Here is a 141,904-nt window from a genome sequence, read left to right as displayed (position 1 = left end):
AGTCGATCCCGTCTAGCACCTGCACAAAGGTCAGGCCGAGGCGCTCGACCCGACCCCTCCGACGGCCAAGTTAGCGATGTGGAGGGGGTTTCGGATGAAGAAGTGTTTAGAGTCTGTCCCCGTAGGGGTTGTGTGTGTCCGTCCTCCTTCTCCTTTATCATGCAAGGGTATTTATAGGGAAGCTTACTGTGCCTGATATGCCCTCTTGCAGGAGCAGGTAGCGTCTAACACTGGCGTTGGCGTGGCGTCCAAGACCGAGCCGGGGCAGGATGTTTAATGTGCCTCGGTCGACGTTCCGATCCGTTTGGGATAGGTGACGTCAGCCCCAGTCTCGTCATCATTATTTCCCTCATCAAAACCATTATTATTAAATTAAATATTTAATATCATTAAAATTCTTCATTATGGTCCAAACATTGTAAATTTGAATTAATTCTTGAACGTTATGAATTGGTGATGATAAATATTTTTGATGGGAGAACATCTATATATATATATATATGAGGATTTTGGTCTCGGGCTCAATCATCTTTTTGAAGCAAAAAGGCTTTCCTCCGTCATCTAAAGTAAGAGTTCTGAGTCGAGATGTGCCAAAGTTTAAGAAGAAATCTGTAGAAATTTTTGACAATAATGGCTGGAGATATGCTATTTCGTTTTCGCATCGATTTTTATTGTATTTCTACTCTAATTTAGAAACACAAATTGATTTCTTTGGTTTTCTTACCGTGGACCCACTCGCTTGGGTCATTTCTCTTTCACTTGCAGCAGATTCACCCTTACTTTTGAAAGTGTGAAGAAAATGATATTCTTTTTCACTTGGTTTACGGAAAAAAGATTATATATCATTAAGGATGATTTAATGAAGATTATATATCATTTAAAGTGAAAAAGAATATATATCACTAAAGATTATATATCACTTAGATTTTTTATCGGTTTAGTGAAGAAAGTGTGAAGATCAACAATTGGTTTAGGGAAAAAATATTTTTTAACTCCACTAAGGATAAGGATGATTGTTGAATCCATCATTGAATAGATATAATATAAGAAATATATTATTTTTAAAGATCATAAATAATATAATGTTTGATTCGTACACCAGAAATATGCTCATTTAGATCTAAGAGTGATATCTCTTAATACAAATTTTTTATCTTCAAAAAGTATTAAGAAATTACAACCAATAATGTGTTCAAATGGATAATGAGAAATAGATCTCTTTAACACAAAATTACGCCTAATATTTATTGTCTTTCATCTCCATTTACAACATCTAATGTTGTTGTTGCATTCACACCAACCACAACTCATAGATCTATTTAGATAGAACTCTAAACAAGTCTTTCGTATCTTCAACTCGACTATCATAATCTATAGTAAAAAAAAAAATTATCATCTTCACTAAAAATATTTTGAAATACAAATTACCATAATTATGGCTTTGATACCATATAAAGAAATAAAAAGAAAAAGAAGAAATTATAGTGAGAAAAAAAAATTCATAGTGAAAAAAAAAATTACATTGAACTTCTTATAACGAAAAACACTTTAGTATAGAATAATAGTTTAAACAGGATTCTTTTATCTCTAAAATTTTATATAATTAATTTATTTTTAAAATAAAAAAAAATCTAATTTTTTTTTTTAAAATAATACTTTAAATCTTAAAAAAAACATAATAACTCACCGAAGTTATTCATGGACAGTACAAGACGTCTGTCTCACATAGCTTCAGCTTAATTTGGTTGGTTTATCTTATCAGACGCTCCTCCGATCACCGTCCAACGTGACTGACACCTCCGGCGCATGGATCAACTTCACCACCTTTCAGTCGCATGGATTTATGCGTCGAGTATCTCCACCGACCCCAAGAAATCCGACACCTCCGGCGCAGGGATTGCAGTCGCGTGGATTTATGCGTCGAGAGCTCCACCGACCCCGAGAAATCCAACACCTCTGGCGCAGGGATCGCGACGGCGAGCTCCAACGGCTAGTGACTCGGAAGGAACACTCAAAAGAGAGCATGACATGTCGTCGTCATCTCAGAAGCAGAGAATTCTGACGACGAGACGGTGCACAGAATCGTACTGGAAAATTGTCATAAAGTAGGATTGAGACACGCAGCAGCATCTGTTGCTGCGACAACAAAGCACTCTGCTTTGAGAAAAGAAATCCCACCGAGGGAAGCAGACTGCTTTCCTTCCTTTCCATGATTACTGCTCTTCTCGCACCGCCGTACCCGCGCGATTCCTACACCCAGCGAACGTAATTTAATTTAGGACACAATCATTATCTTCTGCATGGCTTTCTGCTTCCCACCACCACATGAACTCTTCGTCTCCGTTCTACGTTTCCGTCGTCGGCTGGCTGTACTTTCTTGTCCCTGTACAGGGAGGGGTTGGGTTGAGTTGATGTGACGAGGGAAAGGACGATAAAAGAAAGGCCTTACTATTTTATTTCTCCAAAAATACAAACTATCGAAATAATAGTAAATTTTAATTTTAATTTTGACTATTTTCTCCACTAAAATAGTCAAAATGAAGATACATAATAAATATACAGGGAGGGTGCTAAGTAAGTCACGCCGGCCCCGCTCCACACTCTACCGCTGTTTTCTGTCCTTGTCTTCCGACCTTTTGCTTTGCCTTCCGTTGGCGAAATCGAAGTGCATTATCAGAAACATACTTCGTCGACAAGTAGTTGAAGAGCGTGAGGGAGAGGAAGGACGGGAGGAGCAGAAGAAGACGAAGAACAACAAGTAGAAGAAGAAGAAGAGGAACAAAGGGGCAGCGGCGGCGGAGGAGGAGGCGATGAAAGGCTTCGTGGCCGTCTCCACCATTCCGTCGGTGAAGCGACGGTGGCGCGCGCCCGCCTCGGCGGTGCTCGTCCTCGTCTTATTCTCTCTCCTCGTTCCACTCGCCTTCCTCCTCGGCCTCCACAACCGCTTCCCCTCTGGTGAGTCGCCCACTTCACTCCTTTCTTCTCTCTCTCTCTCTCTCTCTCCTGCCATCTTCAGACCCTAAGACTCTTCGCGGGATGCCGCTCCGTTGTGTTGTCGCGGTGGAGTGGCGGGAGAGGGTCGATTGATCTGCATTGGGGCTGTGGCGCTTGGATCTTTGTCTTTGTTGGTGGATTTGGTTCGCGATGGGAAAATATTTTACGGTTTTGGTTTATCGAATTGGGGAATTAAGTTGGATGGCGATTGAACTGCACGTCGACCGTTTTTGGTACTATTACTATTGTAATGCCATTGCAGCTTTTTCATCTCTGTCGCTTTTTGTTACTTTTGTGCAGGTTATGATCGCCTGCCATCGGTAAGCTTCTCTCCGGAATATAAAAGACTCGATTATTATCAGGTTGATGGTTATCGTTCGGCAAATGGTGAATGTTTGTAATTGTCATTGGCCACACAGGAAACTAGCTTTCCGAAATTTGGTCATCTGGATGGTGTTGGTACTTCTTCTTCCAAGGTTAATTGATCTCTCACCAATTTACTACTTCACTTGGTAGAGACATACCACTATAGTTTCTTCAACTTGTTTCTGTTCAACTTGTATCAGGGTGATGGGTCAAGGATCGAGAATCGCGTCAAAAGATTTGGACCCATGTTCTCAAAGGTTGCTTTTGGCTTTCTAGAAATGTTTATAAACCACTGGCGTGGTGGTTTTCCTTTTTCAGTGGGAAGTTCTATATCTGATGAATTTGATGATGCAACATTCAACTGCTAACTGTTAGGCCTTAATGTACTTTTTCTTTTTTCAAGCTTGAGCTTAGAACTAAGCATTAATGGTGACATTCGTAACTTAATCATCTATCTTCCGAAACAAATGTTGAGCAGTTGTTGTAATGCATGCGCTTCATTTGTTAACTACCTGTGTGGCAGGCCAACATATTTTTTTGTTCTGTGAAATTGGCCCAGAGTTACAGGTCCAGAAAGATCTCAGACACCATTGAACCATACTCTGTTCATGATGTTGCAGATTCCTGGACAGTCTTTCGATTGGAAAGTTGATTGGGTCATATTTTATTGCTTTGAACCTAATCTTGATCATATTTTATTGCTTTCAATTCATGAACCTAATTATTAAGGACTCCCGATGTCTTATCTTGATTTTGTGAGCCAGAGTCGATAAAACACAGTTGTATACTGTTAATGTGCTTCTATATTTACCACTGAGATAATCCTTTTTCGTGACTAGGACACACTACATGCTGATTGTTTTGTTACTTCTGATAGTGATCATTTTGTATTCTCTTGAAAATTCATCATTTCTCATGCTGATGGGATAGTGTAGGTTAAACTCCTGTTTTGGCTTCTCATTATGCTTGCTTCCCATTATTCTACTTGAACAAAAGCCCTTTAAAGTTTTATCTAGGTGTTCTCGGTTATCTAATCTGCAATTTATTGAGTCATCTTAGCCATCTGCGTAATCTGTAAGATGAATTGCAGCTGCGTGCTACTAGAAACTTTCGAGTCCTTGATACGAATTGATATTTTTGATATCATTAATATTTGGGCTCATTGGATATTTCTTAAAAGCAGCTATGTCTCTGTTTTTGTCAGGATGTTACTGGGAACCACATCTCCAAAACTGGTGACCTCTTGAACAAGAAACCTGTCATAAGCACCACTGAGAAACTGATTGTGGCAGGGAAGGATTTTAGTTCCAACTCACAAGCAATGGACATGACTTCTCCCTCTGAACTACAGAACACTATTACCTACTATAAACAAGAAGTCATCATTTCGCACCCAAAAGGTATGCAGCATTAAATACCGCAGGGTTTTCTTTGTGAAGTTGCCTTAGTCATTTTCAGGAGGTACCGAGGTAGTATAAATAAAAATTTAGAATTTGGTGCATAAAAACTGCAAAACTTATTTGAACCCTTGAGGTATTGTTTTGAGAATTTGAGTGTAGAAGTGCACCTTGGGCAGGTGGTTGGCAATCTTTTTTCTTAAGAATTGTAGGCTTTTCTTGTGAAGTTGCTTTAGACATATTCAGAAGGCAATGTAAGTAGAAATTTAGGAATTTTGAATTTGATGAATAAGAACTGCAAAACTTATCTGAACCCTTGAGGTATTTTTTTGAGGATTTGAGTGGGCAAGTGCACCTTGGGCAGGTGGTTACCGATCTTTTTTCTTAAGATATATGATTGAAACTTAAGGATGGTTGCTGCAAGAGAACAGATCCAGTAACAAGAGACTCTTTAACTATGCTAAATATTCATGATATTTTCTATGGATCAGGCAATAATTGTAGACAAATGTGCCAGCTGAAACAAGAGTTTTCTGTTTCTTGGTCATGCAAATTTATAAGACAGTGATTTATTGGCCTAAACTCTAACGTATTGGTTGTTCCATGTACACTAGTTGTGTAATAGTTCATCAGGAAATTTTATGTTTTTTTACTTTATGCTTTGCTTTTCTTGCGCCTATTTATTATTCTAAGGCTATTGACTAATCCAAAATATTTATTTTCTGCAGTTCTGCCTGTACCACGAGCAGTTCCATCAGAATCACTTTTAAATTTGCGTACAAAGGTTAGTTGAGAAAACAAATCATTATGTTCACATGAGTTAATTGCATTATTCTGAGAAATTGAAATGAGGTTTACGATACTTATGATGGCACATACGTTTCATCTATCTACTGAAGTCTCTCTTTCGCAATACCAGTAAATTAAATTCTTCGCATATATTATAAATTAACTGGCACTACGAGAGTTTAATGACATGCTATTTCACTAAAATCAATCTAAACAAGCAACCATTTATCTTGTCTATTATTTTGCATTCTGGTGCTTTCTGTATGACTCAGATTCTCCCCTCAGCATGGTACCTGGGATGACAAGAAGAGTGATGCTGAAGGTGGACGTCGTGAGGAAACCAGGAAATATTGTCAGCTTGAATTCGGGAGCTATTGTCTATGGTCCATAGAGCATAAAGCAGTGTTGAAGGATTCTGCTGTGAAGAAACTCAAAGATCAGCTTTTTGTTGCTAGAGCTTACTATCCAAGCATTGCAAAACTTCATGGACAACAAAAGTTATCACGTGATCTAAAGCAGAATATACAAGATCATGAACGCATGCTTAGTGTAGTCACTGTGGATGCTGACCTTCCAAAATTGTAAGTGTTTTTGGAAATGTGTTGATGTTTTAACCTTTTTATTTGTTAAATTTTGCATATGCTCTTTAGATTTTCCATATAACTTTCAAATTTCTGTGTTTGTATTTACCATATGTTGATATTAAAAAAGATATAATGAATCCAAGTTCTCAATTTTGTCTGACTCAAGGACTCGTCTGCTTGCCATTGACCCTGTTTTCATGTGTCTGGCAAGGCATGCTCAAACTGATTGTGGCAAGCATGGTCTTCTCTTAATATCTCTTCAGTATCGATCTCAGCTTTCCATCACCCTAAATATTAGTTTTTATATTTAGCCATAATATGAATCGCTGCATGTGCGTTGTGTGAGTTAGCTTTAAATATATTAAGGGACCAGCTTTAATATGTTACCACCTCAATAAATTGAATGGAATTTTGGGGAAACATATTTCCTAGTTGTTGAACTTTGACCAGGTTTATTCAAATTTCCTCTTCTTTGCTCGTTGGAAAAAGCCTAATTTGTCTCAGAAAGATGAAATATAATAGCTTTGAAAGCATGAGTTGAATCCTCTTGTTAGGATTATCTTTTTACCCTTAACTAGTCTCTAAATAGTGAGTTCACATCTACCCTTATTATCGCTAGTGTCCCTTTGCACATGAAATCACTTTTAAGTAGTATCTGCTATTGGGCTGGTCTTAGTGGAATTATAGAAAAGACCCCCCAGATAGGTGGATGTTATGGTTTCATGCTGTAGAAAAAAAAAATCGTAGCAAAGATGAAAGAACAATGTCAGAATTTGAATTCATTAAAATTGTTGTTGTTGCTTTTAGGTTTTATTGATCTAGACAGTAAAAATGTAGTATTAGAATTTGCTTCTATTAACTGAATATGGGATCTGTGGACAAAAGATCTGCAGGTAATCTGTTATTCTCAATGAATTGGCATTGCAGCTCTAGCCCTGCAAGCATAATAGTTTCAAGGATACTATAAATAGCATCTATGATCTTCTTTAACTTGCTACTGATTCCATAGAAAATTAATAGCAGCTTGTCCTCTCTTTCAGTGTGGAAAACAAGATACAGAAGATGGAGCAGACAATTGCAAGAGCTAAAGGGTGCACTGTAAATTGCAACAATATTGACAAGAAACTAAGGCAAATATTGGATCTTACCGAGGATGAAGCTACTTTTCATATGAAACAAAGTGCATTCCTCTATCACCTTAGTGTTCAGACCATGCCCAAAAGTCTTCATTGCTTGTCCATGAGATTGACAGTAGAGTTCTTTAAATCGCTCTCGATGGATACCAAGCAGTCCCATTATAATAGACTTGACAGCCCAAAATTGATGCATTTTGTTATTTTCTCTAAAAATATTATTGCAGCTGCAGTTACTATCAACTCAACAATAATGAACTCTGAGGTGCGTACAACTTATCTTCATAGCAGGGGAAAATACTATAGAAGCTACTTGATGTTCTAGCTCTTATGACTTTTCTGTTGATGTTGCAATAGGTCAATCAAAATATGGTCTTTAATGTTGTAACGGATGCACAAAATTATTATGCGATGAAGATCTGGTTTGACAGAAATTCTTACAAAGCAGCAACCATTCTTGTCATCAATTTTGAAGAACTTAATCTGAAATACCTTCATATAACTGGCCTGGAAAAGCTATCAATGTCTGAGGAATTCCGTGTTTCTGTTCATAAAACTGATCGATTAGCTGCACATATGAGTACAGAATACATGGCAGTTTTTGGTCACTCTCACTTTCTTCTTCCAGATATGTTCAAGAATCTGAAGAAGGTGGTGGTTTTGGATGATGATGTGGTTGTTCAGCGTGATTTATCACCACTATGGGACCTTAACTTGGAAGGAAAAGTTAATGGTGCTGTTGAGTTCTGTGGATTGAGGCTGGGTCAACTCAAAAAATTTCTGGGCAGAAACAGCTATGACACAAAATCTTGTGTTTGGATGTCAGGACTGAATATTATTGACTTGAAGAAGTGGAGGGAGCATAATGTTACAGGGACATACTTTCAACTCCTCCAAAGCGTAAGTGATACAGCCTTTAATCTGCCTTTTCATCTGTATTGAGTTTTTCTTTTACCATTCCAACCCGTTTAAGGACGTAAATCCAGAAGTTCTTTTTTTTGTATCTAAAGTTTAGTATTTGGTTGATGTTTGATATGCTTTATGCATTTGAAATGACAAAAGCAGGATAGAATGTTCTTCACACAATCTGAGGCGGTCATGATCGTATTGGTTTACAAGTACTTGCATCGATTGTGTTATTTTTCACATTTATCACCTGATTTGCTGATTGTATCATTTCACCTAAATACATTTTGGATTCCTCTCAGAAACCTATGTAATTCTGTTTACAAATAACTTGTTTTCTTATCATTTAGTGGATGATTTATACATTCAGTGAACCAATTTGCCAGACTAACAGCTAACAAAATGCACTGTCCATTACAGTTCCAGCAGACAAAGAATGAGGTGTCTCTTAGAGCTGCAGCCCTGCCAGCAAGCTTACTCGCATTTAGGAATCTCATATATCCCCTCGGCGAAAGGTGGTCTTTACCAGGGCTTGGTCACAACTATGGTGTCAATGCAGATTCTATGAAGAGTGCTGTATCGTTGCACTACAATGGCAACATGAAACCTTGGCTTGATCTTGGTGTTCCGAAATACAAAATATACTGGAGGAAATTTCTTACGCAGGATGAGAAGTTCATGGATGAATGCAATGTAAATCCATAGCTGTCGAGAGCATCGTCTATATGAAGTTTTGGTACGTCCGGGACAGGACAGTTCGCTGGATACATTTTCTGTCATTTGATACCTGTGGAATTTTTCTCAACACACTGAATGGATGGGATATAACACAATGTTAGGTTTCAGAAGAGAGCTCGTCGTTGAGCTGTCGCCGGATGAGCTGAAGATCCCGAAACTTGCTCGTCCGATGCTCGCCATTCAATTTGCAGTTGCTGAACTGGAGAAAAGATCTTGATAGAACATAAGATTACAGAAGATGATTCGAGTATGGAGGTTAGCTTTGTCGCTCATCTTTCTGCTACATTTGGTTTGACAACTTGAATTAGACTGGTGTCCTCTTGGATTGTAGAGCAGTGCAGATTCTTTTCCTTCTCTACTATCAGTCCTTGTTTTTGTTGCCTTCTCAAACAAGTGTATACGGAAAATTTTTGTTCCACTTTATTGTTCTTGTCATTAGCAGATGTGCAGATTCCACTTCACCATATTCTTGTCATTCGTATGAGCTGGTCATGAACCTTCTCTACTGTTTCTTCTTCCATATAATGTCTATTCATCAATGGATGGGAGCGTCTTGTTTCTTCTTTCTTATCCTTTCTTTATATGTAGAAGATGAGGGGGAACACGTAACATAGAGGGAAGTCGTGATACAGCAATAGAAGAAGATTCGGGGAATCGAGTGCAGAGAGAGCATCACAAAACGCCAGTCAATTCGGTAAGATCGAGCAAGCGTTGTTATAGTATTAGAAGAACCAAGCCAATCGAGAGAAGAAAATGTCACAAAAGAACAGGCAAATTAGTCTCTCAGATCTTTCCCCCTTCCCTCCCTCTCGATTAGTACAAACACCATTACGATCATATGTGTTGTCCCTGTCCACAGACGAAGAGGAAGGAAGGCTTATCCCCGGCCTCGCGTTCGCTTTAGACGTAGGACGGTGGCTTCGGGAGGCCGACGACGTCGCCGCAGAGCAGCGTGTTGTCGGGCATGTTGTATTCATCCCTCAGGGACCTCGCCGGCGACACCACGCTGATGTAGAGCTGCTGCCCCAGGTAATGCCGCTCCCACAGCTCCGACCGCAGGCTCCACATCCCCGCGTTGTCGAACGTCAGCATGATCGCTGACCACGACCTCGGGTACACCTGTATCGTGTGCCGGCTCACCGCGTCCAGAAGATTGTAGGTCCTCCGGCTCGCCGGCGTCCACTTCCCGTGTCCCATCCTGCAACCAACACGTCAAAACACCACGTTCATCCGCCATGGACACTCATGCTTGCACCTCGAAAAGTCGAAAAGCCCGCAGTGCGGTTTAGATTACCCGGCGGCGAAGAAGGAGTAGCCGTCCAAATGGTAGCACTGAATGCTCCTCTCGGGATTCTCCAGGATGATCTCGATGTAGTCCCTGTAGGTGGCGTTCAGGACGTTGGGAGCGACCGTGATGCTGGCGCCGGACGCCGGTGGCTCGTCACCGATGCTGTCGTACTTGAACACCTTGTCGGAGATGCCGTAGTACTCGGCGAGCTTGAGCGGGGTGGGGGAGTCCACATGCGACACGCCATTGAGCCCGAAGCGGCGCTTGCCGTTGACGAGACCGACGGAACTGGCGAGCTTGATGGTCCGGGTGATGTTGATGCTGCCGTAGTGGTAGGAGCCCTGGGGGTTGGGTCGGGCGGCGCTGGCGGTGAGGTTCCACCGGAGCGACCTCCACTGGTTGAACGACCAGGCCCAGCCGACGGGCCCCGCCGGCTGCTCGGGCGATGGTGGAACTTTGGAGCCGGCGTAACGGACGACGCCGGTCGCGGTCCGCATGTACTTGGTGAATCGTGTGGAGGCGACCATGTAGTAGTCCTTGGGCTCCTGGTTGGCCGTGACGAGCACGGAGAGACATTGCCCGACGTGGACGTCGAGGGACTCGTAGTCGTTCTGCACGGTGTGCGACCCGTCCATCTCCACCAGCTTCATCAGGTGGCCCTGAATCCGGAAGTTGAGCGACAACTTCAAGCCGACGTTGCAGATCCGGTAGCGGTACGTCTTCCCGGCTTCCATGGTGAAGAGCGGCGGGTCGTCCTTGCCGGTGGCATCCTTACCGGAGAGCCCGTTCATGAGGACGCCGGCGGGGTTGCCGATGCTGCGGCCGGCGTCGAGAATCCCGGCGAGGACCTTGTGGCTCTTGGTGTACCAGTCACCGATGAGGACGGTGTAATCGTCAGCAGGGTCGTCAAATGGCACGGGGATGAGGAGGCGGCTGTTGATACGGAGGCCGCCGAAGCCCCCGGCGGCCCTGTGCATGCCGAGGGAGGGGAAGTAGAAGAAGCTCCCGATCTGGTCCTTAACCTGGAAATGATAGGTGTAGTTCGTGCCGGGAGGGATGGGGCAGTTGGTTCCCGGCATGCCATCCTGCCATGAGTTCTTCCTCTGCTGGATTCCGTTCCTGCCGGTAACAACACAGAAAAAGCCTTAGCGGATCCCTCATTAATGTCTGTGTCAAGCTCAAGCAGGAGAGAGAAGGAACCATGTAAACAGGAAGGGCTCATCGAGATTGTTGAAGACGTTGAGGACGATGTTGTTGTTGGTGGTGGAGTTGATGTTGGGTCCGGGGAACTGCCCATTTATGAGGATGGCCTGCTGAGCGACGCCGAGAGGGGCGATGGTGCCGTAGGTGACGTTCCACGTAAAGAAGAGGTAGGGGTCCTCGGCGCGCACCGCCGACAGGGCGAGAAGGGTCGAGAGCAACGCCAACAGCGCCATGCGCGACATCTTCTTCTCCCTACTCTGCAGCTTATCGGGCGATCTCCAGACCCCTCTCTCTCTCTCTCTCCCCGACAATAAACCAACTTTTTTGCTCGATCTCCCTACCTCTCTCTGAAACCTCTATAAATTCATATGGAGAGAGGATGGAAGAGGAGGAGAAGGCCGGAGGGGGAGGGTGGGAGGAAGATGGGGAGGGGTTGGTGGAGCTTGGTGCTTGGGTTTTGGATCCGCCGGGAGGCCATATTTATAAGGGAAATGGATAGATGGATGGATGGAGGAGGCGTCCTCTTCTTCGCTCATTTCTCCGGGCTTCGCGTGCTGCCGCTTGAACTGTTCTTGTTCGACGGAAGGAGAAGCGAGAAGGGAGGCTTTTGCGTGCGTTCTGTCGGATGTTTGGAGCACAACCAGTTTTACGATTCCGGTGTTCTCTCCGTGTGCAGATGTCATATCATGAACCAGTAAACGCCATCTGAGTTGGAATACGAAAAGCCAGGAGGTGTGTCGAGTCACCCCTCCAAGTTTACAGAGGTGATGTGGCCTGTACACATGAAGCATAGACTTGTAATAATTAACTAATCAACTTAAATGTCTCCGTACAGATACATCTTATGAACCTATTGGTCATCCCATATATATTTTTCAATCAAATATTAAAAAATCTTATCTACATATTTTTATTCATAAAATATTGATATATCATATTCATATAGCAAAAGTTGAATGTTGAAAATCTCAGTTGACATATTACTTAAAAAGTGTTGACTAGTTTAGCTAGTAAAGGATTTAACATCTCAATCCTGTCTCCATCATTTATTTTTTGAAAAATAATAATAAATTATATATATATAATTGATATTCATTATCAATGTTTGTCAAGTTAATCTCATGTCAATTAATTAGATTACCCTTAAAACCACCATATAAAAAAAACAATAATAAATATAGAAATTTTTATTATATATGTATATATATATCTAATGTGAATAATCTGAATATAGAAATATATATATTAAATATATATATATAAAAATAAGAAAAATCATCGATTATGTTACCTTTTATTCAAGAAAAAGATCCAAATTATCATAAAAGATTGTAATGATTATTATAATGGATGTTGGTGAACCTTATTATGCCATAACTCTAAGGAGTCTACCTGGCTTAGTTCAATTGGCGATGTCCAAGATCATAATGGGGATGAGATCTTCGCCTGGTCAAGTTGAGCTGTAGGTCAGTCGAGATGCGCTTCTTTAGTGAGCTCGTTCGCCTTTCTCATTGTCGGATTCCTGCATACTAACAAAGGTCGGAATGGAGAGGGGAATCCCGACTTAGACTTCTCCAAAGATTAAGTTAGTGGAATTCTTTGTCAAAGATCATCTACCCCTATCAAATGTTGGCAGGGACTTTTATTTTGATGCTCGAGGGTCGATCGTACGCAATCTTCGCACGGCGACTGACTCCCTAGGTGACGAGTTCGTACCTTCGGACGATCGATGCCCGGTATGTGCAAACTGGCGCCATGCAGTACATTCCTTGTCGGGACAATGTCGATTCATGCGGCTTCATACGATGTGAGAGGGGAGCGACGATCGTCCCGAATTCCTGGTGGCACATCTTACGTGGTGCTAGTCATCCTCCCAAGGTTTGACGCTTGCGCTAACGTGGTTAAGGGTCGTGTCCATGTGGCTAAATCCACGATATGCTCCATCAATGATACACCACCTTAATGATTATTATGGATTATGGAAGGTTATTATGGCTTGTTTCGCATCATTCCTTACTAAATTATTGACAGCCACTCATCATTATCATCACAATCATCATTTGTTATTATCCAAAAATTGCAATATTCTAAACCCAAACACGAAGGCTAAAGACACAATCATCATGAGTTGGTTCCGACAGCACCAGGAATGCTATCAGTAATCTTGAACCGGACCGCCAGTGCATCCGCTTCGCACGGTTCGATTTCGTACGGTTCAATTGTCAAGGCCACTCCATTCCTGCCTTCTCGCGTAAATAAGACTTGGAGTCCGCCGCAATGGACCGGCGGTGAACCGGAAATCTGGGTCGGACGGATCCCGTGACGGTTTTTTTTCCGCCTTTACCTCTCTTTTCTTTACCTTTATTAATAAAAGGTACACCCCCCCCCCCCCCCCATTTCTGTGCCGCGGATTGGAGGCCTCACTCCCACCTCTTCTTCTTCTCTGGCGTCGGAAAGCTCATTCCCCTCCTTGAATTCGTGGGGTACTGATTTTTTCATCTCCATGTGCGTCTCGATCTTTGTCCCGTTGTTGCGAATAGATGTTCTTCTGATGGATTGATCTCGCTTTAGGGTTTCGATCCCAAGGGGGTGTTAAATCATTCCTGCGTTGTTCCGCAAAGTAGAAGATTGCCCTTAGATCGACCATGGCTTGTGTGCTTTTGCCCATTTGCGAAATATAGAAGCTACCAAGGTCGGGTTTTTTCTCTTTTAGTCGTTTGGCTTGGTGAGTCCTGAAGGCTTAGTTTGTCGAAGCAGACTTTTCAATCTCTTGGTGTTCGTGAAATACGAGTATATTCTAAGCAAGCAAAGTTAAACAGGAGAAGTGTATTTTGAGTAGGTGATTGGAACCTATTCTTCCTTGCGCTGAAAGATGAAATCTTCGAATCTTTACATTGCTTGTTGATTTCATGGACCCTGGAGCAACATTTGAATTTTATTATTTTTTCATTGTTTGTATGGGATCGGTGATGAATCTTAGCCTCTTATTATTACTTGGTGTATGTCCATCTTTCTGGGTTGTAGCCAAGTCTTGCTCTGGTTGTTCAAAACATATATTTTTGTAGAGGCACCTGGCAAAAGCAGCTTAAACTTTCCGAGGGAAGTATAAACGTGGAGGTGGTATTTAAGGAATGTGAAAATGCAGATACTTTGAGAGAAGTCTTCAAACTATTCGTGGCAGACCTTAAGTTTGTAGTCTTTTTAGTGTGTCAGATGGTTACTGTAGTTGAATAAATTTGTTGGTCTTAATGGTGAAACTTTGTTTAAAACAACTAGTCTTTCTTGCATTCTTCATTTATACTTCTCAGGATAAAAATTAGGAGGGTGAATCATTTTTTATTAGGTGTTGACTGAGTTATAACCTGCTGATAAAAGTTATCTTTTGAGGTTGCAAATCCCCATTACATTTCAATTGTAATTACTTGAGATGCCTAATTTTCCCATTAATACTTAGTTGTTGCAAGTTCAAATTGCTTCATATGGTTCCTGACTAATTTCCTAACTAAAATTTGCTTTATCTTTTCAGCTCAGGACAAAGATAGCAGCCAACAATTAGAAATCTGGATACTTTTTAGTCACTGCTCAGCATAATGAATGAGCACTACGTCTGGAATTGAATCCTCCTTGAACACTTATCACAAAACTATAATGTCTGGGCTGTTAAATGTAATTCCTGCCTGCCTTTTTGGCTTTCACAAAATATGTTACTTGGATTATAATTTTATTTGCATGGACGCAGAAGGAAAAACACGAGGCCTTTAGACTTGGTATATGAATTTGTTGGGTGTCTCTTCTTTCTGTTATAGTAATTATACCCCTGATGAATAATTAATTGTAGGTTGTATTAATATTTTCATTTAGCTTTGTCGATCTTATCAATCACATTCTGATCATTCAAAGTTAATGAAGTACTAGTTTTTATATAACTACTTTAGCTTGTTGTTTTCAGTTTGTCATGATTGTGATGATGCCTTTAGCTATGTTAACAGATACTTGTCCAGTTGGATTTACCGTTTAAAGAGATCTATGATGTCAACCTTTCCTGTTGGCATTGTCACTCATGTAATGGTGCCATCTAATTTTTGGAACTCACAATGGATTCGATGTCTGCTGCCCCATAACCAATATATACTGCCGTACTATGATCTGAATAAAGTTGATTTTTCATCTTTCCAGTTCATCCATTGTGTGCCACGTGGTGTTTGACATTTCCATGCTTTCCTTAAACATAGCTACTGCTATGTTCCACTGCTTGGATTCAGTTTTGTCTTGTTCTGATGGTTTTGTCAAGTCCTCTTTTTTTTTTCAGTCAAATGAATTGCAGACTTTTTTTCCTGATGACCTGCTTTTGAGGCATGATATATGTAGACTAATACCTTTGTACATATCCTTGTTCTTGTGATGTACGTACATAACCTTGGGGAACCTCAACTTCTTGGTAATTGCATATGGTTCCTTAGACATGGTCATTTCAAGCAGAAAGGCCCAAAATCTGTTATCACATATGCATGAAACTGCATGAAATATTTCACTGCTTTATATTCTTTGTAAGTCACTAAACTTTTTTTTAGTTCCCATTATTTGATCCTTATAATGCTTGAAGCTTGTATGTGACATAGTGGCTTGTCAAAATTTTGAAGTGCATGGCATTTTTTTGTTGTGATCAAATTCCATTCCTGGATTAGCATAGGTTAGGTGTTGACCTTTTCTCTAGACAAGATATATGTAGTTTATATTGTGCTTTCTAAGTACCTATAACAGACTCTACATTATTTAGAAATGGATTTTGATGGGCAATATATGTAAATTATTTAGAACGTGCTAGTCTTTGTTATGGGTTTTGGACTATTGTATATTGTATTCGACTCTGCCATTTTAGTTTTACCTTTGATTACTTATTCTGCATCTTTCTTAGTGATACTAGCTGAGTGCATGTTTTATTTAATCATGTTTAGAGATTGTGGAAGAGAAAGAAACATCATGCTAGTGCATGAGATTACTTTTTGAAGCCTAGAAATTCTCAAAAATTTGCTGATTTATTTTTAATTCATTTACAAGATTCGTTATTTTCTATTAACTCAAGGATCATCTTCCCTTGGCTCATTGATTTATTTGGCCCTTCAATACCAGAATCAATTTTCATGATACAGATTGTGGTTACCCTCTTCTTCTAGATTTGCCCATGATCTAGGGAAACCTCAGAGTTTACATTGGGGTTGTGTTAACCTAACTTGTGATCAGTAACATAGAAGTTAATATCTGAAACAAGCCTTTCATGTTTTAATATTTGAATTTATTGTATACTAAATTTACTTGGCTAGGAAACTTGGATCAACCTCAAAAGGTTCTCATCAATTTAACTGCTGTAATAAAAATTTCTCCAGCTTTCATGCCCTTGATTTGAGTTGTGTTACACTGCATACTCCCCATTTATGGGAAATATCATTGCATTTTTTTGGAAAAAAAACTTGTGATGCCATTGGTAATGCATTGGGAAATTATTGAAAATGAGTGTCTGTATATATATTGTGATGTTAATTGGCAGTTTGTATATGTAGCTAATTGGCTAATCTATACTACTGTTCTTTTTGCTCCTGTATAATTTTACAATTGTGGACGCATGCTGGCCTTGCTTTTCTTGATTAAAATACTTGAGATTTTTGTTTCAGTCGACACTTAATGGTTCAGCATCAAATCTCACTGACTCAACTGGCCGACCCTACACCACATCATTTTCCGGCCAGTCTGCTACAATGCCTGGATTTCATAACTCCAGTAAGCAGATTCTGACTGTTAACTTTCTTGAACAGATAGAATCTTTTTAACTGCTAACTTGTACAATAATAGGTGGTCTTCAAGGGCTGCATAACATTCACGGAAGCTTCAACCTGCCAAACATGCCGGGTTCACTTGTATCAAGAAATGCAGCAATCGGTGGTGTTCCATCAGGTGGTGTTCCACAACCAGGGGGAAGCATTCCTAGCGGACGGTTTGCATCCAACAATCTTTTGGTTGCATTGTCTCAGGTCTAGAACAATTTGAAGTATAAGCATATTACTCATCTGCATCGAAAAGTCTTTTGAATGCACTGCATCTTGTTAAAATCTGCTTAACCATGTGCATATTGCTTCCTGCAGTGAGTGAAATATTAAAGATTACTTTTTGACCTATATATTCTTTTATCGTCTATATTTTGTTAAACTGAAGCTTGTCTGCGTATTCTCATTTTTCATGCAGATGTCTCATGGCTCTGGTGTGACAAATAGAGGGGGTATCAATGTTGTTGGAAATCATGCTTTTAGCAGTAACATGAGTGGAGTTGGTGGGTCAATAACTGGTGTCTCCTCAAGTTCTGCCACTGGCAATCGTAGTGCGGTTCCTGGTTTGGGAGTTTCTCCAGTTTTGGGTAATGTAGGCCCTAGACTTGCAAGCACCATGGGAAACATTGTTGGTGGTGGTAATATGGGAAGAAGCATTAGCTCTGGAGGATTATCAGTTCCTGGACTATCTTCACGTGTAAACTTGGGTGCTAATAGTGGATCAGGGAGCCTTAGTGTACAAGGATCTAATAGACTGATCAGTGGCATGCTTCAACAAGGTAACACTCCATATTTCCTTGCAGATTTCTGGCTTTGCAAGATTTATAAGTCTCATCTTAGGGCACCTCTTGTATTGTCTACTTCTATAGCAAAAACATTTGAAAATTTAATATATGCTATAGTGGCAGCTATACATGAAGTTGGGCTTATTAATTCATATTTAGAAGTTTTCAATATGAAATTCAGCCTTCTGCAGCAAAGTCTTACCTGAAACTAAAATTTATTGAAATTACTGCAAACCACAGAATTTGATGTTCAGTTATTGATCCCTAAGATACCTTTGGTTTATTAGTTCATATTGTTGTAATGGTTGGTAATGATTCTATTTATGCAACATTTTGTCTTGAATATCGAATAGTGTGTTTATCTGTAGAACCAGAGTGTATATTCACATGTATTTGTGCTTTAGACTAGATGTTGGATTTTATGAAATACTCATTAAAATTGATGCATCAACTTATTTCACTGAAATAACTCTGTAAATATACAACAGATTGACTGACAGATTGTTCTATTTATACTATTAGCAGCACCACAAATGATTGGTATGCTTGGGAATTCTTATCCTATATCTGGAGGACCTCTATCTCAAATCCAAGGTGCGAATAACCCCTTAAGCTCTATGGGAATGTTGAATGATGTCAATGCTGCCGACAGTTCTCCTTTTGATATGAATGATTTTCCTCAATTAAATGCACGACCAAGTTCAGCTGGAGGCCCACAAGGACAATTGGGTATGTAAGTGAGACGTGTTTCCTTTATTGTTTTAACAGAATTTTTGTGAAATGGAGCATCAACTGATTCGTGAATTCTTAGGTGCAACACGTAAACAAGGGGTTGGTGTTAGCTCCATTGTCCAACAAAATCAGGAATTTAGCATACAAAATGAAGATTTTCCAGCTTTACCAGGATTAAAAGGTTTTTTTTCCTTTTCATCTAGACTTTTTTGTTGTTCCTGAGAAACAAGTTGTATATTCATATATCTTCCTTAGCTGTTGCATTTTTTATATGCTTTGTCCTGCATTTTGCTTTTTTAGAAGCAAATTTATTTCTTTAGTCTGATTCTTTGTTGAGCCTTTACAACATTTGGTTTTTCATACATTTTGAGACTTTTGATATTTATTTACTTAATAGCAAGACTATTCATTTATAAGTTCCAGTACTTGTGAAACTGCTTTTGAATGAGCACTTTCATTTTAGGTATCATGGTGCAAAAATTTTTGAGAACAAATAATTTAAGACCATGGTACCAAGAGAAGGGGGGAGGAAGAGAAGGAGAAGAGCAGGAGAAAAAAAAAAGGAGAGGTGAGGAGGGGAGTACGAGTTGGACCGGCGTGGTGGTAGGTGGCCATTGGCGTAGGCAACAAGCAAGAGTCATGGCTGGCACGAGAGAAGTGAGCGTGAGAGAAGAGAGAGGTGGGTGGGGTAATGTAACCTAATAAAAAAAATATAAGAAAAGAACTAGACAAAGAACATCGTTTTAGGTTCAGACCCATATTGGTTTCTGGTCAAACATATACATACCTGTGGGTACAAGCATATCAACGCACACACGGATCACCAGTATCGATTACTCAAAGAAGAAGAAGAAGTAGAAGGAGAAGAGGAAGGACCAGATGGCCATGGAGGAAGGAAGAGGAAGGTATAGGAAGGAAGAAGAGGGGGCGGTGGAGGAAAAAGAAGAAGGAAGAACAGGAAGCAATGGAGGAAGAGGAGGAAAAGAGGATAAAGCTTACTGCAATCTGCAGCACATGGTGGCAGTCGCCAATGGCAATACCAAGGAGGTAGACAATGTCGAATGGCAGCGGCGGCTTGTGATTCCGTGCGCCCCGCGCATAGAGAAGAGGGCTCGTGAATGGATGGTAGCGGCAGCTCACGGTTCTGCTCTCCCCATGTACGGTGAAGGACACTCACATTCATGAGCCCTAATTGAAGCAGGAAACTGTAAGTTTTTTCTTTTACTTTTTAAAATGGGTCGAGTTGGACCACTCGAAATAAGGGCGGTTTGCATACCAGTTCACCCAACCGAAATAACATTCCATGGAACGAGATAGGAACCTCTATTTAATAGGCTTACTAGGCAGTAAGTCATGTACTGGACCGGAACCACCCGGAAGGGCAGTCCATGTTCTAGTTCATGCCTAGACCCAGATCACCCAGAAATGGGCAGTCCAGTAAATATCAGTTAGTACATGTCGATCAGGATGAAATGGAGTTCCTTGGTTATAAACACTATTAAACAACTTCTTACCTACTTTATAAGTCTAATCACTATTGGTCAGCCATATTTCTGTTTTTAATAGAGCATGAATTTCCTTTAATCTCTATTGTCAGATTGTAAATGCATTCACTTACATACACCCTTGCCCAACGAAATTGTACAAACATAGAGATAAGAAATAAATATAGAAAAATGAGACATAATCCAACTTGGTCAATCTTCACTAAGACAATATCATCGGTTCCTATCTTCTTGGTTTTGCACTGGAAAGAAACCAGAGGATTTTGTTACTTCTCTGGTGTTACTATGAATAATACATTTTCTGGTACGATAAACTGCTTTCAACATTGACATCTTAGCTATAGTTTGTACTGTCCTACTATTGGTTGTATCGACCACTACAGTATCCTTCCAAGATTCTTGTTTCATAATTATTTATTTTTCATTCCTTTTTAGGCAGTAGCTCAGACTTTTCTGTGGATTTGCATCAGAAAGAACAACTCCATGAAAATATTTCCACAATGCAGCCACAACATCTACCTGTAAGTTGGACCTTGGTGAATTTATTTGATCTACTTGTCCTTGGTTGTAAAATTGCTTTATTCAGTAATAGTTGTTATATCATCAACTAGCTGGCAAGATCTGCTGGATTTAGCTTAGGAGGAACTTACCCACCTACCCGACAGCAACAGCAGCAGCATGCCACTGCAGCTAGTAGTGGTGGGCTTCCTTTTACACCTGGGAACAATGTAGATCTCCGGTTACATGGTTCTGATTTTTTTCCATCCTCTCATGGAAACTACCATTCACAGGTATATTAATTCTCTCTGATGCTTTTGTCTGCTAGGCAACTTAATCATTAGGTTCTTGAGTGATTGTATTTCTGTTATCAATTGAGTTGTTTCTCAACTTTTTGCAGATTCAAAACAGTGGAGCCCCTAGCATTGGCTTGAGACCCTTAAACTCTCCAAATCCAGTTTCTGGTCTGGGAGTGTATGAGCAGCTCATTCAGCAATATCAACATCCACAAAGTCAATCGCAATTTCGACTGCAACAGATATCTGATGTTAGTCAGTCGTATAGGGATCAGAGCATAAAGTCTGTTCAGGGATCACTGCTAGCTCCTGATCGGTTTGGCTTGCAGGGTTTGTTGAGTGTTATTAGGATGAATGATCCAGATCTAACATCTCTTGCTTTGGGAATTGATTTAACTACGTTGGGTTTGAACTTAAACTCTTCGGATAATCTTCATAAAACATTTGGTTCTCCATGGTCTGATGAGCCTGCCAAGGGGGAGCCTGAATTTTGCATTCCGACTTGCTATCATGCCAAATCATCACCAATTCTACATGTAAGTTTTTTTTTTTAATCTAATATGAATATATCGTCTGAGTATATGATCTTACTAAATCTGTTATTGTGGATGTAGCAAGGTTATTTGTCAAAATTACAGCTATCAACCCTGTTTTACATCTTTTATAGGTATGTATTCCATTCTTTTTTTTTTTCTTTGGGTGTTCTTCCTTCACGAGTGTCGTTCCTTAAAAGTATTTTCCACCATCTTGCAGTATGCCAAAGGATGAAGATCAACTCTATGCGGCCTCTGAACTGTAACTCTTTCACTTTCTCTCCTCCATTTCATCTCTCTGTGGGTGTATGTTTTTTGTCATTCTTTGGGAAGCCCAATAAATATTTGTCTAAACTAGTTTTAGAGTTTGTGTCAAGAAGCATTGTCAAAATCAAACTTGCAAGTCTGTTCCTCAAACATCAGTCTTTATGGTTTGATGACTAATTTGACACCAGTTCATGAAGGAAAGAAAATATGGCACTGTAGTCTATTGTGCTTATCTTCAGGAGGAAAAAAGAGAAAAGAAAAAGTAATTTACTTTTAGCTACCAAACAAGTCATGTAGGGTCCCGAGTGATGGAATTTCATGCAGTTTCCTGCTTTTCTTTCCTCCGAAACAAAGATGACCTCCAGTTCTTTTTCACGTAATTTTCTATGCGACTTATCTATTGGTCTATATCAGAAGTTTGTCTGGATGTGCTTTCAGTTGTCTTTAAATTGTCTTAATAAAAAACTTTTGCAGATATGCGCGTGGATGGTTCTACCACAAAGAGCATCAGTTATGGTTCGTGAGAGTTCCAAATTTGGAGCCTCTTGTTAAGACACATGCATATGAAAGAGGATCGTACCACTGTTTCGATCCAAACACATGGGGAACAATTCTAAAGGTTTGAGACAATCCAATTATTTCTGTGTTCTATTAGCACTTCCTATGATTGTTAATTACTATCGCTAATTGTTGGACTGCAGGAGAACTTTGTTTTGCATTACGAGGCAGTGGAGAAGAAACCAATACTTCCTTCTGATCCTTCTGATCGCCCTTAGGATTAACCTAAGAGTTTGGTCATGTAAAACATGCTTGTCACTGTTAGAATAAAGCAATCCAGTCTATTCTTGATTTTTCTCCATTGCAGCATTTATCAGAGTGCCAAGTTGAGTAGTTTATCCTTGCAGTCCCTCATTTTTTTTATCAAGCGTCCTTCAAAGCTCATTCAGACTTTCTCCCCCCTGTAGAGTAGCAGGAGAATTCATGGGATTTAACTCATAGATAGAGGACACGGTGGATTCATGAATATATCATGAATTTTACCGACCTGTATTACTATGAATAATTGTTCACAGAAAGTTGAAGTAATATATTCTCAGTATCGTTGCAGCTTTTAGAGGACAATAAAAAAAGAAGTGTGAGTTGCAAGATATATGTATGCTGTTTTTGCATGGATGGGGTTTGATAGGATCATTCAGTTCAAAAAATTTACATACTTTTTCTCTTCTTTAATTGGTTGTTAAATTAGCTATAACAGCTTATAAAGATATCATGGTCATTTTCCCTGAAAAGCAAGTTACTTGTTAAATCTGTTCTTCTATCTTTAGGTAAGGCTCTCAACTTTTACTCACTGTTATGAAGGTTTATTTTTTTTTTCTGTCCATTCTATTTTGCATATCCTTCTTCAGTCAGCCTGAAATTTAAAGAGTTTTCTTACATTTGAAGTGCCTGTGTTATATGCATCATATACATGTATGAGAAAGATATGGAGGGTATCGATTCGAGTCGATGAACAGGGAAATTTTTTATTGGGACAAGTCTTGAGTAATTATTTCCCCAACTTTGCTCGGGAAACACATCTCCATTTTAATTAGCTAATGGGTTGTGCCATATGTCTTGTCTTTTTTTCATGCTTAGGATGTTAAAAAGTGTTATGTTGCATCATTTCATTAACATTGCCAAATCTGCCTTTGTGACATTATTCTTCACACAACCATGAAATTAGGGGTGTTTAAGGTAAGGTAGGTCTGATTTGGACCTACCAAGCTGAATCGATTCAAGTTTGTAGTTTTGAATCATATGAAATATATATATATATATATATATATATATATATATATATATATATATATGTTTTTCAAATGAATCGGTTTGGTTCAGTATAATTAATGGTTGAATCAAATTGGAATTTTGGTTCAAATGGGTTGGCACAACAAAAATAGATTTGTGCAATTGGGCTTTTGTGTTATTCGTAAAATTATGATATGGAAATATGGTTCAGTATATTTTTAAAATCGAACTAATTCTGAGTGGTTTGATTTCAAAAAATAGTTTCGTTCGGTCCGATCGAAGAGATCGAAGAATACTCCGAATCGAAATCATTTATAATATTCATTTTAGTAAAAATGAATTATTCCTAAAAGCTAATAACTTCATATTGCCAGAAGTTAAACAGAAGACAAGAAGGCCTTTTTGTATCTCATGCTGGTGGTTTTCCACTATCGTAACTAACCCCCATGCATGAATCCCTCCTTTAGGCAAACATGTATGACTGCATCCATTTCATTGCCCCCCAACTGCAGCCTTTTTAGAATTGTACATTGAAATCTTTCATCCGCTGAATCCGAATCCTTTCTTCTCATTGGCAAGTTTGGCACTAAATCATACAGCCACTGAAACCTCATTCGATTTGGTTGGATGGCACAATACAAGTAAAGATGGACAGCAGATAAATGAATACTTTAGTTGACAATGTGCAAGTACAGTGTTCTGACTACGTCTCTCGAGTGCACATGAGAGACCACATGCACGCAGACAACACGGCAAGGAGGATAAAAGGAGAAGAAGAGAGAGAGACAGAGAGAGCGAGGCATCTCCACCTCCTCCTCCTCTTCTTCCTTCTTATTCTTATTTGTTGGGGGGAAGAGTAGGAAGTAGTCATTGGTGGCAACACCTCCCCTCCTGCTTTGGCAGTTCCTCTGCTTTTGCCTGTTTCATCTCGGAGGAAGAGATGTTTCGAACGATGCGGTAGGAACTTCGATTCGATGTGTTTTAATTGAAGATTTGCCTGTCACTCGACGTCCAATTCACCAGTTTCAAGACGTCTGTTGCTTGAAGGTGAATCTTACTGCAGTGGTTGGTAATAGAAGAAGCATTGGTTGGTTGAACACGCAACAGTCGACAAGATTCTGTGCCGTGCCGGTCTCATCTACTTGCCTCCATTTTTTCTTTCGTCACATCCACTTGCATTGCACGTGATTAATTATCGGAAATCGCCATCCTTGTGTTGTGATCTGTGGTGTGTCAAATAGGGTTGGGTTTATGGTAGAAGAAAAAGTTGAGCACCAGCAGTCTCTGATCAACACAAGCAGCAAAGTGCATGGCTTGCGGATAAACCTGAAGGTAGATGCTGAAGCTTCGGAAACCTCTCTCGAAACATCCCAATCCCAATAATTTGAGCACTTACCAAAAACATTTTACTCTCTATAATCTATCGATTTTATGAATCTCATTGTGTTCAGTATGAGGTGAAACTTCAGATTCAAATGGAGAACAGCTCAAAGTTTTTGTAGGTAGTGGAGACAAATCCCTGTCTCACACGGAGGACCACAGCCGGCCACAGCTGGTTTGAATGGCTGCTCCGCCTCGGAAGTCATCTCTACATTGGCTTTGTGCTTATCCACTCTTTTTATCTTATCCTGTTGGGAGTAGCCACATCACATCGGTGGATTATTCAACCATGTAACCATCATCACTCGTTTCTTTCGATTCTTTTTTGTCGAGTTAGTATGTTGTCACCAACAGTGATTATAGGGGTCAACCAACAGCGCATGTAAGAGCAGAAACAAAGACCGGAAAGAGAAAAAGGAAGTGAAATTATTTGTAGTTTCTTATGAATCCTTTTCTCTGTCTACAGTGATGTCAGCTACATTGGATCACCACGGAAAATAAGAAAAAGTAAAAGTGAAAGCCATCGAAGGGAGAAGAGAGAGAGAGAGAGAGAGAGAGGGCATGGCAGAGGAGAACATGGACAACTCCAGCTCTTTCTGTGGCTCTTCATGTCCTTGGCACTAAACTTCCAAGTGGTCCTTCTGCGACCTTTGGCTGACCTAATTCCCTCCAGAAACCAGTGCGGCCTTGTGTCACGGTTTGGGTTTCTGTACTTGGTATGAGAGATTGCTGTCTTCTCTTGGTGGGTGGTGATGGGTAACTAGAGCTACTATGGCGATGGCGATGATTAGTGGTAGCAAGGGATGTGTTGTGGAGGTGTATTAGCTGAATGATTGCTCACAGACTGCTGAAGCTGAGCCTTCCCATGCCCAAGCTTCCGCTAAGATTGAGTGGCTATAGGGAGGCCAATGGAAGGTTTACTATAAAGCTTACACTTAAAAGATGATCACAAGAAGAAGAAGAAGAAGAAGAAGAAGAAGAAAAAGAAGAAGAAGAAGAAGAAAAAGGAAAAGGGAAAGGGAAGAGGAGAAAAAGAGAGGAAGATAGCATGACACTTTAACCATTCTGCAACTTTTCTTTTCCTATGTTCCACTATGCTTTTTGCTTTACTAGGTGTTGCCTGCTATTGGTGGAGTCTTCAGTAGATGAAGAGGGAAGAGGCTGTGGCTTACATTCCAATTGCTCCATGGCCCGAGGAGAACCTGGCGACAGCCACAAGTGGGCCTGCGGTCAGATCTTTTACGTGCATGAACTGTGGGAGACCAAGCTTCATGAATCCGTCAGTGCTTTTACCTTGGCATTTGGAGGAAGCATGGACTCAAGGAGGAGGACTTGTCCAAGGAAGAGGTGGTGGGAAGCAATGTGGCGGAAATTAGATTGTTCTTGTTGTTGTTGCTGCTGCTGTTATTAGTTGGAATGTAAGAAGCAGACATGTCTTCTACGGTGGAGAATGAGTCGAGCGAGAACGAAGACTTGGTCGGTGAAGCAAATGGGCTGTCAGGCAAGTTATGCTCGGCACTGCATCCATTCTTGGCGTTAAGAGGAAAAGAGAGAGAGCGAGAGAGAGAGAGAGAGAGAGAGAGAGAGAGAGAGCGAGCAAACCTTTCTTGGAAATCACCGTCTTCGTTGAGGTTGGCCTCACCAGCAGACTCCTCGTTCTCTGCCTTCCTGTGCAGTAACCCGAGGAAGCTGTTCACCTTCTCTTCCGGTGCAGCGACTCCGAGGCACTTGTCTGCATTAAGAGCAAAGATTAACTGTAACAAATGAGCTATGAACACTATCACCGAAACAAGGAGCATTGCTCGATAAGCTAAATCACCTTTGGTTGGTGAGTCCTCCTGACTACTGCTGCTATTGCTGCCATTGCAGCTGCTGTCCACATTGCTACTTGATTGAGTGACGGTGGTGATGGAAGGGGAGTTGATGCAGGCCGGGGCTGAGGAGGAGAGGCTTCTGCTGTTTAGGTCGAGGAATTGGAGGCCCATAAATCGCCTTCCTTGCAGCTCGATGGCTCGCTGCAGCGCCTCCGCTGCTTGTTGCCGCTCCTCTAGCTTTCTTCTCAGCATCTGCTGGCTGACGCTGCTGCTGTTGTACAGCATCCTTGCTCCTGTTACACCACCATTACGTACCCTCAGAACAAAATAGAATGAGAGAACGAGGAGAAGAAGAGAGGAAAGCAGCAAAGACTAACCAAGCTGTTGAAGATCATAGGCTTCTCTGGCGTCCATGCCGGTAGGAGTCGTACACCCGGAGGGATCACTTCTCTCAGCCTGCTGCTGCAGATTCCTGAGGTGAGAGAGGGCGAGAGACCGCCACTGAGCGTTAATGACAGAGATCATTGGCACGGATCAAGAACAGGAGGACATGGTTCTGATGAAGGTTGAGGAGGGAGGAGTGCCTGTACTTGTCGGGAACCTTTCCCTTCTCCTTGTAGGGCTTGACGAGAACCCGGGAATCGCGGACGAAGTGCGGGTTCCCCTTGGCCAAGATCAGCTTCACGGTATCGGGGTAGACGAAGGTCACGAAGCCGAACATCCTCTTCTGCTGGTACGGGATCCTCACGTCTTGCACCGGCCCGTAGATGCTGCAAGCCATTGACCAAAGATTACAACTTTGCGCAGAAGAGATGAGACTGTGCCCATGGAGAGAAAGGATTAGCAACCTGAAGTAGCTGGAGACATCCTCTTCCCTGAACGTGCTGTCAGCTGGGAAGGTCAAGTAGATCTGCCTCGAACCAGGGTTGCCCATCAGATCGCTTCTCTCCATTCTTGATCTGGCCATGAACCTATGGGCCTCTTCTCCTCCCAGCATCAGCGCCGCCGCCGCTGCTGCCGCCCTGTAGGAGTAGTCCTCCTCAGTCTGGAGTCAATCATGTAAAGTAGACATACACCAAGTTCATGCAAGAAAGATGCTACCTTTGGCTGTCATTTTGCTGCTGCTGAAGCAAGAAGCTGAGGCATTTGCTCGAGGACGACGACGACGGAGATGGTGGCATCGAATCCGTGGGAGAGTACGGGAACGCGGAAGTCACGAGCTGCGAGGCGCCGCCGATCCTCTGGCTTTTGGACCTCAGCAGAAGCTCCTGACACTGCTGCTCCACCACCGCGTCCATCTTGGTTCCAGCAGCCTCCTCCGGAAGCCCGTGGAAGAACCGGCACGCAGTGCCGTTCTTGCAGTAGCCTCTCGCGAAATAGAGGCACGGCTTCCAACCGAACCCGGCAGCGGCGTCGCCGAGGCTGAGGTCCGCGGCTGAGCAGCTCCGGCGGTGGTGGTAGCCGTTGACCCCCCAGCCCAGCCCGTTAGGGAAGAGCGCACCGTCTCCGTTGCTGCTGGGGCTTCGGCACTCGATGTCTGCGCGGAACACGTCGCCGCCGCCAGGCGTCGAGGCGAGGGAAAGGGAGTGGTTGGGAGTAGCCGCAGCGGTGGGGTCGCCGAGGAAGGAGAGATGGTCTGGGAGGCGAAACTCATCGATGAGGTCACCGCCACATCCATAGAAGGGCGAGACACCGAGACTACCAGGGCTAATGAGCTCGTCGGAGTTCAGTAGTTCGTCTAACGGCACATTCAAACCGTTGCCGCCACCGCTGCTGTTAGAGCCGGAGAATACGGAGGGCGGAGCCCAGGAGGAGGGGGAGGATACGGTGAGCGGGGGAGGAGGAAGCCCACCGGAGAGCAGGCGCGAGGCGGACTTCTGGCGCAGGAGGAAGGGAGAAGCCGCGCCGCCTGCTACGGGAGGCGTGCCGGGGGCGGAGGATGGCGGCGCGAGGCCAAGCTCCTTCTTGGCTTTCAAGACCACGGAGTGAAGGAGGGTCTCCGGGCCGAAGGCCAAGCGGATCATCTCGTTCTCGCCGTGCTCCTGCAGCAGGAGCAGCCCCATGATCTTGGGGGCGTTCTCCGGTTCCAGGCTTTGGATCCTGGATAGCACTATCCTCGTCGCCTCGTAGGCGTCCATGATTGAGCCACTTGAGTCGAGCAATCCCCACTTCCCACCCTCCTCTTATATCAACTACAAAGGAACAAGAACCAGTGAGAGCATTAAAAGCTGATGCAAACTCCGTGGAGCTGCCATTAAAAGAACTCGGAACGAAGGAAAGTGCAAACAGAAAAGGAGAGCCGCTGTTCAAAATGACTGGTAGTACCGAGAAAACCACTCACCCAATAGAAAGCTTCTCTCTCTCTCGCTCTCTCGCTCTCTCTCTCCTCTCACTTGCAGTTCTTAAATGGCTTCAGCTCCTAGGCACTGTCCAACTCCGTTCCCAAAGACGCGAACAGCTTTTTCTCTTCTTCTCGAGCCCTCTTCGGCTGCAACGCCATCATCTGCGGTTACTTCGCCCTGCATATGTTCGCCTTGACTCGCATATGGCCCCGTTTTCCTCTCTATACTTCCCCTCCCTCCGTGTCTTCCTTTTGGTCACAGGAGAGACGCTGGTGAGCGGACGGATAGATCTTAGATCTGCTGTAACAGGTCAGCGAACCTTTTCTCTCTCTTTCTCTTTCTCTCTCTCTCTCTCTCTGCCACATCCACCCCACTGCCAAATGACCCTACTTCTTGCACTGGTCAGGCCCCTCCACCCCCTCCCTTCCTCTCTTTCTCTTGTCGCTGTTGTGGCTGTTCTTTTGTTGTCGCTGTTGCCTACTTTCACTGAGATGAAGGGTATTATATTTCACGCACTACGATACCGTGAGATTAGCTTAATGGTCGTGTTCGCCAGCTACACTACCTTGTTATGGTGATTCAGGAACTAGGGAGGAATGATGGGGAGGTGGGAATGGGGCTGAGCTCAATCACCGGCTCCCCCTTCAGGCCTTCGTCGTGGATCCATGCAGCCTTTCCGTGGTCAGGCTTCTACCTTGAGTAACCATCAACAGTAGCAGCTTTTTCTTTTACTACTGGCCTCGGTGTGTTATCATGCACAGTGGCACGCATGGGGGTTACGTCCTTTTGCGGCAGTGTCTGCAGTCTTGGACTTTTCCCTCTCCTTTTCCTGGATTGGCTCGTGGGTTGGGGCCAACGAGACAGAAGCGAGGAAAAGATCCCTGTGTGCGCTTCAGAGACACTCACATGGCGGGTGTGGTCACTACCACCCCTGCGTTCCCTTCGACCAGAGAGAGAGAGAGAGAGAGAGGTGTGGTCAGTGAGGAGGACAGAGCGAGCCATCTCAAGGAGACAGAAGCAACGTCACCGACCTGTTGCTGTTTGGGAATCTGAAGGCCGCAATGACTGTGCTGCTACGGATGCTTGACGTCGGTTTCTTCGATCAACCCCCCACCGGTGTATATTCCATGCGTCAAAAGATCACCGCCCCCCCCCCCCCCCCCCCTGCTTGGCACGCAACCTACACTCGGATTGACCTTAGCTCAGAGAAAAGAAGACGAGCTTTGCTCGCAACTCTGCAGTGAGCTCGCTCGTAGAAGGCAGCAGCCACGGAGGCAAAGCTTCCGCCGCAGGTTACTCGAGCTAGCGTAAAGAGCACTCATTTACATTAGCCCAAAAGCACAATGGAATCAAGAAGAGAGAGACAAGCTGACTGTTCTCCTGCCACTGTTCGACCGTGACACCTCGTTTCATTTAGTGGAACCAACAAGCGTGAGCTTCTCTGCTGCTAACTCGAGCTAGCGTGGGATGTTTTATTTATAGATCAGATGGGAACACGGAGGCATGGATTTGTAGTCTTCTCGTTCTGTATCTGTTTCAGACATCTTTGATGAGATTAATCCTCACAAGAACATCTCGAACGTAGTTCAATGTAAAGATGGTTTTTGTCCTTCCGAAGGATACTATCAAACATTTATTGATCGGAAACTAGAATTATTGGCAGGAGTCATGTCAATGGATAAGAATAAGCATATGGTGGACATGATCATTAAGTATTCTACAAGTTCTCTTCTTCGAGAGCACTTGAAACATTTTGTCGAGCTCCATCAATCGACGCTTAAATGTACTCGATGGCCAATAGCTGCTTCCAAGCCACCCAAAGTCTTTCACACTTGTAGATCATGTTCTATATTTCAATGACGGAAAGATCACATGCAAATGGGTCCATTCTACCGGATCAGAAAAGAAAGATGAATAAACAAGTGAAGAAGAAGAAGAAGATTAATCTGTCCGCTGGTCGTCGATTGGTCTCCAAAAGAAGAAGAAGAATTCCCGAGAGTTTCGCTGCTTGCTGGTGCCTGAAACATGGGCAGATGCACAAGGCTAAGGAAGAAAGACCACTGGTTGATGAGGAGCTCAGGAACTGTGCCCGAACTGCCTACCTAACACTCGAAAAGATGCCAGGATTGGGTTCGAGGTTGTCCCTTCTTTGTCAACCTGAAAGATGAAGACCATCTGTGTCTTGCTCAGAGCATCGGAGGGCACCGAACAATGCCTGCCGAACCCCAAGCTAAGCTAGTGGGGTATCTTTTCTCTTGCTGGACTCCAAAAGTGGTGGTCTCAGAGTCGCCATCAGTGACTCTTGCTATCAGCAATTATCTATGGGATCATCATATACACTCTCATAGATCACATGACTTACTTATCGTCATCCATCTACCTATCCAACTCGTAGATCCAGACACAGCTATCTCGACAAGAGAACAAGGCTCGCCACAAGTTCAGAATCAAATTGCCTGCATTATTGGCGTCTCTCTCTCTCTCTCTCTCTCTCTCGTTCTGCTTCTGCTCTCGCATCACTTTTTTGTTATCTGTATCACTGACCTCCTTTCATACCTTTTCTTACCTCTCTTCCCCCTTTAACGAGAGAAAAAGGATGGAAAGTTTCAGATTTCTCCGAAAAGCTTCTGCATGGAGAGGTGGCTCCATCCATGGAATCCTTTTGCTAGTGGGAGTTTCATGCCATAATGAATCAACAAGGTAGTGGAGATATACCTCACAGGCAGAGATACTGCTCCTCCAAGGTGCCATGATTGAGCTGGATCCCCCAACCCCACCAAAGCCTCTCCACTGATTCAGCACCATGTGACGATGTCAGTCTGTGTCCTTGGCACCACCACTCCCAGCTGCAGAAACTAGAGCTATCAGAAGGGATAAAAGCTAACAAGAGCAACAATCATAAGAGTAAAATGCCAAGAGAAGCAGCACTGTGCCAGATCTAGGCAAGGATTTACAGAGCGTAAGATTACTTACTAGTCATTGTCCAGATCCTGTAGAAAGGCCTACTTCCAGTACATATATATAATTCAGGAACATGAATGGTCAGACCAGAAATAAAAACAATTATGGAGTTAAAAACCCCCCTCTCCACTCTGTTTTGGTTCTATGAAACCAATCGAATTCTTTAAGGTGATTCCCATCTCTCACCTTTCCGGTCCCTTCTCATGGTCAGCATTACACCTGGCAGCCACATACTCTTCGACGACGGATTGGAGAAGAGGAGTTCCTGTGGATGCTTTCTCTGTTATTGATTGACCAGAAGAGTTGGTACCCAATGGAACAACTTTTTTGGGTAACCAGAGCACAACATTAACTAGAAAAAGGTGAGAAAGTTTTCTGGAGGAGCCAAACCAACCTCCCTCCCATGTGGGCATCAGCTGGATTGCAAGTCACACCCGAACTTTACGCCCAAAAATAGCTGTAGCTTTTCTTTCTTCCTTCTCTCTTCTTTTATTCCTGTCCTCCAGGGAGGGGAGGGGAGAGGGAGGTGGGTGGGTGGGTGGGTGGGTGGAAGAAAGCTGCAGTCTTTTTGGCCGGGGTGAGAGAACACAGCCAGCCCGAGTACTGCAGACAACTCATTTCCCATCCTGTGGAGGCTTTCTTTCAGTAAGATTTGACAATGGAAGCTCACTTCTCTCTCTCTCTCTCTCTCTCTCTCCTCTTCTTCTTTTTCTTTTCTTTAGATAAGATAGTTAATAATGTAATGTTTTGTGCTTTTTAGGTGGACATAATTCCACTTTATCTGCTTTTCCTAGCTAGCTCATGATTCCATCTGCATGAATGATTTCTTTGTGCATATCTTTCAGGTAATCAATCCCTTTTTTTTATCAAAAGTGGAGAGCCTTTAGCTGATGCCCTTAATCTCTATCTATCATCCGTCGACAATAAACTATGTGAGAACTCTCTCACGCAGGCCATTCTTCTCGAGGCCTGCGTCAAGATCTCAAAGTCCATCCCCGGGGAGGAATTAGACAGACTTACTTTGATCCTACTTACATGAATAAATACGAAAGACTAAGCGTAGTATAATCATAATACATGGGCGCCGAGAGAAAATCCAGGACGAGGGTGTTGGTGAGGAGTCGTTTTCTGTAATGCATTTGGTAGCACATTTTGACAAAGCGATGAGAGGAATGGGAATAAAGTTGTAGGCCTTTTAGGCACTCCAATAAATTTGCACAATCCTTGTCAGTACAGATTGCTGGCTGGCTGGCCGGGGCAGGGCATGCTTTTCCTTTGTTTTCTTACTAAGGATGATCAACCACCAACTACAGTCATCATCAAAATCAAAGTTTATTAAAATTCCAGGGAAACACTTTAGGCACATATAATAACATGATATTTCGGCCCTTTTCGTTGTATACACCCAAAATCACAGGCCCACAAACCAAACAAGATATATGCACCACATAGAGACAAAGCCCATCTAGTAGTTTTGTGTCAAGCCCACCTGATCAAATCCAGAAATGCACAGCACAAAGGTGTCAGGCAGCAGCTACGCGTTGTTCTTCTCTATGCAGTAGATTCGGTGGACATAATAAAGAGGCCTTTTGTCACACGGTAACAACAGGTTGTTGAGGTACTTTTTCTGCAAGTTGGTTGCTCAGGAATTCCAGCACCGATTGACGCTGCAATGAGTGGGGGAGGGGCCAAGAACATCAGAACCAACATGAGTTGAATGGAAGGTGAAAAGCGGATAAAAACTAACTACCCTTTGTTCTAATCCAGCTTCACTGGGTTCCAGCTTCAAGGATTCTAGCCAACTTATTGCTTCCTTAAATCCGTCTATTGCCACATCCTCATTTCCCAGATTCCTATCCACGTCCGCAACTTTGGCAAGAGAAATTGCCAGATCAACAACCTACAAAGAATTTAGCCACTTCATAGATAAGCTGGAGAATTAAGCAAAGTTAAACAGTGATGCTACAGAAAACTAATTAACCTGCTCCAAGGAAATGAGGTCCATATTATATTATGTTATAATAGAAAAGGTACCGATTTAGTTATAATATGTCATTCACATTATTTTACAACAACAAAAAAAACCCTGATTATAAAAGAGGTCCACACAAATAATTTTAGCAGAAATGAGTAATTTAATTCTGTTCCTTTTATGTGACAGAAATTTGTGCACCTCAAACTGGGCTTATATCAACAAGGGTGATAACTAATGCGGCATGCATGATCAACCAGCCATGTCAGATCCTGACCCCCTGGTTTTTAAAAGGATTAGCAGGATGTATCAGAATTGACTGACGTAACTGATCTCAGACAAGTTCCCGTCAATCACGGCAGTCCAAACTCCAAACGATACTCACGGATGGTCCAATTCAAGTCGATCACGATGATTGTGAGCCAATTTCTTCTGGCCAATTTCCAACTAATCTATGATTTATCATGGCCGATATCCAGATGCATAAAATAAAAAAGTAAAAAAGATCCCACAGTCTGATTCAGAAGATTCCATCAAACTGGAATCCCATACTATCAATGACAACCGCATTTCCCAATCCTGCTAACTAATGTTAAACAGAAAAATAATCAAGTTCAGTATAAAAACGTACTACTCTTGTCTACTTTCATAATGTTTGACATTAAGTCACAATTTAGATGGCTTTAATCTGAAAGAACAGAAATAATTATTTAAATTACCTATGAATGCATGCATGCATGCATGTGTTAGTTCCTCAAAGCAAGACAAAAGAGGAGAGCCTAAGCCAACAAAATAATTGCTAACCTGGGAAGACAAATTTGTGTGCTCTTTGACTGCATTTCGACGAACATCCAAAGACTTTGCATAGTAACTTCTTGCCGATTGCAGGTCTCCATCATAGTATCTAAGATCTCCTATTTTATTTAATGAAACAGACAGTGTGTGCACCAACTACAAAAAAGAAGCTTGTTTCAAATGCTCAAATAAACATCAAGCCAGGATTCATATATGATATTTTCAGTTACTCAACATTTAATCAAAACTAGAAATAATAACCTCAAGATCTTTGGCAGGCAGCTTTGAGAGGAATTCCACACTCTCTTCATAGTAACCAACAGCTGAACTAGCATCCCCCATTGCTCGACTGCAGGCCCAAGAATATGTTACAGATGTTGATCAGCAATGCATGACTTGTATAACAAAAGAAGGGAATATGGAGCTGTGGTTACATGCCAAGTGGATTTAGTATGAGGAGAAGATGGAAGTCGCAAACACAATTCCGAGGTCAAAGATTGTCAAACAAATAATAATAATAATTTGTTTTGGAAAAAAAGCAAAGCAAACATAATTGAGTTCACCACATCATTCCTTGTTTACACTAAGTTTGAGTGGTCTCTGTGACAACAATTTCCTTCTTGGTAGTCCCATATGCTTGTACTCGAATTACAGTTCTCTTAATCATATATATCTAAATGATCTAGATAGGATTGCATATGCATTTGATGACACCACCACCCACACACCATTTCTGCTCACTAAAGCCTTGCTAAACATAATTATGAATAACATGTATACATGTAATGTAACTTGGGAAGAAAAAAGTTCCAAAACTAGATCGTCAATTATTATACTTGAAAATGCATCATAAAATACCATAAATAAGACTTCATCATGAACAAACAAAAAGTTTCTGATATGTCAAAAACCGTTCCTACAGTGCACACTTGCAAAATACAGTATAGACAAGCTAAGGGCGTAGAAAAACACACCAGCAATCCCCTAGCAGTCCTAGGACAGCTCCAAGCTGTGAACATAACTCGGGTGTATCACCTGATGTCTGCAACTGATCCCTGATATCCTCTGCACAGATACTTAGTCTTGACTTAGCACTCTCTATATTTTTTCCACGGAAGGCCTGCAGATGATGTGTCCCATAAAGTTACACACTTCACCAGATAAAATATAATTCCTTGTGACATCTAAAAACATTAAGCATTAATAAAGAAATCATCAGTTTATCATTCAGAAATTTTCCTGTAAATCGTTTTACACAAGGTCCTGAAAGGATTTTACAACCACCAACTGGATGTGAAACCCCTACAATGGCTATCAAATTCCTAGCAAGGGCAAAAGTAGGGCAACATAGTTTTAAGACCAAGCAATTAGGTGCATTTCGGTATGCTAGGAAAAAGGGTAGAAAAATTGAAATGACCAACTTTAATTAAGCATGATGCAATGTAAAGGAACCTATAGCCCTGGAACACACAGTTATATAGCCAACGATATTTTCCACTCACCCTCATAGCTTGTTGCACTAGAAAAGCACCTCGCTCCATAGAAACATCACCATAGATTACAGTCTTAGGTACATCTTTTACTTCCGTTGCATCTGCATTGCCATGCGACCTCTTGATTCTTGCATGCCCATCAATGAAACGATCAACAACAACCTGAAGATCTGTGTCAGGCTCAATCTTCTCTATGTCAGCACCACACAGCGGGCAATCCTTAAAGCGGGATATGCATACTCTGTAAGTTGGTCAGAAAGTAAGAAACCATAAAATCCTTCAATGAGTAAAGCACATGAAATTTCTCACCTGTATCCACCACTCACCTGCAAAATTTGTGGGAGCAGGGGATACACTTGCTACTTTGATAAAGCAAGCTTTGGCAAATCATGCAGCTCAGAGGTCCCAGTTTAAAAGTATGGGAATCGAAGCCATAGGGACACTTAGGAGATACTGTATCAGAAGGATTGCTTTCTTCGTCACCCTTGTTTTCATTTTCCGCCTGCTGTTTTTCATTATTCACAGATTTCATTGGACAGGCACCACCAACTGAAGCGCCTTTAGCAAATGGACAAAGAGAACTCATATTGCTCAACTGGACCAAGAAAAACATATGGTGTTAGCGCAAAAACAAACTGCTCCTAGACGTGAGAGATGGAACATGACAAGAATCTTTATCCATGCATTTGATAAAAAAGGACTATAAAATCCTTGCATATAAAAAGTAAATGCTGTGTACTGCAGAATTTGTGGGAGGTTGTATACGTGCATATGTATGTGTGTATGTATGAAGTACATGTATGCGTATATGCATATATATTATGTATGAGTAAGTGTACAAGTGAAATATCGCTTCATTTCCTGCATAATAATGGAAATTTCATACTTAACCCTTGAGATGTTGGAGTGACCTATATAACCGTTAAAAAAGCAAAAACAAATTACAAACACCTATTCTTTTGGGGTTATACATAAAAGAAACTAGACAAGAAACCTCCATATGTACTCCAAAGGAGGGAAATTATGATGGTTCCAGGGCGTTTAAGGGATATATCACTAACTAATGTATAAAAGAAACCAAATTGTAGATAGTTTAACTAAGCATAATTAAAAACACCAACAAGCTAAATCAAACAATTCTATGCTTTGATCCAAATTACAATCTACAACCATCCAAATTAATCAGATTTTGGTTCCTGTGTTTTCAGAAAATTCTAGATCAAAAAATAAAGAAAATCAAGCTTGTCATGGCAAGTCAGCTGCCTCTATCCTATGCTTATGCACTCAAATCAGAAACATTAAAAAAGAAGGCACATGCCAGATAATAAGTTTTTATCTCTCTCTTCAAATAAGTATGTAATGATAGATATGAAAGCTACAATTATTCATTATATGTAGAGACACTTAATGTTTTCTTTTTCAACTATTATATGCACATTTTCTCTCCTCTTTATGTCCACTTGTTGCTGCCTAAATCCCAACACCTGAACCCCCTTCCCTCCAGACCGCAAAAAATAAGGCAAATAAGTTAAAATTGATGTGAACCAGGATTGGGTAGCAATCCCCAGTCCCCAGGTCCAAACAGATATACATCTCTTGGTTTAGGAAGGATTAACCACCCAGAAACAAAAGAATCATGACATACAGCAGATTTAAGGATTTTTTGATATGAAATCTGCATTACCGATTCCCCAAAAAAAAAAGAAACACTACCTAAATGAAATTCCAACGCAACGTATGAACACCTAAAAAATGCAAGAGAACTCGCCTTTTGATGACGGTTCATATTCCTGAAATGGTCTTTTAAGGACTCGATTACTAAAAGCAACTAAACATAACGATACCATTTTACTCTGTCCTCAAACTTCACCCTCCAACAATAACACCACTGCTAGCCTATATTGTCTGCTCTGTGCTTACTCCATCCACCATATTTCCAAGATTGCCTTGAGCACTAGCATCATTATTGATTTTCTATGTTAAAGATGAAGCTCGCCCTCTGCTTCTGTTGCTGTGAGAGGTGAAGGTAACAGTAAGTCAATGGAAATCTCAATGACTTGGACTTTAATAAACCAAAACATCTTCATGTAATGTCTTACTAGAAGTTTGTTGGCATTCTCAGGAATCAATAGATACATATTTATTCTCCAGAACATCGCATTATTGATATGAAACATGATGATGAAAAATTAGGTGGTTCGGGTCAAGGTATTGTGTGGCTTGAGAAATGGAGTAGGCATCTAACATATCGGTGGGACAAGTTGGATTATTTGGGGCTTTTAATGAATTATCAAGGTGGAGGGATTGAAGATGAAAGCAAGAAGTTATGTTTCTGTGAGATTGTCTAATAGTTTATTATATCAATGTAAGAATTTATGTTTGGGCTTCACTATAAGTAGTTTATCATTAAATAGAAATTCAAAGGGCCACCAGTTTTGTTCATTTATAGAGAATGATGTAGGAATTAAATGATAGAATAAGAGGAGAAAAATCAGGATACTAAAAAACGAAAAGCGGTGACATAATATAAGGATAAGTGGCCCAGCTAAAATTCATAAAAGTTGTCTACAAAATCAAATTCGACAAACACCTAATCGTAGGCATAAAGGAATATACCTCACCTGATATAACCAAGTATCAAAAAAGATTAATAAAACTGCTTCGTAGATTTTCTTTTAGTTCCCTCTTAGACATCTAACATTTCTCTAGGTATTTAAGTTTTTCTAGGGTTTTTTACTCTCATAAATAAAGCAACCAGCACAATTAGGGGGAAAAAAACCTGGTTAGGTTTTTTTCCCTCTTTAGAGCTCCCAAATCAACAACAAATTAGCTAAAACGTTAATTAGGACATAACCAAGAGTAAAAGAACTGCTCCAAAGAGAAGAACTTTGAAGAACAATCGACATCGGAATCGAAATAAGCAGACCGATCTAATAATCCCTATCAATACAAAATTATCAACAGCACATAACAAATAGCCCGAGAGAAGTACTCGAGCAAGAATCAAGACTTGGTCGTTTCTTGATCCGACACAGCCTCATACAAAGTACACGTCAAAACGGGCACCCTCGGCTGCAAACTCTAATCTCAGCGATCCAAATTCCTCGAGTACACAAAAGGACAACAAAAGAAGAAGAGGAGGAGGAAGGATACTATATCCGATGGCGCGATGGCAGCGGGAAGGAAGTCGTCGCCGCGGTCGCGGGTGGCGAGGAGAAACAACGAGGCCGAGCTGTTGTGGAGATGAGGGATCGGGGATGGGGTTTGAAGCGGAGCCACACAAATTTCTTTGGATGTTAGGGTTCGATTGCGGGAGATATTTTGGGTCGTGATGAGATTGGGTTCGGCCGAGCCCAACATTTTGATTCGGTCCATTTCGATCCGGATTTATAGGAATTCTTATTTATTACCTTGCAATTTTTTTATTATATAATTTAATGTATTTACCATTTTGATGTTATTTTATGAATTGTTTTTCTCCATCGTAATAAAAATTTCTTTTTTTTCCTTCCAACAAAATTTTAAAAAAAATAAATATTATATATAGTAGTTTGATGATCAATAAATTCTCAGAGATATTTTTTGGGAGATGTCATTTTTTATATTTTTCAAAGGGTGATTCTCATTTGTTATAATAGTTGAAATGTTCATTGATTAATCATCTTTGAATTTTATAATATTTTGAGAAATGGTAATCTGATTCATCTTTGAATATGCTTTATATTATTTTGAGAAGTTTGTTAGATAAAAAAAATATATATCATTTTACTATTTATAATCAATCTTATCCGTCTACTCCCCTTTTGCCTCACTACAATGCTTCCCTTACCTCCGGCCTTCTCTATGTCCATCTCTGTTTCTGTTTCCATTCTTCCTCTTCCCTCATCTTCTAACACTCACTGAAGATAAATAAGAGCACCGTTTAATATTAGTTCGATGTTATTTGTCACTCATTCTTTCTCTTTCCTCATCTTCTGACACTCGATGAAGATGAATAAAAATATTGCTCAATGTCAGTTCGATATTGTTTATCGCTCTAACATTACTTGTCCCTCATTGCTTGAAAAGAAGAAGAAATGAGAATAGAAGAAAAAATATATTTATATTCATTTATAAATAAATATATTTAAAAAATTAAAGATTTTTAAAATAAAATTATAAATAGCAAGGAGGGTTGTCAATAAAAATGTTTTTTCTAAACCACTAAAGATACCTATTTAATATCATATAATTTTTTTCTAGATGAGTTGATTTTTATTAGGTCTTGAGTCCATTATTCTTTTGATAAACTTATGTTGTCTTCATCTTGATGGAGACATCAAAAACATTATAAGCCTATGGATATTGCTCCAACCAATTAGAAAAATAAAATCCAAATAGAGACTTTTAAAATAAGATGGTATCTCATATTTAAATATTTATTACCTTAAGTTATGCATAAACATATTGACTAAAATAATGTTGATGATGTCAGAAGAAAAAAGAAAGAAAAAACTACAAGCGACAAAGCTTAGTAAGCTCATTGTTTATCGAAGGGAACAACATTTTCTTTCTTTTTTGTTGACTTCTCTCGTAGAAGAAGATTTAATAACGAGAGTCATCTTCGTTATTGGATTTGGAGATTCGTGCTACATGCTGATATATAAAAATATATATTTTAGTGGAATGATAGACAATTAATTACATCATATATTTCAATTAAAATTTTAAAACTAAAAAACATAAAAGAAAGACTACCATAAGGAGTATGAGGCCGTAAATTCTTATCGTGTTCCCTTTTTTGTGCACATATACTACGAACAAGAGGAGTGAGAGAAAAAATAAAAGATAGTGAAAAAATAAGAAGACTACGGTATACTTGTGACAAAATCAAATACGTAAATGATGTTTGCTTATTATAAATGAATTGATATGGCATATTCCGCATTGTTCACGTGGCAACGATTATGATAGTGTCAATAAAAGAGCTTCAAACTGACAAGATACGACACCTCAAATCCGAACATGACCTCTCGTACTGTTTGACATTGTATAAGTCGACGCCATGTATCGTAAAGTCAACAATCATTAACAGATCATGTACGACTGATCTTTGTTAGTAGATATAAAAATCGACCTCCTAACCAACGTCAAAGGGGAAGGACTTCGAGCACTCAACTCTCCCTAACTCCACTCGATACTAACTTAAACTTCGGAGAGATTTAGTCGGGAAATCTCTCTCCCAACTTCGGTTTGTGTGTATGAGCTCGACGATGAAGAAACAGACAACTCGTTAAGAGAAAAGATCATACTTAGGAGATAAGGTTCGAACCCAATCTAACCCGACGCCTACTTCTACTATCCAAGCATTCGCGTGAACGACTTTACGTATCTAAGATTGGATCGAGTCATGCTGATATCTGGCCACGGTATAAAGATTTTTCGAATCATGAATGGCATTTACTTAGGAACACCGTTCCAAACCCACTCATGATCGCAAAATTGGTGATTTGATCCATCAGGATTCTTAGAATAGTGTGTTGTAATTGATAATTAGAAACAAGCACGAGTGGAGATGATCCGTGGCCGATGCTGAAAGCAAAAGATGGTGGTAGGTAATGGAAAAGGCCACAGATTGGAGGAAGCATTAGCTTCGGCATGTACTTTTAGAGGAGGTTCACCTAACTCAGACCTTTCGATTAGAAGTTTTGTCGTATGTAGAGATGCTAATGTATTTTTTTTTTTTTTTTTTTTGTCTTTGGTAAGTATTCGTATTTATCTAAATTATTTAAATTAATTTTAAAAATTAAAAATTAAAAATTAAAAATTATTTGAGTTACTTTTCGATAGTTCATGCATTTTTTTGGATCTTTGGAATTATCTTAAATAGAAGTTTAGTAAGTTTAATCAAGTGCTCAAATAATATGGTTTGAACCCGAATTCAAGTACCTAAATAGTTAACTAGATTTATAATCTTGATTCTCAATCTTATATATATATATAATTTGTAATGAGCCTTATCTTGATAAATATGATCATGTTTAGGGACTATTGAGATGAACAAATGATTCGTTATCCATGAAGATGTTACTTACGGATGTAACTATTCTTGCAATTCAATACGGCTGCATTTGTTGCATGCTAATTCTGAAAGGGGTGTTTGAAAGAACACCAACACTGTCCTCACAATCACTCGAGAATCCATGAAGGAGACACCAATCGGACGGCTAGATTCGTTGGACCTCGTGGATAAGTGTGTGTAGGTGAATCGTTTGACCTCGTAGATTGGGCTCGGTAAACAGAAGGGAATTGACATCATGAGCGGCATCAGCGTGAAAGGGTTGGCTTTGATCATTACGGTGGACGGTGAGACAAAGTCAACTCTCGAAGAACAGTTGAAGTTGGGCGCTTGCTCGTTTTAATAGTATTATTATAAGCTACAAACAAATACATGCAAAATTTTACTCAGAATTTAGGAAGAAATGCAGATCATGAGCAGGAAGAAGAGCCGATTTCTTTCACAGCTTTTGACAGCTCTTTTGGTGGCATATGTTTTCCCCAAGCTTTGAACAATGACTTGCTACCAGATGTTCTTCACCTCCAATGGTCAGATACGGCACCGAGTACTCCTCCTCCTATCTCCTTGATCACAGCAACTATATCTCTCAACCAATTGTGTCCTTGGCTAGCGATCATTAAGATTGCCAGGGATTGATTCATCAGTGTACCGGAGTTACGTACTTTGACCAACCATGCAAAATGGCAACACCATCCCTTTGGGAGCGGGGAGTGCCTTGTGCATCAGGTATTCTGGGCTTGCAGGAACTCCTCTATTTAAGTGCATCTCTCTCCCTTCTTTTCTCTTCTTTCTTAGATCCTCAAGCACGCCTGGTCTTCTTGGTTGTTAGAGGTACAGCGATGGAGGAGTGCATGGACTTGCCCCCCGGCTTCAGATTCCACCCCACGGACGAAGAGATCATAACCCACTACCTTTCACCCAAGGTCGTCGACCATGGCTTCTCTGCAAGAGCCATAGGGGACGTGGATTTGAACAGGTGCGAGCCGTGGGATCTTCCAGGTGAGCTCGCCTTCTCTTTCTCCTTGACCCTTTGCTGGTTGAACCCCAGTTTTGGTGTGTTGAGTTCTCCGGCTTTCTTCTTTTCGCAGGCAGGGCAAAGATGGGAGCGAAAGAATGGTACTTCTTCTGCCAAAGGGACAGGAAGTACCCGACCGGCACGAGGACCAACAGAGCCACCGAGGCCGGCTTTTGGAAAGCCACGGGAAAAGATAAGGAGATCTTTAAGGGGAGAGGAGTTCTCGTGGGCATGAAGAAGACCCTTGTGTTCTACAGAGGAAGGGCTCCCAAAGGAGAGAAGACCAGCTGGGTGATGCATGAGTACAGGCTCGAAGGCACTTCATGTCTCTCCCATCTCCCCAAGTATGCGAAGGTACTGTACTGTTCTTCTTCATTTCTGTGTATGTCCTGCAGCAGAGTCATCTCTTTGTACGAAGAATCTGAACTCTACGATCGCAGGACGACTGGGTTGTGTGCAGGATTCTCCACAAAGATGTGGTGCCTGTCTTGGACAGGATCAAGTCTTTTGGAAACGATCCTTTCATCGATCCCCTCTACGGTTGTGCAACAAGGCCCGGTTCAAGTTTCAGCAGCAAAGAGGAGAGCTTCGACTTCAGGAATATTCCGGCAAGCTTCTCATCTATGATGGGCATGGAGAACCAACAGGTGATGAGCCATCAAGTTCCTACGAATCCACCCGCGAATCCTGCGTTCTTCGCACCGGCCCCTCCTCCGAGCTCCTGCTACTTGAACTATCTGCACCGAGAGGACGAAGCATTGATGCTGAGAGCTTTTGCAGCCACGGGAACTGATGCGCCGTGTGCCATCAGGAGGCTTTACAACATGGAGCAGTGCTCAAACCACTCGGTGGGCTGCCCTTCTCAGGAAACGGGGCTGAGCACCGACCACAACACGGAGATCTCCTCGGTGGCTTCGAGGGTGTACGACGACCTCGATGTCCCTTCCTCGACTCGACCAGTTCTCGATCTGGAGAACATTTGGAAGTACTGATGCAACTGAGATTAATGCATCTCGATTGATCGCTCCACCATCATGCAGAGAGATCAAAACTCATTCTGAGGGAACGAGAATTGCGAGGACTGATGTAAAAGCATCGATTCTTTTGTTGGAGCCATCGAACATATGTTAATTCTGTCATATCAACTATCTGGAATTCTGTCATGGATCAACTGGCCTTTGTTTTACGGATCTACTTGTTGATTTCATCACACACACACCTCTCTCGAATCAATTCAGATACCGATCAGAAAAGAACACAAGATTTGCTTCGGCTGATAACTTACGTTCCATTTCACCCGAAGCAAAGCGTTTCCGTTCCTTCCGAAGACTTGGTGTGAAGCGGAGAACCGCCGTTTCCGCCACAGCCCACCTTTCATGCATCAAAAACCGGGGAAGAAACAGTGAGGAATATTCTCGCCAAACAGTAACCTACTCCTCACGTACCTTTTAACCCCATGCATAACTCGTGCCCATCGTGACTCCACTTCAGCTTTCACTGACTCGATGTACTTAGCTGCTATTTTTCCTTTCTCGATAACAGTAAAAGAATGCAATAACTGTGACGCTGTGCATGCATTTTCATGCATCAAATAAGCAGGTGGTGATGTTGGTAAATCTCCTCATAACAAAAATGAGCTGAAGTGAATGGATTTGCTGCCTTCCTTGAGGGATTTTTTCCATGAAGGGGGCCTTCAATCGACCAATCATTTGTGGCTCTTTCCATCCATAATTAGATCATAACTGATTGGTACTTTTTTGAGTTATCCCTGAAGCAATCTTCCCCCATTTTATGCGACTTCACGAAGAAGACACTCACCTTGGTTTCTGTCCACGGGTGTATGAATCGACCACAGAAGCATTGTTACACACGTTGCCATGCGTACAAGAAACGATCACGCAACGGCACCCTCCGAGATCAACCTCTCTACACTGCTCCATGGAAGTTTACAATCTGAGCTGCAAGAGATCCGCGCTGAGATGGGCTTACGTACATGGATGAGTCTTGCAAGCCACAACCGGAGGTCCGGTGGTCCTCATTCATGGTCCTTTTCTCCAGCATCATTGTTTTTTGCAGGAACGACGGAACCTTAGACTTCAAATGAGGGACTGACACCTAACAAGACCTAGACAAAGCTAAACGAATCTTAGCTTCCGTTATGTGCCGGTGGTTCATCTGAGTTCATCCTCAACATCCTCATCTTTTCTTCCATGTCTCTGTCTCACCATCCGCGTGTACAGTGATCAGGAGCACTCACCAACCTACCAAATTCTGTAGTGCAGGCAAAAGAACCCAAAACATAAAAGAGTGATGGGATTGTGATATGTGTTGGGGTGCTGTGTGGATAGAGCGGGGTCAGTCTGATCAGGTGAACAAGGTTGGCTGACTAGGAGTTCTCTGAAACTGTCTTCTCTCAACCTCTTTGATCCTCTCTCCTTGTTCTTTTAGTGATGTGAGTCAGCATGAAGATTCTTGGAACCCAAATTGTAGAGCGTTGCTTGGTCTATCGAAGAGTTCGATTGGCATTTGTTAACCAGCCAAATTCCAAGATAAAAAAATGATGTGCTACATCTGTGTGATCCCAAAGTCGCCAAGAAACGGATCAGATGCCGACATGAGGAAATTTTCCTCCATCGTTAGACTTGGAGATGAGATCTACACTTGTGGGGACTGTAACATCATGTTTCCTTTAGTCTTGGAGATGAGATCTACGGTGGTGGGGACGGTAACAGCATGTTTCAGTGTGCGGCTTTGCCAAGTGTTGCGACTGCGTTTCCTAGGAAAAATGCGTTGACTGTGTCCTCGGATCTCGGCATCAGCTGTTAGATTTGTTACAACGTGTCAGATTCGTTTAAGATCCCTCCCGTGGGATGTTTCTTTGTCATCTACTAAGAAAACTTAGTGTAAGAGATAAGATCAAGATAACTTCTTTCGGTGGAGTCTTTGTTTCTTTTGAGGAGTGCAGAAAGAAATAATGGAAGGAACTTAAAAGTCTCGTTGACTTCGTCAGAACAATGACTGCACTCGAGTTCCATTAAAAGAGAAAGGAAGAACGTAATAATATTACACGTATCTATCAAAAATTATTTCTTACTTACGGAATAAGAAAAAACTAATATGAAAAACAAAAGAAACATGACAAAAATACACACTATGTATAAATGTTTAGAAGTAATTTACATTATGTTATTGATGATGAAAAATATCATTGACATCTTGGTCAGTCCGGTTTTATCTGAATCCTTATCCAATGTGTTTTCGAGATGTCATATTCAATGTGTTTTCGAGATGTCACATATACGAAGATCGATATTGATAGAGATTTCTCGATCCTATCTATTTAATGTTCTGAGTTAGTAATACGAAATATAAGAATATAAATAATAATAAAAAAATCTTCCTTTTCATAACAGTGAAGGTGAGCCTACGTACCTTCATGCTAACTGGGGCAATGGGGGCCCACATATGGGTCCCAGCAGATCATCAACAGGGACCCACGATAGCTCAACGGCTATAAATTTGAAGACCCGAAGTGGGCCTGATCGAGTATCGGCAAATCGTCGGTGGATCCGAAACAGAGGGAGTCTTAGAGCGCCCATGGGCCGAGCGAAGTGGCGCGGGTCGGGGAGGCTCCTTCGAAGCGGGCGGCGATGGACGCGGGAAGGGTGGCATCCGGCTTTGGGCGGACCACCTTCCGGCCAGGCGCTCTTGTTGGCTGCGGATGCTCTTCGACGATCCAAGGAGACGTCGATGGCCTGGCACATCCAAGATCCTCGGACACGGTAATTATCCCAACCTATCTTTAGCAATCCGTTTGAAGGAGTAGGGTTTTGGCATGTATTGGTGATTGTTAATTCGACCGAAGAACCAAGAATGTGCTTTGTCATGTTCTTCTAAATCTGGAGTTCTTTATCGAATCGAAGCCATATCTGGTTTTACTAGCGGGCAACAGATTTTCTTTCCTGCTTTAGGGGGAAAAGGTTGGTTCTTGACAGAATTTTTGGTGTCAGAACAAGCTCCTGGTTTCTCTCCCTGAAATGAGTGTTATAACTCATGGTGTTGATGGCTAGAAATGCATGAGGAGTTGAGGCATTGGGGCTTTTAGGTTTTGCTGCGTCATTCAGTGCCTCGACGGAATGCACCAGCCTTCGGGGGAAGGTCGATATATTAGAATAAGTAGAGAAACTAACTCCGAAACTAACGGATTGCAAAGAGTGGCCTTATTATTAGTTTGTCAAAATTCATGAGTTCCTTCATAACATTGTCATTGACAACCACAAGGGAGACAATACTGCTGGACTGATTGATATCTTTTTTTTTAATCTTTTTAAGGTACTTTCACCTATTAATTATTTGAACTTAGGTTATATAAGTTCCAAAAGACTAATGTTGATGGAAATTTTATAGGCAAACACAGGGTGTCAAATAGAAATGCCAATTCAGGAAATGTAAACCATAACTTCAAGAAATGTAGGGCGTGAATGAAAAATCTCCCTTTTTTTTTTTTTTTGCAGATGAATAGTAATGGATTGTTCCAGTTAGAGAAGCTGCTGTTTGAAGTGCATGGGCTTATTGTTGCACTAAATTTTACTTCTTTTTTTTTGTTTTATAGACTTAGTCTTGAATGAATGATTCACTCGATTTGGATCGGTTTTTCTTATTGAGTACATTTCTCAAAATATGATTGTTATCCAAATAGAGTAGTATTGGGTTATCTCTTTTAATGTATAAAATTTGTTTTAGCCATATTTCTCCTGGTACCAGAATGCACACACCTCTGGCGTGACTTGGAAAACATGAAGCGAGCACTTCTGTTTGGAGTCCCCCATATTTGATTCTACCATGTTCATTGTCTGATTGGATGTCATGCATCACGTAACTGTTTCATTCAAATTTTTGTTATGATCTTGTCATTCCTGCTCGAAGGCTTTATCATTGCCATTAAAAACACTTTCTGGGTATGTTTGTAATATTCAGATTCATGGCTCTTTATTATTTATAGAAGCCTTGGAGAAGTTGTTTATCATAACATGTGGGAAGGGATGATCACGAGTTTCCAATTTACTCGGTAAATTTTTAGCTTATGTTTGCATTTATTTGCTTTTCCAGAGTGTGATGTTTTCTGAAGCTAGAATAGTATGTTTTTCTGATGAATCAATATACTGATAATGAGATCTAGGTTAGGTAAATGTTGTTCTTTGCAAAGTTCAGTATTTAGTTCATAGTCTGTGACGAGGGTTATAACTGCGATAAGACGCGTATGACGCTAGCCGTCTCAAATGACGCCTCACAACACCAAGTCAACGCAGACCATAGCGCCGACCGAGGAACAATAACACCCTGCTCAAGCTCGGTTTTCCACGCCACGCCAACACCAACGTCAGACGCTACCAGCCTGCCCCCTGCAAACGGGCACATCAGGAAACAGTAAGCTTTCCTATAAATACCCCCACATTCCGAACGAAAAGGGGGGGAGACTTCTTCATCAAAACCCCCCTTCACCTCAATTGACTTGATCGTCGGAGGGGTCGGGACGAGGACCCCGACCCGACCTTTATGCAGGTGAAAGCCAGCGGTCCCCGGGGACACAAAGGCAAGTCCCCGCTCGGAGGAGACAACGACACCGCACCCGACTACCTCGGCGGAATCAAAAACCGACTCGGGAAGATCCCCCCTCATCCGGTCCCGAACCGAGCCGCGTCGGCCCCGAGGCCACGGCTCAAGGTTGTTTACACTAACATTTTGGCACTAGAGGAAGGACTCGGAATGTCAAGGGATCATCAGGTCGGCTTTGACGAGCCCGCGGTTGGGGGATCACAACCGATCGGAGCTTCGGGGGAACAGCCCCCGCTTGGAGGACCTCATGACGAAGGCCCCGCCATGACCTCGGAGCGCTATTGGCGGATATTCAACGATCTGGGTCTGTCGCCCCCCGACGGCGCCCCCGCTGCCCCATCGCCCGTGTCATCCGAGGCCTTCCATGACCTCACCCATCAAGTTCGAATTCTGACCGATATGGTGCAATCCATTATTCCCCTTGTTTCCCGTCCACCACGCCCCTCGGCTGTCCAACCATTGCGGCAACAGGAGCCACCCATTCAGGCTTCCACACTGCCTACGGAGCTCCCTGCTTCGCCTCGGGTCCCACTACCCCCACTTGGGGGCCGGGCGACGGTCGACCCAAGAGGCCACCCGGAACCCGAGGCATTATCTTCGGATTCCACAGATTCCCTGCGAGCCCAGCTGCACTTCGTGAATCAACGGCTTGACGATGTGTAGAAGGAGGTCAGCAGGGCAATGGGGGAGTTTGGGGAGGACATGCGCCGGGGACCCTCGTTCACACTCGAGATACTGGACCATGCAGTCCCCCCGAACTTCCGACTCTCCTCCCTAGACGCGTACGATGGTTCCACTGACCCAACCGACCATGTAGCTGCTTTTCGCGCCCAAATGACGCTATACGAAACCTCGGATGCCCTGATGTGCAGAGCATTCCCTACCACCCTGAGAGGGCCGGCCTACGTGTGGTATGACGGCTTGAAGACCGGAACGATCGCTTCATTCGACCAACTCGTCGAGGACTTCGAGCTCCGTTTCGTGGCCTATGCGTGGCCGAGGCCTTCCATGACGCTCCTCCTCGGACTCAACTAGAGGGAGGACGAACCCCTCTCCCTTTATATGAATCGTTTTGCGACAAGAGTCCGAGAATTGCGCCCCTTTAGGTTTTTCTGGTCCCTCGTGGAGCGCCCTCCCGTTACGATTCCCGAGACCACACCTGCGCGGTTTGCCCGCTTGTGTCGTGCTACTCGGCCGCACGATGCCCAAGACCACACCTACGTGGTTTGCCCGCTTGCGTTGTGCTACTCGACTGCACGATGCCCGAGACCACACATGCGCGGCCAGCCCGCCTGCGTCGTGCTCCTCGGCTTCCTACTCCCGAGACACACCTACTCGGCCAGCCCGCCTGCATCGTGCTCCTCGGCTTCCTGCTCCCGAGACACACCTGCGCGGCCAGCCCGCCTGCGTCGTGCTCCTCGGCTTCCTGCTCCCGAGACACACCTGCGCGGCCAACCCGCCTACGTCGTGCTCCTCGGCTTCCTGCTCCCGAGACATACCTGCGCGGCCAGCCCGCCTGCGTCGTGCTCCTCGGCTTCTTGCTCCCGAGACACACCTGCGCGGCCAACCCGCCTACGTCGTGCTCCTCGGCTTCCTGCTCCCGAGACACACCTGCGTGGTTTGCCCGCCTGCGTCGTGCTACTCGGCCGCACGATGCCTGAGACCACACCTGCGCGACCAGCCCGCCTGCAACGCTCTCCTCGGCTTCCTGCTCTCGAGACACACCTACGCGGCCAGCCTGCCTGCGTCGTGCTCCTCGGCTTCCTGCTCCCGAGACACACCTACGCGGCTAGCTCGCCTGCGTCGTGCTACTCGGCCGCAGGATGCCCGAGACCACACTTGCGCGGCCAGCCCGCCTGCGTCGTGCTCCTCGGCTTCCTGGTCCCGAGACACACCTGCACGGTTTGCCTGCTTGCGTCGTGCTACTCGGCCGCACGATGCCCGAGACAACACCTGCGCGGCCAACCCGCCTGCATCGTGCTCCTCGGCTTCCTGCCCCCGAGACACACCTGCTCGGCCAACCCGCCTGCGTCGTGTTCCTCGGCCATGTTGTAACGAACAAACTTCTAGAACAAGATGTTGGATGTAATGCTTATGTCTGTCCATTGTCTTTTGGCATGTTCATGCCTTGTACAGCAGGTAGAGGGGCGGCCGAAGGCTAAATAGTCCCATGTTAGTTGGGTTGGTGGCCTCTTTAGGCTTGTAAATAAAGGTTGTGTCATGTGGACACATGCGAGAGCTTTTCGATCTGTAATGGACCATTTTACCCTTTGTTGTGCCACTATTCAGAGCTTGTAAAGTCTGTTTGTAATTTGCATTGTCTATGAAGTGTTTTTAGGACATGTTTGCTTGGGGATCTCAATTGAGGCGTTCTCTTTAACCCGTTCTCTCTTTTGTTGGTCCTAAGGGACAATGGGAGGCTTCGGGGAGGCTGACCTTTACGGACGGACGCGCAAGGGTGCCGCACGACTTAGGCAAAACCAGCTAAGGTCGTGACATTATGGTATCAGAGCGGGACAAGCACTCATAGAAACACTTGACATGCAAACGTGGGGGACCCAACGGGGCTGTGTTGAGGGCAGTCAGCAACGCGCGACCGTTTGAGGGAAAACGGGCATTGAGATGTAGGGAAAAGAGTCGCTCAGAGGAGCAGGCATCTAACATTGGCATTCAGTGGAATGACCAACCCTTCGTGCAAGAGGCACCACGAGAACAGGCAAGCTTGGAAGAATTCGGAGCGCACAAAGGTTGGGATGGCTGAGTTTGAGCTACGGCTCAACGTTGACAACTATACTTGATGGTGCTCTAGGCAAGCGAGGCGCTTGGCAAGAATGAGACCATCCAAGGTGGAATGAGTTGCTCAACGACCAAAAGAGTTATGCAAAGCTCACAAAGGTGAGGGGAATTGCTAGCTCGAAGAATTTGGTACTCATACATGGGCTTGTATGCGAACGACGGAATGTTCGTGGCCATCCCAAGGCGGCCGAAACTCGGCGCCATGGAGCATTGAAACTTTCTCTTCGGCATGTGAAGGATACGTCCGTAGGAGGCTGAAGGGTGCAACTAGTTCAGCATGTTGCTAGGCCTTGAGGGGCACAACGGGGGTTGTATTGACGTGGAGTCGCAATCTAGCAAGTGTGTTTGCAGGAGGCAGAACAATGCACAGTTTGTTTAGCAGATCGGAGTAGTCCAAAGGGATGGTGGCCTCTGCCCGACCTGTTCGACTGAGCAGTGTCCATCGGTCGCACCCCACCCGCAATCACCGCCGCACACGCAACCCCCCTTTTTTGACTACGAACCTCCACGATATCCGCACCCCTAATAACAGATCGGTTCACCGCCAACAGGGACAGTTTCTCAGTGCTGGAGCCATGCATCGGACTCCCAGGACGAGAACCTACGCATAGCTTCTTTCCGGGGGGGAATATGGTGAGGGTAATAACTGCGATAAGACGCGTATGACGTCAGCCGTCTCAAATGTCGCCTCACAACACCAGGTCAACGCAGATCGGAGCGCCGACCGAGGAACAATAATGCCCTGCTCAAGCTCGGTTCTCCACGCCATGCCAACACCAATGTCAGACGCTACCAGCCTGCCCCCTGCAAACGGGCACATCAGGAAACAGTAAGCTTCCCTATAAATACCCCCGTATTCCGAACGAAAAGGGGGGGAGACTTCTTCATAAAAAACCCCATTCACCTTAACTGACTTGATCGTCGGAGGGGTCGGGATGAGGACCCCGACCTGACCTTTATACAGGTGAAAGCCGGCGGTCCCCAAGGACGCAAAGGCAAGTCCCCGCTCGGAGGAGACAACGACACCGCACCCGTCCACCTCGACGGAATAAAAAATCGATTCGGGAAGATCCCCCCGTCATCCAGTCCCGAACCGAGCCACGTCGTTCCCGAAGCCACGGCTCAAGGTTGTTTACAATAACAGTTTGCTCGTATCTGCTGAAATGGTAGTTCTTTCTTCATATGTTGGATATTCCTCTCATCATGCTCGTAATCTTTTGTTGCTTCGTCTTCATCATGTTGATTTGTGATTGTACTAATCAGTATCCAACCCCATAAATGACATTGTGTAGGCCTCAAGACTACTACCTAAACCATTGGTTGTTCTGGAGTATGAGCAACATTGTGCTGTAGGTTCTTTCTTTATCATCGAACAGGATGAGCTTTCAACAAGTTCAAGAGACTTAGAAGTACCCACTTGTGTGGTCAGTAGCCACTGTGGATGCATTATTAATGAGAAATAGTCATGAACCACCTAATCATGATCTCATTTCTTTTATTTTGAGAAGAGACTCTTCAGCAGACTGTTCTCCCTTTGGTAGTTCTTTTTGCTATTAGATGTTTTAAGCTAACATGGCATTACCGACGAAAAGTGGCCATATCATTCCGAAAAGTACCATGGAGAGTCATGAATGCGTTTTGGGCTTTCTTGTGTGGTACTGGAAAGGAGAGAATGCAAGCCTTAGTTTGACCGTTGGATTGTGATCAAAGAGATGACATAACTAGCAATGCTTATGCTTTCCCAGATACTGTTTGTTGTATAGTTTAATTAGGGTGAGCTCAAAAGAAGTCTTTAGATGTGGCAATCTTCCCTTTAAGTCAGCAATTGCTGCAGCTTCAGCTTAGTTGGTGCTTTCTAGCTCTGTTATAAAGCAAGGCAAACATATTTTTATAGTTCTTGTACTTTTCATTGATCAGATTGCATCTAACACATGGGGGTTGAGTGGGTTCTTTATTTGGATGTCTGTGTTTTATGCATGGGAAAGTAGCAAAATGCAAAAAAAATAACATGTCAATTTGTCTTTGTTCTATGTCTTATGGTGTCATATCACTTTCTTTTATTAGGCTGATGCTACTAACAGTCCAAGCTATTGCATTGTGGAATTTAGGTTTCTGCAAAGATGGTGGACGTTCTGTTGCCAAAAGCAGGTAAATGTCATTTTCTTAAAGTTGTATATTCATTCTCTGCATTGTCTCTAAGTTGCATTGTTATCAAACTCCAACTAAGTTGCATAGTTAGGGCAACGATTTAACAAAGCCTTAGGTTATCGATATCATCTAAGTAGAAAAAGAAAATGAGGGTGAAAATAGTTGATGAGAGAGAGAGAGAGAGAGAGAGAGAGAGAGAGGCGATAATAGTGACTAATGGAGAATAAAGAATACAAAATAAGACAAAGCTATAACCGAAGTGTCAATGAACATAACAAAAGAGGAGAGATGAGAGAGGAATCCAATATTAGTTATAGAAGAAAACTTGATTTTTTTTTCTTTTGCTAATGATAGGAGAAATATAATCAACAAATTATCATCTAACATGTGGTAATCATATGACATAAGAGAGATAAGATCTATCCCTTTGGTTTGAACTTGATGTTATGAGTTGTCTCCCCCCTTACTTACGTGAACATGAGTCTAAGACGCGGATCTGAACTATGTTAGGTTGATTAAGATGCCATCGATTTTTTTTCAATACTAAAAAAAGATGATTCAATACCTTAAAAAAGATTAAACTTTTATATGTAGGGATGCTTTATTTGTTACGGAGTCAAAGATGATTCAATTAATAAGCTGGACCTATCAAAAGCTTGATTTATTATTATTTTTTAGATCAAAATGATGAATCCAGTTCAGATTTGATAACTATGTTGAGTAGCCACCATACCCCATACATATATCTGCTCTAGGAATAGTTCTCTCTATGCAAATTGAAAGCTCTCATGAAACCTTAGAAATACGTGATTGCATGAATTTAATATTTTGAGCTTTAGAAATTGTAACTTTACACCTGACAAGATTGTCTGCCTGTAACTATTTGCAGGAATGAGAATCCTACTTTAGCTGCTTAAATCGTTCCTTTCCTCTCCAATGCTTTGTTTCTATTGTTTGAACCAGGTCAATAGGAACACCCACTCTCGAAGAGTGTGGTCACAGTGTTGTGTGCCCTGTTTTACTTCTCCTTGGAAGTACCTGTTCACCACCATGATTGTCAGGTAGGGAGACCCGGGACTGTCAGGGATCAGTCAGTGCCTCCAAGCACCTAACAGCTTTCATAGTTGGTGGGGAGGGTAAAACCACAACACAAAAAGCCTCTGCACACCAGATGTCGGCAGTGGGATGATGACCAACCCTCCTCCGATTCAGGTGGGAACGAGAGACTTTAGCTGAGGACATGGTGTAGGGGAATGAATAGGTGTCACCGTCCATCCTTTTAACCTTCGGAAACTAAGCTGCTTCGAGGGGGTAAAAGGCACAGTCATCGTCGGAGAGGTCAGAGACGTACGTCTCTGACTTCAGTGTCGAAAAAAGTTGTTCTTAGGTTGAATCATATGGTTAAAGTTCATAGCAAGGACACTGTGCTTCGATCTACCAAAGACTACTTGAGTTCCTGTGTGACCAGACCTTACTCGGAAGGACGAAGCATCGTGACACTTGATTCGATGTGTGCAACAGAAGCTCACAGGATAAGTTCAGTAACAAAGTCGAGAGGCATAGGTAGATGACAAAGGATCGACGTTCTTCAGCAGCAGCCGAACGTTGTTGCTCTGTAGGCCCAGTCTTCTTATACCGACACCCTTTGCTATGTTGCTCCAACACCTAGGAAATCTATAAAGGGCAGCCGAGTTTTCTCCCTCCCATGTCTTTTCTGACCATGAGCCAAAGCAGTGCTCATGTGGTAGGCCACCGGTCGAGCGCCATGAGAGAAAAAGCTACCACCGGAGTCACCCAGCTTCTCATAAGATGCATTTCTTGCTGCTGCCACCACCTTTTCATCTGACCCTGCATAAAAGTAACGTGGATCATTCATCGGAAGTGGATGGTGATTGATGTAAAGCAAAAGTGACACCTAGCCACCTTTCGACGAGGGACTTGATGAGCATGGCATAGCTTGAAAGTCGAAAAATAATACGAAACACAAGAATATGAATTTAAAGTTTTAGACTATAGTGAGAGTATGGAGAAGAAGAGGTCATACCATCGAGCATGTCAAAAGAATGCGGCTGCTGGGAGGGACTACTTCTTCGTCTGTTGAGGAAGCTGGGAGCAATCCTGCTGGTGAGGGAATTGAGAGAGAGGTCCGTGCATGTGGAATCACACTCATCTCTGGTGCCACTGATGCTCGATTCACCACTGCATGCATTGTTGCTGGTGCTGACCTCCTTCCACCTGGGGAGGGCCTGGCCCTGAGATGGGAAAAAGATGGGGGAGCGACCAGGTGGGTTTCGGCTCCTACGAGCATTGGACTGCTCCCTCTGCTTCCTGGCCATGATCACATGCCAATGGTTCTTGACTGCATTGTCTGTCCTGCCATGCAAGAGCCTGGCGATCTGTGCCCATTTGTTCCCATAAAGCCTGTGGGCAGCTAAAAGCCTCTCCTCTTCTTCCTCGGAGAATGCTTTCCTGTTGATCCTTGGGTCCAACTGGTTGAACCATCTCAGTCGGCAGCTCTTCCCTGCTCAAAATCAAATCCATAAACAAGAAGAAACAAGACCGATAAGAATCAGCAAAACTCACCAATATATGGACTGGATTAAACTAGAAAAGATCAGAATATTTCTTTTCCTTCAAGTACCTGATCTTCCCTCGAGTTTCTCAGCAATCAGGTTCCAGTTTTGGGGGCCATATTGAGAGACAAGCTCCTTGAGCTTGGCATCCTCGGCTGGTCTCCAATGGCCCCTGGCGCATAGCTTGTGCTGTTGTTCCGTCTCATGGATGATACCATGACCACCTTCTTCCTCCTTGCCTTTGTTGTAGCTCTTTCCATTCTCAGGATTCTCATGCCCCTCCATAACTGCAAGAAAGGTAGGTGGTGCTGCAGGGAACAACTCCATTTCACCTGGGTGCTGCAGTTCGTAGGGAGCCATTTCTTTCCTTTATTTATAGATCAAAGGCCCAAGATGCTCAGATGAGGGGTACAAAGATCTGAGCAGGAAGCAGAACCAAGGTTCAGAAGAAAAAGGAAGAACACCAAGACAACGCAAGGAGGAGCTGAATAGATCCTATGACAAGTTTAAAGACAAAGAGGCCTCAGAATGAGAAAAGGAGGGATCAAACCGAGGAGTCGTTCGGTATTCATGAAGATGGCAACTCAAGGACTGCAGAGAGAGTAACACTTCCTTCGGTGGAACAGAGACCCACACGAGTCTCTCTCTTCTCTCAGTGCGTGTTCCCGTGCTTACTTTGAGACTGATATATAGCGCAGACGTGTCGACACCGGTGGTCGCAAGCACGGGTTCAATGGAGAACCACTCGTGTGGGCATAGGAGTTCGAGTCCATCATCCCCCACCCGCTTATATCTGCCTCTGTCCCTCTAACCCTTTACAAAGCCATCAGAACTTTCTGTCTCTTTGCAATCCCCACTGTTCTTGCAGTTCTAAAGTAAGCTAAGAGAAACTGTAGAGTCAGTAACCATTGTGCCCATTTGTGTTGCCATTTTCCATTCGCTACGACATCTGTTCACTGCAAATCTGTACCGTGCTTTTGAACTTTGTTCCTGTATTACACCTCCATGCTCATCCTTTCTTATTTCTCTCCCTTAAACCCAATATTTTTGTACACATGTTGTGAGTGAAAGAATTTATTGCTAGTCAATCACATACATGATTGACTTATTATGTATTTGATAAGACATATATTTGTAATGTTTATAGATATGTGTAATGGAAATCGAATCGTCACTTATTATCGATTTGATAAGACATATATTTATAATGTTTATGATATGTGTAATGGAAATTGGATCGAGATGAGATTATGATAATGATATCGATTCACTTTTAAACATAATCCTTAAATAATCACGATCGTAGGTTATTCAAGAGAGATATCGAGATAATTTGATAGACTAATGTATTGTATATATGTTCATTTAATAGAGGCGACTGGTCTCATAATTACTCATTCTTATAAACATAGAAGTTCCAGATCTAGTACAACTGGTCATCAGGAGTGATAGGCAATCTTACGAGAGCTATTGAGTATCAATAGAGGATCATCTACTCTCGGTGTCATGAGAGGAATATTTTATGTGTTCTTGCTCAAGAAAAATATCTAGCCAGTGTCATTCAGATTGAGAGAGAAAGAGTTCTTCGGGAGAATTCGATTAGAACGAGACTCGAGTAGATTCCGTATGGACTTAGCAGTACCATACTTGGTATACGGTCTCTGAAATATTAGATGAATGAGGGACTATAAAAACACGGTAACTAAGGACAAACATGTCCAATTGATTGGATTCTCGTATCGTTCAGAGACTACGACGTAGTGACATAATACGTTTACAATCTATGAGTCGAGTGAATTATTATGAAGATAATAATTTACTGAGCCAGAATGAGTTTTGATAGGTATGACTCACGGCCTGCTTAATATTGGGTTTGGAGGGTCACACACATATGGTAAGTGTTGCGATGAGTAGAGGTTCAATTATGAGATATTCGTTAGAAATCCTATCTTATTGGATAGCCAATAAACTCATGAATTATTGTATCATATGAATTAGATCTAATAAGAGTCAATGAGATATTATTATGTAGAGACCCACTAATCTAAGAGGCTTGGGTAGTTGGATGGAGATCCAGTACCCAATAGGATATGATCCATTATAGTTAAGTTGACATGTGACCTCTATAAATAGGAGGGAACCAAAGGGCCATAAGTCAAACCTCTTTTGGCTGCCACCTCCTATTCTCTTCTCCTCCTCTCCTCCTTAGCCAGTAGCCCCTGTTTGGGGCGTGTGGACAGCAAGAAGGGTCGATCCCTTCTTGATTGCGTGGTGCGCGTAGCGAGGAGATTTGAACAGCAATTTGAGAAGCATTTTCGTAGCTCATACCGTATGAATCAATACTAGAGAGGAGGACAGTTATCTCATTCATCTTTTCTCATGGATCTATAGGTTTCTAGGGATATATGATCTCTCTATTTAACACATCTTTTTTATACGCATAGTTTTGATTTTGTAGATTTTTGCGCATCAATTTTTCACACGAGGATGAAACCTTCGTTTTTATGAAAAATCCTAAAATTTTTATTTTTTATTTATTTATACTGTGCATGTAATGTTATCTCATATTTTTCAAAATTTATATCTTGAATGAACCCAATCAGACTCTTGCGATTGCGATTTAACCCAATGAATTTACCGAGAAGTCAATACTTTGGTCTCAAATATAATGTTGTCTTTGTGCTTTAGCACAGTTTGATGCCAAAACTTGATTGATACCCAATCGTTGGATATCGTATTAACAAAGGAATAGCTCCTTTTGACTGGCATCATAGTGCAAACCAAAATAAATCTGCCTTATCGAAGAGCAGCTACCACACACCCAAAGCGTATGGTCACCTTATCCCTCTTTTCCGACATACTGCTTTTGATGAACAGTTTCCAGCTTTGCTGTGATAGACTACAAGACATTAAAGCAAAGCAGAATAAGTTCTAAAAGAAATCATGCCTCTTTGCCATTTTGATGACATTTCCATGTAATGTCATGTTAGCTAATCATTATCTGTGCTAGAGAAAGTGGTGCAGGCATGTTAATCATGTTTCTTATATCATCTATATTAAATGTGGTGTACTTTGCTTCTTATCTTCTTCAACTTGCAGCTAGCTGCTACCAAACATATATATGTATATTCTTTTTCTTAAGGTGAGAATAATTATATTTCTTCTTTTTATCTTTCATCTTATCCTCTGTTGAATCTACACTTGATTGTTGTTAGTGTATGGAGATCCTCATTTGGTTAAACTCAACATATAGTAGCATTTCTTTTGTCGAATAATTAGCTGTCCAACTTTAATCATTTGATTGCTGAGTTCCATATCATATACGTGATAGAAGCGGCAAATTAGGCGGTGTGTGGAAGAAGGTCTTGCATTAGAAAGAGAAGGCATTTGGGCACATAATGTTTCTCGCTTTACCCCTTTGTTGGACCCCATGCATCATGATAACATGAACGGACAAGTTACTACTAGCATTCCTCGAATCGCACCGGTAGGTGACCTTAAAGAAGCTCTCGGACCACCGCCACACATGGTGGGATTTTGCTCGACTTTACTTGGGGACAGCAAAATCCAAAATCTGCCGTAGGATTCTCCCATGTCAGTTAGTTGAAGCTGTCCCGTCTCTCTCTCTCTCTCTCTCTGTGTCCGAGAAAAATGATGTGACATGCATGCAAGGGCAGCCATTGATGAACCAGGACAGCCTGCCTTCATCTCCTTCCATCACACATCCAACTCAACCTCAAATTCCCATTACAAAAACAACAACAACAAAAGAACAAAAGACTATTCAAACTACTTTCTGTGACTTGTTAACTTTAACAAAGTATGATGTAGCCAAAGGAAGAGAGAGAGAGAGAGAGAGAATTCCACAGACAACATCAACACCCATCTCTATCATCATTGTTACCACAAGAGCCAAAAGAACCACCATTCTTTTTCCATTACAAAAGGGCACACGTTTTTCTCCCAAAAGTGTCCTTTTTAATCATCTCCAATTTCACATGCTTCTCCTCGTCATTAGTTGCCTAAATCCACCTATATATAATTATATATTTCCTCATCAAGTATTTTTAATCTAAAACAAGCATGTGTTCTTCAAATTAATAAACTAGTGATATTTCAATTACCTAACTTTGAATTACCATATATGCTCTTCAAATATTAAAAATTTCCACGTATGAATTTCCCATTAAGATGCCCGCGCGTGCACACACACACACACACACATATATATATATATATATATATATATATATATATATATATATATATATATATATATATATATATATATATATATATATATATATAACCATAGCATATTATGCAGGAATAAAAAGTGTTGATATTAATAAAATCAACATTTTTGCTCTGAAGAGTCAAATGGAAAGATTAAATTGGCCAAGATTTTATTCTCAACATAGGAAAATGTGTCATGAGAGCTAACATCATGGACCTCTTTCCTACATATTTCTTGATGGGGAAATGATGGTCGATAATGCAATGTGGCAATGGACTTGGACACAACATTTTGGTGCAACAAAGATATGACACCCATCTTGCACTAAGCCTCATCTATAGTCGGAAGACTCTTTGCTTGATTGCAACCGTGATTGATGTGCATGAGGGGAGTCACTTTTTTTTCCCCTCATCGCTTATGTTTGAGTTCTAATGGTCGCAACTTCCGGTCGGTGAGCAGGCAGCTCGATTGAGAACATTGCAATGTGGTCCTTCCCCCACCCACTACCAATTGTTTTGGATAATCCTCTAAAAAAAGGAGAGAAGAAATCCATGGATATTAGGTTTACACGTATTGTCTAAGGTATATCCAAGATATTTGATCAACCCATTGAGTTGTTTTGTGATTTGGGACTACACCTAAACTTTCGGTTCTGATTTATTGGTTGATTAAGGGTTAGTGTTGGGGTAAATCTCATTTAAGATAAGTATATATATTTTTTTGACAAAGAGTAAGTGATGAAGACGAGATTCGAGTCCAAGATGTTACGATAATCTATCAAGAAATGTCATATGAGATTTTTAACCCTTAACCTTTCATAAATAGATCTAGTATTTTATCATAAGACCAATATATAAGGTGTGCTAGATAGATAAATAATTTTATTTTTAATTTCTTATGGAGTTGTAGAAACAATATTCTTTCCGGTAAGGCATTGGCCTTTTATGGATGAAATTTATATTGCTAGCAAGAATATATAAATCTTATTTAAGATAGGTATATATATATTTTAATAAAAGGTAAATAAGAAAACGATAATATATATCTTTTTCAATCAAGTTAACTAACACCTTCAAGATATATCATATGAGATTTTGAATCCTTAACCTTTGATAAGTAGGTAATATATCATCATCATCATCATCATCAGACCAATATATAAAGTGTGCGAGATAGATACTTAATTTTATTTCTAATTTTTTGTGGAGTTGTAAAAATGATATTGGCATTGGCCTTCATATGGATGAAATTTATGTTGCTAGCAAGAATATTTATACTGATTGTTGTGCAAGTTTTCTTTGTTGAATATTGGATTGTGATGTCCCATTTACAACAGCTAATACTTTTGCAGGTACAAAATATGTGTTGACAGTGTTGTGATTGTTATCCAATGCAAATCTTGGAAGGTCTCCAACGCTCTAATGGCGGAAGGCTTAGCACTTTTGGATAGCTTAAAAAGGAGGGTAGACAGAGGCGTCGTTATAGCCCTTTAGTTTTCGAAGGCAACTATGTGAATGATAGATAGCTCTTTGGTGGTGAACGAAATTTCTCTTTCATAAAAAAAAGAGGAAAAAATCTCGAGCTTAACCGAATCCAAAAATAGATCCGTCCAATCTAATCTGACCCCAAGGATGAGGAGTATCCGAATCCAATATAATGTCTTCTTAGTGAGCCTCGTTTTATTTTGGGGTCAAATTTGTATGGAGTTATTAGGCTCAATAGTGTGTGTGTGCGTCTAATGGGCTTTTGAGGTGGCCCAGAATTGGCCTGTTTGACCCATCAAATGATTCTACTCTATTGTTTATTTACATACATACAAACATACATATTTCAATGTTTGATGTGAAGAAGACAATTGTGATTCGTGTATAGGAAGGAATCACTCGATTCTTGTGAATCTTTCAATGGAAAGATGGTGGCGGAGGAAGGGTGAGTCCTTGGTGTCATCTTCCTCCCTCCTCGTTCATCCCCATGCTGTTCGCTGTCGAGGATGTCTGTACGTAAACCATCGATACATGAGATCATATGCAACAATCAGTTTTAGTTGGGTTGATGTCGAATATGGTTATTTGTAGTGCTAGACTAAGTCGATCCAATCGAGGTCAGTTGGATCGAATCTATCGCTCATTGAAAACACAATCTTATTCGGATATCCGACTTGTAGATATTAGCATCGAGGCAAACTTGATGATGAGCTCTTATCGATGTTCAAGTTAGTCGATAATTACGAATAAGCAGGTAGTGTTCAAAGTAAAAGGTTAGAATTTTGATCTCTGGGAAGGTGGAAAAGAAAGAGAATAGTTCTTTCTTCTTCTTCTTCTGTCCTCCAAAGAGGGAAGAAAGGAAGAGAGAACATTTCTTGAGACCATGAGTGTCACTTCAGCCATGCAAGAGGTGAACATGCACCGTCCTCGGAACTGAAATCTAAGTCCTGGCTGCTTGTGTTGGCCTGGTGGAAACACCCTCCTCAGCCTCTACCCTTACCACCTACAAATCTACTGCTACATGTATATTTATTCTGTAGGGGGAGGGAGAGAGTCACTTCTGGTTGGGTGCTCCCCTAGCCTTGCATGAATGGTGGAGTCTTATCCATCACCCTCACGGCAACTGTGTCTTCCTCATACTCTTCTTGGACGCATCCATATTGATTGACTCCATGTTCTCGCTTGACAAGATGTGACCACGAATTCACCCACCCAAAAGTAGAGCTCTGCGAGAAGATTTTGTGGATGTCGAGATGATGGAAGAGCAAGTTGTCTCATTTTACATGCAAAGTTATCTATCTCATTTGATGTAATTTTTACACATTATAGTAATGAGCTCAAAGATGCACCATTGATGATAGTCAAAAAGAGAAATAAATTATGAAAAGAATGATTTTTTTAATATAGGTTTTGAGGGAAATATTTCTCTCAATCAATCACTTAAATCACGTTATCAAATCAGCTATTTATAATTGATCCTTGAATCATATATTGATTGAAGATATAAAAACAGAAATATTATTCTTCTTTATCATGATCTTTTATAACAATGATGTTGAAATAGCTAATGGATAATTTTAGATCCAAGAGCAACTCATTTATATGCTATTTGGATTGATGATTTGATAAACTCCTAAGAGGGTATCATAATACTTTTCAAAAAGATCATCTCCACATATGCCAATTGCTTACTCTATGAGAGAGTGAGAGAGAGAGAGAGAGAGAGTGAGAAAAAGAAAGAGAATTCTACTATCCAAAGATCGATATTGAAGAACATATCGAGAAATATATGCAAACTTATTTGATATGTCAAGTGAGAATATGAGTTATAGAAGTTAATGACTTTTTTAAAGTATATTTATATCGAAGCAATTATCGAAGAATATATCATCGGACTTCATATTTGTGTCGTGTCGAGTATGTCTTTGGGTCAATCAGTCAATCGATTGTCAAAGTATGCTTGGAAAGATGATGTGGATTACGATACCATGCTTGTTTTTATTATGTTTACTAGCAACTTTGTTAGTAGTATTGGGTCCGACCTATGTGGGCTTGGATAATTGGGTCGTTTGAGTTCAAATCAAAGAAATTAAAAAGTAAGAGAGAAAGGGTAAAATAAGCAAGGTGAGATTGCAGCGTGCAGCGTGCGACGACATGAGGGAATAGGAGAGAGAAATAGAGAGAAAAAGATTAGATTTTCGTTTTAATAGGTTTTTCCCAACAAGTGGTATCAGAGCAATAGGTTGTTTGGTGCTAGTTTTTCTCGTATGATTAAAATGGAGCAGTCAAATGGTATGATTAAATTGAACTCATCAAATTATTCCACTTGGAGGCGTCTGATGGAGAGATTTGCTATATTGTAAAAATTTGTATAAGCCTATCAAAGTTAAAGATAAACCTTCTACTATGGACGATGAAGAATGTGAAGTTTAACATAGAAAAGCTATTGCCTATATTAGAAGATTGATGGATATAAACTTGCATGAGCATATTTCGGATGAAACCAGAGCTGATGTTGTTTGGCAAAGGTTAGAAAATCTCTTTGCGAAAAAGATAGTGGGAAATAGAATTTCTCTCCTTAGAAGACTTGTAAATTTGAAGTATAAGGATGGTGGTAATATTGTTGAGCACATAAGCCTATTTTAGAGTCTTGCAAATAAGTTGGTTGCTATGAAAATGAATATAGATGATGAGATGACTATTACTTCTCAGCTCTTTACCAGAAAGTTGGGAAACGTATGTGGTGACTATTTGTAACTCCACGCCAGAGGGGACTCTAACTATAGATATGGTTAAAGACAGTTTGCTAAATGAAGATGCCAGAAGGAAAGAATATGGTGAATCTTCTTCTGGTGCATTTGTTACTGAAAAACAAGAAAGACGTGGAAGAAGTCATAGCAGAAATCCACATGGATATAGAGGAAGATCTAAGTCTAGAAGAGATATCAAATGTTTCATTATAATAGGCCGGTCACATGAAGAAAGAGTATAGGTTTTGGAAGCGAGAACGGAATGAAACGAAGAAAAATGAGAAAGAGACCAATACAGTTGTTGCTGAAGGTAATATCACTATTGTTTGTGATGAAGGTTGTGTTAGTCTTGAAGCTCAGGACAGTAATTGGGTAATTGACTCTGGTGCTTCATTTCATGTTACTTCTTATGGTGATTTCTTTAGATCTTACACTGCTGGTGATTTTGGTAATGTCAGAATGAGAAACAGTGGTACATCTAAGATTGTGGGCATTGGAGATATTTGCTTGGAGATCAGTATTGGGAGCAAATTGATACTCAAAGATGTAAGGCATGTTCCAGATATTCGTCTTAACTTGATATCTACAGGTAGACTTGATGATGAGGGTTTTGCACACTATTTTGGTGAAAACAAATGGAAACTCACTAAAGGTTCTTTGATTGTGGCAAAAGGAAAGAAGATTAACTCTTTTTATGTCATGGAAGCTAAGCTACACAAAAGAGAGATTAATGCAATTCAGAAAGGTGAAAGTATAGATCTTTGGCATAAGAGGCTTGGACATATAAGTGAGAAGTGACTTCAAACTCTTGTTAGAAAGTAGTTCTTACCAAGGTACATCTATTAAATCTTGTGATCATTGCTTAGTTGGAAAAATACATAGAGTTGCATTTCAGACATATCCATCATCTAGAAGATCAAATGTTATTGATTTAGTTCATACTGATGTTTGTACTATGCAAACTAGAACTCTTGGAGGTGCTCTTTATTTTGTTACTTTTATTGATGACCATTCTAGAAAAGTGTGGACTTTTGCTTTGAAATCTAAAGACCAGGTACTCGATGTTTTCAAGAAGTTTCATGTCAGTGTTGAAAGAGAAACTAGCAAAAAACTAAAGTGTATTCGATCAGATAATGGTGGCGAGTACAGGGGTCCTTTTGAGAATTATTGCAGGTTTCATGGAATCAAGCTTGAGAAAATAGATCCTAAAACTCCTTAGCAGAACGGTGTGGCAGAAAGGATGAACAAAACTATTGAAGAAAGGATTAGGTGTATGCTTTCTCACGCCAAGTTACCGAAGTCATTTTTGGGGGAGGCTATGAGAACTACAGTTGACCTGATAAATCTTTCTCCATCAGTTCCTCTGCAATGTGATGTTCCAGAGAGAGTATGGAGAGGAAAAGATATATCTTATAATCATTTGAGAGTCTTTGGGTGTAAAGCATTTGTTCACATTCCCAAAGATGAGATGTCCAAGCTTGATAATAAGGCAAAAGCATATATCTTCTTGGGATATAATTATGAAGAGTTTGAGTACAGATTATGGGATACAGTGAACAAGAAGATTATTAGAAGCAGAGATGTTGTGTTTCTTGAAGACCAATTGTTTGATGATGGTGATAATATTGAGAAGCCAGAAACCTCTGTTTATATTCCTTAGAGTTTGGGTCCAATTCCTTCACCTGTAGTTCATGATGATCATGGGGGAGATGAAGAAGAAGATCATAGTGAGAATGTAAGTGATGATACTCCTACAGTTGATGATGCTAAACCAACTGAACAAGCACTTCCACCATTAATTGAGATTCCATTGAGAAGATCCACTAGAGAGCGACAACCCTCTACCAAATATCCTCTACATGAGTATGTTATGCTTACTGACGGGGGAGAGCTAGAAACTTACCAAGAAGCTATTCTTCATGAGTATAAGAATGAGTGGGTAAAAGCTATGCAAGAAGAGATGAGATCCTTGCTTGAGGACCACACTTATGACTTGATAAAATTGCCTAAAGAGAAGAAAGCTCTCAAGAATAAGTGGGTTTATATATTGAAAACTGAAAATAATAGCTCACAACAAAGATACAAGGCACGACTAGTTGTGAAAGGATCCAGTCAGAAGAAATGTATTGACTTTAAAGAAATATTTTCTCTAGTTGTGAAAATGTCCTCTATCCGAGTTGTTCTTGGTTTGGCTACCCGCTTGAATTTAGAAGTTGAGCAACTTGATGTAAAAACAGCATTTTTTCATGGTGACTTAGAAGAAGAAATTTACATGGAGCAACCAGAAGATTTCAAAGTCAAGGGAAAAGAAAATCTGGTATGTAAGCTTAAGAAAAGTTTATATGGACTCAAACAGGCACTTAGACAGTGGTATAAGAAGTTTGATTCCTTTATGATGAACCAAGGGTATGATAGAACCACATTTGATCATTGTATGTTTATGAAGAAATTTTCAGATGATGATTTTATTATTTTACTGTTATATGTTGATGATATGCTAATTGTTGGCCATGATGTTGGAAAAGTTAGAAAGTTTAAAAGAGAGCTAAGTAAATCTTTTGCCATGAAAGACTTGGGGTCGGTGAAACAAATACTTGGCATGAAGATTCTTCGTGATAGGAAGAAAAGAAAGATTTGGCTATCTTAGGAGACTTACATTGAAAAGGTTCTTGAAAGATTCAATATGAGTAAAGCCAAAGCAGTTTGTTCTCCACTTGCAGATCATTTCAAGCTTAGTTCGAAACAATGTCCTACAAGTGAAAAAGAAAAAGATGAAATATCCAGAGTGCCTTACTCATCTGCAGTAGGCAGTTTGATATATGCTATGGTTTGTACTAGGTCAGATATAGCTCATGCAGTTGGAGTTGTCAACCGATTTCTCTCAAATCCTGGAAAGGAACATTGGGCAGCAGTGAAATGTATATTAAGATATCTAAGAGGGACTTCCAGGTTATGTTTATATTTTGGCAGTGATGAACCTGTGTTAGAAGGTTACACAGATGTAGACATGGTAGGTGATATTGATTCCAAGAAGTTCATTTCGGGATTCTTGATGACATTTGCAGGAGGAGCAGTCTCTTGGTAGTCTAAGTTATAGAAGTGTGTTGCTCTATCAACCATAGAAGCAGAATACATAGCAATTACTGAAGCCTGCAAGGAAACTTTATGGATGAAAAAGTTTTTACAGGAATTGGGCTTGAAACAGGAAGGATATACTGTTTACTATGACAATCAAAGCATCATTCATCTCTCCAAGAATTCAACGTACTATTCTAGATCCAAGCATATTGATGCGAGATATCACTGGATTCGTGATGTGCTTGAGTTGAAAGAATTACAGTTAGAAAAGGTACATACTAATGAGAATGGATCATATATGTTGACAAAGTCTTTGTCTAAGGAGAAGCTTGAAGCATGTAGGCGAAGAGCGGGCTTGGTACAACCCACCATATGAGCTGGAGAAGAAGAATTGTTGGGCCCAGTCCATATATGGGCTTGGACAATTAGGTCGTTTGAGCCCAAATCAAAGAAATTAAAATGTAAGAGAGAAAGGGTAAAATAAGCAAGGTGAGATTACAACGTGTAGCATGCGGTGGCGTGCAAAGGGAAGAGGAGAGAGAAATAGAGAGAGAAAGATTAGGTTTCTGAGTTTTTCTACTTGATGATCGGTGGTCAAACATTGTCAGTTTTGGTCCAAATTTTATGTGGAGAATTCTTGCAGTAAATTCTACAATCATAACGGTGTTGATCTACAGTTTACCCTCTTTAAGGTACTTTTCTGCTATATCCACTTTGTGAGACCTAGAATTCTCTTACGAGGAGATCCACTGTATGTGATGAAGATAGGTTATTCTTGAGCCAAGATCTATGATCTTGATCTTATTGTGATCCTCTAGTTATCTAGAAAAGACCTATTGTAAACCTGTTATCATTACTATTGATAGTGGAAGTTTGAGGTGGACTACGGTCCTGAGGTTTTTTCCACATTCGGTTTTCTACATTAAAAGATTTGGTCTCACTGTGTGATTGATTATTTGTTTTATTGTTTATGCTGGTTGATATTTTTATTTGGATATCAAGTTTGTATTTTGACGAGGAATATGGATATTTAATTGGAGCTAATAAAGAACATAGATTATATACATTCAATATAGCTTGATTGAGAAAAGACAAATAAAATCAGCATATAGGCATGTTTAATCATCTTCTCATCACAATATGAAGCAATAATTACAATATCATTTACCAAAAGAACAAGTGATGTTTTATATCAGACCTTGAGAAGCACCACTACCTAAAAATTAGGTTCTCAAGTAAAAGACAATCTAAACATCTAAGTTACTCAAGTATCCGAGTGATGTGGGCAGCAATACAACCAGGAGAGTAACTGAGACCATATCATCACATCACTGCTATTACTTCAGATGTTCATTACTGGGTCATAATACCTTTCTGCCACTCTCCTTAAGTATGCAGAAGCATCCATTTCCTTGGTAGCAGACAGTTGTTCCATGAGGTGAATGCATGCTAAGGCTGTGGAAGTAATGATCATGATCTATCATCAAAAATCTACTTGCAGAAGCATCCATCGAAACTGATCACTATCTATCTTTATAGTTCCTTTGAACGGACGGACATAAGAGAAGGTTAACTTTCAATCACTCGATCATATATATATATATATATATATATATATATATATATATATATATATATATATATCTGAGCTGAGTCGTCAAAATGTAAAGCTACAAGGAATTAATCGGATCAAGACAAGCACAGAGTTCGAGTTTGATGCTGAAGAGAAGCTACAGATGGCACAGTTGCCATGGAAGGGGACAACGCTAATTAAAGGCCTTCAAACCGAACCGAGCCTCCTTCCGCGGCATCGGTTTCTGCTGTGACTAAAGATAGCCAAACCTTTTCCCTATCTCTCTCTCTCTCTCTCTCTCTCTCTCTCTCTCTCTCTCTCTCCCACCAACATGTTATTATATTGTGTGCTTCCTGTCTCTTCTTCTTTGCATCAGCCTTCCTTTCTCTCGTGTTCGGGGTTCCATCGTTTGCTCTCCACTGAGGACAAGCCCATGCTACGCCAGCCCTAATAAATTGGTGGTGCCACTCTTTGACCATTTCTTCCTTGAGGACTTCCTACTTCGGGATATAAACAGCAGAAAGAAGTAATAACATCATACATCATACACTTTAAACATTAATCCTTATCGAAGCTTCAAGTTTTGATACGTTTGAGATCATACCAATGTCATAATATACCATCCATAAGATCTTGTGTGGGTGAACGCTTGACGCATCTCTTTTCCTTCGCATCACTGCTTCCGGTGACTTCGGTTTCCTTCTTCGTCGCTCCAGCTGCATGCCATTTCGGCCATGGAAGACAGTAACCGAGGCCACGGCAACAGCTCCAGCCTGCAGAGATCTGCTCCTGACGGCACCGTCACCGGGCCCATGCGCACCCGGTGGACGCCGAAGGCCGAGCAGATCCTCATACTGGAATCCATCTTCAACAGTGGCATGGTAAACCCTACCAAGGACGAGACCGCGAGGATCCGCAGGCTTCTCGAGCGGTTCGGCCCGGTGGGAGACGCCAACGTCTTCTACTGGTTCCAGAACCGGAGGTCGAGGTCCCGTCGCCGCCAGCGCCAGCTGCAGGCGAGCCTCGTGGCCGATCCTAGAGCTGCAGGAGTCGCGCAGCAAGTAGGCGGTGGAGTTCAGGCTTCTTCTGCTGCTTCTTCTTCTTCTTCTTCTTCCTCCTCCGCCGCCAACGTCATGTTGATGGATGATAGCGCCCAATATCTCTTCTCGATCTCTCGCCAGATGGGACTCATGGAGAGCGCTCAGTCTCCCGTCGTGCGCTCTTCTGATGTCTCGCAGTTGCACAGTCAACCTGGTTAGTGCATGGCTGCCTCTTTCTGGATTTCTCGTAGTGGTGTGGGACATGACAACCAGTGATGGACTCGACAAGTGAAACAAACAACAGACATGCTACCTTAAATCTAAGCAAACCCTTTTCTTTTCTTTGTTTCAAGGACTCACTACTCTTCTTGTGCTGAGGCATCGACTCTTCTGTCGATGACAAAAATTGATTGACTGACTGCTCGATCGAACTCGTTTGGTCTCTTCTGTTCATTTCACCGATAGATTTCCAGATCTGAGCATTCAACATCACAGATCCATCTAAATTTTGGATTCTTGAGCTTGAGAAGCTCAAGGTAGTCAACAACTTTGGGTTTCGGATAGATCTTTTGTATGTTGAACTTTTGTCTAGCATGTTCATGTGCTAACCCTAAATCAACAATCTTTGGTTCTTCCTATTGTTTGATTATTTAAAAGCTACTCTAAGTTTTTCCATGAATCATCACAGTTTATGCTTAAGATGAACTCATTTCCTCCTACATCCACATGAACCTTCTTCTTCCTTTTGAGTTGCTATGTAGATGAGATGCATCATTGCAGGAACCGTAATTGTGTTCATCGATGGGGTGCTTAACGAGGTTCCAAGCGGACCTATAGACCTGAGAGCTATGTTTGGTCAAGATGTGCTGCTTGTCCATTCCTCTGGGGAGCTGCTGCCTGTCAATGAGCATGGAATCCTTATGCAGAGCTTGCAGATGGGTGAGAGTTACTTCTTGGTGAGTAATTAATTCTAGTCAGTTCAACTTCTTGCTGATTCTGCAAAATGAATGGAACCCAATACACTCTTTATTTATGCATAGATAATACATTGATATATACCAAGAAAACCCAGATGTAATGTTTGCTTGTTGTTCAGGTCGCAAAGCCTACTTAGAGTGACTTCACTTGGTAGTTTGGAGAGGAAGAGTGCCTTGAGGATTCATGAGGATGTCCAGAGTTTGAAGCTTTTTTCATTGTTCTAGTTATCAATAGGCTGAATTATCAGCATCTTTTGATGTCAAACACATTTGGTCAGAGAAGTTGTAACTTTGCACTTGTTTGAATCATGGTTATCAAGAGACTAAACAAGAAATTGTTGTATTCTTAGCAGGGTATAGAGTGCCTGTTGGAGTTGTTTAATCTACTTGTTCCTTCTTCATTCTGTGCTAAGATCATTTAATATTGAGAATATAAAGTTAGCTTTTGTGTGTTCTTTTTTTGAAAATAATTATATCTATTTATTCATAGTATTATTAGGGAACCAAATGCTCAGTAAGGAGCTATATATAGTATTATGGACAGGACTTCCATGTTACATTCTGTCTCAAATGTTTTCATTTGGTACCAGAGATTAAAAATATTATATCATCCTGGACTTTGGCTTTTGTGCTTATTAGATCATGTTTTTTTTTGTGGATAAAAATCCAAAATATTATTAGTATTAACAGCAGTACAATCATATACAAGGAGAACAGGGCTAGAAATGCTATCTATGTATGTCAATTGCTGCATTAATTTTACTCATCATCATTGTTATTGTTATTATCTTTCATTTTTTCTGTTTTCCATAGAGATTACAAAATAAAAATCAAATATGAAGGAGACCAACTTGTTTAAAATATATGCCTGCTAGTTGTCTGAAAAAAAAAAAAGTCTTTTCAGAGGGATGTAACAATAATTAGATCCATTAATCTTGTTAATATATCAAAAAGCACTCTCATTGCTCAATAAGAACAATGAAAAGGCAGCTTTAGTTGAAGCACCAGTAGGCTAAGAAAAAGAAACTGTGTTCTTTAATCTCTGTGAAATTGGCACCAGTGGAAGAGAAACAAAGTTCATACTAATAAGGACTATAACATAGAATTTTATGGTATCTACATATAACTCCAATGTCAAGAATCTTGACTTTGTTTTACTGAAATCATAAGAACCAAAAACACATACCATATCAGCAGAACTGACAGTGAGTTCCTAAACAAAACACAGATTTCCTCAATAATTAGTAGTCTCTGGAGATAATCCAGTTTGTCATTTCCATAGGAACAACGAGCATGAAGTTTCCATGTAGTTCTTAAGTATCTGATGCCACCACTGCGAAGCAAGCGAACCTTCACGCTTCATTTCTTCCTCTCATTCTGTACAGTTCGCATGGTATATAAACTACTCTGCTCCTGGGCTGCTCACAGCAGAGCTTCCGCTTTAAGATTCGTGCAGGCATCGATATCATTTGTCATGATTCAATCCGATGCGATGACTCATCAACTTCGAATTAAGAGTCTAAATTAGCAATAATAGATCCATCCAACCTTCGAATTAAGAGTCTAAATTAGCAATAATTGACTAACTACGCAATTAGTCAACAACCCGTATATACTTCTTCATCCTTTCATTTTATTTTGTTAAATTACATTATTTGTCACAAAAATAAACCTATTTATATTAATTATAAATAAAAAATTTAATTTAATCTTAGTATCTCTTAAAACAATTTTAAACCATTAAGTTTTTGCTTGTTATATTGATTTGGCTCGGTCACGTGCCCAACACATTGTCTCGCGTGTGGACCCGGCAAATCGAATTAGAACAAGTGGGTCGGGTCGCACCCGATCAGCTCCCGAGCCCGACTCCTCCTCTTCTCCTCCGTCCATTCCTGCACAAAATTGCCCTATCAGCCGCATCAAGAAAAACCGACGGCCACGACCACACCCGAGACGAAGAATTGCTTCTTGTATGCAGATCTCTCCCCTACTCTCTCCCCTCGTCGCAGCGGAAGAGAGACGAAGCTTCTCCTCGAGGGGGACCGATGAGAACCCATCTCCTCTTCCCAGTGTCTCTCGCGATCTCATGCCTATGCCTGTCGTGGATCTCCGGACTCGTTTCTCTCCCTCCCCGCGAGCTGCTTGGAATTGCCCCCGAAGGTGATGATCTCTATTAACCGCATTGGATTCTCTTTTTCTGTTTGATCTCTGATTTTCTTGCTTTCCCTCGATCTCCCGTTCCTGGGAGATTCTTGTCGTCTTTTCGATCTCTTTGGTCCGTCAGATGAGAACTTCTACAAGTCGGACGTGATTAAATGCAAGGATGGATCCAAGAAGTTCACCAAACAGCAGCTGAATGATGATTTCTGTGACTGCCTAGATGGAACCGACGAACCGGGTTAGTGATTCTACGCCGAAATGTTTTGGTTTCTTTCTCGTCTACTTTGCTCGTGTCTGATAAATTCCTTTGTTTTGTGGATTTTGCACGTATGTTAGGGTTCTAGTCGGCAGGGCATTAGCTCAGGTTTCTTTCCGTTCATTTGTTCTTATTCTATTCGACGGTTTTCCTGAATGTATTAGTTTTGGAGCTTGCAGGAACATCAGCCTGCCCAGAAGGTAAATTCTATTGCCGGAATCCGGGTCACATTCCACAGATGATCTACTCTTCTCGTGTAAATGATGGCATTTGCGGTAAGAAGGAAAACAACTGTGTCTATTTTCCCTTTTCTTGATTTTGGCTAATTTTGCTATTCCAGCAGAAACTTTCTGCTATGACTGCAATGATGCTGTAGAAAACAAATAAAAAATAAAAAAGGGATAGATTTATTATTGTTTTTTTTTTACATTTGAGGATTGCTTATTTTGGAAGGAATCAGCTTCTGGAATATAGGGGGATTTATGTACAAGTGTTTATGGGGTTGAAATATGCTTGTTTGTTGTCAAGTACTACATTTTGTCGGCTGAAATATGCAGAGTTTCATTGTTGTGTCTTTTATGCATCAATTCATCTGTTTTCCAACTATGTTCAGTTAACCAAGAAGACATGTTAAGTTATTGCAGGGTTCTGTTAGACCTGAAAGTCAATTTGTTTGGTTATGTTTGTAAATTATCATGCAATTTTAACCATTTGGAACAAATTTATTTTAGTTATAATGTGCTGTGTTATACATCTATTCCTTTTCGATCTTTTGTTTATCCCTAATAATTTCTCTTTCATTCATGATCAGAAAACAGAGTGAAAGAAGGTGAACATGTGTATATGAATTTTATTTTCAAATAGTATTTTATACGATAACTCCAATAGCCTCTGTCGATAATTGCCTTGTCTTCTATGTAAAATTGTTAGGAGCACATGAAGTCCGATAATACTATCTCTAGGTTTTCATTCTATTCTCTTCTTATGGAAATACCATATAATTTATAAGTTTTATATTTGAAGACTTTTGAAACTTCTTGCCTCTTCACTTGCTCATGTTGTTACATGCAGATTGTTGTGATGGGAGTGATGAATATAAAGGGAATGTGAACTGCCCAAACACATGTTGGGAGGCTGGGAAAGCAGTGTGTGAAAAGTTGAAGAAGAAGATAGCAACACATCAGGATGGATTAGTTATCCGGAAACGAGAAGTTGAAAAGGCAAAACAGGCATTTGCCAAAGATGAAGAAGAATTGTCGAAGCTGAAAAGTGAAGAGAAGATACTTAAAGGACTTGTTGATAAACTCAGAGGTGCAGTACCATTAATACATAAAATGGCACATCCAAGTTCAGTCATTGTTGTTCTGACACTTATTATAATGATTTTGTACATCTCTCAAAAGTTAAGATTACTGTGTAGTTTAAACAATTACAATATTTAATATTCCATGATACTGTTGGATTCAAATTTAAGTGCTTGGCGCTCTCACATTGTCTCACTAGAAAACAATACATAATTAGGTAACACAAACTTTGCTATTTGATTTTACTTGAATGATGGACAGGTCATACTGAATAATTTATCTTTGAGAATGAGTGGAATGTTAACTGCAAATTTATCATTGAGAACTATTTATCTAGGTTGACACTTTCTTTTGTGCAACCACTGGAACCAACCAACTTGAGTTATGTCAACCACTAGACTGACAATCCATCTGGAATGGTTGTAGTACTCCTAGGACTTCTAAAATCTTTCTTTTAGGATGAAATGTTATTGTCTATCTTGACTTGATCTTCATCAGGACAATATGCTGAACTGAAAAATATGCTATAAGAGGCATTGGTATATTGCAAAACTGATTTGTGGAACTTGTCAGTATTTTGTTTTCTAACAAGAATGAATAGAATATGTGAGATTACCATGCAATGTTCCTAGTATCAAGTTTGATTTCACCTTCTACACAGAGCATAAAGAACAAATAGAGAAGGCAGAGGAGGAAGAACGTCTGAAAAAGGTGGAAGAAAAGAAACAAAGAGATGCTGAAAGACAATCAACTGAGCAAAATAAGTCATTGGAGGAGTCTCCATCAGATCACTCTGAGGGTACTCATGACACATTGTTGGAAAAGACCAGTCAGGTAAACCTGACATTTAAAATTTCTTTATTATTGCATTTTGCAGTTTGCACCAGCATTAATCTTATCTCATTATCTTATCATTTTCTTTTTTGACTCTAAAACCATTTGCCCACAAAGTTTAAGCATTCATGGAATACCTGAGGGCAGTATGTGTTAGGATCGTAATGACACTAAGAGGAGGGGGGGGCTGAATAATTGCTTTCGAAAGGTTGCAATTTGAAAATTCGTTCGCTAAAAACTGATATCGAAAGTGTGCTTGACTTAGAGTATGAGTAAGTGTAATAAGCAATTAAATCAGAAAGCAATAGTAATGAAGAACATAAAGGAAAATGCACACCGAATTTATATTGGTTCGATCGTCGTGACCTACGTCCACTCTCGATTCCTCTTCTGTCGAGGCTATCGGCTTTCACTAATGATCGTCTTTCAATGGGTGAAAATCAATTATTCTCGTTATAACTCTTTTTCCTTTTCACAGGTTCAGGAGAAAACCTTTACACCTCTCTTTTATACTTAGACCTCACTCCTCCCTTAGAAGATTTCTAACTCTAGGAGGAAGAGACTCTACACTTTAAGAGAGTTTACACACCTTTTTTTATCAAGAATTCTTTTCCCTTTTTGCTCTCTTTTCTTGCTATCCCAAGCAAGAATGAATGAGGTATTTATAGGCCCCAAATGGTTTCAAAAAATGGAGCCAAAATTTAAATCCTTGGGTTTTTGGGATATTGGCCGTACCACCGCTTGTACTGGGCGGTACCATTGCCTGCCACCCTGTGCACTGGCAGTACCACTACTGACCCTGACGGTACCATCGTCGGGTTTTTCGGAAACGTACACTTTGTACGTTCCAACTCATAGGCGGTTCCACCGCCTGGTTTAGCGGTGCCACCGCTTGGTTTGGTGGTGCCACCGCTTGATCCAACTGCAGGTCACTGAATGTGCATTCCAATAGGCCTAAATCAACCTTTATTTAGGCCCAATGGGTCCCTAATTGAGTTAGTACGGTTACATCAAAAACCAACTTAATTAAGACCTAAACTACTTCGATCAAGACACAACCGATTACAAACATGAATCCTATGTTGTCTGGCATGTCATTGGTTCATCCGGCGCATCGTCCTCACCTTTGGAGTATCATCCTCTCCTTCGGCGTATTGCCCGATCCATCGGCATGTTGAACTCCAGCAACATCCGATCTTCTTGGCGTAATGTTCGATCCTTTTGGCCCGATGCCCGAACTCATGGCACAAAGTCTATTTTTCGGCACGTCGGCCAATCTTCTGACATGATGCTCTCCGGCCCAACGTCTGATTTTTCTGCTTCAATCGATTTGTCTTTCCATAATCAAAGTTAGTCTTGCGTCACTTAAATGTTTATTAGAACATAACTTCATCAATTGATTTCATCATCAAAATTCGAGATTCAATAACATGGTGAGTGAAATAAATTTATGATAGCAAGTTCATTTCAATAATGGCCAACGAACTAAATTAGGTGATCAAAAGGATAATAATGGAGAGAAACTTACGTTCCCTGAACCACTTATTTGCCCTCCAAAAATGTTTGAAGTAATTTTAAAAATTGGTAGCAAAATGAAGGTCGCGAAGGTGACTCATAGAGCATATGAGGCTCCAACTGCATTTGTACTTGTGTGCACTTCAGATTGGACAATATTCTCAAAAAATGGTTTTTGTATGCTAGTGGTTTAGGTACTCATAGGTAGGTGTTTATGCAGTTTATAATAAAATAATCAAGATAAAATAAAAATTAATTAAAGAAGCAAATATGTAATCAAGCTTAAATAGTGAATATGTAATATGTTATATGACTTCATTTAGTGTTTTTAAAAGGCGCTCGCCTAAGCGCTTGGGTGAGGTGACGCGAGGCCTGAGCGCCTTGCAAAACCTTCAGGTGAGGCGTTTCAGTGAAGTGTCGCTCGAGCGCTTGCCTGAGCCTACGTGCCTCGAGCGAGCGCTCGAGTGAAGTTGGGTCGAGATTCAAGTCTGGTTCGATTGAGCAAGCAAGTTGGTTTAATTGAACCGACTAATGTACCCTAACACAAAACCCGTGCCCGATACAGTGAGACAAACTCGAAATGAAACCCTATGTCTGCTGTTACTGCCTTTTTCCATCGCTACAGCTCCGTTTGTCGCCTTCGTTTGCAGTTTCGTCCGTCGCCATCGCCTTCATCCGTAGCTTCGTCCGTCCTTGTCGCCTTCATCTATAGCTTCTTTTGCCGTCCTCTCCTTCATCCATCCTTCTCCACAGTCGTCAGTTACTCATATTCTCAGTTCCCTCTTTAGACTTGTTTAGCATTGGTTAGAAATATTTATCACCATATTGATCCACTCTTTAGAACTATTTAGCACTGGTTAGAACTGTTTAGCGCTGGTTAGAAACTTGTTTAGCATAGATATCCATCAGTAGAAACCATATTGTCTTATTTTTTTTTAAAGTTTAATATTTAGGCGCTCAGGTAGACACCTAACACTTTTAAAAACACTGACTTCATCAAAATAGGTAATACTTGCATGGTATATGGTCTGAGTCTACACCATGCTCATAGTTGAAGAAGCTAGGCATGTTATTGGACATTTTATTGGTAGATGGGATGGGTTGATTTAGTTTGACAAGGAACATTTTATGTTGACCTAAACTAGGACATGGTTGGTGTATCAATTAACTACCTATTTCTAGTAGATTAGAAAAAAAGTTGTATAGATTCCGATTTTTGGCTTTTGAATTTAGGTTGATTAATTCCTTCCTAGAGATTCCAGACTGAATTTGATGTGGGATCATTTTAATATATTTATTATTTGAATATATTTTTATTAGTTTGAGACTTTGAGTATTTTGTAAATGTAAGTTATCACATGGAAAAAAGGAAGACATTTAAGAAAAAGATGGAAGAAATCAAAGTTTGTCTTGATTGAAGTTTGTTTATCTGTATGCAAAAATTTTTCTCATTTTATGTAGACAAAAGTTTATCAATTAATAATAAATTAATAATATTATCAATAAGGAAAATAATTATTTTCCAAATTAGATCCAGAATACCATCTTCTTTGAAAAAGAAAAGAACATTTGATTGATTTGTCTAGATGTAATTTTATATTTTTCTTATTTATGTATTTTTCTTCTTTGTGCTTAGGGTTTATAAAAACAGGAAAAGATATTGTAAACAAATGAATTAAAAGATGAATGGATAAAAGTATGTTTCCCCATAGTATGTGTAAGTGATGTGAGGCTTTATCATGAGATCCCCATGAGCCAAAATGAGTTTGATTGTTATCCTTTTTCTTGATTGTTTCTCCGATTATTGTGTTTCCTTTCCTCTCTCTTTCACATCCTCTAGTGTCACAAAAGAAAATCTTTCCTTCTACTTCCCTAGTTTTTCTTTATTATCGAAATGTTAAAATGAATGAGCACATTCATTATAACGTTTTGTATTTTAAAATGTTGAATTGAATTGGTGGGCTCTAGTAAAACAATGCCAATTGGCTTTTATTTATGTTGGAGTCAGCACCCAAGGACTAGATGAGTATTGTGAAGTGGTTTGGGTATGTTCAAAGAAATTCATAAATGACCCTTGGCAATTCAAGTTAGGGATGTCATGTCCATGAAGATAATTCCAAAAGACTTGGATGACAAAAGTGAAACATAATGTTTTAAGTCTTAGATCAATAATAGATTTGATGAAGATTTATGTATTGGTCCCAAGAATTGTTGGACACCAAGTTTTATTTCTTAGAAAAATAAGTATACTTGGATGTAAATATCAACCATATTTGCACCAGCCAGAACTAGGTGCTGCCTTAGGAGCTTATTATTCATATCTTCTTACATGATATTCTTGGTGTCATCTGGACTGTTATAGTTTGAGTATCATTATGATACTAATCACCATATAGTGATGTCAAAATAGAGAAAACATGGGGAAGATTGGATTAACAGTCATATCTAAGTACATATAATATGCAGCAGTTTGCTGTTTTATCTTGTATGGTTAAGAAGTCCAAAGCTGGTTTCTCTCTTTTTTCAGATGTCTCCATCATGTTTTACCCTTACTAGAAAACCAATAATAACTTGCTTCCATTCTTATACTCATGAAAACATTGTCTGAACTAGGAACAATTCCAGCAATTTTTGTAGCAATTAAGATTATGTCACTCTTATGATATTCATGGCAACTAGTATCTTTATGACATTCTCACTTTTGCTTATAGCTGGATAAGATGGATATTGGTCATGAATCTGTAGATCAATTGGAAAAAGAGTATAATTCTGGGATTGATATTCCTGCTGATCACACTGTGGGTCAGGTATTCCAAGTTCTTTCATATTGTTTTCATTTTTAGTTTAGTTTGTCTAGTAATTTCCTTTCGATTTATTGTCATGTACTTTCTCTCTTTTATTGGAGCAGGTTGTTGATGATCATCATGACTTCATCAGATCTGATCATGGTTCTGATGATACAAGTGATGAGTTACCTTCAGGCCATTCTACAGATCAGGTAATGAAGCAACCTCATGTAACTCTATCTGGCAGCCTTATGGTTAGATTTTGGTATATAGAAAGTTGTACAAGTTATTAATTTTGTATAATCTCTTGGATTCTTCAAATAGCATGTATATGAAGACAAAACCACAACTAATGCTGGTCCTAATTATGAAACTGGAGCCAAGGAGATTGATTCAGATCATGCCGCAGAAATGGTAATGGCAAAACCTGACATGTGCTTCTATTATATTAAAGACTGCGAGTCTTTTAACTATTGCAGTTCTTGCTGTAAACTTATGATATCTTAAACTAAGAAGTTAACTTAGAACTGCCATATATACATCTGATTTGGATAGATACTGATCCTACTATTTTCATGGAAGCAACTGAAAGATATCTTTTTGCGATATATACTTTAATAAAAACTGCTACTGATGAAAATCTGAAGCTGCTGCAAAGTTCCTGAATCACAAAAGCTGCCAAACTTGAATCTCTTCTAGTAACCGAAACCAAAATTTGAAATATTTTTGAGATATGCATTGCTCAGGCTGACCATGCTGAAAGATGGTTCCTTATTGCGGAAACTGAGTTTCATTTTAATGGTCTTGGAGACATGTAAGACAGGAACATAGACAAATATTTAATTACTAGAAATGGGTGCATGTTATTTTACTGTCATTTAATGCTTAGCAGAGTTTTATTTTCGGCTGATGTTTAGGTTGATCGATTTCATGTTTTTAGAAATGTAGTGAGATGATAGTTTATTCTCTAATATAACGACAGGTTGTGTGCTACATTTTCTCTAAACCTGGCAATGTACTCAAGTTCTTTCAGCTTTGAACTCTTCTAGCTTAGAGACTGCATGAGTTTGTTTTGTGTAAGAGAAACGCGAACATATTAATGCTATTTTTTTGGCTCATGGCATCCTCAACAGTATGCCTACTTACCATGTGACGAAATTACAACCTTGTTCAAGATTGTCTTGTATGTCACATAGTAAAATCTTGCAGGAGAAGGGTTCTGAGAGCGCAGATGGTTTATCAAGAGAAGAGTTGGGACGGCTTGTAGCATCACGATGGACGGGTGAACACTCCATGAAAGAAACAAATGAACCTGATGATGCAAAAGAGGAAGAACATGAACAACATGAACAAAATCAAGATTCTTCAGACAGTGTAGAGGAAGAAAGTTATGACTCTGACATTGATGATGATAGACATAAGTTTGATGATGATGACTTTGAAGATGAAGCAGATGAAGAATATGGAGAAGATCATGTTGAACCTGATGGCTCTTATGACCCTGACAAAGATTACAGTTCTGAGTTATCAGGTTTAAATGGAGTTATTCATCCACATCCTAATTTAGCTTTGTCTTTAAACCTGTTAATGTTTTGATAATGTGAGGTTTTGGAATGTTGAGTTTGTCACTTTCCTTTTGCAGATTTAACTCCATCAGGTAGCTCATCATGGGTGGACAAGATACAACAGACTATTCAAAATATCCTTCAAGCTTTTAACTTTTTCAAGAGTCCTGTGGATATATCAGGTAGCTAATGTGTCTCCTTACAGCTCTGTTAGGAGCATGAGAATCATGGCATCTTGGTTTTTGACATCTGCAGAGGCTTCTCGTATTAAAAAGGAATACAATGATGCCAACTCAAAATTGTCCAAGTTGCGATCAAGAATCTCCAGTCTGACCGAAAAGCTAAAACATGATTTTGGTAAGTATACCACATGAGATTTTTGTGTACTGATAAAAATCATTTGCTAGTAGATATGGTTGTTCATGTGCTTGTGAAACTAATAAAATTAAGGGTTTTGTTATTTTGTGCTTTTAGCTGCCAACAGCTCTACATGTTCAAATCATTATCAAACTTTTACTTTTCATTCCTGTTGGCATTTCCGTTTTAGTCATCCTGTATCAAATCTCACTATTGCTGCATGTTTAACTTGTGCTTGGTTCTACGACATGCTACGATCCTCGTTACTAACTGTCTTCTTCAGTCTCAAGGTACTAGTGATTTGTATACAATGGTGGAAGCTTTACTAGGTGCATATAAAGGTTCTAGGAAAATCATTCTTTGGTAGGGCCAACCATTTTAATTTTACAAATTGCATATAAACTGATAATTGTGCATTAGGTGGAACTTTTTTGGGTTCTTTCTTTTACTGTACAGATGCAAAATAAATTATTGTGTAATGTCTATATGGATTACTGTCAGTTCTCTCTGCAAAATTCTTTGATGTCTATCGGTTGAGTTAAATGACCACAAATAGCTGCTAAAGCTTGTATCATCTCTTACCAGGGAAAGACAAAGAATTTTATTCATTTTATGATCGTTGCTTTGAGAATAAGCAGAACAAGTATGTATTAGACACATACCTCTTGCTTTTCTTTGTTCTTAAATGCACTGTGATTCTCTACTTTAATAATATGTGCTTTTGGCTTGTTTGTTGCTAGGTATGTTTATAAGGTCTGTCCATTTAAAAAGGCTTCTCAAGTTGAAGATCATAGTACTACGCAATTAGGGTAAGTTCTTACACTTAGCTGATTAGTTGGTATTATTTGCTTGGAGAAAGGTTGGCCTTTTTTACTGGGTAAGAGCTCAGCTTTTATTTCCTTGTAAAGACAAAAAAATTGATATCTGAAATACTATATCAGCCTACATATCCAGGTCTTAAGACTACTCCGTTATGGTTTTAAGTTTTATTTAACATCTGAAGTATTATGCCAATCTACGTGGCCGGTCGTATTCTGATCTGCTGCCACTTGGTCTTAACACTGGCAGTGAAATCATCAAACAAATATGTTATTTTCATTGTTTTTAGACCAAACTACCATTGCCTTCTCAACTCCTGTTCGGGACTTGGTTCTGTTCTCATTTTTGTATTTGAAGTATGTTTAACTGGATTTCAGAATCTTGAAAGGTTAAGCAACGTTGAGAAATTTAATTGTTGATAAGATAGTTTTGGTGATTGAACACCTGAATGATGTGCTAAAATCAGAGGGAATAATTTTGTTTGTAAAATACTGCTTGCCTCGTTGTGGACATGAGGTGCACACACTGAGCAACCGAGGATAGCATGATAAAAATATGTTTGATAAGTTGGGACATTCAAGCACAAGTTTTGCTTTCATTATGGATCCTGTTCATCTTTCTGGAGACCTGTGTGTGGTTGTCACCTGAAGGTTGAGTAGGCATATTCCATGGAGTGCCTTTCTGGCAAAAGATCATGGGTGTTCATTTTTTACTTCTAAATCTACTCTTTTAATGCTTTCAGTATGTTTTTCATCATTATTTGTGGCAGAATTCGTAACTTTGAAAATAAAAGGAAAAGAATTTCATGCCATTATTAGTTATTTAGAATAGGTTCTTTTCAAGTTTGGGGTTGCCATTGAATTCATAGCTCAAGTGTCTAGTGGACATCAAGTTCTCAACAATATGATGTTCAACTGTTAAGGTTGTATGCTCACAGTATTCTCTTGTATCAGGAACTGGGAGAAATTTGATGAATCTTACAGAGTTATGCAATTTTCTAATGGAGACAGATGCTGGAATGGCCCAGATAGAAGTTTAAAGGTACCGCTCGAAAGATTTGTCAGCATGCATAATCTCTCAGAAGGGTGTTTCTGATTCTCAACCTTGATATCCTTGTAACAGGTTAGGCTTAGGTGTGGTGTGAAAGATGAGCTTGCTGATGTGGATGAACCAAGCCGATGCGAGTATGACATCTTTCTATATCAAGCTACCCTCTCATCTCACAGTACTTTTATTTAAAATTTGATGTTTTCCATGTCAGGTATGTTGCAATTCTCTCCACTCCTATCTTATGTCTCGAAGATAAGTTGAAGGTACTTCATATTTTTCCCATTAAAAAGGTTGAACCTTCCTAGATTGGTTTAAAGCTAACAATACAATTCTGGTGATTCTGGCAGGAACTGGAACAAAAACTTGAAGATTTGAACAAAAGTCAACCTTCTAAGCATGATGAGCTATAGTCTCTTCACAAATTGGAAAGAACATGAAGTACCAGTCACGCATAACAGGTTCTTAAACAACCTTTCTTCTGAGAAAATATAGAGAATCTTGCAGAGAAGTAAGATGCGGACATTTTACTCGAGAATGTCATGAAGCCATCTCCCACTATTTTGGAGTTCTTAGGCTCACTTCATGATGTGTCGTATGTGAACTGCTGATTGAGAATTAGGCCAAGTCACGAGGAAACCTCTTGATTTATTTGAGAAATCAGCACTCTTATTCAGCTGATTGATCAGACACCAACCACTACTACTCAATGGTGTAATTTCAGGTACTGAGTCTTGTTTATCCAAGTATTACTTTTATAGTTTGATAACCTTACCTTATCATTGAAGAAATACTTTTAGAACAAGTCTCAGGGAGACCCAAAGGAAACAAATTGAGAGATTGTAAGCATACATAAACTAAACTGGTTTGATCTTTGAATATGGTCCTTGCATGACTGCCTTTCCTTGTTAGGTCTTCTGCTGATGTGAGACTCTTGAGTTGTTCATTTCCAGGATAAACACATCCTTTCACCATCTGACCGACCACCTTAATCAGAGATAGTTAACGACTCTCACCTCTGTTTTAGCGTGTTAGATCAAAATACCCCTATCGAGCTACGACACCTCATTAGGAGCATCGAGGACATTATTATTCTTGATTAATGCTTTGGAGCAATCCACATGGGTGACCGACCCATAAGGAAAAGATGGCTTCATTTATTCCCATTGCATCTCTTTGTTCATTCGTTCTCCACCATATGCTCCACTAAATTGTGCCCTCCACTATTTCCTAGATTACTGACATATACCTGGAATAAGCTTCGTCTTCCTCAAAAGAAGCATCTGTCCAAGCCTTGAAGAAACTTTTTGGAAGGTTTTGGTTCTCTCTCTCTCTCTCTTTCTTTTTCTTTTTATCAATATCGTTTCATCTAAAAAGCTTTAGTCGATAGATCATATATAATATATATAATGATATGAGATGTTACACTCTTCCCTCGGATTGATTGAATTAATGGGAATTTTTTATAAGCATAATAAGATTTGAACATAGGAGAGGATGCACTTGACCTTATGATATAATGTTATAATAAATGTGATATGATATTATGGGTTTTTAATATTCTTAGACGCATGACACGTAGGCATTTTCTTTCTGCTCCATTTTGTGATTCACATACACGGCAGCACGTCTTGGATTATATGGACGTCACTCCAAAGGAGTACGCCTTGCTCGAAGAGAAACGCGTTATCTTTGGTGGAAAACTGACGTAGGCGATCGTCGACTTGTAAAACAAAAATGCATGTGTTACTGTGTATCTTATAGTTGTTGATTCGCTTATAAAATTACGAGTGATGTCAGCTAACTTAGTTAAGAATGTTTTTCATAGATTTTGGACTTGAATCTTGTTTTTATTATTTACCTTTTATTAAAAAAAAAATCACCCATTGAAGACATGTTTTTCAATGTCGCAGGAAGATATCTTTAATTCCGTTCTTAAAATATTGAGTTCACATTTACTTTCTCTTGATTAAACTTCTCTAGCTGATTTATGCTAATATGAAAATTTATATTAATTTTTTTTTTTACATAAATCTGTCAAAACACCGGACTTATTCGGTGATATTATATTTTGTTTTCAATAATATTTTCTTTCTTTCAGTGTTTTTGATTTTTTTTAATCTATCTATCTTTACTAGCGGACAGAATTTGGTGAACCCAAGGAAATAGACAACCAATATTAATTAGCTTACTCGTCCATCTAAATAAATTAAAAAGTTAATGAAGTATTTTTGACAATTAAAACAGGAGCATGGTTATGGTTTATGTTCATCCATAAATATTTTTTAGTTGGTAAGGATTTTCGTCATTGATAAGAAAATTCTCCTCTTTATCATTTATCCTTTATAAAAAAGATATTTGATTCATATCTTTTTATTTTTTCTTTGAAAATAAAGAACAAGTAATTTTCTCCCCGTCCCATCATTCGGCTTTCTACGCCAACCAGGGCGAACCACGCAACGAACTTATTCTTCTCCGCAGGAGAAGAATAACGCGTGCCTGCCTTTAAATAGCGAGAAGCCGCAACGCAAACTTTTCCTGCCTTTTGCCTCTCGCCGTCGGTTTCTTTCCAGTTCGTAGACTGCGCCTTCCTCCCCACCCCCCGGGTCGATCCCATAACGTTCGATTCTTTCGTTCCGAGCCCTGCGCCATCTCCTCCTCGATCGTAGGCTTCGATCGGTAGAGGGCCTTGTGCGACATGGCGGAGGTGTCGACGAGGAGACCGAAGACGAAGATCGTTTGCACCTTGGGCCCAGCGTCGAGGTCCGTGGAGATGATCGAGCGGCTCCTGAGGGCGGGAATGAACGTCGCAAGGTTCAACTTCTCCCACGGATCTCACGCCTACCACCAGGAAACCCTAGACAACCTCCGCACCGCCATGGAGAACACCGGGATCCTCTGCGCCGTCATGCTCGACACAAAGGTCCCTCCTCGTCGGTTGTTTTTTTTTTACTCATGATTTGTCTTTCTTGGGATCCCGTCTTGTCGTTTGGCACTTTACGGGAGTGATCGCTTTTGATGTGTTTTGTCGTTTACTTTCTTAACGTGATTTCTCGTTTAAGCATTTTTGAACGCTTGATATGGAATCATAACGTCAAGATCTCATCTTTTGGGGTTATAGTCATTTACCATATCTGATATTGGGTTCTCGATCGGAATTATGGCCCTCCAATTTTCAATTCATTCTGATGTTTAGTTCCTCAGATCGTTCTTTCTCTTTATTTAATATTAAGTATAGAATTATATATTTGTTCCGGTCTATTTGCACTCACTTGCAATCTGCTATTACTGAAAATTCGTTCATCATTTCTATTATCCGGTGATGATAAATGTTTATTGAAGAATTGCTGTTTTTACTTTCATGCCAACCTAACATATTAAATTGGTAAAAGTTCAGCTGTAGTTCACGTGTGCCTCTTATACTTCGTGCTAGTGCAGTTACTAATTCTCACATGAAATTGATTCATCTGGTTCTTAATGGATGTCTAAGGTTTATCTATGGTTGGCCTTTTGATCAACGATCAAGAATTTGAGACCAAATGGATTAATTTTGATTGAATATTGATATATTTAGATCATATCTTCTGATGATTTTTCGAGCTATTTATTCATTTTGAACTCGTGTCTTTGTCTGTGACGTATTAATTTCTGCTGCACTTTCGGCATTGATTAGATATTCATACTTTAGCTATAGTTTGCGAGCCCTTTTTATGCTGAAGCTAATGAAAGAAGGGACAATGAGGCATCCTATGTACATCTATCGTGCATCTATATTTCTGTATAGACGATCTTTTCTTTTCCAACTAGATCAAATCAATTAAGTTCAAGCAATAATCACCCGTCTAAAAATGGCAGCCCAGTGCTTGAAGCTTCCACTAACATGTGGTTTGAAGAGGGACAATATGTCTGTCCCTGCCCTGGTAAAAGGAGAGGCTATCTTAATAACTCGATCCTTGTAACTTCGTTGCAATGAGCAATCTTATCATAAGATTAGGGTTCGTCATCTGACTTAGTGACTTGTATATTGGTTGTAAATACATGCAGAAAGGAACTGATTTATGCTATTATCCTCCCTTGCTATTATTTTCATGTTCTAACATATGACAAATTTTAGAACTTTCTTTGATCTTATTAAAGTTGATATATGCACCTAATTCAGATTTTTTTATCGTCTTTCTAAGTCATGCCGTGGTTCTTACAGATGTCATATTTCAGCATGTAGATTAAGATAGGAAAAACATATACTTTACTGCTCTACGCATCCTAGGGACCATAACCTACATCTTTTTTGTGGCTTTCTTGTCTTAAGAATGACTAATTTAAGCAGCATTGTCTGTGACTCTGGGTTACATAAGTTGGGATGCTTGAGTACGGCTTTATGTGAAATAGATAGAAATTGGCAGCAACGGAAACAAGAACTTTGGTGACTTAATGAAATAGAATTTGTCAAACTGATGTGAAACAGGAAAGTGTAGTTTATTGAGCAAATCTCTACTTGTCAAGAATCTATGTATTAACCTTCTTTTGTAATGCAATTAGGAACCAATTTGAGTGTGTTCCATGAAATAGCTTACAAAGACTCCATCATTTGTTAATGATCTGTACATGAAATTTTGTTTGTTTATTATACATTCAATCCTTGTGCAAATGTGAAATTGAATTATTGTCTTGACATCTTTTGTGGCATTCACAGGGTCCAGAGATCCGGACTGGGTTTTTGAAAGATGGCAAGCCTGTCCATCTAAAAAAGGGTCAAGAAATCACTATCACTACTGATTACAGCATAAATGGTAATGAAGACATGATATCCATGAGCTACAAAAAGATAGCAGAGGATTTGAAGCCAGGCAGTGTCATTTTATGTGCTGATGGGACTATTACATTCACGGTGCTTTCTTGTGATAAGGAGTCAGGGCTGGTTCGCTGTCGCTGTGAGAATTCTTCAATCCTTGGTGAGAGAAAAAATGTCAACCTTCCAGGTGTTATTGTGGATCTTCCTACGCTAACAGAGAAGGACGAGGAGGATATCCTGAAATGGGGTGTCCCAAACAAAATTGACATGATAGCTCTGTCGTTTGTACGCAAAGGTTCTGATCTTGTGGAGGTCAGAAAAGTTCTTGGAGAACATGCCAAGTCAATCATGCTGATGTCCAAGGTCTCTTGACGTGTCTAAATTCATCTATGTTTTTGTAGAGTTCAAAGCCTTATTTTAACTGTAGTTAACTTGCAGGTTGAGAATCAAGAAGGGGTGGCTAACTTTGATGATATTCTTGCAAATTCGGATGCTTTCATGGTTGCACGGGGTGATTTGGGAATGGAAATTCCTATTGAAAAGATATTTTATGCACAAAAGGTGATGATTTTCAAGTGCAATATTAAAGGAAAACCTGTTGTTACAGCAACTCAAATGTTGGAATCGATGATCAAATCTCCTCGTCCCACTCGAGCAGAAGCAACCGATGTTGCTAATGCAGTTCTTGATGGCACTGACTGTGTGATGCTCAGTGGTGAAACAGCTGCAGGTGCTTACCCTGAGCTAGCGGTTCAAACAATGGCTAAGATCTGCTTGGAAGCAGAGTCCTATTTGGATTATGGGGCTGTTTTTAAAGGAATCATAGCAGCAGCACCAGTTCCTATGAGCCCAATAGAGAGTCTTGCATCATCAGCTGTGCGAACTGCCAACTCTGCTAAGGCATCTCTCATATTGGTTCTGACCAGAGGAGGAAGCACTGCAAAACTAGTAGCAAAATACAGGCCCGCAATGCCAATAATTTCAGTGGTGGTTCCGGAGTTGAAGACAGACTCGTTCGATTGGTTCTGCAGTGACGAGGCTCCCGCAAGGCACAGCCTTATATTCAGAGGATTGATTCCGGTATTGAGCTGTGCAACTGCAAAGTCTTCAGACACCGAGGCCACTGATGAAGCTATCGATTTTGCTCTTCAGCATGTGAAAGCCACAGGCCTATGCAAATCTGGAGAATCAGTTGTGGTATTGCATCGAGTTGGAGCTGCGTCCGTAATTAAGATCTTAACGGTTCAGTGATTATGTTTCGATGGCTGGAAAATTTTCTTGGCTGCAATTTTATTGTAGCATCTAAATCCTATCGTGGGTCAGTTTTGCAAACTACTAAGTCTCCTATTTTAATTTTGTGGTTTTCGCCTTATGAATATGATTTCTTATTAAAATTATGGGTTATTTTTCTTAAGGAAAGTGATTTTTAGAATTTTGTTGTTTTTGTTTGGAGTTCACATACACATTAAGGAGGAAGTTATTAATTTTTGTTTTTTGTTTTGTTTTGGAAGGTCTTCTATTTTGACATCTTGTTATATTTTTGTCTTGTTGGTGTAATGACAGCCATATAATTCGTTAAGCCCGTTCTTTAATTTTAATGGCTTTCACATGAGGTTTCTCTATAATGACAGGTAATCTTATGAGTTCCCAGAATCGTTTCCTCTACCCGTCTATCATGCTCATATCTGCTTTTGCTAGTTGATTTTTATTTTTTTCCTTTGGTTCACTTTTGCCTTTCCTCTTTTCTTCTTGACTACAGTAAGGTTCAGACTAGGAATTGACAACATTAAATCTCTTTCTCATGGCCATTACTTTCTTTTGTGCTGTCATGGCTGTATCCAGTCAATATGTCTATGGCTGTAAGTATATAACTAAATTACTATGAGATCTAAAGGTTGACATGTCTCAATGGAGAAAATACTAGTTGTTGATTAAACCAATAATAGTTCACTAGCCAACATTCTTCCTGAGAATATGCTGGAAAATTGTAACATTCTTCTCTTGTGTGCATTTAAAAGATTTCACACTTCTCTTTTATCAGTTAATAATTTACTCTCTTAGTGTGTTGCTGAATGTGATTGACAATGCTTAAAGCTGCTACATAAATTTCAGCTCTTTTATTACGATCTAAAATTTTGCAGTTAGTCATTGTGTTGTAGAAACTAATGTCAAACGGAGGGCTTTATTATTCTATCTAAATGTCTAATGTCAAACGGAGGGCTTTATTATTCTATCTAAATGTGTTGCAATGAATCAGCCAATGTCTAACCATTCCATTAATTCCCCTCTCTTATTGTTTGTCCATTTAAGATATATCTCAATGAAACAAGTTATTATTATTAATTTTTTTTTGAGAGAAAAAATTAAGATGAGATTGGGACTTAAAACATCTTACGAGAAATTATTAAAATCTTTATCAACTAAATAAGAAAGTCATTTTTGCAGGATATATATATAATAGGATACTTGCTGCCATCAGCACTCCCACCATGAACCCCTCCACCCCTTCACCACTGCCGCTGTACTCGAGCTCTTTGGTTCCTCTGTAGGCATCTGAAACCTGCAGAAAAACCGGGCACGAGCTACACCCGACATGGAATTTATGCTTGCAGGGCATCTCTCGGGCCTCTGCGCTGATCTCCAAGTCTTCCCGGCAGACCCAACAGCTCAAACTCTCCTCGATCTTCAACTAGGCATCGTCTCTATCGTCGCTTTCTTCCTAGAATGCGCCCCAAGGCAACGCCGGTGCCGCCATCACCTGAGCTTTGTCCTTGTGACTGGTTAGTATCTAGAGATCCCTGAAGGAGTATGGCATTATTGATTCGATTGAGGAGTGAACTCCCCCTCGTTCTCGTCGTCGCAAGCCCGATGAGAGAGGTACGTATCGGATTTTGAGACAATAGCTATGTCTATTATACGTACAAAAATTTATTGTCGTATCACAATGTGGATTTATAAGAAGAATTATATTGTTATAAGTGATTGATTAAAGACTACAAGATTAATAGTAGACCTATAATTTTAATAACTAATGTTTTGTTCCTAAGAGAAATTTTCTTTTATAGATGAGAGAAATAGTAATTAGAGTAGAACCATATATAATATAGGATTAAGGTGTTAGAATATGTGGCCTTTTATTGAATAAGATATATAATAGAATTGGGTTCCGTTGCGATATTTTAGTCAAGACTAAGTCCAGAACGATTCCTCGGAGATATCCTTGATGGGAGGAAATCTTCGATCTCTAGTGTGGTTAGTGTGTTATAACGTCGCATCTATCCGTTGAGGAATTCAGTTATTCTCTTCGACTCTCTCCCCAAAACCCTCTCCCCAAATCCATCAATATGAGCCTGCAGCAATCTTGGATCACGGTGCTGAGCAGATCAAACAAGATCTCTGAACGGATGGCTTCAAAAGGTACGCATCGTATAATTTGATCTATGTATTGATTTCAAATCCTGGCATATAGGTTAATTCCGCATTATTGACTTAGCATAATTACAGATTTTTATGCTTACAATTGGTATCAGAGCCCGATTTTTGAAATCATGCATTAGATCTGTAAATTAATTTACGATGCATAATTACCTTTGTCTTCCAAGAATTGCTAAGCAGTAATGGTCGCCGTCGACCTCGCTGCAAATCTGCGGTTACGCCGAGTAGCGTGACGACATTACAGAACTCGTCCACGTGACGACATTACAGAACTCGTCCACGTGACGGCATCACAGAACAGAACTCCGTCCGTACGACGGCATCACAGAACTCCGTCCGTGCGACGGCATCACAGAACTCCGTCCGTGCGACGACATCACATAACAGAACTCCGTCCGTGCGACGGCATCACAGAACCCCGGTCGCACACGGCCAGAATCCGTCCATGCGACGGTCGGCCGCACGCAGGCAGACAGCCCAGGTGGCGGCCATGCGTGAGTTGGCCGTGCACAGGCGGCGGCCGCGTGCTGGCAGCAGCCACCCGCGGGTAGGAACCGCCGCAGCTGCACCGGCCGCGCATGAGCAGTAGCAGCCCCGCGGCGTCAGCGCCGTGACGGCAGTGGCCGCGCACAGGCTAGATCTACCGCTGGCAGCCGCGCACAGGCGGTAGCCCGCAGCCGCGTACAGGCGGCAGCCGCGCACAGGCGGTAGCCCGCAGCCGCGTACAGGCGGCAGCCGCGCACAGGCGGCAACCCGCAGCCGCGTACAGGCGGCCAGGCCGCAGGCAGCAGCGGCAGCGCCGCTCGCGCAGGCGGCGGCGGCGGCGATGGCAGATTAGGGTTTTGGCATATTTACGTTTTTACCATCGAGGCTAGGGTTTTGAAAATTACAGTTTTACCCTTTGCAAATATCGTAATTACAGTTTATGTTCTGTCAACATATTTATGGTTTTGCCCTCGGGTCTAATTTCTGCCAAATTACAGTTCTGCCATTCGCATATTTTCGATTTATATCTTATCAAATATTTCCGTTTTTTTTATCATTATGAAATTGAGAAATTTAGGTTAAATTCTCAATTATAAAATTGATAAATATCATTTATTATAATTATGATTAATTTTAATCATGATTATATTTTTTTATTATTTGATTGGATTTAATTTTGTTAAAAAAAAACTATAAATTATGGTTTATTTTATGGTTTTCTCATATGAATTATTCATTATATATGTGGTAAATAAAATTAAAATCCAATTATTGTTTTTGGAATTTTTATTTATTTATTCACATGTATATGCTTGAAATTATCATATGAGTTTTATTAATGTTCAATAATTATTATGGTTATTTATTATTGAACTGTTTTGCATTATTATTCAATAATTATTATGATTATTTATTATTGAATTGTTTTGCATTAAATTTTAATAATTATTATTGTTATTTATTATTGAATTGCTTTGCATTAATGTTCAGTAATTGTTATGGTTATTTATTATTGAACTGCTTTTACATAAATGTTCAATAATTATTATTATTATTTTATTATTGAACTGCTTAGCAAAATTAAAGAAATATTGATGAATATTATTTGTAATTTATTTCCTTAAGTTTTATCTGACTAGTAGCTGCCAAAGTGGCCTAGGATGATAGACTTTTGTGATATGAATTACAATAAAAGTTTTATCATTTATAGGACATTTTTATTTTATATCATGGCATTAGTCTTGTAGCCACCAAAGTGACCTAGACTAATGACTTATAAAATAATATTAAAGAATTAGTCCTAAATGATATTAAAGAAATAATATTCATAATGACACATATAATTATGAGATTTAGATAATCCCAAAGGAGAATCTAATTCAAATAATTATATGATGGGGTAGGATGATACTATTTTAGATATCCTTGCAGTTTAGGGTTGTATACCCAAAGGTAACAATACCTATTCCTCAAGGATGGTATCAGTCCTCCAAAAATATTCTTGAGTGAACACTAGATATGTCAATATTTCACCCAAAGGTGTAATATATATGATATCAATAGTTCATCAATTTTTGACAAACTCAAAGCATTAATGTTGTTATATATCTTTTGCAGTGGTACTTCCGCATATACATTCATATGCTTCAAGTGTCCCTGTACTTTCTGGATCAAATTATTCAGAATGGTTAGAGTATGTGCAATTTACACTGGGTGTGTTAGATCTTGATCTAGCATTACTTGTTGAAAAGCCTGCAGACTTGACTGATGAAAGTACTGTAGAACAAGTTAATGAAATGAAGGCTTGGGAAAGATCTGATAGGCTTAGTTTAATGTTCATAAGAATGACAATTGCAAATAACATAAAGACTTCATTACCGATTGTAACTAGCGCAAAGGAATATTTAAAGGTTATTGAAGACAGATTTAAATCTGCTGATAAGTCATTGGCTGGCACATTGATGAAAGAACTGACTACAGCTCAGTATGATGGTACTCGAGGAATTCAGGATCATATCCTCAATATGGCTGACAAAGCTGCAAAACTTAAAACATTAGGCATGAATGTTGATGAATCTTTCCTCGTGCAATTTATTCTCAATTCTCTTCCTTCTCAGTTTGGCCCATTCAATATTCACTATAATACAAATAAGGATAAGTGGGACTTGAATGAGTTGACTAGCATGTGTGTTCAGGAAGAATTGAGATTAAGGCAGGAAAATTCATATAATGTCATGACGACTACTCAAGGAGGTGGTAACAAGAAAAGAAAGTTGAAGCATCATCCATCAAAGAGATTTGCTAAGTCTGGAAATGTTAAACAGACTAATGAAAAGAAAGCCTTTACTGTAAAGTGCTTCTTTTGTGGCAAGAAAGGACATGTGAAGAAGGATTGCATTAAACGCAAGACTTGGTTCGAAAAGAAAGGTATTAACTCGACCTTTGTATGTTTCGAATCAAACATTACAGAAGTTCCTTCTAACACTTGGTGGATAGATTTCGGTGCTTCAACTCATGTTACAAATAACATGCAGGGATTCCTTTCAATTCGGAAACCAAAAGAACATGAAAGATTCATCATTATGGGAAATCATCTTAAAGCGAAAGTGATATCAATGGGAACTTATCGTCTACGCTTAGAGACGGGTCACTTGATGGATCTTGTTGACACATGTTATGTCCCTACAAATTCTAGAAATTTGATTTCTCTTTCTAGAATTGATGAGTTGGGATATTGTATTTCTTTTGGTAGTGGCAAACTCAGCATATTTTACGATTCAATAAAAGTTGGTTCTGGAATTCTGTGTGATGGTTTGTACAGAATTAATTTGGATTTTGAGTTTGCAAAGACACTAATGACCCTGCAATCAAATGTTGGATTGAAACGTAGTTTCAATAATGAAAGATCTTCCATATTGTGACATAGACGATTGGGGCATATCTCCAAGGAAAGAATTGAAAGATTAGTGAAGGATAATATTTTGGAACATTTAGACTTCACTGATTTTGATATTTGTATAGATTGCATTAAGGGAAAGCAAACTAAACAAATAAAGAAAAATGCCACAAGAAGTAAAGAACTCCTTGAGATTATTCATACTGATATCTGCGGACCACTCCATATTCCTTGTTTTAGTGGAGAAAAATATTTCATCACATTTATAGATGATCTGTCCAGATATGGCAAAGTTTATCTAATACATGAAAAGTCTCAAGCCGTTGATACTCTTGAAGTATACATAAATGAGGTTGAGAGACAATTAGATAGAAAAGTTAAAATTGTCAGATCTGACAGAGGTGGTGAATTTTATGGCAGATATGATGGATCTAGTCAGAATATTGGTCCTTTTGCTAGATTCCTAGAACAACGGGGTATTTGTGCTCAATATGCATTACCAGGTGTGCCACAGCAGAACGGTGTTGCTGAAAGGCGAAATCGTACTCTGATGGATATGGTTAGGAGCATGATGAGTTACTCCTCTGTACCTGAGTCGATGTGGGGTGAAGCTCTTAGGACAGCTATGTACATCTTGAACAGGGTTCCTAGCAAGTCATTTTCATCGACTCCTTTTGAGTTATGGACTGGTAGGAAACCCAGTCTGAGACATCTACATATATGGGGGTGTCCTGCAGAGATAAGAGTATTCAATCCACATGAAAAGAAATTGGAGCCAAGAACTATTTCAGGATATTTTATTGGTTATCCAGAAAAATCCAAGGGATACAGATTTTATTGCCCTAATCATAGTATGAGAATAGTAGAATCTGGTAATGCAAAATTCCTAGAAAATGACGAAATTAGTGGGAGTGAAAAATCTCGAAGGATTAATTTTGATATTGAGGAGATTCAGGTTAATTCTCCCATATCATCTCCTGTCCGAGAGATTGTTGTTCCTCAAATAAATGAGAGTATTGATGAGGGTGAACAACAAAATAACATCTAAGAACTCTCACATGATGTTGATGTCGCCGCTGATGATCTTGTAGAACAATCACAATTGGCAGATTTGAGAAGATCTCAAAGGAAAAAGAAACATGCCATTTCTGATGATTATGTTGTATATCTACAAGAATCAGATTATGATATAGGAATAAAAAGAGACCCCTTATCGTTTTCACAAGCCATAGAAAGTAACGATTATGAAAAATGGTATGATGCAATGAAAGAAGAGTTAAAATCAATGGTACAGAATGATGTCTGGGATCTCGTTGAATTGCCCAATGATTGTAAAAGAGTCGGTTGTAAATGGGTCTTTAAGACAAAACGCGACTCAACGGGCAATATCGAACGATATAAAGCCAGACTTGTGGCCAAAGGTTTTTCTCAGAAGGAAGACATCGACTATAATGAGACTTTTTCTCCTGTTTCTAAAAAGGACTCATTAAGAATCGTTATGGCATTAGTAGCTTATTATGTTCTTGAGTTGCATCAGATGGATGTGAAAACAGCATTTCTGAACGGGGATCTGGATGAGGAAATCTATATGGAACAACCTGAAGGATTCATAGAAAAGGGTAAAGAAAGTTTGGCTTGTAAACTTAAGAAATCCATTTATGGCCTTAAACAAGCTTCCAGACAATGGTATATAAAGTTTCATAATACCATTACTTCCTTCGGATTTAAGGAAAACACTGTTGATCAGTGTATATACCTGAAGGTAAGTGGGAGCAAGTTTATTATATTGGTCTTATATGTGGATGATATTTTACTTGCCAGCAGTGATCTTGGTTTATTGCACGAAACCAAAATATTTCTCAACAAGAACTTTAAGATGGTTGATATGAATGAGGCATTCTACGTCATTGGCATTGAGATATTCAGGGATAGATCTCAAGGATTATTAGGATTGTCTCAGAAAGGATATATTGATCGTATCTTGGAGAGATTTAATATGCAGCTTTGCTCAACCAATGATATGCCTATTACTAAAGGTGAAAAATTCAGTCAAAACCAGTGCCCAAGAAATGACTTAGAAAAGAATCAAATGAAGAATATTCCTTATGGATGCGCAGTTGGAAGTCTACTATATGCTCAAACCTGTACAAGACCAGATATCAGTTTTGCAGTTGCAATGCTGGGAAGATATCAAAGCAACCCAGGAATGGAACATTGGAAAGCTGCAAAGAAAGTAATGAGATATCTACAAGGGACAAAAGATTATATGCTCACATACAGGAGATCTGATCAGCTTGAAGTAACTGGATATTCAGATGCTGATTTTGCAAATTGCCTCGACAGCAGGAAGTCCACTTCAGGATTTGTATTTATGTTAGCTGGTGGGGCAATCTCTTGGAAAAGTGCAAAGCAATCGCTTATTGCATCATCAACAATGGAAGCTGAATTTGTGGCATGCTTTGAGGCTACAAATCAAGCTTTATGGCTGCGAAATTTTATCTCAGGACTTGGTGTGGTCGAATCAATTGCCAAGCCGCTGAAGATATTTTGTGATAACACCGCAGCAGTTTTCTTCTCTAAGAATGGCAAGTACTCTAGTGGTTCCAAGCACATTGAGTTAAAGTACTTGGTGGTTAGAGAAAGAGTCCAGAAACAGCAAGTGTCAGTTGAGAACTTGAGCACCACTATGATGATTGCTGATCCATTGACAAAAGCCTTACAGTGCAAAATATTCAAAGAACATGTTCTTAGAATAGGGCTTGTGAGCAAGTCATAAAGGATATGGTGATGCATGTTTATGTGGATGCTATTATTGACATTTTAGTTAATTAAAGTTATCTGTTTCTGCTATCCTGTTTACATTTATGTTTATGCATATTATGGTTGAATGTAACAACAGGATTGTCTTGACAAGACAAATTACAGGGGTCATTATGGACTATGTTAGGAAAGACTAACAATGTTGTGGTACATAGAAGGGAGTATGACATTGATGAAATACAACCGCTATGACTCGCATTGATAGTTGGACTTAATATAGTATTATTGTATTTATTGGACTTATTGGCTTATTTTTTAAAACATGGCCATGTATAAAATGTTTTTTCAAAATTTTTGGAATCCAATTAGGTAAAATTGTTTTCAAACAAATTTTGTTTTGTTTGTTTTGATTTTGTATCTCTATTATATCTTATCAATTAATGGGCCAAGTGGGAGAATGTTAGAATATGTGGCCTTTTATTGAATAAGATATATAATAGAATTGGGTTCCGTTGCGATATTTTAGCCAAGACTAAGTCCACTACGGAACGATTCCTCGGAGATATCCTTGATGGGAGGAAATCTTCTGAGATCTCATCTCATCGTAGACCCTCTGCTCTCGCCTATTAAAGGACAGGATCTCTAGTGTGGTTAGTGTGTTATAACGTCGCATCTCTCCGTTGAGGAATTCAGTTATTCTCCTCGACTCTCTCCCCAAAACCCTCTCCCCAAATCCATCAATCTGAGTGATCCTGTGAAAGGATAGGAAGAGAGGAGAAAGGGTCTACTCTTCGCACTCCCTGCAGATTCCGCAGCGCGATCGGATTAAAGACGGAGCCTGCAGCAATCTTGGATCACGGTGCTGAGCAGATCAAACAAGATCTCTGAACGGATGGCTTCAAAAGGTACGCATCGTATAATTTGATCTATGTATTGATTTCAAATCCTGGCATATAGGTTAATTCCACATTATTGACTTAGCATAATTACAGATTTTTATGCTTACATAAGGTCCATTTTAACCTCTATGATTTTGATCATAGACCTCTTAAGCCATTATGGTTTACACAGGTCTAAAATAACCTCTATATTTTAAAAAATATAACATATAAGCCCCTTCCATTAAATTTAAGTTAACAAATGTTAGAGTCTACTTACGTAGTATGCCAATTCACATATGATTTTGGCCATGGACCTCTTAAACTCTTATGATTTACTCGTGTCTAAAATAATCCATACATTATCAAAAACATAGTATATAAGCTCCTCCCGTCAAGTTTGAGTTAGCAGTCGTTAGAGTATGCTTATATGACATTTGATGAATAATAAATTATTAATATAATAACACGTATAATTTAAGTTTTTTTTTTTTTTAAATGAGACCTCAATCAATGGTGAGAGGAGGCTTAGTCGTAGAAGCGACCACTAGTAGTAGCACTAAGCTACTATTGCCTAGTAGGGCATCGTATGCATGCAGCCTCTCCCGTGCTGATAACGAGCTCAGGAGCTTTTGGATGTCACTTGTCAACTCCAGGGTACATGCTGTTAAATCTCGTATTTTGATTATAAAACCAATTGATAAGTGTTTATGATTTGATCTATGTTTTTAATGATGCAGGATGCTTCGATCAGGATGAGACAATCTCAAGTGATGATGAACTATGTTGAACATATGTTGAACATGAGAAACTTGATAACCACCTTCCAAAGGATAGGAAGGATTTGGTACATCGAACAAAAGAAGATCACTCGAGCGAAATCTCAAGTGATGATGAACTTGAACTTCTCACAATAAAATTTAAAAAGTACTTAAAATAAAAATAAAAAAATAAAAATAAATTGAAGAAGAAGAAAGCACTTTGGGATGAAACAGCTTCTCAAAAGACGAGGAGAAAATCAATGAAGGCGAGGTGGCAAACTACGCATTAATGGTTTTCGACGATGAGATAGTCAAAATGCCCTTAGTTTATTTCGAAATTACATGATGCTTTTCATGAGTTATTTTTAATTTAGAAAATTTATTTTTTTTAAAAAAAATTACATGTTTAATGAATGAAAATGTAAAAAATTAGGAAACATGCTTATCTAGTAATTTTGAAAATAATCATGAAAATTACATGTGTTATAATAAAGGAACAAAATGTTAGACTTAAATCATGCTAGATGTTTTAATAATAATGTGTATTTTAATGATTTTTGTATTATTGAAAACACTTTATGAAACCATGCTTGATGAAATAATGTAATGATGCATAATGATCATGCTTAATAAATTTATCTTTTGAAATTATGCATGATGATTTGAAGTAATGATGATTTTTGGGTGATTTATGCCTTATTGATCTTCGTCGTAATAAATCTTGCACTTTCGGTTTTAAACATGATATATATTTTTATTTGGCATAAATGAAATAAAATCATATGAATTGAAACAACTAAAAAGAGGAAAATATTTTTCTTGAAAATTATATTTCTCTATCTTATTGATTTTGATGAATCTATTTGTATCATTTTTATGAATCTCTTGGACTTTGAAAATGATTTTGATGATTTAAATTTGAATAAATTTTTATCCAAATTATGATATGGATTCCTTGATATTTACAAATTAAGATTTATTATGAATTAAGATTTTTCGTTAATCGTTCTCCTACGATTCTTCTTGGTATTTTATTTAAAGAAGAGATTAACTATATGAATCATGTCTTTTGGTATTTAAGTGGTCTTATCTTTGATGACATGATTTCTTTATATTTATGGCACAAATGCCTTGAAATGATTGAAATATTTTACACGATTATTTCTTCGCTTATTCTTTCTTGTTTACAATGATAAAAGGGAAAAATGTTATGATCATGCACGTAATTTGACAAATTGATACCATCATGATGTGAAATATTTATGATTTGGAATGATGCATGCAATACTTATGCTTTTTATTATGATGATGTATGTGATGTATTGCATATGATGATTGATATTGCTTTGATTTAAATTCAAAGTTTATCTCAATTATGGCATTTTGAAATAAGAATGAATTCTTTACCTTTGTCATGATTTGAAAATTATTGTAAAGGGAAAAGAATTATAATATTATATTTTTTCCTTCTTTTTGAGAATGACAAAGGGGGAGAAAAGTTACTAGCTCATGATGCAAAACTTGCAACTTACACATTGCAAAAGGAAGCAAAAATAGCTAGCTTGCATGTTCTAAAATTTTGTAAAATTTTGCTAGCTTGCACTTTGCAAAGTAAGCAAAAATAGCTAGCTTGCATGTTCTAAAATTTTGTAAAATTTTGCTAGCTTGCACTTTCCAAAGGAAGTAAAAATGGTACTTCTCAAAAGAGAAAAAAGAGCTTGCTATCTTGAACATCACTATCTTGCCAAACTCAAGAAGCAAAACTTGCAACTTGCACATTGCAATAGGAAGCAAGAATCACTAGCATACACACTTCAACAAGAAAGCTATCTTGCATTTGCTTTCGAAATTTTTGCTAGCTTGTATATTGTAAACTTGCTATCTTACTACCTTGCATATCTAAAACTTAATAGCTTGCATGATGTAACACTTGCTAAATTTTCTAGCTTACAAATTGTATGATGATAAAACTTAATATTATGTTTTTTATGCAATGATTTGAACTTATATCACGAACACTTGATAGTTGGAATTTCTCCTTTTTGTTGATAGCAAAGGGGGAGAAGTATGATCATGTTATGCATGATGACGTGTTGCAAATATTCATGATGAAATTTGCAATGACTTGAATTTAGCTTGAATTCAAGGTTCTATCAATATGATATATTGATAGGGGGAGTTAAGGTTAACTCCGTTATCAATTGGTTGTCATCATAAAAAAGGGAGAGATTGTTGAATCTCGTATTTTGATGATGAAACCAATTGATAAGTATTTATGATTTGATCTACATTTTTAGTGATGTAGGTTGCTTCAATCAGGATGAGACAATTAAAGCAGGAAGAATCATGTTGGGCCAAAGGAAAACATGTCAGAAGATTAGACGTCGAGCCAGAGGATCGATCGACGTATCGATAGAAGGCTTCAGACCATAGATTTGGGCATCGGACCAAGAAGAGCGGATATTACACTAAGGATATCAGAGTTACGGAGTCAATTGACCGATTGTGCAATAGGCCACAAGAGAGGATGATGCGTCAAAGAATCGGACGAAGCGTCGATGGACCAGTGACATGCCGGACAAGATGCTTCAAGCTTAGTAATAATTGTCTAGATCGAAGTATATTTTTATATGTGCAGGATTAATTATAATAGCAAGACATAAAGCAAAATGAAGTCCCGGAGTCAAGGATGTGGTTTCGTTAGGAGTTAGAGAGTTCATCGAAAGTTCTGTAAGAACCAATTGAGAAGTCCAGAAGCTTGCCGGAAGAAGCTCGTCGAAACTTGCCAAGAAGATCGTTGTGAAGTCCAGGAGCTTACCGGAAGTCCGTTGGAACATTGCTTGGAGATCGTGGAAGCTCACCGGAAGAAACCAAGACTTACAGACTTATTTAGCTTAGAAAATATCTTAGAATTTATAGTTAGCACATAATTGGAATTGGGCCAACCCAATTAGTGGCCAGTTGGGCCCATATAAGAACTGTGTTGGGCCCAATGAAAAGGCCTAAACAGTACCCCAAGAGGTGACACCATCATGGCACAGCCTCTGAGACGGTGTCAAGCAGTGATATCACTAGTCTGGGCTATGGAACCACCCTTGGCAGGGTGCCAGGCGGTAGTACCGCCAATATGGGTGGTGGTACCTCCTAGTGGCAGGGAGCCATGTGGTGGTACCGCTAGACTAGGCGATGGTACCGCCCAGCACAAGCGGTGGTATCGCTCGAACCAAGGAAACCCGAGATAAGATGTATTTAGGCTCTAAGTTTGAATCAACTTGAGGCCTATAAATACCCCTCTCATCGCTAGTTAAGATAGACAAGCATAGAGAGTTTTAAAGTGAAGAAATGCTGTTGCAATCACTTAAGAAATCTCCTCCTCTAGTCTAAGTTTAGAATTATGTTTAGGAGGACTGAGTTCTTATAAAGGTTGTCTCCTAAACCTATGAAAAGGAGAAAAAGGGTGTAAGAAGGAGGTTGATCTTTGCATACTAAAGAAAGATTGATAGTGGATGCCGGTGGCCTCGACGGAAGAGGAATCGGTGAAGTGGATGTAGGTCACGATGACCGAACCACTCTAAAATCTGGTTTGCATTTTGTCTCGAGCAATTTACTTTACTGCAAACTATTTTACTTGCTTACTGCTTTTAATACATTTACGAAAACAAGATTTCAAGTTATCTTCTAAGTTCGATTTTTATTATACGAAAGGATTTTCCGAAACCGATGTTTTTACCGCTGCACTAATTCACCCCCCCTCTTAGTGCCGACTATTTTCCTAACATATGCCACCACGTCGCCCACCATGGAGCTATCCGCCACCATGAATGACACTTCTTCCGATCTCGATGAGTACTATCATACCTTGCAAGTCACCTCCCCTACGAAGCACGACATCACAAAGATAGAGAGCAATCGAAAGGAGCGGTTGAGTTGGTCTATGTAGCCCTCTTGCACTCTTGCTTTCCCCAACTAACTTGTCGAGGAAGAGGAAGTAGCAGAGGTTGTAGTGGTGGACAAAAGTGGAGAGACAAAGGTAGGAGAGGTCAAAGGCGGAGGTGAGGGAGAGCTTGACTACTACATCATAGGCATGGTGGGTGGAGGTGCAGGAGAGGACAAAGTGAGAAGCGATGAAGATGAGATACCTAGGAGGAGGAAGAGGGACTAGGCGACCATTACGTGTCTAGTGTTGTACTGGTCGAAGCACATCCACTTGAGGTAGGACTCATATGCTCGTGTCAACACGGAGAGGCTACGTGTGTATGACACCTTGCTAGGCAACAACGACTCGGTGCTGTTGGTGGTGGTCGCTTCCACGACGACGCCTCCTCCCGCTATAGATAGAGGTCTCATTTTTTTAAACTTAAATTATATATGATATTATATTAATAGTTTATTATGAGTCAACATGCCACGTAAGTAGACTCTAACATCTGTTAACTCAAACCTGATAGGAGGGGCTTATATGCTACGTTCTTACAAATGTAGGGGGTCATTTTAGACACAAGTAAACTATAAGGGTTTAAAAGGTCCGTGGCTAAAATCATAGAGGTTTAAATAGACCTTAACTCTAAATTACATGTGTTATTATATTAATAGTTCATTATGAGTCAACATACCACGTAAGTAGACTCTAACATATGTTAACTCAGACTAGATAGGAGGGGTTTATATGCTACGTTTTAAAAAATGTAGGGGTTATTTTAGACATGAGTAAACTATAAGAGCTTAAGAGGTCCATGACCAAAACTATAAGGGCTAAAATGGACCTTAACCCTATAATATATCTTACCTAATTAAATAGGGTCACAAAATCTAACATTTTCTCACTTAGCCAATTAATTAATAAGATATAAAAAATAAAAAATAAATAAATCAAAATTTTATTTAAAAATAAATTTATCTAATTAGTTTAAAATTTTTAAAAAATATTTTATATGTGGCCATAAAATTTAAAACGAGTCATTAAGTATAATAATACTATATTAAGTCCAACTACGAATATGAGTCATAGTGGTTGTATATCATCAATATCATATTTTCTTTTATATATCATAATATTATTAGTCTTTTATAATATAATCCATAATAACCCATATAATTTATCTTATTAAAATAATCTTATTATCACATTCAATTATAATATGTATAAACATAAATATAAATAATATAGTAGAAATAAATAACTTTAATAATGATATCCTTAATGCAGTTCATAATCACTATATCCTTTTGGGTTACTCACAAGCCTAATTATAAAAATATATTCTTTAAATATTTTAGATCGTAAAGCTTCAGTAAATAAATCAATAATCACTAAGTGGTGCTCAAGTTCTTATTTCACACTTGTATTTGGATTTTTTTCTAACCACTAAGTAGTTTATCTTGATGTGCTTGGAACCACTAGAATACTTACTATTCGTAAAAAAAAAAATAATATAATATTATCATAAAATAAAGTGACTTGACAATTGAGTCAACCATACTAAGTCCCAAGATAAAATTTCACAATTATAAAACTTAATTTGTGAGCTCAAAATATATTATAAATTCAGATTCCATTATTGATGATATAATAAGCGATTGCTTTATACTTTTTCAAGAAATTATCCCTCTAATTAATATGAATATAAATTCTAAATTAGATTTCTTACTAGTAAGATAATTTATAAAATTAACATCTGAATATCCCATCACTTCAAACTGATATGATCTTCTGTATATAAGCATGTAATCTTAATTCTTCTATTTTTTAATGTTTCATTTACTATCCAGCATTCTAACAACAAAGTTGAAATATGATCTTATATATGTTTAAGTATATAATAGACTTCTAATTATACATGCATAAAGAATATCATTTATTTGATTCCTTTCCAAGTCATTCTTAGGACACTGGTTTTAATTGAATCTTTCACCTCTAGTAATAGGTATATTATTAGCTGAACAAAGTTACATACTAAATCTCTTCAAAACTCAATCAATATATCATTTCTGATATAGTCATAAGAATCCTTAAGATCTATCCCTAAATATCTTAATGCCAATAATATAAGTTACCTTATTTATATCAATTATATTAAAATTCATAATGAGAAACATCTTGGTTTCGTATAATAAATTACGATCACTACTAGCAAGTAAAATATTATCTAAACATATGACTAATACAATAAACTTGCTCATATTGACCTTCAAATATAAACATTGATCAATAATATTTTTCTTACATATAAAGGAAGTAATGACATCATGAAAATTTATATATCATTATCTAGAAGTTTATTTAAGGTCATAAATGAATATTCTAAATTTGTAACCCTAACTTTTTTTTTTTTTTCTATGAATCCTTCATATTGTTTATTATAGATTTTCTCATCTAAATCTCCATTAAAAAAATATTATTTTCATATCCATCTGATGTAACTTAAGGTCATAATGAGATACTAATATTATGAAGATAATCAATGAGTATGTTTTAGAAACTCAAGAAGATGTCTTATTATAGTTGATGCATTCTTTTTGAAAAAATATTTTGACTATAAGTCTAGCTTTATATCATTTGATTATTATCACATTTTATTTTAAGGGCCCACTTGCAATTGATTCTTTTGTAATTATTAAACAATTCAATAAGTTTCTAAATACTATTCTGATCCATTGATTTTAACTTTTCTTTCATCACATCATATCACTTTTCAAAATCATTACTTCCCATGACTTATGAAAATGATAAAGGGTCTCTTTTGATTCCTATGTCACAATTTGATTTTTGTCAATATATCACATAATCATTAGAAATGACATGTCTCCTTTCTTTTTTTAGATCTTCTCAAAATTATCGGTTGTGTTATTTATTTATGCTACATCTCCTATTTATAAGAAACATATCACCATCAAAGCCTCTACGTGGCATACTTGATGCCAACCACTTCACTAGTCTAAAATACAGATTGGCTCCATAACCTGAGAATAGTTCTCATAGCAAAAAAATCCGCATATGTCCCGGATACGGTTATACCACAACCTGAGGCAGGAACACCTCATGAAGAGTTTGCCCGATATGAGAAGTATATAGATGATTCCACTCTTGCTTAGCGTTACATGTTGGCTTCTATGACTCCTGAGTTACAGAGACAATATGAAAACATGGATGCTAGATCTATACTCCTGCATTTTCGTAAACTATTTGAGGAGCAGGGAAGAACTTAGCGATATGAGATTGAGAACTATGGATGCCAGAACTAAGGGGGCATCGGTTTAAAACTATGTCATAAAGATGATAGAATGGATTGAGAAACTCATAAGTCTAGGAATGGTCCTAGATGATAATATGTGCAATGATTTTATACTTCAGTCCCTAACAGATTCTTTTTTCTAGTTTATTATGAATTTTAATATGAACAAACTTGAGGTGACTCTTCCTAAGCTCCTAAATATGTTAAAAGAGGTAGAGAGCACCATCAAGAAAGAGAAACTAGTCCTCTATATTGGTGAGACCAAAAGGAAAAGCAAGACTGAGAAGTCCCTTAAGAAGGGCAAGGGCAAATGGGGTAAGGGAAAGGTTGCCAAGAATGACCCAGCCAAGGATAAAGGCCAATGCTTCCACTACAGCAAAGATGAGTATTGGAAGAGGAACTATAAAGAGTATCTTGTAGAAAAAGGCAAAACAAAAGCTTGGAAAGCTTTATGTACTATCATGAACGTGAGTACATCTAAGAGGAAGCGAGATGAGGTGAATAGTACATACCTGTGGCATTGTAGGCTAGGCCATATACATGAGGGATGGATTCAAAAGTTACTGAAGAATGAATATCTAGATCCATTCAATTATAAATTATATACAACTTGCGAGCTTTGCCTTCGTGGAAAATAGATTAACTCTCCATTTAGTAGAATTAGAGAGAGAGCCACTGAGTTATTGGAACTCATACATAGCGATGTATGTAGTCCCATGTTAACTCAAGCCGTAGGTGGTTACTCCTACTTCATTACTTTCATTGACGATTTCTCTAGGTACGAACATGTGTACTTGATGAAGTACAAGTTTGAAGCCTTTGAGAAATTCGGGGAGTATAAGAATAAAGTAGAAAACTAGATTGGAAAGAGTATTAAGACACTTCGATCAGATCAAGGAGGAGAATACTTGAGTACAGAGTTCACCCAGTTCCTCAAGGACCATAGGATTTTGTTCCAATGGATACCTCCTTATATGCCACAACTCAATGGTGTATCAAGAAGGAAGAATCACACGCTATTAGATATGGTGTGGTTCATGATAAGTTTTGGTCGACCTACCCATCTCATTTTAGGGATATGCCATGAGACCGCAGTTTACCTTATTAATATAGTTTCATCTAAATCGGTAGTGTCTAAGATATGGAAAAGAAAGAAGTCCGATCTTAATGTTGTTAAGATTTGGGGTTGCCCTACCCATGTTAAAAGACATGACCTTGATAAGTTGGAATCCAGGACGGAACGATGTAACTTCGTGGGATACCCCAAGGAAACTTATGAGTATTATTTCTATCACCCCAAGGACCAAAGGTCTTTATTGCCAAGAGAATAGTATTCCTTGAGAAGGAACTCATTCTTGGCAGAGACATTGAGAGCACGATAGAGTTGAACGAGGATAGAGAACCTAGCTAAGGCACCATTCTAGAGACCAAGTCTACTCATGTACCTGACATATAAGTTCCAACTTTGCACAGGTTTGGTAGAGTGTCATTGCTAGTCATAGGTGCCCAGCAAGCCAATCACGTGAGTGATGGCATGTGTGACTTGATACAGAATCTTTTTGCTTATTATATTTTGGCGTATATCACTTTATAACTATTGCATAAATGCATATATATATATTGTGATGTCCTTGGATTTGTGCAATGGGAATCGGATCGTGATGAGATCACGATAATGAGATCGATTCACCTTTAAACACATATCCTAAATAATCCCGGTCATAGGTTACTCGAGAGGGACATCGTGATAACCGGATAGACTGGTGTGCTGTATACCCGTCCATATGATGGATGCAGCTGGTCTCATAGCTGCTTGTGTAGGGACACTAGGGATACAGTACAGGTGCTCATTGGAGAATGAGTTCACTGATTGATCCGCTTACAGAATGCTGGATGGTTGATGATGCCTTATTATCAGACAGCGATTCCGTAGTCCTAGTGGTGTATCTGGTCCTTAGACTTGAGACACCAAGGATGTCCTGTATGAGTGCTCCACTCTTTGATACCAGACTTATAGGTTTGGCTGTCCCAGATCTAGTACAGCTGGTCATTGGGAGTTGTAGTCGACCTTACGAGGGCTATTGAGTGTCGACAGAGGATCATCCACTCTCGGCGTCATGAGAGGAATATCCCATGTGTTCTTGCTCAGACAAATCCCTGGCCAGGGTCATTCGGGTTGAGAGAGAAAGAGTTCTCCGGGAGAATCCGATTAGAGCGAGACTTGAGTAGAAATCGTATGGGTCTGACAGCACCATGCTCGATATACGGTCTCTGGGATATTAGATGGATGAGGGACTATAGGTATATGGTAACTGAGGACAGACAGGTCCAATGGATTGGATTCCCCTGTATCGTCTGGGGACTACGGCGTAGTGGCCTAGTACGTCCGTAGTCGATGAGTCGAGTGAATTATTACAGAGATAATGATTCACTGAGTTAGAAGGAGTTCTAATAGGTATGACTCACGTGACATGGGATCTCTATAAATAGGAGGGATTCACAGCCTCATAGGCTAGAGTCTTTGCTTGCCTTTCCTATTCTCCTCTCCCTCTCCACCTCAGAGTAGGCCTGAAGTTTTGAGGAGCGTCGTCGCAACCCTGCTGTGTGGATCACCGCTAGAGAGGAGGACGCTTGACCTCCTTCACCCTCTCCTAAGGATCTGCAAGGAAACAGGGATATACGATCTCCCTAGGTAACACAATCTCTATACGCAGTTTTGTGTTTTGCGGAATTTTTGCGCACTAATCTTCACACGACGACGAACATCTTTTTGGGAATCGGGGATTTTTGTTTTCTTGTTCTTCCGCTGCACTTATGATGTCGCCCCCCATGATTTCCCAACATTGGTATCAAAGCCAGGTTGTTCGTGCGAATGATTGGTTTTGAACTGCGTGTGTTGTGTTTAGGAAGAATATTGACGTCAAAATCGTTGACGCAAAAGCGAGGAAGGGCAGCAACAATTGCTGCCCTCGATCTGCATGCCTGCAGCCACCTGCAGCGGCATCCGCAGCCGCAGCCAGGCAGCACAGCGTCGACGCATGCGCAAGCGCTGTGCCTGCAGTAGCCGGCCAGCGGTCTGCTTGCAGCAGGCTTGCTGCTGGCGGGGCTGGCAGCCCACGGGCAGAGGCGCCGCAGGGCAGCGGCGCCTGCCGCCGCTGCTCCCGCGGGCGAAACCCCCCCACAGGGGCGGTCGCCCGGTGGTACAGCACCGTCTGCGGAGGCAACGACGCCCGAAAGGGGCACCCACCCGCAGCGGCATCGCCGCCAGCGGGCGTGCCGCCTCTAGGCGAGGGCAGTGCCCTCGCCCCGCCGCACAGGCCGCCGCCGGCAGGGTGGTGGCGACGGCAGCAGTAGCGAAAAGGGGAAAGGGTATTAGGGTTTTTTAGGCAAAAGACAGTTTTGCCCCTCGAAATTTGAGAAATTCCAGTTTCTATCTTTTGTCCAAATTACAAAAATACCCTTAGGAATTGAGAAATTCCCTACATGTCCCTGATTTCAGAAAAATATTAATTAATTAAAAGGTTTAGTTGATTATTATTTTTATTATTATCTAGTAGTCCTACATGATGATGATTATTTATACATGTGATGTATGATGTGTGGACGGATGATCATGGACCGTGTGATGTGTGTACTTGTGATTATTATTATTGAGGTCTGCGAACCTCCATTATATTTCTTGTTTATTGTCGGGCCTGCGTGCCTATGATTAAGTTGTAATCACATGAGGAGGCGCAGCGGGAGCGTGGATGCGATAGCGGGACCCACGAGACGGACGATCGTGATGCATGAAGATGCATCAAGATGTCGACGGAACCGACGAGGACGAGATGGACGATCACAGGGCATGGAGATGCACCGTTGCACACATAGATCTTGATGTGAGTGATTAGGCCTACTGGCTCGGGCCTACTCATATTAGGTTGTGGTCCATGATCATCTGATGTGATTGCTTATACACATACTAGATATGTATATATATATTTGCATGCGATGTAGATATATATTAAATATGTATATGTGTGACATGTCATATTAGGAGACCAAATTATAGAAACATCTCTCGATAATATTAAGTCGGTAAACGTGAGGCAATTAGATTGACCCACGTGGCCTTCCATCGTTATGAGTAGGAACCGATTCCCAGTGTAGGTTGAGTTGGTCGAGTCCCTCGAGACTCACCTAAATCGCGATTCGCTATCTTGCTTACGACATAGAGATGTCACCGGTGACCTGAGGGCATGGTATGCTTGGTCGAGTCCCTCGAGGGTATATCATCAAATCAGACTCATCTTGTAACGAAGGTGTTGACTTAACCGAGCATCATGGTTGGTCGAGTCCCTTGAGGCCATGGTGATTCGGAGGCCGAATAGGACGGGAATCACAAGGAGTTGTGATCGACAAGAGTTGCCTACCTTTTAGGCTTAGTGTGATTGGTCGAGTCCCTCGAGGTTACACTAAGACGCTGATTGGATCCTGATCCCCACTAGAAGTCTACCGGAGACTTCCGTTTCACGTGCTGAGGGTGTCGCGTGACTCGTTAGTAAAATAGTGGGAGCATATTAAGATAGAAGTCCATATCTTGATAGTTTATTTCTTGCAAAATCTGCATGTTATTCATTTCTGCTGCATCTTTATTTTCAGAAAATGTCGCTTTCAAATCCCTTACGTGGCATACTTGATGTCAACCGCCTCACTGGTCCAAATTATACGGATTGGCTCCGTAACTTGAGAATTGTTCTCACAGCGGAGAAAATCGTGTACGTCCTTGATACAGAGATGCCTACGCCCGAAGAAGGGGCAAGTGAGGATGAGATCGCTCGCTACGTGAAGTACATTGATGACTCCACTCTTGCTCGGTGCTATATGTTGGGCTCTATGACTCCAGAGTTACAGAGACAACATGAAAAGATGGATGCCAAATCCATTCTCCTACATGTCCGCAAATTGTTTGAGGAACAGGGAAGGACTCAACGATATGAGATATCCAAGAGCCTTTTCCGCGCTAGGATGACTGAGGGGACACCGGTTCAGAACCATGTCCTAAAGATGATTGAGTGGATAGAGAAACTCACAGGTCTAGGAATGGTCCTAGAGGATAACTTGTGTGTGGACATTGTGCTTCAGTCCCTACCAGATTCCTTTTCACAGTTCATAATGAATTTTAATATGAACAAGCTTGAGGTGACTCTCCCAGAGCTCCTCAATATGTTGAGGGAGGCAGAGAGTACTATTAAGAAAGAGAAGCCAGTTCTCTACACTGGTGAGACCAGAAAGAAAAGGAAAGCAGAAAGGTCCCTTAAGAAGGGAAAGGGCAAGGGCAAACAAGGTAAAGCAAAGGTTGCTAAGAAAGACCCAACAAAGGACAAAGGCCAGTGCTTCCACTGTGGTAAAGATGGGCACTGGAAAAGAAACTGCAAAGAGTACCTTGCAGAAAGGGCGAAACAAAAGCTTGATGAAGCTTCAGGTACATTCATGATCAGTCTCCATTTGTCAGACTCTTATGATAACACATGGGTATTGGATACCGGTAGTGTTTATCATATATGCAATTCGTTGCAGGTTCTGGCAAGGCCTAGGAGACTTGAAAGAGACGAGATGGACCTCAAGATGGGTAATGGAGCAAAAGTTGCTGTATTAGCTGTTGGCGAGGTCGCCCTACATCTGCCTAGTGGAGCTTTTATTGCATTAGATGCATGTTATTTTGTTCCTTCTATTATCAAAAACATTATCTCCATTTCATGTTTAACAGTTAGTGGATATAAATTTATTTTTGAGAACAATGGTTGTTCGATATTATTAGATGATAAGATCATCACGAAAGGAACATTGCATAATGGTTTATTTATGTTAGACACCACTCCACGTATCATGAATGTAAATGTGTCCAAAAGGAAACTAGATGAGTTGAACAGTGCATACCTGTGGCATTGTAGGCTAGGTCACATCCATGAAAGAAGGATTCAAAAGTTGCTAAATGATGGATATCTAGATCCATTCGACTATATGTCTTATGCAACTTGTGAGCCTTGCATTCGTGGAAAATTGACCAACTCTCCATTTAGTGGAACTGGAGAGAGAGCTACTGAGTTATTGGAACTCATACATAGTGATGTATGTGGACCCATGTCAACTCATGCCATTGGAGGTTACTCCTACTTCATTACATTTACTGATGATTTCTCAAGGTATGGATATGTGTACTTAATGAAGTATAAGTCCGAGCCTTTGAGAAATTCAGAGAGTATAAGAATGAGGTGGAGAACTAGATTGGAAAGAGTATCAAAACTCTTCGATCAGATCGAGGAGGTGAGTACTTAAGTACAGAGTTTACTCAGTTCCTCAAGGACCATGGGATATTATCCCAATGGACACCTCCTTACACACCTCAGCTCAATGGTGTCTCTGAAAGGAGAAATCGTACTTTATTAGATATGGTACGGTCCATGATGAGTTTCGCTAACCTACCCATCTCATTTTGGGGATATGCCTTAGAAACCGCAGCTTACCTTCTGAACAGAGTTCCAAATAAGTCGGTAGTGTCTACACCATATGAGATATGGAAAGGGAAGAAGCCTGATCTTAAGGTTGTTAAGATTTGGGGCTGCCCAGCCCACGTTAAAAGACACAACCCCGATAAGTTAGAATCAAGGACAGAGCGATGCATATTTGTGGGGTACTCCAAGGAAACTTGTGGGTATTACTTCTATCATCTCGAGGACCAAAAGGTCTTTGTAGCTAAGAGAGCAGTGTTCCTTGAGAAGGAACACATTCTTGACGAAGACAGTGGGAGAATGATAGAATTGAGCGAGGTTGGAGAACCAAGCTCAAGCACCACTCTACAGCCCGAGTCTGTTCAGGTACCTAATACACAAGTATCAACTTTACGCAGGTCTGATAGAGTATCCCATCCTCCTGAGAGATATGTGGGACATATTAGAGCAGAGGATGTAGAGGATATTGATCCTCAGACCTACGAGGAGGCTATTATGAGTATAGACTCCAGGAAGTGGAAAGAAGCCATGAATTCTGAGATGGATTCTATGTACTCCAATAAGGTTTGGAACCTAGTTGATGCGCCCGAAGGTATTGTACCCATCGGTTGCAAATGGATCTTTAAGAAAAAGATCGAAGTAGATGGAAAGGTAGATACCTATAAAGCAAGGCTAGTGGCTAAAGGGTATCGTCAAAGGCAAGGTGTTGACTACGATGAAACCTTCTCACCCGTAGCAATGCTAAAATCCATCAGAATTCTATTGGCTATTGCAGCACACTATGATTATGAGATCTAGCAAATGGATGTGAAAATCGCATTCCTCAATGGGAACCTCGAGGAGGAGGTGTATATGATGCAACCTGAGGGATTCGTGTCCAAGAACTGCCCATATAAAGTGTGTAGGTTGCTTAAATCCATTTATGGACTAAAGCAAGCTTCCCGAAGTTGGAACATAAGATTTGATGAGTCAATCAGATCTTATGACTTCGTTAAGAACGAAGATGAGCCTTGTGTGTACAGGAAGGTAAGAGGGAGCGCTATCACCTTTTTGGTGTTATATGTGGATGACATCCTCATCATTGGGAATGACATAGGAATGCTATCCACAGTAAAGGCTTGGTTATCTAGACACTTCTCCATGAAGGACTTAGGGGAAGCATCTTATATCTTGGGGATTAGAATCTATAGAGATAGATCCAAGAGGATGCTTGGCTTGTCCCAGTCCAGGTACATAGAAACTATTGTCAAAAGGTTTGGCATGGAAAATTCCAAGAGAGGTCTCATACCGATGAGACATGGGATATCGCTTTCTACAAGTATGTCCCCAAAGACTCAAGAAGAAAGAGCGAACATGAATATGATACCTTATGCCCTAACAATATGGTCTATCATGTATGTCATGCTATGTACTAGGCCTGATATAGCGCATGCTCTGAGTGTCACGAGCAGGTATCAGGCGGATCCAGGCTTGGAGCATTGGAAAGCAGTAAAGTGTATCCTTAAGTACTTGAGAAGGACTAAGGATCTTTTACTAGTATATGGAGGTAATAGCCTTAAGGTTGAAGGCTACACTGACTCAAGTTTTCAGTCTGATGTCGATGATAGCAAGTCGAATTCAAGGTATGTGTACACCTTGAATGGAGGAGCAGTGTGATGGAAGAGTTCCAAGCAAGATACCACTACTGACTCGACCACAGAGGCGGAGTACATTGCTTCATCAGATGCAGCAAAGGAGGGAGTCTGGGTGAAGAAGTTCATTACAGATTTGAGAGTCGTGCCAAATAGCGAGAAGTCGACTTCCTTATATTGCGACAACTATGGGGCGATTACTCAAATAAGGGAACCCGGGTCTCATCAGAAGTGTTCTGAGGAGGTTCCACCTTATCAGAGAGATCGTGACCCGAGGAGATGTAGCAGTGGAAAGAGTTCCATCCGAAGATAACATTGCAGATCCACTAACAAAGCCATTGTCTCAGATTGTCTTTGAGCATCACAGGAGTCTGATGGGGATCAGACACATAGGTGATTGGCTTTAGGTCAAGTGGGAGATTGCTAGTCATAGGTGCCCAGCAAGCCAATCACGTGAGTGATGGCACGTGTGACTTGATACAGAATCTTTTTGCTTATTATATTTTGGCGTATATCACTTTATAACTATTGCATAAATGCATATATATATTGTGATGTCCTTGGATTTGTGCAATGGGAATCGGATCGTGATGAGATCATGATAATGAGATCGATTCACCTTTAAACACATATCCTAAATAATCCCGGTCATAGGTTACTCGAGAGGGACATCGTGATAACCGGATAGACTGGTGTGCTGTATACCCGTCCATATGATGGATGCAGCTGGTCTCATAGCTGCTCGTGTAGGGACACTAGGGATACAGTACAGGTGCTCATTGGAGAATGAGTTCACTGATTGATCCGCTTACGGAATGCTGGATGGTTGATGATGCCTTATTGTCAGACAGCGATTCCATAGTCCTAGTGGTGTATCTGGTCCTTAGACTTGAGACACCAAGGATGTCCTGTATGAGTGCTCCACTCTTTGATACCAGACTTATAGGTTTGGCTGTTCTAGATCTAGTACAACTGGTCATTGGGAGTGGTAGTCGACCTTACGAGGGCTATTGAGTGTCGACAGAGGATCATCCACTCTCGGCGTCATGAGAAGAATATCCCATGTGTTCTTGCTCAGACAAATCCCTGGCCAGGGTCATTCGGGTTGAGAGAGAAAGAGTTCTCCGGGAGAATCCGATTAGAGCGAGACTTGAGTAGAAACCATATGGGTCTGACAGCACCATGCTCGATATACGGTCTCTGGGATATTAGATGGATGAGGGACTATAGGTACATGGTAACTGAGGACAGACAAGTCCAATGGATTGGATTCCCCTGTATCGTCTGGGGACTACGGCGTAGTGGCCTAGTACGTCCGTAGTCGATGAGTCGAGTGAATTATTACAGAGATAATGATTCACTGAGTTAGAAGGAGTTCTAACAGGTATGACTCACAGCCAGCTCGATATTGGGCCTAGAGGGTCACACACATATGGTAGGCATTGCGATGAGTAGAGGTTCGGATATGAGATATCCGACGGAGCCCTTGTCTTATTGGATGCAGATCCAATACCCACTAGGGATGGACCCATTAGGGTTTGACACGGGATCTCTATAAATAGGAGGGATTCACAACCTCATAGGCTAGAGTCTTTGCTTGCCTTTCCTATTCTCCTCTCCCTCTCCACCTCAGAGTAGGCCTGGAGTTTTGAGGAGCGTCGTCGCAACCCTACTGTGTGGATCACCGCTAGAGAGGAGGACGCTTGACCTCCTTCACCCTCTCATAAGGATTTGTAAGGAAACAGGGATATATGATCTCCCTAGGTAACACAATCTCTATACACAATTTTGTGTTTTGCGGAATTTTTGCGCACCAATCTTCGCACGACGACGAACATCTTTTTGGGAATCGGGGATTTTTGTTTTCTTGTTCTTCCGCTGCGCATATGATGTCGCCCCCCATGATTTCGCAACAGTCATACCCTTCTGAGAGATATGTATGATATATTAGTAGAGATGACACTCAGGATGCTGATCCTTAGACCTACAAAGAGGCTATTATGAGTATAGACTCCGGAAAGTGACAAGAAGCTATGAATTCTGAGATGGAATCCATGTAATTCAACAAGGTTTGGAACCTTGTTGACGCACCTTTGACGCACCTGAGGGTATCATACCTATCGACTACAAATGGTGTTAAGACCATGACGACACTAAGAGTGATGGGGGGGTGTGTAAATTATCGTACCTATTGACTACAAATGGTGTTAAGACCATGACGACACTAAGAGTGATGGGGGGGGTGTGAATTAATGGTTACATAAAAATTCATATGTTTAAAAATTCTTATTCAATGAAAACCGATATCGAAAAGATGTTAACTTAAAAACACGTTCGTAAGCTTAGTGAAAGTAAGAAATCAGTTTGCAATGAAAATAAAAAGCTTAAAATAAATGCAAATTAGATTTATAGTGGTTCGATCGTCCTGACCTATATCCACTCCCGATTCCTCTTCACTCGAGGCCATCGGATTCTACTACCAATCTTCTTTCAATGGACGAAGATCAACTATCCTTACAACTCTTCCTTATTTTCACAGGCTTAGGAGAAAACCTTTACACCTCTCTTTTAGACCTCACTCCTCCCTTAGAAAACTTCTAACTCTAGGAGGAAGATACTCTAATTCTAAGAGAGTTTCCAATTTTTCTCAAGTATTCATTCTCCCTTTTAAACTCAATTACGTGCTTAGCTAAGTAGAAATATATGGGGTATTTATAGACCCTAAATAACTTAAAAAAATAGAGTAAAAAAAGGTCTCATCTCGAGTTTTTCAAGTCTTGATGGTACCACAGCCTATGCTGGGTGGTATTACTACATGTAGCATTGACACTTGACGGTACCACCGTCCAGTCTGGCGGTACCACCACCTAATTTGGTAGTACTACAATCTGACATAGTTTGGGAGACTATGTCTAAGCGGTATCATCGCCCAGATTGGTGGTACCACCGCTTGATACAGTTTGGGAAACTATGTTTGGGCGGTACCACCACCTAGTCTAATGGTACCACCGTCTAGTCTAACGGTACCACCGCCCAATCTGATGGTACCACCACCAGACCCTGTTACATCTCACTGAATGGACCAAACAACATACCCAATTTAGTCATGATTCAGGCCCAATTAGCTTTTAATTGAGTTGGCATTGTTTCATCCTAAAACCGACTCAATTAGTCATAAACTAATTCTGACACCAAAGAATATCATGATTTAAAAGAGTTGGTAAGATGCCACCACCTATGAAAGTTAGTTCACTAACCTCAATAGCCATCTCCATTACTCAAGGGACCTATCAAGAGTTAAATTGATGTTGGTGGTACTTCTTTGGGGGTGATACTATTGAATCTCGGATTTTGATGATAAAATCAATTGATGGGTTAATTGATCTCATCCATATTATTGAGTTAAGTGTGTAGGATTAACTACGATAACCAGAAAACACAAAGCAAGAATACCGAAGTCAAGTTCGATGGACGTTTAAGAGTTCGAAGAATCGTCAGAGATGCTGCCGGAACCATCCGAGAAGAAATCGGGAACCTGTCGGAATTTTTGGAAGTTCGCCGAAGAGATCGTCGGAGGTTCACGGAGATCACCGAGAAGGCTCGGCTACTCGTTAAAGTCATCACAAGTTCAGGAGCTTGCTGGGAGTCCGTCGGAAGAAGTTCGTCGGAAAGCTCGCCGGAACAAGACTCGACGTTCACGGTTGAAAACTTGCTTAGGATGTGTTTTGTTATGTAGTTCACTTGTAATTAGGATTAGGATTAAGAGATAATCCTATATCCTGGTTAGGGACCAATTGGGCCTAAAATTAGACTTGGTTTGGGCTAAATTTGAAGCCCAGGGTCTGGCGGTGGCACTGCCAGACTGGGCGGTTGCACCGCCCAGCACCCGAGAGCTGGGCGGTTGCACCGCCTGGGCTGGGCGGTGGCACCACCCAGCACTGTCAATGTCTGACAGTGACAGGCGGTGGCACTGCCAGCATCGGGAACCCAAAGAGAATTCAAATTTTGGAGCCCAAATTTGAATCCTCTTGAGGCCTATAAATACCCCTCAAATCTCAGTTGAGATTACAACTTTTTGAGCAGTAAGTGTTTGAGAGAAAGGCCTTAGAAAAGTCTTAGCTAGTCTTGTTTTCAATTTGCTAGTGTTCACCTCCTTCTTTCTTGCTGAAAATCTGTAAGAGAGTGAACCGCTTGTAAAAAGTTATAAGAGGGGTATTCACCCTTCCCTTTCAAGAGATTTGCTAGTGGAAAGGTGGGAGCCTCATCGAAGAGGGGCCTCGCAAGTGGATGTAGGTCATTTGACCGAACCACTGTAAAATAGGCGTGATCTCTGGTTTGCATTTACTTATTGTCATTTATATTACTGCAAACCATTTGCACTTTAATGCTATACTGCTTTGTCTCCATCTTACTTATCCCTTCAAGTTAAAACGCAATTGAAATGATTTTAAACAAAAATGTTGCTTTTATCGTACGAAGTTTCCGAAAAGTGTTTAAATCGTGAAAAGTTTATCGCACTTTACCGTTGCACTAATTCACCCCCCCCTCTTAGTGCCGCTCCAATCCTAACAATTGGTATCAGAGCAAGGCTCACTCTCATATTTGGTTTAATACCCAAGAGAGATGGCTTACTCCGGCATGCATGAGGGACACTCTATCACACGTCCACCTATGTTTAATGGGTTGGATTACACGTATTGGAAGACCCGTATGAGGATCTTCCTCATTTCCATGGATTTCGAGCTTTGGACTATTGTCGAAAATAGATTTCAAAAATCTTCTCTTCCGATGAGCGAATGGAATGAATCGGAGAAGAAGGTTTTTGCTTTAAACACAAAGGCTATGAATGCCTTGTTTTGTGCACTAGATAAAAATGAGTTTAATTGTGTTTCAATTTGTGATTCGGCTTTTGATATTTGGAGAACTCTTGAGGTCACTCATGAAGGCACTAGCCGAGTGAAAGAGTCCAAAATCAACATCCTTGTGTACTCTTATGAACTTTTCCGAATGAAACCAAGTGAGTCCATCGTAGACATGTACACCCGTTTAACGGATGTCATCAATGGACTCAAAGCTCTTGGTAAAGATTTTTCTAACTTTGAACTAGTAAACAAAATCTTAAGATCTCTTCCTAAAAGTTGGGATCCAAAAGTTACTGCCATTCAAGAGGCCAAGGACCTCAAAACATTCCCTCTTAAAGAACTTATTGGGTCTCTAATGACATACGAAATGACATGTCAAGCTCATGACGAGCTCGAGAACCCCCTTCCAAAGAACAGGAAGATATGACACTTACATCACAAGAAGATCACTTGAAAGGAACATCAAGTGATGAGGACAGTGACAATGACATTACACTTTTGACTCAAAATTTTAAAAAATATTTAAGAAAGAATAAATTTAAAAATAATACAAAAAATAAAGTTGAACAAAAGAAGGACCAAGTGATTTGCTATGAGTGTAAAAAACCGGGACACTACAAGAACGATTGTCCTCAAGCCAAAAAGAGAACATCAAAGAAGAAGGCGTTCAAGGCAACGTGGGATGATTCAAGCACGTCCGAAGAAGAGGAGTCCAACACTGAGCAAGTTGCTCATTATGCGCTAATGGCTTTAGGAGAAGAGGTATGTGATTTATTTAATGAAGATTTATCTTTTGAAGAACTCTCTATCACTTTTCATGAATTATTTGATGAATGTAGAACTATTAGCAAGAAGTTAAGTATCTTAAAGAAAGAGCATACTTTTCTATAAGATAAGTTTGATAGTCTTCAAACTCCTCCATGCTCTAAGTGTGAGCATTTAGAAGCAATAAAAAATGAAAATTTGCTTCTTAAAGAAACCTTAAATAAGTTTAAGGTTGGTAGCAAAGGATTAGATATGATCCTTGCACACAAGGGTCACGTCGCAAATAGAAATGAAATTAGATTTGTAAAAGGATTACATCAAAATCCTACCACTTTCATAAAAGGACCGACATTACATGTTTCCTCTTATATGAAATGCAACTTCTGTTGCAAATCCGGACATATTGCCTACAAATGTCCATTTAGAAAAATTAGTTCACAAAAATTAATATGGGTTCCTAAAGGAACTATAAAGGATTCAATAATAAATAACAAAGTTAGTGGATCAATTTTTGAGGCACCCAAAATCAAATGGGTACCTAAAAGTCATCCTCTTTTGTAGACAAACCCACAAGCTAGGAGCAAGAGATGGTATCTCGATAGTGGATGCTCAAGACATATGATTGGAGATCCATCTCATTTCTCTATGCTCACTAGAAAAGAAGAAGGGTACGTCACCTTCGGAGACAACAACAAATGCAAAATCATTGGCAAGGGAACTATTGGGAACAAATTTAGTTTTTCCATTGATGATGTTTTACTAGTTGATGGATTGAAACATAATCTCTTGAGTATTAGTCAACTATGCGATAAAGGTTATATCGTTATATTTGAATCAAATATGTGTATTATCGAAAAACCAAACAATAACTTGACTATGATTGCATTAAAACAAAATAATGTCTACACCATCAACCTTGATGAACTAAGTAATGAAATGTGCTTCTCCGCTTTAAATGATGATGCTTGGCTTTTGCATAAGAGACTAGGCCATGTAAGCATGAAACTAATATCTAAGATCTCATCTAAAGATTTAGTGCGAGGAATTCCAAATATAAAGTTTATCAAGGACAAAGTATGCGATGCATGTCAACTAGGTAAACAAATAAAAACTAGTTTTAAACCAAAAACTCAAATTAGCACCACTAGACCATTACAATTGATTCATTTGGATTTATTTGGACCAATTGATACGACAAGTCTAGGGGGAAGCAAATATGCGTTTGTAATTGTAGATGACTATACTAGATACACTTGGACCTATTTCTTAGCTCACAAAAGTGATTGCTTCAAGTGTTTCTCAAAATTTTGTAAACTCACTCAAAACGAAAAAGGTTTCATGATTTCATCAATTCGGAGTGATCACGGTGGCGAATTTCAAAACCGTGACTTTCAAAATTTTTGTGAGGTTAATGGATACAATCACAACTTCTCCACTCCGAGAAATCCCCAACAAAATGGAGTAGTTGAAAGAAAAAATAGAAACCTACAAGAAATGGCAAGAACTATGTTAAATGAACATAGTTTACCTAAGTATTTTTGGGCCGAAGCCGTAAATACGACTTGCTACATCATGAATAGAGTCCTAATAAGATCATCCTTATCAAAAACTCCCTATGAATTGTGGAATAACAAAAAACCAAATATTTCCTATTTTAAAGTTTTCGATTGTAAATGCTTTATTTTGAATGAAAGGGATGCCTTAGGAAAATTTGATGCTAAATCCGATGAAGGCATCTTTCTTGGTTACTCTTTCGTTTCTAAGGCTTTTCGGGTTTTTAACAAAAGAACGTTAGTAATAGAAGAGTCTATTCATGTAGTTTTTAATGAAATTTCTAATTTAAAGAAAAATAATTTTGATGATGATCTTGGTTTTGATAATTTGAATTTAAATGAACCCCCTCCTCAAAATAACAACTTGGATGCACCTTCTTCCAAAATTTCCTTACCCAAGGAATGGAAGTATATAGATTCTCATCCAAAGGAGCTAATTATAGGAGATACATCAAAAGGGATTCAAACTCGTTCCTCTTTCAAGAATTTTTGTGCTAACGCTGCCTTCATTTCTCAAATCGAACCTAAATGCATTGACGAGGCCATAAAAGATGATTTTTGGGTTATCGCAATGCAAGAGGAATTGAATCAATTTGAGAGGAATAAGGTATGGAAGCTTATTCCTAGACCTAGTAACCATTTAGTCATTGGTACTAAATGGGTCTTTAGAAACAAGCAAGACGAAAATGGTATCGTGGTTAGAAACAAGGCTAGATTAGTGGCCAAAGGTTTCAACCAAGAAGAAGGTCTCGATTACGAAGAAACCTTCGCTCCCGTGGCTCGATTAGAAGCCATAAGGATGCTCCTTGCCTATGCTAGTAGGAATAATTTTAAACTATTTCAAATGGATGTCAAAAGTGCTTTCTTGAATGGTTTTATTTCCGATGAAGTATATGTTGAACAACCTCCCGGATTTGAAAATTCTCTTCTTCCTAACCATGTATTCAAATTAACTAAGGCTCTCTATGGTTTGAAACAAGCTCCTAGAGCTTGGTATAAAAGACTTAGTTCCTTTTTTATTTTAAATAATTTTACCAAAGGCAAGGTTGATACTACATTGTTTATTAAATATTTTGAAAATAATTTTCTTATTGTGCAAATTTATGTTGACGATATTATTTTTGGCTCTTCGGATGAATCACTATGTGAATCATTTGCCAAATGTATGAGTCATGAATTTGATATGAGTTTAATGGGTGAATTAACTTTCTTTTTGGGATTACAAATCAAACAACTTAGTGATGGTATATTTCTTAACCAATCTAAATATACATTAGAATTGTTAAAACGATTTAACATGGATAATTCAAAAGCAATAAACACCCCTATGAGTACTTCGACTAAGTTAGATATGGATGAAAATAGTAAAAATTTTGATCGAAAAACATATAGGGGAATGATAAGTAGTCTACTCTACCTCACCACGACTAGACCGGATATTATGTTTAGTGTATGACTTTGCGCTAGGTTTCAATCAAATCCTAAATTATCTCATCTTAAAAGTGTTAAAAGAATATTTAGGTATCTTAAAATAACTCCAAATTTAGGATTGTGGTATCCAAAATCTGAAAAATTTGATTTAATAGCTTATGTAGATGCCGATTTTGGCGGATACAGGATAGATAGAAAAAGTACATCCGGAACATGCCAATTTTTAGGACATGCACTTGTTTCTTGGACTTCCAAGAAACAAAATTCAGTTGCACTATCTACGGCGGAAGCCGAATACATTGCTGCAAGTGCATGCTGTGCACAAGTTGTTTGGATGAAAAGTACATTAGACTATAAAATTCACTTCAAAAATGTTCCCATAAAATGTGATAATACTAGTGTCATATGTCTCACCAAAAATCCAATTCAGCACTCTAGAACTAAGCATATCGATATTATGCATCATTTCATACGCGATCATGTCCTTAACAATAATGTTGTTTTAGAATTTATTGACACAAAGCATCAATTGACAAATATTTTTACAAAAGCCTTAAATGAAGACCAATTTGAATTTATTAGAAGGGAACTAGGCATGTTAAATTGTCCCTGAAAATAAGATTGTTTGAATATATTTTTTGAAAAATGTCTCATCCTTTTCCGTTCTTCTATGAATTTGACTTCATCACTCTCCTTCGATTCAAGATGATATACTGAAGTACAACTTATTATCTTAACCTATCTTGAGTCAAACACCTTTAAAAAAAAAAAAAAAAAAATCAGCGCAGCACGCCAACGGTGGCATCGCCAGAACCGGCGGTAGCACCGCTTGAGCGCTCGGGCGCCAGGCGGTGGCACCGCTCGGTTTGGCGGTGGCATCGCCCGAGACACCCTATAAATCCCAAATGGTTAGGGCCGGCGGTGACACCGCCCCCAACCGGTGGAACCCTTGCTCTAACTCTCCCAAACTCTCTCAATCCCTCATTCTAACTTCTACAAACCTTGGAGAAGGATTCTTGTTGGTCCAAACTCTCCATCATCCAAGAAACACTCCATAAGGTAAAATCTTCACTTCCTTTTCTTCTTGTTTTACCTACTCATTACAATTTCATATTTCTCTTATCATCTTGTCTAGACAATGGCTCCTAAGAGATCAAAAGGGAAAAGGATTGAAGGAGATTCATATGACCACAATCTTTTTAGATCCAAAGAAGACGCCCTTAGGTTTCCAAATTTTGAAACAAGATATATCCATAAGGGTAAACACGTTGATCTCGATGAACTAGGAGACTTAGAACCCATTAGGTGATTTGCTCATCTAGAGGCTCTACCTCTCTTACAAATAGATGAACCAATTTATCCTAGATTCGTTAGGCTCTTTTATGCAAACCTATGGGTAGATAACGATAGCCTAAGTACTTACATTTTAGGAACATAAATTAGGATTTCTGATAATTCTATTTGTGAACTAATTGGAATCACTGAAAAAGATAAGGGCTGCTATTTTAGAGGAAAATGGGATGTTAATATAATAGGAGCAACTTACACCGAAGCTGTCGAAACCATTTTTGCAAACTCGAACCTCGGAATAATACCCAAGAGTTACGAACACTTACTACCTTTTAACTCTAAGATTCTTCATCATATCATGACAAGCATACTATTCCCTAAGAAATATCATCTTGATGAAATGAGTCTAATAGAGATAAGCACTATGTATTGGATTATGACCGATCAACATAACTGTTTTGGATACTCAATACGGCAATACATGTAGGACATCACAACTAAAGATATTATGTTGCCATATGAGGGGTTAATCACTAGATTTCTTCGTGCCTATGACATTTGCATCCCACCTGATGAAGAAAGAATTCAAAGTGATAGATATAACATCATTAATAAAAATCTACTAAAGAGACTTAGGTGCACGTTTAACAATGGAATATGGGTAAGGCAACCTAGAAGGACTGATCCTATTCCTCCACCAATAGAACAACCAGAAACACCAATTTTTAGGGGAAATGAATCTCCTCCTCCTAGTCCCTTTGGTGTAGCACCTTTAGCTCCTGTTTCATCCTCTGAAGGACTCATTATGGCAGAACTGTCTCAGATCAAATTTCAACAAGACCAACTCAAATCGCAGCAAGAACAAATTCAACTCCAGCAAATTGAAATTTTGAAGGAACTACGACAACTAAATCAAAAAATATATGTTATATATCAGCATTATGGATTACCTCCTAAGGATTGATGTATCTTTTTATTCTGTTCTGTTTACTCTTAATCTCAAGTTCCAAGCTGGTCATCTTTTGAACAAAAACTGAACCTTCTTTTTAAATGTATTTTTAAAATTCTGGATATATGCTCATTTTTCCTTTTAAGATGAATTCTGGATAAGTATTTTTAGCAAATTTGAATGATTAATCTTAATGCTGTATTCTTTCTCTAATGATTTTATGATATATTGTGCATCTCGAAATTCATTTTGATGGCTTGATTATGAGTTTCAAGTTGACGAATTGAATTTGAATGGATTTGTATTCAAATTATGATCTTGACTTATTGAAGTTACTACTGAATTTTTTTTTTTTACATCACTATCTCTTCCTTGTACATCTACAATTTTTGTTATTTATACAAAGAAGAGATTGATAAAATGAATGAATGCTGAATTTTCCTTTAAGATGAATTTAGCATACTTAATTTTGACTGATAAATTTTTCTGATCAATGCTGAATACCTGATGTTATAATCACAAATTATGTGCTTCAAGTCTCATTCCCTTTTTGTTGATGACAAAGGGGGAGAAAAGTGATGACTTGTATCATTTTAATAGCATGACTTATATCATTTTAATAGCATGACTTATATGAATTGCAAAAAGCTCGTGTGATATGAATGTCTTATATGCCTTGCAAAATCCTTGAGAATATCGCAAGATCGATTGATAATATTGAAAGCATGTCTAACATGTATATCATGAAATTTATGTTGAAAATCTTTATCTCTTGTCGTAATAAAAATTGTCTCTTATCATTCGACTTGAAAATGATTTTCATCGAAGTTTCGCATTTACTTATGCTCAATGAGAATAACGATAAGTTCTACGGTTAGAACTTATCGGTTTATGCTTGAATTCAATGGGATAGAATTCAAGTGTTTTTACCTTATCATAATATGGCATATAGATAGGGGGAGTTATGTTTAACTCCGTCATCAATTGATTGTCATCATCAAAAAGGGGGAGATTGTTGAATCTCGGATTTTGATGATAAAATCAATTGATTGATTAATTGATCTAATCCATATTATTGAGTTAAGTAAGTAGGATTAACTACGATAACCAGAAAAAACAAAGCAAGAATACCGGAGTCAAGTTCGATGGACGTTTAAGAGTCCGAAGAATCGTCGGAGATGCTGCCGGAACCATCCGAGAAGAAATCGGGAACCTGTCGGAATTTTCGGAAGTTCGCCGAAGAGATCGTCGGAGGTTCACGGAGATCATCGAGAAGGCTCGGCTACTCGTTAAAGTCATCACAAGTTCAGGAGCTTGCTGGGAGTCCGTCGGAAGAAGTTCGTCAGAAAGCTTGCCGGAACAAGACTCGACGTTCACGGTTGAAAACTTTCTTAGGATGTGTTTTGTTATGTAGTTCACTTGTAATTAAGATTAGGATTAAGAGATAATCTTATATCCTGGTTAGGGGCCAACTGGGCCTAAAATTAGACTTGGTTTGGGCTAAATTTGAAGCCCAGGGTCTGGCGGTGGCACTGTCAGACTGGGCGATTGCACCGCCCAGCACTGTCAATGTCTGACAGTGACAGGCGGTGGCACCGCTAGCATCGGGAACCCAAAGAGAATTCAAATTTTGGAGCCCAAATTTGAATCCTCTTGAGGCCTATAAATACCCCTCAAATCTCAGTTGAGATTACAACTTTTTGAGCAACAAGTGTTTGAGAGAAAGGCCTTAGAAAAGTCTTAGCTAGTCTTGTTTTCAATTTGCTAGTGTTTACCTCCTTCTTTCTTGTTGAAAATATGTAAGAGAGTGAACCGCTTGTAAAAAGTTGTAAGAGCAGTATTCACCCTTCCCTTTCAAGAGATTTGCTAGTGGAAAGGTGGGAGCCTCATCGAAGAGGGGCCTCGCAAGTGGATGTAGGTCATTTGACCGAACCACTGTAAAATCGGCGTGATCTCTGGTTTGCATTTACTTATTGTCATTTACATTACTGCAAACCATTTGCACTTTAATGCTATACTACTTTGTCTCCGTCTTACTTATCCCTTCAAGTTAAAACGCAATCGAAACGATTTTAAACAAAAATGTTGCTTTTATCGTACGAAGTTTCCGAAAAGTGTTTAAATCATGAAAAGTTTATCGCACTTTACCGCTGCACTAATTCACCCCCCCCCTCTTTGTGCCGCTCCGATCCTAACAGATACTCTAAGTAAAAAAACTTATGCTCAAAGTAGTATTAAGAAGCGACACAATCTCGATGGATATCTAGAAATTACCTTCTAAGATGAGAAGATGGAGTATCTTAATTGGAATATGATAATATTAAAGTGATCTCAATCCGAATCCTAAATTCTCATCAAGAGATGATGAATGACACAAGTAGTGTTACTTATATACCCTACTTTAACATATTTAAAAAAAGAGGGCATGGATACTACTATCATCTATTTTGACTAGATTCATGGGTCACTCCATCTGCTTTCTTAGAGTTTTGAATCTGACATTTGACTCGAGACCATGACATCACAAAAATTACAAAATGTTTCTTGAAATTTCATATATTTCAAGTGCCTCGAGAGGACAATGATTTGGTCTATGTTACGAAAGTTATAAAATGCTTCTCGAAGGTAGCATCTTGTAGACCTTACGGATGGAAAACTAGTGATGGAAACATTAGATTTATGAAGTATTGACTCATTGACATCAACCAGTAGTTTATCTCACCTATGTCAACTCATATCATATGTGGTTATTTATATTTTATTATTTTTACTGATGATTTCTCGAGGGACTCGACCAACTCAACCTACATCGAGAATTAGTCTCTACCTATAATAATGAACGACCACGTGGATCAATCTAATTGCCTTACGTTTATCGATTTAATATTATCGAGAGGAGATTTTGATTTGGTCTCCTAATATTATCTAAAAATTTCTTTCCAAGATGAGAAGATAGAGTATCTCAATTGGAATATGATAATATCATAGTGATCTCAGTCCAAATCCTAAATTCTTATCAAGAGGATGATGAATGACATCGATAGATTCATGGGTGACACCATCTACCTTCTTAGAGTTTTGAATCTGCACAACATTTGATTCGAGACTAAGAGATCACAAAAGTTACAAAATACTTCTCGAAATTTATAAAATGCTTGGGTCTATGTCACAAAAGTTATAAAATGCTTCTCCAAGACAGCATCTCGTAGACCTTAGAGATGGAAAGCTAGTGATGGAAACATTAGATTTATGAAGCATTGACTCATTTGAGGTGGATGACATACACAAATACAAGAAGGATAGAGTTCTTTCAATTGACCCAATGATAGCTTGATCTAACGACATCTCAGCTCCTCAAGCATATTCAATCTTGGTATTGTATCATCCGAGAGCAACATGTATTAACATTCCTTCAACCCATCTTACCTGAGGTGCCTCACCCTAAGCAAGGCCAAGAGGGTTTTGTTTGAGGTGCATGAAAGATTTTAAGAAGAGCACATTGGTAGCCACAATCTAGCATTCAAAATCCTAACCTAGGGTTATTACTGACAACCATGAAGAAGGATGCAATTGCCAATGTGTCGAGGTGTGACCAATTCCTAGGGTTCACTCAAGTCTAACATCAACCAGTAGCTTATCTCACACCCTTTACACAAATAGTAATTGATTTTCTTGATCTTTTCCCTCCTACTTTACAATTATAATTAGATAGTCATTGTTTTTTTAAAGATATTTTTCATAAGTATCAAAATAATTGACAATGTAATTCTTTTAGTCGATCAATTGTGTTAAAAATCAAAATAAATCAGTTAACCTAATCAATTTTTGAATAACTCGTATGAACTGGCTGAGTCAAATAAAATCAATGTGGTGTTGTAAATATAGTTAACATTACTTAAATATCTATAATTTAAATCTTTTTATTATTTTTATAAGAGAATATTTTTATAAGAAAGTAGTCTCTTTCATGCAATTACTTCTCTCTTTTGGTTGCTTTCCCTTCCTCTTGACCATCTCTCTCCTTCGCCTCTACGTCTCTCTCCGATCATCATTATCTCTCCACCTCTCTTCTTCCGTATCTTCTATTCACATCTTCTTCTATGATCATCAAAATGAATACGAGGAGAATGAGATAAATGTTTATGGCAACTATATTGGAATTACTATATTTCTATATCATCAAATAATTTATTTTGGGTTGGATTAATTAATTGTCTTTTAAATATTGTCACATGCTATTAATCTAGATGAAAGTTGATGATTATATTGTTGGTTGATATTATCAATTTTATTTTATTTTATATGACTTAAATTTTATTTTCATTTGTCTAAGATTGTTTATTTTTTTTATTTTTATATATTATACTTTTATTTTATAAAAGTTTGAATTATTTATATATTTTAAAGTATTTCAGTTAATCCATTGGTTCAATCAATGACTCAATAACCTAAGACTTTGTTGTTCGGTTCATTTTGTTGAATTTCGTATTTTGATGATGAAACCAATTGATAAGTGTTTATAATTTGATCTACGTTTTGAGTGACGTAGGATGCTCCGATCAAGGAGAGATATTTAAAGCAGGAAGAATCATATTGGGCCGGAGAAATATGTCAGAAGATTGGACGTCGCGTCGAAGGATCGATCGACGTATCGACAGAAGGCTTCGGGCCATGAGTTCGGGCATCAGGCCAAGAAGAGCGGATGTTGGACTAAGAATATCAGAGTTGCAAAAGTCAATTGGCCGATTGGGTAATATGCCGCAAGAGAGAATGGTGCGTCGAAGAATCGAATGAAGCGTCGATGGACCAATGACATGTCGGATAACATGATTCATGCTTAGTAATAATTATTTAGATCAAAGTATGTTTTAATGCAGAATTAACTACGATAGCAAGGCATAAAGCAAACTGAAGTCCCGGAGTCAAGAATGTGATTTCATTGGGAGTTTGAGAGTTTGTCGGAAATCCGGACGTTCGTTGAAATTTCTACCGGAATTAATCGAGAAGTTCAGGAGCTTACTAAAGAAGCTCGTTGGAACTCACCAAGAAGATCATCGTGAAGTCTAAGAGCTTGCTGAGAGTCTACTGGAATATTACCGAGAGATCGTCGAAAGTTCGCCGGAAGATCGTTGGAAGCTCGTCGAAAGAAACTAGACTTACGGACTTGTTTACCTTAGTAAATGTCTTAGAATTCGTAGTTAGCATATAATTGAGATTGAAATTGGGTTAAACCAATTAAGGGCTAGTTGGGCTTATGTATGAACTGTGTTGGGCCCAATAAAAAGGCCCAAACAATTACCCAAGAGGTTGCACTGTCGTGGCATAGTCTCTGAGACTATGTCAGGCGGTGGTACCGTCGGTCTAGGCGGTAGTACCGCCCAAACACAATCTTCGAGAAGTTACAAGCAATGGTACTACCCAGACTGGGCAATGGTACCGCCCAGACTAGGCAGTGGTACCGCCTAGTAGCAGGGTGTTAGGCGGTGATACCGCCCAGTGTCAGACTGACACTAGCGGTGGTACCACCCAACATAGGTGGTGGTACCGCCCGTACCTAGGAAACCCGGGATGAGATATTTTTAGGCTCCAAGTTTGAATCAACTTGAAGCCTATAAATACCCCTCTCATCCCTGGTTAAAATACATAAGTACAGAGAATTTAAAAAGGGAAAAACGCTATAGTAATCTGTTATGAGAATCCTTCTCTTCTAGTCTAAGTGTTAGAATAGTTTGAGAAAGGAGTGAGTGCTTGTAAAGGTTGCCTCCTAAACATATGAAAATGAGAAGAGGGGTGTAAGAAGGAAGTTGATCTTCGCCTATTAAAGGAAGATCGATAGTGGATGCCAGTGGTCTCGACGAAAGAGGAATCGACGGAGTGGATGCAGGTCACGACGACCGAACCACTAGGTTTGTATTTACTTCTTACAATTTACTTTAAATTGCAAAATGCCTTCTCATTACTTACTACACTCTTCCGTATGCTTTCAATTTTAAGTATTTTTCCGAAATTGGTTTTATCGTATGAAACAAAATTTTTGGAATCGACGTAATTTTTACCACTGCACTAATTCACCCCCCCCCCCCTCTTAGTGCCGCTCTTGATCCTAACAGTTAGTATCAGAGCCATATTATTTCTTGTTTGGTTTAACACCCAAGAGAAATGACTCTTTTCGACTTTCAAGATGGACTTCTCTAATTCGTCCTCCCTTGTTTAATGGGACGGACTATACATATTGGAAAACTCGAATTAGTGTTTTCTTACTTTCTTTGGATTTAAATTTATGGAATATTATTGAAAATAATTTTCGAAGGTATTCTCTTCTAATGAACCATTAGAATGATTTGGAGAATAAGACTTTTTCTTTAAATGCTAGAGCTATGAATGCTCTATTTTGTACCTTAGACAAAAATGAATTCAATCGGGTTTCTACTTACGAAATGACTTTTGACATTTGGTAGACTCTTGAAATTACACATGAAGGCATTAGCAAAGTTAAAGATTCAAAAATCAACTTTTTGATGCATGATTTTGAATTGTTTCACATGAAACCGAAACAATTGGAGACATGTACACCCATTTTACAGATGTCATCAATGGTTTAAAAGCTCTTGGTAAAACTTTTTTGAATTTTAAACTTGTTAGTAAAGTAAATTACGATCACTTTCTAAAAATTAGAATTTAAAAGTAATGACTATTCAAGAATAAAAAAAATTAAATACTTTTTTGATCGAAGAACTTATCGAGTTTTTAATGACCTACAAAATGACTAATGTGGGACAAAATGAACTTGAGAACAACCTTCCAAAGAATATGAAGGATTTCAAACTTGGAACAAAAGAAGACCACTCGAGCATAAGCTTAAATGATGGTGAACTTAAACTCCTCATAAAATTTAAAAAGTTCATGAAACAACAATTAAAGAACAAAAATAAACTTAAAAAGAGTGGAACTACTTGCTATAAATGTAAGAAGAAGTTGCCAAAAGATAAATCAAGCTCATCCGAAGACGAAGAGAAAATCAATAAAGGCGAGGTGACAAACTACGTCTTAACGACTTTCGATGATGAGGCAATCAAAATGCCCTTAGTTTACTTTGATATTATATAATGCTTTTCATGAGTTATTTTAATTTAGTTTAGAATAATTATTTTTCTTAAAAATTATATTTTTAATAAATAAAAATACAAAAAATTAGGAATCATGGTTATCTAGTAATTTTCAAAATAATCATGAAAATTACATGTGTTATGATAAAGGAACAAAATGTTAGACTTAAATCATGCTAGATGTTTTAATTATAATATGTATCTTAATGATTTTTATATTACTTTTGATTTAAAATATTTTATGAAATTATGCTTGATGAAATAATGTAATGATACATAATGATTGTACTTAATGAATTTATCTTTCGAAATTATACATGATGATTTGAAATAATGATGATTTTTGGGTGATTTATGCCTTATTAATCTTTGTCGTAATAAATCTTGCACTTTTGGTTTTAAACATGATACATGTTTTTATTTGGCATAAATGAAATAAATCATGTGAATTGAAACAACTAAAAAGAGTAAAGTTTTCTCCTTAAAATTTTTTTTTCTCTACTTTATCGATTTTAAAAAATGAGAGATTAACAAATCTATCTATATTTTTTATGAATCTCTTGAAAATGATTTTGATGTGACTATTTGAATTTGAATGAGCTTTGTCTTGATTTGTTGAGATTTATAACATGAAATCTTTTATGAATCAAGATCTCTTATTTGATCTCATATGTTTTTCTTTACCATTTTCTAAAGAGAAAAAATAATTCAATTCATGATCTTGATTTCACAATATTTGATACTTGAAATCTTTATATGAATTAAGATCATTTTCTCCTTGTTTCTTTTTGCTATCTTCTATCTAAATGAATCATAATTTTTTGGAATTATAATTTTTATATTCATAATGAATTGAGATATTTTATATGCATGAATTAAGATCTTGTTCTCCTACAAGATTAAATGAATTTTATCTATATTATAATCTCCAAAGAATTCTTTTCGTTAATTATTTAAGAGGAGATTTGTTAAAATGAATCATGGTTTCTCTTGATTTCTCATATTTTAGACTTGATCTTTCATTTTTTATGATTGAAATAATGATTGGAATATTGATGTAATTATGAATGATGATTTGGAATTATGCATGTAATGATGATTTTATATTTTGAAAATATACATGATGATTTGGTATTATGTATGCAATACTTCAACTTAAGATAATGATGCATACAATGATGAAATATTCATGATGAAAAATTATTTTGACATTCATGACTTGATTTTATATCTTTGTTATTTATCCTTGTCATGCTTTGAAAATTATTGTAAAAGAAAAAAAAGATACAAAATTGTATTCATCCCTTCTTTTTGACAATAACAAAGTGAGAGAAATATTGCTAGCTCATCTTGCAAAATTTAGAAACTTGCACTTTGCAAAGGAAGCAAAATTACTAGCTCAAACATTGCAAAGGAAGCAAAAATTTGCTAGCTTGCAAATTGCATGGAGAAAGAAGTGCTATTTTTCCTTTCTCAATAAGCAAAACATGCTAAACTTGCACATCTAGCCAAATTTATAAACTTGCAAAACTCAAAAGTTTTGCTAGCTTCCATGATGATAAAAATATAGATTATGTTTATTATGCAATGATTTAAACTTGTATATCCAAACACTTGAAAGTTACACTTCTTTTTGTTAATGATAAAGGGGGAGAAGTATGATCATGTTATGCATGATGACGTCTTATAAATATTCATGATAAAATTTGCAATGACTTGAATTCAGCTTGAATTCAAGATTCGATCAATATGACATATTGATAGAAGGAATTAAGGTTAACTCCGTTATTAATTATTCATCATCATAAAAAAGAAGAAATTATTGAATCTCGTATTTTGATGATAAAACCAATTAATAAGTGTTTATGATTTGATATGCATTTTAAGTGACGTAGGATGCTTCGAATAGGGAGAGATATTTAAATCAGGAAGAATCATGTTGGGCTGGAGAAACATGTCAGAAGATTAGACGTCACACCAAAGGATCGGTCGACGTATCGATAAAAGGTTTCAGACCATGAGTTCGGGCATCGGGCCAAGAAGAGCGGATATTGTGCCAAGGATATTGGAGTTGTAGAGGTCAACTAGCCGATTAGGCAATAAGCCACAAGAGAGGACGATGCACCGAGGAATCAAACGAAACGTCGATGGACTAATAACATACCGGACAACATGATTCATGCTTAGTAATAATTGTTTAGATTGAAGTATGTTTTACGTGTGCAGGATTAACTACGATAGCAAGGCATAAAGTAAAATAAAGTTCCGGAGTTAAGAACGTGATTTTGTTGGGAGTTCGAGAGTTCATCGGAAGTCCGGACGTTCGTCGAAAGTTCTATTGGAATTAACCGAGAAGTTTAGGAGCTTGCCAAAGAAGCTCGTCGGAACTCGCCAAGAAGATCATAGTGAAGTCTAGGAGCTTGCTAGGAGTACGTTAGAACATTACCGAGAGATCGTCGGAAGTTCATCGGAAGATCGCTGGAAGCTCGTTGGAAGAAACTAGACTTACAGACTTGTTTAGCTTAGTAAATGTCATGGAATTCATAGTTCGCACATAATTGGGATTGGAATTAGGCCAACCCAATTAGGAGCCAATTGGGCCCATGTATGAATTGTTTGGGCCCAATGAAAAAGCCCAAACAATGACTCAAGAGGTGTCATCGTCGTGACACAATATCTGAGACTGTGTCAGGTGGTGGTATCGTCAGTCTGGGCGATGGTACCGCCCAGACATAATCTCTGAGAGGCTACAGACGATGGTACCGCCTAGTAGCAGGGTGCTAGGCGGTGGCATCGCCCTTGTCAGACTGACACTAGCGATGGTACCGCCCGTACCTAGCAAACCCAGGATAAGATATTTTTAGGCTCTAAGTTTGAATCAACTTGAAGCCTATAAATACCCCTCTCATCCCTGGTTAAAATACACAAGCACAGAGAATTTAAAAAGAGAAAAACGCTATAGTAATCTCTTGTGAGAATCCTACTTTTCTAGTCTAAGTGTTAGAATAGTTTGAGAGATGAGTGAGTGGTTGTAAAGGTTGCCTCCTGAACCTGTGAAAAGGAGAAAAAGAGTGTAAGAAGGAGGTTAATCTTCGTCTATTAAAAGAAGATCGATAGTGGATATCGATGGCCTCGACGGAGAAGGAATCGACAGAGTGGATGTAGGTCACGACGACCGAACCACTATAACTCGGTTTGCATTTACTTCTTACAATTTATTTTAAACTGTAAACTACCTTCTCATTACTTACTAATTTTTTACCACTATACTAATTCACACAACCCCCCCCCCCCCCTTCTAGCGCGCCGATCTTGATCCTAAATATAACTTTTTCTCAGCTTCTTAAACTAATTTAAGCTAGCTTAGGACTCCATTTGCAAATGACTGTAATTCTTACAGACAACTTACATCTTATGAGTCCACATCTTATGAGTCCGAAATCCCAGCAAACTTAGAAACACTAGAAAGTTGTTTAGACCTTGTTAAAGGTGGTAGAGTTTCAACTCCTTAATATTATATTGATTATATCTGATGGATATTTACCTATGTTATAAAAAAAATTAGCATGATTTCATTTTATTGGAGAAAGAAGACATGAATAAATTTAAAAAATATATTAGAGAGAAATCCTAATTTAAACATAAATCCTCTTATATACCTTCTCATATAATTCATGAAAAAATTTATTAATCTTTTCTCTCATCCTCTTTAGATCCACGGTAAAGAAATCATGAAAATTAAATTATTTTCTCAAATCTTACTCCTCCCCTAAGAGCTAAAAATACATAATATACTTATAAGAATAACTAAATCCTTATTTCCAGTGGCTCTTTCCTAGTTCTTTTCATACTATGATTTCCTGTCCTCAAAGAATACTAGTTTTATAAATCCAAAAATACTTATCAATAGCTCATTTGATGAGTATTTTTTTTTTCACTCTATGTCTCACATATAGAGAATATACTTTATTGCAATCTTTGTCACTTATCTTTGTTAAATATTTGATCACTAGATCTTTTGAGTTTTGATACCACTTTGTTAGAAGGAAAGAAGATTTATAAACAAAAACAGAAATCTCAAATATTAACAAACAAAGAACATATTGAAAAGACGATGTGAGATTTATGTGGTTCAACACTCATAGAAAATAAATAAATTATTCATCATTTAAGATTAATTGCATTGTTGAGTTAACCTCAACTAAAGTATAAATCCATTTGTATATCTTCTCATGCAATTCTAAAGAATTTCTTAGAAGCACTTGAAATATTTTCTCACATCTTGCTTTCTATCAAAACTCAAAGATACATAGGATATTTATAAAATAATCAAATCATAATCTTCATAAGGAGTCATCTTTGTACTAAGATTCCTCATCGATACTAAATCTAAAAATCTAAAAATACTTACAAACCTCAACATATTTAATATTTTGTAATAAAAATGCTTCATTGCCTTGTATGGTTTTATCAGAGTTAAAAGCATTTGGGTGAAACAGTTCAACTCAAGCAGTGGGCATGAGATTGAAGGTAAATATATATCATAAATTTCCAATAAAATATGAGATCTAAAGGTTGACATGTTTCAGTGGTTGAACATAATATTGTGCAGTTATATGTTCTTTACAATGAGCAAAGACTTGATAATTTACAGCACTTGCATATACTTTTTCAGTAGGAAAGTACTAAATCAAACACTTGCAGTTTGCATGGCGCTAAGAGTTACTTCCGGTGGAGGAGGATGATGGCTGTGACGAAGGAGAGTCTCCACTGCGGTGAGACCGCAGTAGAGACAACAATCCACTGAAAGGCCCAGTGGCAGGTAACCGGGATCCTCTCTCGTCACCTCCACCACTGTCATTGCCACTCCCATCATGAACCCCCACCCCGTCGCCATTGCCGCCTGCACTCGAGCTCGTTGATTCCTCTGTAGGCATCTGAAACCTGCAGATCGGGCACGAACTATGGAGCTTGAGCCATGGGAGTATGCACCCGGCGTGGAATTTATGCTTGCAGGGCATCTCCCGGGCCTCTGCTCTGATCTCCAAGTCTTCCAGGCAGACCAAACAACTCAAACTCTCCTCGATCTTCACCGTGGGCATCGCCTCCACTGCTGCTTTCTGTGCTGGCGGAGTTCCATGACGATTTGGATCGGTCTCTTCCGGACGCTGCAACGCAAGATCCAGGGCAAGTCCTAGAAAGTCCCGCAAGGGAACGCCGGTCCCGCCATCAACTGAGCTTTGTCCTTGTGACTGGTTAGTATCCGGAGATCCCAGAACAAGTATGGCATTGTCGATGAAAATGATGGGCTCCCGCTCGTTCTCAGCATCATCTAGGACGTCCTCGAGCAACCTACTGATGGCTGACATCCTCCGCCGCCTCCCGAGCATGACGCCTTCTTCTTCTTCTTCGTCATCGTCGCTGTCGAGCATTTCAGTAAAAAATGAAGCCCAAAGAGAGAGGTACATATTGGATTCTGGGTCTGTGGCTGTGTCTACTCCTTCCCCACTCATCTCTTCCACAAACCCACCATCACAGATTGCGCATTTGATTTCCTCTTCCATGATCGGATTCACCGTTCTCGAGCACATGTGGCACCAATATCTAGCAACCCGAGGTTCGACCATCACTCACTACTGCCTTGCTGTACCTGAGTCTGAACGATCACAAGAAAGACATGCAGTAGTAGTAGGCATTAGAATAAAGAGGAAGAACCAAGTCATGTAACTATTATTTTGGGATCATCTCAATTCAGAAGGAATTCAATGGACAAATTAAGCTATATTTCTTGTACAATACCCACGAAGAACGGTGACATCTCTGGTCCAAGAGGAATACATGTGTCATAGATTTCTGGGACAAAGGACAAAACCTAATAAGAGTGCCTCACAACCCGAAACCAAGTGAGAACATATCCATCAATACCCCATGCGGTACTCTCTATCTCGCACATTCCTCCCGAAAGAGGTTACAGGAAACAAAATCCTCGTGAGTCAATCTTATTCATCACATGTGCAAGTCGATTGAGACAGGTCACATTATTATATTGAGTCTAAGGTTAGAATTGAATTCTTGGGACATCGAAGCGATAATCTAAGATCCGACGTTTATTACTACTCGGTCTGGGCGGAAGCACTGATCAAGCTAGGTCAGACTAGGTCTAGCCAGTGACCTAACTTAAGTTAGACACCAATTCGATCAATTCACATTGATTCAATTTTAATCATTTTTCTTAGCATAATTTAATAAATAATCTAATTTAATATAACATGAAACTATGATGGAGTCAACAACAATAAGTAAATAAATTTAATGAACATATAATATTCTTTAATCAACATCAAAATATCAAATATTTAGTATTCAAGATGCTACAAAATTATTAAATCAACTTAAAGATAGCTTGATTAAAATTATTGCATGAGCATTGTCGAAGCATTCAATTGATTAGTGCATTATCTTGCAAGTGAATTGAATAGGTCTTATGTTCCAGTCCATGTATGTCATTTAATGTAATATTTTTTAAAAAAGACGAAATTACAAGGTGATGGACTTTATTACTTATAATAATAATCAACATGCCAAATTAATTAAATCAATTTAAATAAACATGGATAACAAAATTTTATAAATATTGATTATTTATTAATCATGGTTCAATACTTAAACAAACAAAGAAGATAATAAAATTCATGCATCTAAATTAAAAAAAATAAAAAAATTCAAATGAAGGAAAGCCAGAAGACGTACCTCTCCTCAATGAGACGATCCTTTCTTCGTTCCCTTCCACTACCACACAATCGATGAGGAACATAAGAGAGTTGGTGTCTTTAAATAGGAGAGGGAAGGCTCTCTCTCTAAAGATAATAAATAAAAAAATATTTTTATATTATTTAATAAGTAATTTAAAATCTTTCTTAAACCATTCATCCCGAAAATGGAAGTAGAGTCATAGAATCAACCATTTCCTTAATTTAAATCACAAAAATAAGAAATGAATTAGATTAAATAAAGTAAAATTTTGATTTAAAATAATTTTAAATTTTGGAAAGGAGGTGAATTTTTATGTGAAGGGGATTGATTACCTTGGGAAGTTGCATGGTATTGTTTAGAGGAAGAACGGTGAGAGAAAAGAAAGGGAAGCTACGGAAGCGACAAATTTGATGGTTATTGTGCTTCTTCTTTTTCTATTTAAGATAAAAGTCTCTTCTCTGCAAAGTTATCTATTTAAGATAAAAGTCTCTTCTTTTCTGGATTTGTGCGTCCGTTAAATTTAAATTATACGAATGTTATCCTTTCCAATTTTGCAATCTTTATTTTAATTTTCTAAGCAGTAGTAGGTTTTTTTTTTTTCTTTCAGGACACCCAACATCTCTCTCTCTCTCTCTCAGGAATGCATATTATTTATAGTCAATTTTATGCAAAAAGATTTCAATTCTCTAGTCAAAACTATTGGAACTAAAGGGCTGATTATTTTCTAATGACACTGACATCAAAACTATATTATTCTCTACATATATCCCAAACCTTCTCATTATCAAGGATAAAATCATCCTTTTATAATTGATTATGTCGATAGTAATATTATAGATCATCCTTTTACGATTGACACGTGGACTCCTATGTGACAAAAAATAACAAAATTTGTTACTTCAAATCTGTCATGTCAGCATCCATCTAAATAAAAAAATATTTCATGAATTATCTTTGATTCAAACAATATTTCTGTAACTACAAGAAGCATTAGCTATAAATAGTATATTTTTCTCTTTCCTATTTTTTCTAGACTCTTTGGTCACTTCAACTTAAAACTCTAACATTGACCAAGTCAAAAAATCTGACATCAATTTACTATTATACACACCTAGGGACCTCGAGAAACTTGATAGATCGAGAGTGTCACTTTAACACCTCAATAACCCCCTCCATAATTTAGCTCCAACTTGACATCTTGGCACATCAAATTTGGTTGACCTACTACCACTTCAAGCTCGAACTAGTATGATTCATTTTTATCATTATTCTTTTATTATAGGCACCTAGGGAGCTCGAGAAACTCGATAGATTAAGAGTATCACCTTAACACCTCAATAACCCCCTCGATAATTTGGCTCCAACTTGACATCTTGGCACATCAAATTTGATTGGCCTACTTCCACTTCAAGCTCGAACTAGTACGAGTCATCTTTATCATCATTCTTCTATTATAGGCACCTA

General features: G+C 39.4%; 11 protein-coding genes across 24 annotated transcripts; 6 read left to right on the top strand and 5 right to left on the bottom strand.

Annotated features, from left to right (window-relative positions):
- The first annotated feature begins 2,599 nt into the window (after positions 1-2,599).
- On the top strand, positions 2,600-9,446 carry LOC104000024 (probable galacturonosyltransferase 7). Of its 2 annotated transcripts, XM_018819779.2 has the most exons (11): positions 2,600-2,955; positions 3,295-3,314; positions 3,414-3,470; positions 3,561-3,617; positions 4,565-4,760; positions 5,486-5,541; positions 5,832-6,127; positions 7,171-7,528; positions 7,621-8,163; positions 8,590-8,905; positions 9,009-9,446. In XM_018819779.2, the coding sequence occupies exons 1-10, from the start codon at positions 2,811-2,813 to the stop codon at positions 8,872-8,874; spliced, it is 2,013 nt and encodes a 670-aa protein (XP_018675324.2). In that variant the 5' UTR covers positions 2,600-2,810; the 3' UTR covers positions 8,875-8,905; positions 9,009-9,446. The 2 variants fall into 2 exon arrangements, with proteins under 2 accessions (XP_018675324.2, XP_009420228.2); XM_009421953.3 differs by having other exon boundaries at positions 8,590-9,446.
- Positions 9,447-9,597: 151 nt separating this feature from the next.
- On the bottom strand, positions 9,598-12,033 carry LOC135624394 (L-ascorbate oxidase homolog). Its single transcript, XM_065127939.1, has 3 exons — positions 11,396-12,033; positions 10,202-11,314; positions 9,598-10,105 (listed from the first exon to the last, which is right to left on the bottom strand). Exons 1-3 carry the CDS (start codon positions 11,638-11,640, stop codon positions 9,808-9,810), a joined length of 1,656 nt encoding a protein of 551 aa, XP_064984011.1. The 5' UTR covers positions 11,641-12,033; the 3' UTR covers positions 9,598-9,807.
- Positions 12,034-13,790: 1,757 nt separating this feature from the next.
- Positions 13,791-22,692, top strand: LOC135624393 (probable NOT transcription complex subunit VIP2). 9 transcript variants are annotated; one of them, XM_065127933.1, is made up of 15 exons: positions 13,804-13,881; positions 13,970-14,090; positions 14,925-15,064; positions 17,068-17,173; positions 17,246-17,424; positions 17,636-17,996; positions 18,525-18,731; positions 18,814-18,915; positions 20,675-20,760; positions 20,851-21,030; positions 21,138-21,569; positions 21,648-21,700; positions 21,787-21,828; positions 22,308-22,452; positions 22,535-22,692. In XM_065127933.1, exons 3-15 carry the CDS (start codon positions 14,993-14,995, stop codon positions 22,607-22,609), a joined length of 2,040 nt encoding a protein of 679 aa, XP_064984005.1. In that variant the 5' UTR covers positions 13,804-13,881; positions 13,970-14,090; positions 14,925-14,992; the 3' UTR covers positions 22,610-22,692. The 9 variants fall into 9 exon arrangements, 8 of the variants coding, with proteins under 8 accessions (XP_064984006.1, XP_064984003.1, XP_064984007.1 ...); XR_010491663.1 differs by lacking the exon at positions 13,970-14,090 and having other exon boundaries at positions 13,791-13,881; positions 21,652-21,700; XM_065127934.1 differs by lacking the exon at positions 13,970-14,090 and having other exon boundaries at positions 13,791-13,881; positions 18,528-18,731.
- Positions 22,693-25,418: 2,726 nt separating this feature from the next.
- LOC135624392 (zinc finger CCCH domain-containing protein 53-like) lies at positions 25,419-28,953 on the bottom strand. Of its 2 annotated transcripts, none has more exons than XM_065127925.1 (8): positions 27,917-28,953; positions 27,664-27,837; positions 27,400-27,585; positions 27,193-27,287; positions 26,821-27,108; positions 26,604-26,733; positions 26,295-26,519; positions 25,419-26,203 (listed from the first exon to the last, which is right to left on the bottom strand). In XM_065127925.1, exons 1-8 carry the CDS (start codon positions 28,951-28,953, stop codon positions 26,170-26,172), a joined length of 2,169 nt encoding a protein of 722 aa, XP_064983997.1. In that variant the 3' UTR covers positions 25,419-26,169. The 2 variants fall into 2 exon arrangements, with proteins under 2 accessions (XP_064983997.1, XP_064983998.1); XM_065127926.1 differs by having other exon boundaries at positions 27,406-27,585.
- A 4,481-nt stretch (positions 28,954-33,434) lies between these two features.
- Positions 33,435-39,690, bottom strand: LOC135581858 (protein NCA1-like). 3 transcript variants are annotated; one of them, XM_065127928.1, is made up of 8 exons: positions 39,532-39,690; positions 36,705-36,973; positions 36,388-36,619; positions 35,860-36,005; positions 35,147-35,234; positions 34,895-35,041; positions 33,869-34,018; positions 33,435-33,785 (listed from the first exon to the last, which is right to left on the bottom strand). In XM_065127928.1, the coding sequence occupies exons 2-8, from the start codon at positions 36,962-36,964 to the stop codon at positions 33,711-33,713; spliced, it is 1,098 nt and encodes a 365-aa protein (XP_064984000.1). In that variant the 5' UTR covers positions 36,965-36,973; positions 39,532-39,690; the 3' UTR covers positions 33,435-33,710. The 3 variants fall into 3 exon arrangements, with proteins under 3 accessions (XP_064984000.1, XP_064984002.1, XP_064983999.1); XM_065127930.1 differs by lacking the exon at positions 39,532-39,690 and adding an exon at positions 39,371-39,515; XM_065127927.1 differs by lacking the exon at positions 39,532-39,690 and adding an exon at positions 38,223-38,379.
- Positions 39,691-43,214: 3,524 nt separating this feature from the next.
- LOC135624183 (NAC domain-containing protein 79-like) lies at positions 43,215-44,614 on the top strand. Its single transcript, XM_065127588.1, has 3 exons — positions 43,215-43,435; positions 43,525-43,805; positions 43,892-44,614. Exons 1-3 carry the CDS (start codon positions 43,276-43,278, stop codon positions 44,441-44,443), a joined length of 993 nt encoding a protein of 330 aa, XP_064983660.1. The 5' UTR covers positions 43,215-43,275; the 3' UTR covers positions 44,444-44,614.
- A 10,764-nt stretch (positions 44,615-55,378) lies between these two features.
- LOC104000031 (transcription factor CSA-like) lies at positions 55,379-57,341 on the bottom strand. The gene is made up of 4 exons (XM_009421967.3): positions 57,135-57,341; positions 56,653-57,002; positions 56,056-56,532; positions 55,379-55,859 (listed from the first exon to the last, which is right to left on the bottom strand). Exons 2-4 carry the CDS (start codon positions 56,942-56,944, stop codon positions 55,660-55,662), a joined length of 969 nt encoding a protein of 322 aa, XP_009420242.2. The 5' UTR covers positions 56,945-57,002; positions 57,135-57,341; the 3' UTR covers positions 55,379-55,659.
- A 13,099-nt stretch (positions 57,342-70,440) lies between these two features.
- LOC135625949 (WUSCHEL-related homeobox 11-like) lies at positions 70,441-71,860 on the top strand. The gene is made up of 3 exons (XM_065131105.1): positions 70,441-70,960; positions 71,527-71,702; positions 71,843-71,860. The coding sequence occupies exons 1-3, from the start codon at positions 70,441-70,443 to the stop codon at positions 71,858-71,860; spliced, it is 714 nt and encodes a 237-aa protein (XP_064987177.1).
- Positions 71,861-73,638: 1,778 nt separating this feature from the next.
- LOC135624390 (glucosidase 2 subunit beta-like) lies at positions 73,639-85,245 on the top strand. 2 transcript variants are annotated; one of them, XM_065127923.1, is made up of 17 exons: positions 73,640-73,883; positions 74,008-74,121; positions 74,319-74,414; positions 75,211-75,450; positions 76,105-76,277; positions 80,504-80,599; positions 80,701-80,790; positions 80,903-80,992; positions 81,788-82,109; positions 82,221-82,325; positions 82,399-82,500; positions 83,086-83,143; positions 83,241-83,309; positions 84,273-84,360; positions 84,442-84,503; positions 84,581-84,632; positions 84,717-85,245. In XM_065127923.1, exons 1-17 carry the CDS (start codon positions 73,769-73,771, stop codon positions 84,777-84,779), a joined length of 1,935 nt encoding a protein of 644 aa, XP_064983995.1. In that variant the 5' UTR covers positions 73,640-73,768; the 3' UTR covers positions 84,780-85,245. The 2 variants fall into 2 exon arrangements, with proteins under 2 accessions (XP_064983996.1, XP_064983995.1); XM_065127924.1 differs by lacking the exon at positions 80,903-80,992 and having other exon boundaries at positions 73,639-73,883.
- A 1,678-nt stretch (positions 85,246-86,923) lies between these two features.
- Positions 86,924-90,468, top strand: LOC135624190 (pyruvate kinase, cytosolic isozyme-like). Its single transcript, XM_065127593.1, has 3 exons — positions 86,924-87,289; positions 89,060-89,521; positions 89,597-90,468. Exons 1-3 carry the CDS (start codon positions 87,065-87,067, stop codon positions 90,407-90,409), a joined length of 1,500 nt encoding a protein of 499 aa, XP_064983665.1. The 5' UTR covers positions 86,924-87,064; the 3' UTR covers positions 90,410-90,468.
- A 47,934-nt stretch (positions 90,469-138,402) lies between these two features.
- Positions 138,403-139,339, bottom strand: LOC135625958 (E3 ubiquitin-protein ligase SIRP1-like). The gene has a single exon (XM_065131118.1). The coding sequence runs from the start codon at positions 139,312-139,314 to the stop codon at positions 138,403-138,405; it is 912 nt and encodes a 303-aa protein (XP_064987190.1). The 5' UTR covers positions 139,315-139,339.
- Positions 139,340-141,904: the final 2,565 nt, after the last annotated feature.

The sequence above is a fragment of the Musa acuminata genome, chromosome BXJ2-10 (assembly GCF_036884655.1).
Source record: "Musa acuminata AAA Group cultivar baxijiao chromosome BXJ2-10, Cavendish_Baxijiao_AAA, whole genome shotgun sequence".
NCBI classification, from domain to species: Eukaryota; Viridiplantae; Streptophyta; class Magnoliopsida; order Zingiberales; family Musaceae; genus Musa; species Musa acuminata.
This window is presented reverse-complemented; position numbering and strand designations above follow the sequence as displayed.

What these genes read in the sequence shown, in the direction of transcription:
- LOC104000024 (XM_018819779.2), top strand. Translation starts at nt 2,811, where the DNA reads ATGAAAGGCTTCGTGGCCGTCTCCACCATTCCGTCGGTGAAGCGACGG. An exon ending in GATGCTGACCTTCCAAAATT is followed by an intron (nt 6,128 to 7,170) that starts GTAAGTGTTTTT and finishes CCTCTCTTTCAG; the next exon opens with TGTGGAAAACAAGATACAGA. An exon ending in ACTTTCAACTCCTCCAAAGC is followed by an intron (nt 8,164 to 8,589) that starts GTAAGTGATACA and finishes TGTCCATTACAG; the next exon opens with TTCCAGCAGACAAAGAATGA.
- LOC135624394 (XM_065127939.1), bottom strand. Translation starts at nt 11,640, where the DNA reads ATGTCGCGCATGGCGCTGTTGGCGTTGCTCTCGACCCTTCTCGCCCTG. An exon ending in GAGCCCTTCCTGTTTACATG is followed by an intron (nt 11,315 to 11,395) that starts GTTCCTTCTCTC and finishes TGTTACCGGCAG; the next exon opens with GAACGGAATCCAGCAGAGGA. An exon ending in TACTCCTTCTTCGCCGCCGG is followed by an intron (nt 10,106 to 10,201) that starts GTAATCTAAACC and finishes TGTTGGTTGCAG; the next exon opens with GATGGGACACGGGAAGTGGA.
- LOC135624393 (XM_065127931.1), top strand. Translation starts at nt 14,993, where the DNA reads ATGAGCACTACGTCTGGAATTGAATCCTCCTTGAACACTTATCACAAA. An exon ending in GCCTGGATTTCATAACTCCA is followed by an intron (nt 17,174 to 17,245) that starts GTAAGCAGATTC and finishes GTACAATAATAG; the next exon opens with GTGGTCTTCAAGGGCTGCAT. An exon ending in AATCATCACCAATTCTACAT is followed by an intron (nt 21,570 to 21,647) that starts GTAAGTTTTTTT and finishes TTGTGGATGTAG; the next exon opens with CAAGGTTATTTGTCAAAATT.
- LOC135624392 (XM_065127925.1), bottom strand. Translation starts at nt 28,953, where the DNA reads ATGGACGCCTACGAGGCGACGAGGATAGTGCTATCCAGGATCCAAAGC. An exon ending in GATGTCTCCAGCTACTTCAG is followed by an intron (nt 27,586 to 27,663) that starts GTTGCTAATCCT and finishes AATGGCTTGCAG; the next exon opens with CATCTACGGGCCGGTGCAAG. An exon ending in GACGGTGATTTCCAAGAAAG is followed by an intron (nt 26,520 to 26,603) that starts GTTTGCTCGCTC and finishes GAATGGATGCAG; the next exon opens with TGCCGAGCATAACTTGCCTG.
- LOC135581858 (XM_065127927.1), bottom strand. An exon ending in TGCCTGCCAAAGATCTTGAG is followed by an intron (nt 35,042 to 35,146) that starts GTTATTATTTCT and finishes TCTTTTTTGTAG; the next exon opens with TTGGTGCACACACTGTCTGT. An exon ending in ACACAAATTTGTCTTCCCAG is followed by an intron (nt 34,019 to 34,894) that starts GTTAGCAATTAT and finishes AATTCTTTGTAG; the next exon opens with GTTGTTGATCTGGCAATTTC.
- LOC135624183 (XM_065127588.1), top strand. Translation starts at nt 43,276, where the DNA reads ATGGAGGAGTGCATGGACTTGCCCCCCGGCTTCAGATTCCACCCCACG. An exon ending in CGAGCCGTGGGATCTTCCAG is followed by an intron (nt 43,436 to 43,524) that starts GTGAGCTCGCCT and finishes TTCTTTTCGCAG; the next exon opens with GCAGGGCAAAGATGGGAGCG. An exon ending in ATCTCCCCAAGTATGCGAAG is followed by an intron (nt 43,806 to 43,891) that starts GTACTGTACTGT and finishes CTACGATCGCAG; the next exon opens with GACGACTGGGTTGTGTGCAG.
- LOC104000031 (XM_009421967.3), bottom strand. Translation starts at nt 56,944, where the DNA reads ATGGCTCCCTACGAACTGCAGCACCCAGGTGAAATGGAGTTGTTCCCT. An exon ending in GAAACTCGAGGGAAGATCAG is followed by an intron (nt 56,533 to 56,652) that starts GTACTTGAAGGA and finishes GATTTTGAGCAG; the next exon opens with GGAAGAGCTGCCGACTGAGA. An exon ending in TTCTTTTGACATGCTCGATG is followed by an intron (nt 55,860 to 56,055) that starts GTATGACCTCTT and finishes ACTTTTATGCAG; the next exon opens with GGTCAGATGAAAAGGTGGTG.
- LOC135625949 (XM_065131105.1), top strand. Translation starts at nt 70,441, where the DNA reads ATGGAAGACAGTAACCGAGGCCACGGCAACAGCTCCAGCCTGCAGAGA. An exon ending in GCAGTTGCACAGTCAACCTG is followed by an intron (nt 70,961 to 71,526) that starts GTTAGTGCATGG and finishes GCATCATTGCAG; the next exon opens with GAACCGTAATTGTGTTCATC.
- LOC135624390 (XM_065127923.1), top strand. Translation starts at nt 73,769, where the DNA reads ATGAGAACCCATCTCCTCTTCCCAGTGTCTCTCGCGATCTCATGCCTA. An exon ending in GCTTGGAATTGCCCCCGAAG is followed by an intron (nt 73,884 to 74,007) that starts GTGATGATCTCT and finishes TTGGTCCGTCAG; the next exon opens with ATGAGAACTTCTACAAGTCG. An exon ending in CAGGCCATTCTACAGATCAG is followed by an intron (nt 80,791 to 80,902) that starts GTAATGAAGCAA and finishes TTCTTCAAATAG; the next exon opens with CATGTATATGAAGACAAAAC.
- LOC135624190 (XM_065127593.1), top strand. Translation starts at nt 87,065, where the DNA reads ATGGCGGAGGTGTCGACGAGGAGACCGAAGACGAAGATCGTTTGCACC. An exon ending in CCGTCATGCTCGACACAAAG is followed by an intron (nt 87,290 to 89,059) that starts GTCCCTCCTCGT and finishes TGGCATTCACAG; the next exon opens with GGTCCAGAGATCCGGACTGG. An exon ending in CAATCATGCTGATGTCCAAG is followed by an intron (nt 89,522 to 89,596) that starts GTCTCTTGACGT and finishes GTTAACTTGCAG; the next exon opens with GTTGAGAATCAAGAAGGGGT.
- LOC135625958 (XM_065131118.1), bottom strand. Translation starts at nt 139,314, where the DNA reads ATGGTCGAACCTCGGGTTGCTAGATATTGGTGCCACATGTGCTCGAGA.